The 144,179-nt window shown below is 28.9% G+C and overlaps 4 protein-coding genes across 4 annotated transcripts; 3 read left to right on the top strand and 1 right to left on the bottom strand.

Annotated features, from left to right (window-relative positions):
* Positions 1 to 23,146: 23,146 nt before the first annotated feature.
* Positions 23,147 to 26,231, bottom strand: LOC136081994 (uncharacterized). Its single transcript, XM_065800522.1, has 2 exons — positions 23,543 to 26,231; positions 23,147 to 23,327 (listed from the first exon to the last, which is right to left on the bottom strand). Exon 1 carries the CDS (start codon positions 25,925 to 25,927, stop codon positions 24,872 to 24,874), a length of 1,056 nt encoding a protein of 351 aa, XP_065656594.1. The 5' UTR covers positions 25,928 to 26,231; the 3' UTR covers positions 23,147 to 23,327; positions 23,543 to 24,871.
* A 4,994-nt stretch (positions 26,232 to 31,225) lies between these two features.
* Positions 31,226 to 105,146, top strand: LOC136081995 (uncharacterized). The gene is made up of 8 exons (XM_065800523.1): positions 31,226 to 31,877; positions 54,895 to 54,956; positions 62,116 to 62,181; positions 81,631 to 81,672; positions 86,623 to 86,709; positions 86,841 to 86,915; positions 87,016 to 87,174; positions 104,315 to 105,146. Exons 1-8 carry the CDS (start codon positions 31,391 to 31,393, stop codon positions 104,477 to 104,479), a joined length of 1,143 nt encoding a protein of 380 aa, XP_065656595.1. The 5' UTR covers positions 31,226 to 31,390; the 3' UTR covers positions 104,480 to 105,146.
* Positions 105,147 to 109,314: 4,168 nt separating this feature from the next.
* Positions 109,315 to 109,878, top strand: LOC136081524 (uncharacterized). The gene has a single exon (XM_065798848.1). It carries the CDS (start codon positions 109,315 to 109,317, stop codon positions 109,876 to 109,878), a length of 564 nt encoding a protein of 187 aa, XP_065654920.1.
* A 17,608-nt stretch (positions 109,879 to 127,486) lies between these two features.
* On the top strand, positions 127,487 to 133,273 carry LOC136081525 (general transcription factor II-I repeat domain-containing protein 2A-like). Its single transcript, XM_065798849.1, has 4 exons — positions 127,487 to 127,595; positions 127,690 to 128,056; positions 128,112 to 128,354; positions 133,138 to 133,273. The coding sequence occupies exons 1-4, from the start codon at positions 127,487 to 127,489 to the stop codon at positions 133,271 to 133,273; spliced, it is 855 nt and encodes a 284-aa protein (XP_065654921.1).
* Positions 133,274 to 144,179: the final 10,906 nt, after the last annotated feature.

A 144,179-nucleotide genomic window follows, 5' to 3' on the forward strand; every position in this document is an offset into this window, starting at 1 on the left:
TATCTCTTATCGAGGAGCTTTTTTATGGAACAAAAAGGTTTTGAAATATTTTCATTTTACTCAGGAATGGAATTATAACACATTCAAAGGAAAATTTAAACAGATAATTTTATCTATTAATAGCATACTCTTATATTTTCAATTTTATAAAGTAATATTTTTAAAATTCAATTGTTAGTATTTACATATATGAACTTTATATATCTTTTACTTTTATTTATTTTTACTTTTGGCGAGAATATATATTTTACACAACAAATGTAACGATGTATTTGAAAAACAAAGCGGTTTTTGATGACAAGATCTTAAGGTCTTCTACGAGACCCCGAGTTCTTCCTTAAAAACTTAAATAATATTGTAATCATTCTATTATATTATTGAAATTATTATAATTGTAAAACGGCTAATATTGTAAAACATATAAATAAAGAACAAAAAAAATTATTAATAAACGTTGCATAATTACTTCTTTTTCATTGTTTTATTTATGGAGTTTAAAAAATGAAGTACCATATTAAATTTAGACCTAGTGTCAACAATTATAATTTAATTAACAGTTGAGCTAAAAATGCTACACTTAAACCCCATCGCCTACTATAATAACACGGCCGGACATCTTGCTTTTCGGAGCGGAAAATTAGAAGGGCAACTTTTTGACTTACATAAACGTCTTTTAAAACAGTTTATTCAAATATTTCTAATATGGTTCACACATGTACTGTAGTTTACAAAAACCTGGATATAAAAAGAGAAAGAATCAAATTGATTTTATTTTTAAAATGCATATGCCGTTTGGATTTCCAGAAAATTATCCTGACTTATTAAATCAGTGGGTAATATTTATCAATCGGAAGTTATGGAAGCCTTGTAAAACTTGGCTATTTGTGCTAAACATTTTGAAGAGAAGTATTTAAAAATTGGCAAAAGAGTAACATTAATTTGGGATTCAAATCCCCTTTTAACTATTTCTTGCTTACCTGAAAAAATACCATTATCAGTATTTCCAACTACATTGAAAGGTAGAAAGCCACCGTCTGTCTGTCATCCATCAAATAATCAGGATGAATACAATTTATTTATAGAGAAAGATAAAATTTAATGTTTAAATGATTTAGATAATGTTAACCTAGAAGGGTATCAGCTCAAATTATATAATGACAAATACATATTTTTTAAGTTAGAAATTAACTAACACTTAGGTATTATAGAAGTTACAGAAACAATTGTAGTTGATGAATTTATGGATGTTTCCTTGTTTTATAAATCATCTTATCTTCCTTTTTCTCCATGGTTTCGAAATATTGGCTGTGTATTAGACAAAAAAGTGTACTGGAGAATTTTCCAGCATATATAAAAAACTATCATGAAGAAAATAGTTTATCAAATGATTTCATGACTGAACTCAATAAAATAAAATACAAAAATCCATTTGATCCGCCAAAGTTTTCTTCTAATTTTTTACAATATTCCCTTATTCTTCGATATACATCAACGCAGGCCTATAAACTCTTATTAGAACAGTTTTCTCTACCATCATTTAGACTTTTGAAAAAAATTAATAAAGGTGGGGTAGAACCGTTGAAATCTGTAAAATGTTTACTAAACCAAAATAAAATTGACAAAGACATAGTGCTGCTGATGGATGAAATATATTTGCCAAAAGAAGCATAATATCAAGGTGGTAGAATGATAGGTGTAGATAATGAATGAATTTTATATAAAGGCGTAATGACCTTCATGACTGTTTCTTTCAAAAAAAAGTTTAACTTTGTTATAAGAGCTATACCCGAAATTAAAATTGAGGGTAAATGGCTAGCTGTCGAGTTGATGAGTGCATTACATCTCTACAAGAAAATGGTTTTCACGTACGTGGTGTAATTTCTGATAATCATTCCACTAATGTTTCTGCTTTTTTATATTTGATGCATAAATGTAAGAATACCAACCATGTTGTACCAACCATGTTAGTAGTATTACTCATCCTTCAAAAAAAGACAGTATAATATATTTATTTTTTGACGCTGTTTATCTTCTCAAAAATATACAAAACAGTTTACTAAATTCCAAAAGTTTTACATTCCCTGCAATTTTGTTTTGACCATTTTCATGATGTTATTGATGCACATGCTGATGTAACGTCATGGAAGTTACTTCATGATGTATACGATAAAGACCAATTACTTCAGTCAAATTTAAAAAAAGTTCCAATTATCTTATAAATCACTTCATCTAGGAGATAATAAACAAAGTGTATCACTTGCTCATGCAATATTTGATCCTACAACTTCTACAGCTATTAAAAGTTATTTTAAAAATGGCAGTACCTAATACTGCAAATGCTTTTGAAACATAATGTGTAAAATTTCTATATATTTATCAACTTTAAAAAGCTTGAGGCATCAATCCAGATTGATGCCTGACGCTACTATTATCCTCTATATATTTATCAACTTTAAAAAGCTTGAGGCATCAATCCAGATTGGACTGATGCCTCAAGCTTTTTAAAGTTGATAAATATATAGAGGACAAAAAGTAACAGTAAGCAAAAATACAACAACAATTATTATATTTAAAATGCAGCTGTTTTGGGTGACATGAAATCTTTATTTTTGCGCAATTTAGCTGAATGGATTGAAAATTAGCATTTATCTCAAGTTTCAAACTCTCAAAAGTTTACATTTAGTAAACAAACATCAGAAACTCTTAGAACCACTTTAAGAGGCAGAGCTTCACTTATTGAAGATTTAACTCAAGAAGGATATCATTATTTTATAATATCACGCTTGCAAACTGATTCATTAGAGCGAAGATTTTCAAAGTATCATCAAATGATTTGTGGCAGATTTTTAATTGGTTTGCGTGAACTTGAGACATCTGAGCGCATTTTAGCATTGAAAACTTTATTTAAAGAGCCAGTCAATATCTGGGTTAAAGATAAAAGAAAAGTGAGTTGTTATATATCTTTAATGAAATTATTTGTTGATAAATTGCAAGAAATTTTACCAGATATTGAAGAATACAATTTAGATTTAGAGAGCTTTGAAGTTGCTATAATTATTTTTGGTTATGTGGTTAAAAAGTTTATTAAAAAGATCAAATGTGGTGTGTGCAAAACTTTTCTATTAGCTGAATCTAGCGAGGTACAATGCCAATATTTTGAAAAACTATTGATTTTACCAGCTATTGATTTTAAACATTATGTTTCAAAAGCATTTGCAGTATTAGGTACTGCCATTTTTTTTATAAGAGATTCAACTCTTTGTGATCGATATGTTGCAGAACGAGTACTTAGATTAAATGATTGTACTACTTCATTTTTATGCGATGAACATCAAGTTATTGGAGTGAAATTTATTGAATCGCAATGTTACAAATATTTATTTTAACAATGAACAGAAACAATTTTCTGATGATATTCGAAAGAACCGTGGAAAGGATTTTAAAAGCAGACAGAAAAAAGTTGAAGCTGAATTAGGTGAACTAATCAATGCTAAATTGACTATTTCAATTGTATATTACTCCTTTATTATTAGGTTTTTGTTTATTGTTTTATATATCTCGTTAATATTATTGAGATGTTATTTTTGAAATATACTTTTTATGAGGTACACATTTATGCTAATAGAGTCATTGCAAGTTTTAATATTTTATTATTAAATAAAGTTATTATTTGATAATAAAATATTAAATAATAACTTTATTATAATTTTTTATTGATGAATAAAGTACAATATAATTTTATTATATTTTAGCGGTGTAATTTTTTTTAAAAACATAATCATCAGACAAAGGAAAGTGTCTAATTTATGATACATTTATCATATTTGTCAGACAAATTTTATTTTATATACACACTTCCGTAAATAAAACCTCTGTAAAAATTATAGTTTCAAGTGCGGTAAGTATGGCCAATCTTTTATACGATATATATTTCTTTTGAAAAGTTACCCTTCTAAGTTTTTGCTCCGAAAAGCAAGATATCCAGCGGTGTAATTATGGTAGGCCATGTAAACCCATAACTAAATGTTTCAAAGGTAAGAATTTCATCATTTTTAATCATTTAAAAAGTCCTTTAAAAAATTTCAAAGATTGTATAACAACAAAGCCATCAACAACACAACTATCAACAACATTGTCATCAACAACACAGCCATCAACAACATAGCCATCAGTCATAAACAATAAAACAAGATATTATTGATCACTGTTATTGATAAACTTGTTTTTGATGTCACAAAAAGTAGCTTCATCCTTTTTAAGAAACGTATCTATTTCATCATATAATGTACTTCTAATATAAAGGAATCTGAGATAAAGGCTCTCCCACCCAAACAGAGGGAGCATTTTTTCGTCGACGTTTTCCTCGACGCACCATAACTGTATCAATATTTGGAGGGTATATATCAATATATAAGTTTATTAAGATTATATTATATGCAATTATTTAAAAATATACTATATATAAATGACATGACATTTTATCTGGTCTGAAGGTGAAGAAATAATTCTTTTTGCTGTAAAAAAATAGGCCTACAAATAAAATCCGGTTGCACGATAAATAGGCCTGTAGTAGAGAGCGTAATAATTTTAAGCCTCGCAGAAATAGCTTTATGATGGTGGTTATATTTTTTGTTTCTCAACTATCATATTTACCACTTGTTACCGCTGCTGCATTATTACCTAGCTTGTTATTATCGTTACCACGGTAGTAACGGTTTGACATATTACGGTAACACTATGTGTAACCGTAATAACGGGTGATTACTAAAAATCTAGACAAAATTGCTTACATCATAATTCTATATGCAACTAATACTTATTTTTTTAAACAATTTTTAAAATGTTGCAAATTTATTCTTCTTTTGAAATATATATTAACTTTTATATAAGTATTTTAAATTTAGTATTAAAAATGACGTCAAACGAAGAGCTCCAGAGAAAACGTGTGTATGAGTTTTCAAGAAAATTCAGATAAACCTAAATCATTCACTGTTTCTCATTTTGAAGCAGAAAACTTATCAAGATCGACTTTATATGGAATTATTAAACGTGTAGAAAAAGATGAACCATTTGAAAGGCAAACTGGTAGTGGTAGAAAGCCGAAAATAATGACTAAGCGCGCCATCAGTCAACTTACCAAGCTTTTTGACCATAAATGTGGCATTTCTCAGCGTATAGCTTCAAAAAAGTTCAAATGCTCTCAGTCACTTATTTCTAAGACATTGAAAACCAAAACATCAATAAAAAAAAGAAAACAAATGAAGACTCCAAATCGACCTGAGAGCCAGAGAGCAAAAAACCGACGTTTGTGTGGTCAACTTTATAAAAATTATAAAGATTTTATTTGGGTTCTTGATGACGAATCTTATTTTACTCTCTCGAATAGCCAAAATAATGGTAATGATAATTTCTATTCAAGTAACATCGAATTAACACCAAACAATGTTAAATTTAAAGAAAAAAAGAAATTTGATGAAAAATTATTGATTAACGTGGTCATTTCGCATTTTGGCCTATCAACGCCATACATTGTACAGTCTGGAACAGCTATTAATCAGCATATTTATGTTGATGAATGTTTGACTTAAAAACTATTACCACACATCAAACAGCTTCCAAAAAATACCAAATACATATTCTGGCCTGATCTAGCAAGTGCCCATTACTCAAACAAAGCTGTTACGTTTTTGAATGAAAATGGTATAAAGTTTGTAACAAAAAGTAAAAACCCTCCAAATAAGCCTGAATGCCGTTGTATTGAGGATTTTTGGTCTTGTATCAAAGGAGATGTTTACAAAAATGGTTGGCAGGCAGAGAATTTGGATCAATTACGCTCTAGAATAATTTACTGTTTTAAGAAATTCGACAAAGAGCTTGGCAGAGTCTACTAGAAGAAGACTCGACACGATAAGAAGACAAGGTCTTGTTGAATTAAGATAAACATTTTTATTAAAATTAGAATAAATTTGCTATTTTATTCTTTTTAAACAATAATATAGGTCTACTAGATAAAAAGTTATTTAATTTTTAGTTTTGTCCAGATTTTTAGTAATCACTCGTTGTGTCAAACATTCCCACAGTAATACCTCAATTCCCGTTACCGTGTCCTCTCTAGTTTCTAGCATATCCTATCAATTACTTCAAAATTAAATCAAAAATAAGACATAACATAATAAGTATAACAAATATATGGGTTTACAACTCCCCCTTTTTGGGAAAAGCGGAAGTTTCATATGGTTGTAACTTTTTCCTTCGTAAATTTGCTTTCCTCCTTATGCGATGAAACAGGTGGTAATACTTGTTTTCATCATACCGTATAGAGCAATTTGACTTGGCTCGATTGCAGGGGTATGGGGAAGGGTCTTAAAAATATGTTAAAGAGGAAAAAGAACCTTAATTTCGTATGATACAGCAAAACAGATAAAAATAATTTATTTATTCAATTATTTATCACACACAGTGTCATTAATCATCTTTTTAACGTGATTAGTAATCTTTTGCCAGCACACATTCATTTAAAAAATAGTTAGTACTCAATAATATCTTAAACAGTTTTATGGATATACTTTTCCATGTTGATGTTTAATTGTGATTGAATCATTGCAGACTGGAAAATGATATTTCTGCTGTGATGGCACAATCATCAATATCTAAAGAAAGTCCTCCATATCTAGATTTTTTATAAAAAAAAAAAAAATATATTGTTTAGAAAAAAGTTGAGGAGGAGGGGGGAGGAAGACCTTCCTTCCCTAATCTCTCCTCCCCCACTTTATAAAAAGTGTTTCAAAATAAAAAGTGTTACGTTATTTTTAATTTTTTTTTCTGAATGCAATACAACTAGGCTTTCCAATTGGTTTTAACCAAGACCCAAAAACCGCGGTTTTTGTCAAAACCAATATAAATTAAAACCATCGGTTTTCAAAATCCGAATTCGGGAGTTTTTTTGTATAATCGCACATAAGAATATATTAAAACATTTTTATAAGTTATTAAATTATTACTTTGTTATTTAGATTATATTTTGCTGAAAAGCTTAACGTGTCTTTTCTTTTTCAAAGTTATTCACGAAATATAAAACAAATGTTCGAGTACTGAACAAAACACGCAAATATCTTTGAATATTGAAGTATTCAAAAACTCAAATAGGATAGCCTATTTTTTATTTTAAAGATTTTTATTCCTTAGAAAAACATACAGATAATTTTAGTTCCGTTGGATCCACAACTATTTTGCGAAATCATATTTTTGCGTCATTGAATTACTATCAATATTCCTTCTACTGACGTTATAGCATTGGCAAAACAATTAGCATCGGACAATTTTTAAGATATATTTATACGCCCTGACCGCACAGCAGCAGAACAAAGTGAGTTCAATAAATAAAAATCAGAAAGAAAAGCAGCTAATTCTGATCTTGACAAGCTTGGTAAAGTTGACAAGCCTTTTAGATTTGTCATCCGCAGCGATAAATTGCGATGCATTGATGTCTCACAGGAAGTTGAAATCAATGAACGTAAAAAGCATCTCGTCAAATGGAGAAATGCAAAAGCAGCCAGAATTGCAAAAACACAATGAATCATGAATGTTTACCTGCGAATATTTATTTAAATGCATTAAATAAAAAAATAAAATCTGCTAAATCTAACCCTAAAAATACATTTTAAAAATGTTTTTATACTAACGCAACTTCCTTTAATCCGGATAAAATGAACAAATAATCTGCACTTTGTGACATAAATATTTATGATTTAATCTTTATTTTTGAGACATGGTTTACTGAAATATCTGCTTCTTAATTGGACAACTACTCACTAGTAAAGAAAAATCGAATTAGTCACAGTGGAGTTGTTGCTATCTACATCAAGCGTGGTCTAGTCGTGATTAAGGTATCTGATTGTCATCTAAGAGAGATCTTAAATAAAAGCAACTCCGAGCAAACATGGTGTGAAATTAAAATTGGTAACGAAATTGTTCTTATTGGTTGTGTCTATAGACCACCTTTATCGCATATAAATGATATAAATAAAACAATTATATTGGCTAAGCAAGCTGTTGATAGAAAAGCGTATAGTTGTATGTTACTAGCAGGTGATTTCAACTTTCCGGACATCAAATGGCACGATGATGACAGGATCGAATTACTAAGTGGTCAAAATAGTGCGGCAAGTGTTTTTCTTGATAGTTTGGCTAATCATAACATAGAACAACTAGTTGATTTCTCAATATTTGAAGCATCTAATGGTAAAGCAAAAGACATTTTGGATTTAATTATTACAGACTTATCAACAAGAATAATCAACTTATCTAGCTCTCTGCCGTTAGGTATTTTGTTGCAAGGTCATGGTATATTGAGTTGGGATTATGTAGTCCTTTCTAAAAATGAGACTACTTTATCAAATAAAAAATATGACTTTAATAAAGGTGACTATATAAATTTCGGTAAAAAGATTATGGAAACTAACTGGAAGCAATTTTTTGAAAATAAAAATATTAATGAGTGCTATGAACATTTCTGCAATAAATATGATGACCTCAGCAAGCAATTTATTCCGTTAAAAAAAGTCCATACCACCCGTAATGCGCCGTGAATGAATGAGGAGGTACTAACTATGATAAAACAAAAAAAAACAACTGGGCAATTACTTATCTGCGACTAACTGGCAATCAGCGACACTGATTCGTGAATATAGGAAACTAAGAAGCCAAGTGCAGAAAGCATGTAAACGTCGTGTTCGAGTATTTGAAGCACAACTAGCATCAGATAAAAGTAATCTTAAAAGGGTGTACGCTTATGCTAAGGCGCAACAAAATGTTCATGTATCTTCTAGTGCTATATCTGATGCAAAAGGTGAAACGTTAACAGAGGGAATACATATCGCAAACAGACTTAACGAACACTTCAAATCAGTTTTTGTTGATGATTGTAAAAGTAGTCAGTTACCTTTTTTTGAGAGAAGGCATTATCAAGAAGACTTAGGCGATATAATTATTAATTTTGAAGTGACGCTAGCTTATTTGATTTGAACCCGAATAAATCTATTGGTGGTAATAACATTAGTCCAAAGGTATTCAAAGATGCACAGCTCAAATGACTTACCCCCCTTACTTTACTTTCCAATAAAGCACTGTCCGAAGGCTCAACACTTTCAGCTTGGAAACAGTCACACGTCACCGTTGTTTAAAAAAGGAAGTCGTCTTGATGCCGCTAATTACAGACCAGTGTCAATCACATTAGCTCCATGTAAAGTAATGGAAAAGATTATCAGGGAACAGATAACTAAATAACTTGAAAAAACGAGCTGCATCTCACAAATATTGGCTTTTTAGACATTAATTGTCATAGATTTAAACTTTAATTAAATGAAAGCAATCTTTTTTCCCTTTTTCCCAATTTTGATATCAATTTACTTGCTTTGATATAACAATCGCTTTTTTTTACTTAAAGTTTATATTTCACAAATCATAAATTTTTGCATAATTTGTTAGTTTTGTTTGTTTGTTTTTTAATTATTTGTCATTTTATCTACGAGGACTTATTTAAATATATTACTATTACTATTACTAATAGAGAATCAAGCAGCAGCTCAAATCCACCAGTGGAAAAAAAATTAAAACCATGTACAGTTATTCACAAAAAAAAAGCCTTATAAAATTGTAGATGATCTAGCAACAGACGATGTTTCGATTGATACAATTACTAACACCAAATTTATTCACTCATTGATTGAACAAAGAGGAAATCATCTTCCAAAAAGTCCAACAACTGCGATGAATTTAATCCATCAAGATTTTTCTAATAAAAAGGAAGTGATGAAACAAATAGTTATTGAAAAAATTCAAATAGGACATAAATTTAGCCTAAAGCACGATGAATGCACATTTTTGATGCACATAAGGTTCATTGGTGTCAATCAATATGAAAGGGAATTTAAGAAAACATATAAAACTGGCCTAATTAGGATTTATGGTTCCTGCCTAGCTGAAAATTTAATGCAAAATATTTAAGGATCATTTAAATTCATTTAGTGTCTGGAAAAAGATATAGTAGGTTCTACTCATAACGGTGCCTCAATAAACAAGAAGCTTATGCAATTAACTGGCATTGTTGATCAGTTTTGCTTTAATCATGCAAATCATGTTGGTATATGCGACACATTGTAGAAGAGAAATACACACAAACGTACCAATTTCTTGGGAAACAGCAAGCAAATCAAAAGAGGATAAACATGGAATTTACAATGATTGTTTTAGATTTTTGAATAAATAAAAAATGAGAATAATGTTGAATACCCTGAAATTTTGATAAATGCACGAAAAGTAGTGAAATTCATAAAAATGTTATTAGTTCGTAATCACATTTTTCAGAGGAAAGTTACTGAGGAAATCAGTGAAGAAATCTAATTGTATCTCAATGTTCTTTATCGTTATGTTTCACTTTTTTCAATGCGCCTTTGTTAATTGTTTCTTCCAGACATTTACAGAAACAAATGCTCTTGAATTAATCAACAAGCTAGATTTTTTTTTTCTTTTTCTTTTTAGATGCCCCAAGAAGTCCTAACGGTCTTGTCACAGAAAACCCCGGAAGTGCATTTAACCCGGAAGCTCAGGCCTCCTTCCTTACCGTGACACAAAAATTTGTCCAGAGCTCGTTTCAAACCTGGGTTCCTGCTTATAAAGCAAGCGCTCTAAACACTGCGCAACTGCTAAGATATTTTAGTTGTTAAAAAAGACTTTAAATTTTGCTGGAAAACTTGCATTTAGGCTTTTTGGTTTTTCTTAAGGATGAATTAAACACACTTCTTAATAAAGAAAGAATCATCCACTTGCCTAAATTCACTGATCAATTCAAACAACTTAAGCAAGTTTATGTTGTACCATAATACGGGAAAAAGAACAGAAAATCTTAAAAATGTGATACTCTCAATAAAGCCCATATCAACAGATGTCGAACGCATTTTTTTGAGCTGCTCTAGTTTCTGCACAAAATCAGATAACGATTATCTGATGAGTCGTTAAAATCTTTCGTTTTCTTAAAATTGTTTTACAATAAATATAAGTCATTGAGTGTTTTATTTCGAAATAAAAACACAATGTTAGAACACTTTGTTTAATAACTTTTAAGAAAAATAATAACTTTTAATACTTTTAAACGAAAAATAATAACTTTTAAAAAAAATAATGCAAGATAAACTAACATAAGTTTTATTATTTAACAAGAAAAAACCGAAAACCACGGTTAGCCGCGGGGTTTTTTTTAATTAAAACCGAAACTGCGTTTTTTTATATATGCGGTTTTTTGGAAACCCTAAATACAACTTAAAATAAAAAAGTAAATAAAAATTAAAGATAAGTAATGATGTAAATAATAATATCGCTTTTTAACAAGGGTAAAAATTGAAAAATCAAAGAGCTTAAGATTAAAAATAAATTATTTGGGAGAAAAGAACTCCACAAATTTGGCCCTCGTTATGTTATTGAGAATTCGGATTGTTTTAACAAAGTTTTTGGTACTTGATAATTAAGCAACGGTTTGTTTGATGTTTTTAATCTATAATGAAGAAAAAGTAAGGCAGCATGTTTTTTTTTTATTTGAGTCTTAATTTTTTTTTTTATTTATTTGAATTTTCATGCTATATTTTAATATACAATGTTTTTATATCCGAAGATATTGTTTGCTCTGCATAGGAACAGCCACAAATAGTCATTTAAATCAATTCAAAGTAGCGTCCGTTATTGACCAACGTATTTTGCGTACCGAAATACTACTCAAGCGCTGAGATGGCGGTGGCATGGTTTGAACTTGTATCGTTTAACAGTCCGGTTTATAACTTTTCGTCTGACGCTCTAACTAACTGAGCTATCTAGCAGATGATATTTCAAACTAAACACGAATAATAAAAGAATATTATAAAATATTAATTGATCAACATAAATATTACCATGTATGTAAAACAATTCTGAAAGCAATTGGTTCTGGTTATGATATTGAGCCAGAAACATCTCATAATTATTGCAAAGGAACCACTAATTTAATTTTATAAATAACTGGTATGTTATACCACCTAGTGTTCACAAACTTTTGAAGCACGGAACTTAGGTACTTTCACTTTTAGGACTTATGCTTGATTTTATTTAGAAGAGTAAAAATAATATATATATATATAAAGAGAAAGTGAGAGAGGCGGTTCTACAAATAAAATGAGGGGAAGGGGGGTGAATCCTTAAAAAGTACTAATTGGCTTCTTATATGAATGTTGTTGTAATGCTGTTTTGAAATGCTTATACTATCAACAAAGTGCTCGATGAACTGAGCTAGAGCTGTAATATTGTAGAAAAAAAGCTACGATGTTTTCACAAAAGATATTTTTGACATGGATGTTGCAAATGAAATTGCAAACAAAATCAGAACAAATATTACCAACGTTTTTGCCATGTATGTAGCAACTGGCATTGCGAGTGTAGTCGATGTTGAATCAAATATTGTTAACGTTGTTGCCATGGATGCAGAAAATGACATTATGAGCATAGCCGATATTGGATCTAATATTGCCAACGTTGTTAAGGGGGCACAGCACCATAGACAAGTCTTTAATATTGATAGTTAAACAATTTTTACTTCATATACAGTAAATATATAATAACACTAAGAAAAAATAATGCAAATAAAAAGAAAATTGGTGTTAATATGGGTAATGGGCAATTTTTAATTTGCGGAGACTTAAAAACTACCATTTTTTGGGCCAAAAAAAATTCAAAATGTAAGAGATCACATAGAATAAAAATTTGCATATAAATAGTTTGATGTTAGAATTATGCGTTGAATCTTAAAAACTTCATTACTTATTTCTTAAGGCCGGGCATCTTTTTCTTAAATAATTTTAAAGCAATGCTAATTCACCCTCCCGTGATGAATAAAAAGTGACTATCCTTTGTTGTTAACACTAACATTCATATAATTTTGAGGTTTACTGTACATCTTGATGCATAGTCAACAAACTGTCTAAATATGATAAGTTTTAGTCAAATTGTTTTTGACTAAAACTTATCATATATATCCTTGCCACAGTCAAACAAAGTTACTATAATACTGATATCTAATCAATAACGTTTTAAAAAAATTTAAGGAAATTATATGTATAACAATAATTAAACTTGTATAATTATTGTTATAAATATAAATATTTACAAATTGTAAATAACAACTTAAGTTCAAAAGCAATTCTTCTTCAAAAGCAAAACTTCTGATTTCGATTTTGCTTTTTGAACTATGTGCATAATTCTGGACACAAAAGAAAGTTAAAAATCTCAGCTAACATTATTATCTAAACTATTCAGTTCCCTGTTTTATTACAACAGATATCAATTACTTCAACCTTTATGCCATTTAACTTCTTATCAAAAACTGTTTTGCGCTTTTATCTTTAATTGAAACTCCAGAGCTTTCCTGTCGAATGTCTGTCGAATTAGAGTATTTTTGTTTTAACTTTCAGTAAAAAGTCGAATAGGTGTGTTTTTTGTTGTTTAGATAGAAGTTTACGAGATGATATCTCCACTTTAGTTTATATGCATATTTTTAAACTTCTTAGGTATACTATTTAAATAAATATATATATAGCTAAACAGAAACAAGATTATCTTATAAAGTATAACAAATTTTGATAAAACTTAAAATTAAACACATTTAAACCAATTTTTTAAACGGCAAGAATTTCAAAGTCAGTTAGTCAATTGGAAGAACCTCGTGATTTTTTAGCATTATGTCTTTTATATCGGTTTTACAAAAAAAAACATTTTTACAAATAAAAATTTAAAATTAAGTTAAAAATAGTTCTAAAAAAGTACTTAAAAACGGTTACTGTGTGCGTTGCTAGAGGACTTAAAATAACAAACATCTAAATAAATGAAATTTTGACTAATTTCAGCATTTATTTGGAATAAAAGTCATCAACATTTTGTAAAATATTTTGAGTCAAGTCAGGTCAGATTATCCTGCTACTGGTAACATGTAAACCAGTACAATCTGCTTTATGTCCTGCTGCCTTGTAGGATATGCGTTTTTAGACAAAAGCTAGAAGAAGCCAACTCCGACTTAAAACACCCCCTGCCTCTAAGCTCTTGGTTGAGTAAAGGCTAGAGATGGTGTCTCGATAAAAATACTCATCTTGGGCAGATCTTAAACGCATGCAGCTTCTGTCTTGTAGAAGGCATTCTAGGCAAAGACTTAAAGATTAAACAGATTCTATCTGTTGAAGAGCCTCGCACCCCTTTTTTATCTATTAGGCTGGCACAGATTTATTATTGATACATTGTTTCTAGTTTAGGATGTTGAACGGATGATCTTCTTGACTCAATGCATGAGTTTTGCTTGTTTCTCTGTTTTTATGGCTAGACAACTCATTCTATTATCTCCTAATGAGGGTATATCTCTAAAACTCAGTTTAATGATTCTGAGGCCGGCTGGTATTTAGGTTTCCCGAATTCTGTGGTAGCTCTCAGAGAAGCTGATTCCATCAACAGCTGAAAAATATCAGAGTACTAATAGGGCCATGTTGGCCTGGACGGTGTCCCTGTTCGCACTTTTGCTGGGCATTGTTTAGGCCATGTTTGGTGCCCTTTGTTACGGATTACGGTTTATTAATAGTAATTAGGCAATTGCTTGGTCTATTAAACAGTGTCCCGAATACTATCTATGCTTTGAGTCAAGTTCTTAAACAAATTTAAAAATGACTAAAGCACCAAAAACTCATTCGCGTTTCGCGTTAATAAATAAAAATAAAAATATCAAATTGAATTAAACAAAATATTTATTCAACATTATATATAAATATATATATATGCACAAAATATATACCAACATAAGGTTGATAGACAAATACTTGAATAACAAAGTCTATATTTCTCGTTTTCATTTTAGAAAATTTGTTAATGGGTTTGTCTTTGCTGCTGTGAACATGCAGCAAAGACAAACCCATTAATCAATTTTGGCCTATTCTCGATCTTAACGATATTTCTACAAAAATTTGTTTTAGGCCAATTTATATTTCATAGTATCAGTAATTTTATTTGAACTTGATAGAGTTTCTTATTTTAGTACAAAGTAACCAACGTCGGTAGAAAATTCATTACACACATTCATTGATGCACTTACAACAGATGGTTGACTATTCTGATTTTTAATTGCTTGCAGACACTGAGGTAGATCTGGAGAAATTGATAGTTCTTCAATATTGACTTTTGATTTATTCGAATTCGGAAAAATATCATTAGTAATTTCATTATTCGGGCGTTTGTCCAGCCATTTTGGTAATAAACTTTGTGAAGCATTGCGTTTATTCATATTAACATTAATAGTTAGGCTTTTATTAAAATTAAATACATATAAACTCAAAAAAAAATGCAAAATACATTAAAGTTTTGTAATAAATAAAATACAATTTGCATACAGTCATTATCACTACCTACATTATATCATGGCTAAATACTTAGCATAAGTTAATTGGTAATACCATATATTATATGGTACAAGCTCTATTTAATCGGGATGTAAAAAAAACAATAGTAATACGGTTCAGTAGTAATACCGTATTACTACCGTATTAAACGGTATAGAAGATTATCTTCTGCACCGCACAAAAACTATGAATATTATCACAACAACAAAATCAGTGTAACCACAGTGTTGGCATAAAATTCTAAATGAGTATGATATCATTACAATTTACGATCTTTATCAAACGGACAATTTTTTAAATAAATTATTAATTAATGCATTATTTAAAAAATAATTCGAGCTATAGGAGAGCGGGGGGAGGGGGGCATATGCCCCCTTCGCACTTTCCCTCAAATACGCCCTTGACACCATAAACCATTATCATCACAAAGTTATCTAAAAGCTATAATTTACTAATACTCATAATTGTCGCAGTAATTTTTTTTCTGTTGAGTCAAGTCTTTAACAAATTTAAAAATAACTTAAGTACCAAAAATCATAAAACACAATAAACCATCGTCATCACCATTTTCTATAAACTTATCATTTACTAATTCTCATGGTTTCCGAAGTAACTTTTCTTCTGTTGAGTCTTATCTCTTGCAAACTTCACCAGACCTAATTGCTCGTTGTAAGACTAATTTGAGTTCAGCTGTCTTATCTTGTGATTTTAGTGTTGATGTTTATCTTCCCTTAATTTGTAAAGACTCCAATAGTCACATGTTTGTCCTGGGTATTTATATTCTCAAGAATTCACCCATTTGTCGGGAAACGAGCTTTGATTTACAGTCTATTCTTTTATGTACTTTTGTGTAGCACCACTTTTGTCTATCGCCTTTCTCTTTGTTCTTTATTGCTCTCCTTCATCTCAAGACTGCGCTCTTTTTGATGTTATTTCTGATCAAATTGAGAAAACTCTCTCTCTTTATCCATCAGCCAATATTTCGTCTTCCTGCTGAAAAATTGCTTCTAACATAACTCCGTGGATTCAGGCTGACGTGGAATCTTTTTTACCCTGAATTATTTTCTATGTACTTTTCATCAATATCATCTCTTGATTCCACTAGTTGCGTTCTACCTAATATAGCCGTCAAACAGGTTGATCCATTGCTTGTCATTCGTATCACTCCAGCTTCTCTATCAAAAGTAATTTCCTGCTTAGACTCTTCTAAAGCTTGTGGCCCAGACAACATACTTGCTACAGTCTTGCAAAAGTGTTCTCTCGAGCTATCATCCATACTTTCAAAACTATTTAATAAGTGCTTATCAGGTTTTTGTTTTCCGGCATGCTGGAAAGCGGCATCTGTTATCCCTATTTTTAAAAATGCTGGAGAGCGATCTGACTCTTCTAACTACCGTCTCATTGCTCTTCTACCTATCATAAGCAAGGTTTTTGAATCTTTAATTAACAAACACTTAATTTCTCATCTTGAATCTAATATCTCACTTTTTGATAATTAATATGTATTTCGATCTTCTCGTTCTGCAGCTTAGTTGCTAACAGTAATAACCGATAGGTTTTATCATGCATTAGATAAAGATGGAGAGGTAAAGGCCATCGTTCTTGACATTTCTAAAGCTTTTGATAAATTTTAGCAAGCCGGATATCTCCATAAACTTTTTTCTTACACGGTATCTGGTAACACCTTTAAGATTATTAAGTCCTTCCTTTCCGATTGTGGTACAAAAGTTGTCCTCGATGGACAGCACTCTTCTTCATATCCTGTAACTTCAGGGTTCAATCCTTGACCCTATACTTTTTTTAATTTAAACTAATGATCTTCCAGATATTCTCATATCTAAGGGGGCATTATTCGCTGATGATGCCAGCGTTTATTCTTGTCATGATAAGAGCCTACACTCTCTGAATGCTCGGAGCTTGAAAAGATTCTCACATATGCTACAGAATGACGCTCACAGTAGCTGGTGAATTTTAATTCAGATAAAACCCGATTTTATTGAGCCAATCGTTATCGCATTGGCTCGAATCTTCCTGTATTTATGAACGGTGATCTGCTTGACGAGTCATCTACCCTTCATCTTCTAGAATTAACTCTTACTTATGATCTTTTTTGTAAACTGTATATCAAATCCATTGCAAAATTAGCATCTGCTAAGGTTGCATCTCTTTATAGTGCTAGACACTTTCTTAATCCGGATTCTATTATTTATCTCTATAAATCTCTATGAATCTCTATCAAATCCGTCCTTGTATGGAATACTATTGCCATACCTTGGGCGGATCTTCTAATGATACCTTTTCTCTTTCAAGACAATGTGCGAAAACGCATTGTAAACATAGTTGGAACTGCTTTTGCAACCAACCTCCAACATAGTCTTATCGTCTATTACATTTTCTTAACGTTGTTTCTCTCTTTCTTTTCTACAAACACTATAATGAGCACTGTTCTAAAGAGCTAGCGTCTCTGTGCCATCTACTAAAATTTATTCTAACTTCCAACTCTTAAAATTGTTGCTTGCAGCTTTGTTGGAAGCAAAGATGTAAAAAAAAAAGAAAAAAAGTTATATATATTTTTTGAAAAATTAATTTTTTAAAACTAATTTACTTTTTTTAATGGGGTTTTTTTCTCCTTAACATTGTTAAGGAAAAAAAAACCCCATTAGAAAAAGAATGTTCCACAAAGAATAATAGTTTTATGTCTAAATCTGAAAAAGATAAATTAGAGTTAGATAACTGACTGTTTAAACATAGTATTCAACCTCCGTGTAAAGCTAATTGTAAACGAAATTGCATCACGAACAGATAAGCCTTATGGAACTTTTGATACAATAAAATTCTTTTTATACCTATGCTTATAGACTCATTTATAGACTTTTGAACTACTGCTAATTTCTAAATTACTGTAAAACTAGTTTAATTGAATAATTAACTCACAACAATTTTGTGAGTCACTTATTTAAGTAGTTTATCCCAGTAGGCATGCGTCATCTGGGAGATGCTTGACGGATATCGCAAAAATGTCCAACGTCCGTCCTTGGACGACTCGTGCATACTGGTCATGTTTTGTTTTAGAATTTCGAAATTATAAAATAAACTTTATAATTTATATTTTTTCTATAAATAAACTTTTATTATTTAACAAAAATATATTAGGATTTGATTTTTATTTCTTAATAACGTATTTACAGTTATGCAAATTATAAGCAGGGTAAATCACTATGTGGTCAACGGTACTTTTATCCATTACCAAATAAATATTTTTATTCATTATTTCATAAATTATTGATCTAAAAGTTTCATATTAAAATGGAATAATTGTAATTTACGGAACACTTTCAGTAAATGTAAAATAAACTAATGTTCTAAAAAAAAATTGGAGGAATAACCCCAAAATGTCAAAACGTCAAACACGGAATACCATCCTAAAATCGACGTTTTTCCAGCATTTTCAAAAGTACTTTTTCAAACATCAAGTTAAATGACAATTAACTGACAATTAAAAAAAACATTTAAAAGTAAGTTTTTAATAGATAACAGACTAAGAAATTAGCTTACAATAAAAACTAGATTTAGAATACATTACTTTTTCCTAGCATTACAGCTTAGTTTTTTTTTAACACCAGCCGTAGTTGTATTTTTCGTTTTTTTTTGCAGTGACTAATTGCTATTTTTGCAGATATGACAGCAAAACATTTTTTCTGTCGGATATAGCCACAACATGGAAACTATTTGCGCTGTCAAAGGCAGTTGTTATATGGAAATCTTGAACAACTATTCAAATATTAAAAATAATCTTCTTTAGCGAGGGAAACCATCGATGGCACAGTTATGCTTTGCTTACAGCTGTTTTTTTAGAATGTGATGTTAATTGAAGACAGAGAAAGGTAACAAAGTTTCCTAAAAAAAAAAAAATTGTAAATGCAAGAAAACAAAGTTAATTGGGAGGTTAAAACCAATCATTTTCAGAACACATACAAACTAATACAGCCTATGCTATTTTAATAGAGTTTAAAAGATATATAAATATTAACTTTGACACGGCTTCTTTCCAATGGGCACAGACGTCCGTGGGACGCCTATACGACGTCTTGCGCACGTCACAAGTCCTTAGGAAGTCCTTAAGACGTTCATCAAAACGCCTTTTTTCTCTAGTTACAATTATTCTAAACCAGAAAGATTTTAGAGTCATTGTTAACTAAGAACCAATCTTATTTTTAAGTTATGGTAATGTTTTTAATAATACATCAGTTCAACTATTTATTATGTTTGCAGATGATACAAAGTAAATTTTATCTATTATTTTAAATATTAATTATATGCTAATATGAACATTGATTTAAAAAAAATGATTTGAAATGATTAAATAAATGATTGGATCAGGTCAAATAAACTTTTTCTTAACGTTTAAAAGACACAATATATCTTGTTTCATAAAAAAACAGAACTAGAAAACCTTCCTCTAAAATACCAAAACTTATTATAAAGTATAAACAAATTAAAAAACAAGATACTATAAAGTTTTTAGGAGTTTTTGTGGATGATCTTTTAACATGGCTCTTACATATAAAATATATTCAATCGAAAATAAGTAAACCATTAGTATTAGGTATTGAACTCGCCCATACATAAATTCACAAAGTCTAAAGCTTATATACTTCTGCCTAATTCATGGCTACATTACTTATGCAAATATTAAGTGGGCAAGCTGTCAACCAACAAAACATAAAAAAGTTATTTGTTAACAAAAATATACTTTTAGAATTATATACAACAAAAAAAAGGGGATCCAGACTAAATCTTTAATAATGGATATGAAAATGATGAACATATATCAGATAAATATCTACCAACACCTAAACTTTTTATGTATAAAGATGCCAATTATCTAACTCTAGAAATCTTTATAACTAACTCTAATAAAAATCTAAATGAGAATTATTAATTAAGAATAAATAAAAAAAAAATACATATAAACTACCTAAAAAAGTAAACAAATACACAGAATATAGTTAAAGTTATAGAGGACATAAGCTGTGGAACTCTTTTTTGAAAGGCAATATAAAAATGCAAAGTCATTAAACCCATCTCAGTATCAAACAAAAACTTACATTTTAAATCTTACGCAATAATTTTTATTTTAGTTTACAAAAAAATTTTTGAGACATTATGTCTTGTTGCCTAACTGTTTATATTTTTTCTGACAGATTTGTATTCTTGAATATTTCTTTTTTTGAATATTGGCGACTATTCATATTTTTAAATACTATATATTCTTTATTCGCTATATGTATTTTTAAATATTATATCTTCTTTTTTAACTAACTAAAGGTATTTGTACTTTTGATTAATATATATGTTTTTTCTCTATTTTCGTTTTTAAATATTATATCTTCTTTTCTGCTACTTTTTTTTTTGTGCTAAATTTTCTATTTAAATTATCAACCATATTTTACTATTATTGTTATGATCTGTAGGGGCTCTATGAAAAGATTAAGTTGGTATATTGTAATCCATACTTATTTGAGCCCCTGTCTGTTTATTATTTATATATTTGTAATTATATTTTATTTTTTGTGAAAAGGAATTATAGTTTGTATAAACAGCAAATTAAAAAAATTATAAAATTAAAAAAAAAAAAAAATGAACATTTATAAAAGATGAGTACAAATTTAATTAGGTTTTTTATTGGCTATTAATTCAGATAACCATTGTTTATATAAAAAAAAAAGAAACAAAAATTGAAAATGATTATGAGTAAGAATGGTGTTAAAAAATAACTTAAAACTTTATATGAGCGCAAAAAATTATGTTTAGAGGTAGGTTTTACTAGATGATAATTCATTATCAATTCATGCCTGTCTGACAAGACAACAATTGGTCTTAATATATCGTCAATTGTTTTAAATATGAAAGTTGAAAGTTTCAAACATGAAAATGAAAGTTTAGTTGTTTGCAATTCAAAATAAAGTTAAGTTGATACCGAAATAAATTTAGTTATTTACAATATAAATAAAGTTTTAATGCTTGATTTTTGACCTTTTTCATTCTTATTTTTATTTTTTATTTTATTTCAATTGTTTATATGACTCAGTTTTAGTTAGGTTAATCACATTTTTTTAGCCCAGTTTTTTTTTTCTTGTAAACTTATTTTTCAGTTGTTTTTTTTTTTCATTTCCTAGAATTTCTTGTTTGAAATATGATAAAATGTTTTATGTTGTTTGACTTAGTTATAAAGGAGATCAAATTCACCTTTTGAAGTTGTTTGACTTAGTTATAAAGGAGATCAAATTCACCTTTTGAAGTTGTTTGACTTAGTTATAAAGGAGATTTTAAAAGAAGAACAAACATCAATCGTAGTTTTTTTAAAAAGCACAGACGAATCCTTTTTTTTCTAAATGAAAACAAACAAATCGACCTTTGTATTATGGAGATGAAAATGTAGTTTTCAAAATCACCCTAAAAAATCGTCCATAAAGTAAGTACGCTTAAAATTTAGATATTTGATTTTAAAAAGTTTATTTAAAAAAAAACGTTTTTTTCAGCCACCCCTCTTTAGTAATTCCGTAAAAAACGAGTCGTACGCGAGATGAGTAATATTGCAAAACAAAGCTTAAAACCCAGAGCCGGGGCTAAGCTAAACTACACCCCAATTATGGCGGATCTAGCAAATATAGGGGGGCCATTTGGGAGTCTAATTACAAATTTTAGAAGCTTATTTTTGTTTTTTTAGCAAAATTTAGCGGAAAAATTTTTAAGATTTTGTGATCCCAATGATTGGTTTTTGGGAAGGCCTCTGACCAACTAGCCACGGCATTGCTAAAACCTGTTTTTTGCCAGCTCAAAAAAGGGGTTGCCTGAAATACAAGTCCGCCTTACTCTGGCCCAGTGAATAAGGGGTGGCATGCCACTCCTATACCTTTAAACTCCCCTACGTCACAAATTCTTTACGTTGATAAACTAGGAACATTATTAAGAAAACTTTTCCAATGGTTAGCTGGTAAAAGATCTATAAATTTACTTAAAAAATAAATATTTTCTAAAGTCAATATCTATTGATTAAAGTAGTTTAGCCTTTAAAGTTGTTTTGTCTTTTATCAGAATTCGCAATTCCCCCAGTGAAAAAGCGCACATGGGATACGCGTGGATTTTTTCCATATGTAACCCATGTGGGGATTATTATTTTGTCCCATGTGGGTTTCATATGGTAAATCCCACATGGATTCCATATGGTAAATCCCATATGGGATACGCGTGGGTTTTTACCATATGTAACCCATATGGGGATTATTATTTTGTCCCATGTGGGTTTCATATGGTAAATCCCACATGGGTTTTATGTGGTAAATCCTACATGGGATATAGGTGGAAAATACTACATGTTATAGATCTTAAATGCCACATATTTTAATCCAAATGGTATAAAAGTAGTCAATACTAGACAAATGAAAGTCCGAATGCTTCTATGATAATTTTTAAAATTCTTTTAATTTAAAAATTACTTAAATAGTAATTTAAAATTAATCATTGAAACTTTCAGAGAGACCTAACTTAATCTGGTATTTGCTACTTTATCCCATTTGGTATTCAAAATATATAGCATTTGTGATCTTTTACATGTGATGTTTTCCACCAATAACCTATGTGGGATTTACCTTAAACTATTATAACGAAATTTTATAAAATGAAAAAACGTGTTGCAAAATGAATTTATTTTAAAATAAATGCTATTAATCAATACATCCAAAATGAATATTAAAAAAATTATTTTTTCTTTTGCGATTTACACGCCGTTTTTTGTCGATTGAATTAATTAAATCGCTTCGGCTTGCATAATACCAAGGTTTTTAGTATCTTCAAACTTTCTTCAAACATTTTCTAAAAAAAAAAATATAAATACAAATATAAAAAAATATATATATATATATATATATATTTATATATATATATATATATATATATATATATATATAGAGAGAGAGAGAGAGAGAGAGAGAGAGAGAGAGAGAGACAGAGAGAGAGAGACAGAGAGAGAGAGAGACAGAGAGAGAGTAGTCAAACAAAAAAACAAAAACAAAAATGTAAAAACCTACTTTTTCAATGATGTAAACGTTGGGTGCAATAGCCACTGGATGCAAAAGTGTCTATACTTTTTCGTCACACACACGGCCTTCTATAATAAAAGTCCTTGACATCGCGCAAAATGCCGTAAAAACTGAAGGCCGATTAAACTTTCACTTTTACTTATATTGATATATTTTTATATTAGGTAGGGTGTAATGGCAGTCTATGTTTTCTAATAATAATCTCTAGTAAAGACGGAAATATAAAAAGAAAACCAAAAAGTTGTTAAAAGATAATCATATTTTTCGTATTTCAAATTTCATTAAGAATATTTATGTAATATAAAATATCATCAATAACAAGCAGAACCATAACAAAGTATATATCTATATATTAAAAAGATAACTGTATTTTTAATTTTTTTTGCTAAAAATGGTAACAATAAAAATCGCCAACAATAAAAAACACCAACAAAAGTTGATTCAAGCAAAAAAAAAGTTTTATCAATATATCTCAACAGGGTAAATATTTACAAATCCAAACATATTGAAAGACATATAGGCTAATGAGAAAATAAAAAACATAACAAGTAAATAGCATAATTAATTACAAAACTAATTTTCACATAAATTATGATAGCTTTAGTATTTTGGGAGTGGTAATTAGTGAGTAATTCTTTAGCAGAATATTAGAATATACTCTGCATTGTTTTTTTGTGATTTTAAATTAATATTTAGCAGCAATGAACTAAAACTGAGTAACACAAAATTTTCTGTATAAAGGGTCAGTAGCACCTTGAAAAAAAAAAAGGCACAATATTGACCATTAGAAAAGAGCATCAGAAGGAATTTCAAGTCCGCCTCTGTTTAGGCTATACAGATAACTTCCATATTTATAATAATAATTGGTAGATTCATCATAAATTTTTATTTCGCTTTTTTGCACATAGCCAGCTATGTAAACTATAGCCACTAATGTAGATTTATTAACTGAGCTTTCAAGATCATGTATATTATCCAGAAGTTCTTTTTCATCAGTAGAAATATCTCTAAAACATATGTCACAAGTATGACCATCGATACCATCAACAGGAATGTCAAGTTGTAATATCAGTTTAGTAAGTTGAATATTAATTTTTTCAATTACAGATTTAGCGTTTATAAAGTAAGTACCTCCAGATCCCTGTCAAAGCTTAGAAAAAGCTTTTTCAAGTGGATCTGTTGAAAACCAACCTAATAAGACATACTTTGCTCCATTACTCAACAAAGTTTCTACAAGATCAATAAAGCCATAACATGAATGCGCTATTGAATTGCTAGTATCTAGCGTAAGCTGTTTTACACGCTTACCTGTAGGTTTCATAAAATTTGACAGTTCAGCAATATCTCGTAGCAGTTGTAACAGTTGTTGATCACCAACTGAGTGGATTTCTTCGCATAATTCATTTCTAAACCGAATGCCAGCACCAGGTGCTTTGACATTAACAACATTCGAAAAAAAATTATTTTTTCAATAAATACAGCAGTACCTTCAAATGCTTTATTTTCAATCTCTGGATGCGTTCTTAATGCAGCTACTGTTTCTTTGCAAAAAATAGACAAACAAAACTTTACAGATTGTCTCTCTATTGGTTTTGGATAAACTGATTTAGCTGTAAGTTTAGAGAGTTTAAAAAGACTATTGCACTCAGCTTTATATATAGTTTCTAAATCACTCCACTTAGCCAAAGCCAGTTCTTTATTGTTCAAAAATTGAAGTTCCCCAGTCTTTTTTGTCAACCAATTGTTTCGTATAGATTTTAGTAGATGCACATAATCATACAATAAATATATACCTGATGTTGTTAACCATGGTTTACTATCAACTGTTTTAAACATTCCAAAAAGTCTTTGATTTACACGGTTACCATCAGTAATTATTACCAGTGTCTTACTATTTTCAATATTATTTATTGTATAGACAATTTGTTGACATTGAGCAAACTGAAATTCAGAGGAAAGATTTGCAACAGGTTCAGCTCTACATACAAATTCTGGACCTCCAAAAAGACATTTAATCATAAATGATAAAATTGTTTTAGCTAACTTTTCAGGGTAGTTTACTGCTTGACCAAACAAAGCACCTCTTTGGTAAAGTAATGAAGCTTTGACATAGACCTCATCAATTAGTAGTATGGAAATTCTTTTTAATGGATTTAAATTCATTAAAATACTATTTATGAAACTTAGGTCCTCCATTGAGCTTATTTTTGAAGTCAATCGTGTTAAAGTCCTTATACTTGGCAACTTGTAGTCAATACACAAACAATCATATAAACTTCGTTGTAGTTGTAATTGATATTGTAGTTGTAGTTGTATAAATTTATATTTTTGTTGTAGTTGAGATAGTTCGACTTGCAAAGAGATACACAGCATTTCAAAGGCATTTTTAAGGCATTTAAAAAAACTAATCGTTAGTTTGACAATATTATTACCTTACAATGTTAACGCCTTGAAACTTACAATGTTATCGTCTTGAAGTTGCGCTATCTAATTTATAAACCAATCAAATTTTAAAGATTTATTAAAAAAGTGCTAACACAAACTTTCGTCTAATGTTAAAAGATGAAAATGTAAACACAGTATTAGGAATTGGCCTTCAGTTTAACAAATTTGTTGCGCGATGTCAAGGCCTGTTATTATAGAAGGCCGCGGTCACACATAATATAATATTCTGAAACTAATAAACAAACATCTAAATTTCTATAAGTAAATTTATTCTTTGATCATTGCCTTTATATCCTATCTTATTTTCATATCATAATCTATTATGGTATTATTTATATAACATATCACAACAATATTATTAAATTTGTGATGTTCAAATATCATATGAACATTCTCTAACATGTTCATATGATATTTGAATATAGTTCTTGAGTATATTATCTGCAAACAATTGACTGATGCAAGTTCAAATGTTGTCAAAAACCAAGCATGCATGCATGGGACACTGCAGTGTCCTACAAAGAAATGCTGGTTTGAAAGTCAAATTTTCTTTATTAAAAAAAAAATTAAAATAGGGGGGAGATAGGGAGGTTGCCGTAATTTTTTATAGGCTCCAAAACTTTTAACTTTATATATAATAAGGTTCATAAAACTTAAGGGACTTACAAAGTAAATTGAGGAACAAAAACAAGATATTTACAGAAACTTTTCAATTTTTAATCTGGAGTACCACAGTGTAATTGGGAATAAAGTCGCTGGGTCCAGTATTCAAAGTAATATGATCTAAAGTAATATATAAATTAAATAAAATCCTTTAAAATGCATGCAGTTATACATATAACTCCTGATAGTTAACTATATTTATAACTAGTTATACATAAAATTTATTATATAAACTTATTTTTTAAGGTTATGCTTGAACAAATTAGTACCAATTAATTCAAATTCAAGATTTAGTTCAAGTTCAAGTTCTTATTTGTTCATTGTTTTTTCACTATTTTATATTTATTTGTTCAAATTTGTTAACTAGTACTAATTCTTACTACAGTAAGAATATTTATCATTGTTGAATGTGATTTTATTAGTAACTTAATTTTACTTTCAACATATTTTGACAACACCCTTTACATTTTAAATGATGACAGCTTTACTTTCCTATTGATGTTAAATTTATTACGTTTCAATAACTCAGATTGAATTTTACTGAATTATTGTAAGCTTTGTAAGAATTTGTTGTATATCAAATGGTGTTGTAAATAAAGTAAAAATTATATATATATAAATATATATATATATATATATATATATATATATATATATATATATATATATATATATATATATATATATATATATATATATAGTATTTAGGCTATGGGATCATCCATAAATGATGCCAGTAGATAGAGGGGCAGTGTGAGTTTAACAATAATTAACAATGGGGAGGGAATGTTGAGACCAAAATAATGTCAATTAAAAAATTGAATTAAAAAAAAAAGTAAATTATTTTATTTAAAAAAAAGTAAAACAATTTATGCTAGCCATGAGCAGGTTTTAGAGGTATTTACACCAACAATGTGGTCTAAAAACTTCTTGCTTTTGTTGCTTAAAACTGTAGAGGATCATAGGAAAAACAATTTACATTCAGAAATTAGCTTGCTTATCTGAAAGAACAATTTGTTTGTTTGTTTTTTACTTTTAGTACTGTTGAGAATAAATGTATAATTGAACCAGAAAAAAATTGATGGTAATTGCATTTTTTATATTATATTAACAATTCAGATATACCATCATAATATGATAACAAAAACTAACATCATTTTCAATGGGAGATGGCAAAAAATTGACTGAGTTTGATAAAGGGTGAAGGTGTTCAATAAACCGGGTCATCATCTGACATCATTATGCATAGATGATCCTATGATTTAGGTAAAATAAGTAATCAATTTGCCATATTTCTCTTTAGAAAGTGTAAGAAAAAAGCATTGTTATTCTGAAAACCTACCTATTGAGCAAGCTTTGACCACCTATTTTATAAATTTGAGAGACAGAAGTGGAAGTGCGAATCGCAAAAGAACTAATAACAATGCTCTAAATTGATTTTAACTTTGTAGACTAACATTAATATAGTATTTAGAAATAATAAATGAAGTTTACATGATTTTTATAATTTGTATTTATTTCCATTAATTATCAGTTGTCAGTCTCTATTTTATAAAACGAATTAAAAAACTATTTATTTATAGCATAATATTAATACATAAATACTAGCTTCCTAATGCTATTATCATCACAATGTTAATGGTATTCGTTTTAAAGTGAAACTTTGTATCAATTTTATTTTTTTAATGTTGTATATATATATATATATATATATATATATATATATATATATATATATATATATATATATATTATTTTTACTTTATTTAAAACACCATTTGATATACAACAAACCCCTACAAAGTTTACAATAATTCAGTTATGATACGATCTGAGTTATTGAAACGTAATAAATTTAACATCAATAGAAAAGTAAAGCTGTCATCATTTAAAATGTAAAGGGTGTTGTCAAAATATGTTGAAAATAAAATTAACAAATAAAATCACATTCAACAATGATAAACACTCTTACTGTAGTAAGAAATAGTACTAACTAACAAATTTGAACAAATAAATATAAAATTAACAAAAACAATGAATAAATAAGAACTTTAACTTGAACTTCAGCTAAATCTTAAATTTGAATTAATTGGTACTAATTTGTTCAAGCATAACCTTAAAAAGTTTCTATAACAAATTATATGTATAACTAGTTATACATATAGTTAACTATCAGGAGTTATATGTATAACTATATCAGGAATTATATGTATAACTATATCAGGAGTTATATGTATAACTATATCAGGAGTTATATGTATAACTATGTGCATTTTAAAGTATACTATTTTATTTAAACATTACTTTAGATTATATTACTTTGAAAACTGGACCCAGAGGCTTTATTCCCAATAACACTGTGGTACTCCAGATTAAAAATTGAAAAGTTTCTGTTAATATCCTGTTTTTGTTCCTCAATGTAGTTTGTAAATCCCTTAAGTCATAAGGACCTTATTATATCTAAAATTAAAAGTTTTGGAGCATAAAAAAAGTTACAGAAACTTATCTCCCCCACCACCACCACCCTATTTTTTCTTTTTTAACAAAGAAAATTGGGAATTCTTTGACTTGCATTTCTTTGTGGGACACTGTAGTGTCCCATGCATGCATGCTTGGTTTTTGACAACATTTGAACTTTCATCAGTTAATTGTTTGCAGATAATATACTCAAGATCTATATTCAAATAACTATTATATTATCCTAATAATACGTCTATTTGCACAAATCTTAATCTTATTTCTATAAAGAAAGATAAACATTATTCGTGGTACTTACATACTTGCGTGCCATTCTCTATATTAATATAAAATATTTTCACACAATATAAACGTAACGCAACGCAATGTCGATTTAAAAATTTTTATTTAGTTTTTTTAAAAAGTTTTTTTTTTAGTTTCCAGCTTTCAAATTAATTCCCATGCAAATCCCACATGAAACCCACGTGGGATTTCCCATGTGTGTAAATACCATATGGTTCCCACATGTAACCCATGTGGGATTACCCACATGGGTTTAAGGTGACAAATTTCCATACGGATACCACATGGGAAAATCCGTCCCACATAAATCCCATCAATCCCACACGGAACCCACGCGGAACCCATGTGGGACGCGGTTTTATTTTTCACTGGGCCAGCTTAAAACTCTCATTTGGTAAAATACGAGCATTTTATTAAGTGAATACAACACAGAGCCACAAAGATATCGCGCAAATTTAAAAAATAAAGCTTTGATCCCATATGTGCACACCTTAACCTCACATATTTAATCAACCGTAGTAAACGAGATTCAACCGTAAATCTCATTAAAGGGCGTAAACCTTATTAAAAAAATTAAAAATAAAAAAACATCAACATAATTATTTAGCACTTTCTTCTTAATTCAAATCCACTACGATCTAATCATAAAGAGAGACTTTACCGGGAAATTATAGCAACAATTTAGCTCATTGAAACTTTATTAGCAACCGCGTAACCGAAGCAGCTTGCCAAGTTATCTAGCTTGCCTAATTATGTACTTTCTGTCTGTTATCAGCTTTAAAGCGAGCTTTCATATGCTCTAAAGTTACAACAGCTCGCTCTTAGAGGAAGTTGCTTTGTGAGCTGGATTCACAAATGCTATCTATAGTTTTACAACCTTTATTTTGCATTGTGTAAACTATTTTTACTTTTGTTGTACCAAATATATACTACTACAACACTACCTCTTTAATAAAAATTTTTATAAAAGCATTATGTAGACATTATTTCATCTATACGGAATATAAGTTATATGCACAGCTTAGCGCAATTACATTTTTTGCCGACAATAGACTGAAAAAAATGTTAAGAGTTAAAACATCTCTTTAAATATAAATATATATATATATATATATATATATAAATATATATAAATATATATATATATATATATATATATATATATATATATATATATATATATATATATATATATATATATATATATATATATATATATATACGTTGTTTTTTTGCAATGCCCATATATTAGTTTTATTTGTCTTAATACGAGCACAATTCAAAAGTATAAGCATACTTTTTTTTAGGTAGTATTTTCACTTTTTTTTTTACACAAATGCACACTTTTTAAATAAAAAGCACGACCCTTAAATGTAGTTAAAATGCAATTGCAATTTACTTTGCAATTTTGAATAATATTTTTGAGTTAAAGTAAAGCATAAGTTTGAGGTTATATGACTGAGTAAAACGTAAGTTTAGCAAAATACTTAACACATAGACAACAAAATATTAAACACTAGATTACTAACTATACACATCTTGAATTATTGGTTATGAATATTTTAAACCCTACACTAATACTTATAGTTATTATTTTGGCGCATGGCTAGTTTTGCTATTTTGTCGAAAATTGAAAACGTTTTTTTTAATTATACAAAGCCTAAACAAACATGGTGGCAATCTTATTCATGGACAATGTTTTGTTTAACAACAATTTGTTTCAACTTCAAAGTCGCGCCTAATCGAAAAACAATTAGAAACTGAGCCAAATCGAAATATAGTTGTCAGAGAGCCTTTTAAAAAAGGTTATTTGACAAAGAACCAGACTTGACTTAAAGTTTGATAAAATTAAACTTTCTAGATTGATAGCAAATTTGACAATACCAACACAGACGAAAAGGTTAAAGTACAAAACAGATACTAAGTACAGAATAGATATAAATCAATTTTAAATATACAAAACTTAGCATGGGCTTAGATAACTACGCATATGAAGAAGATCATAGGTTAAAATCTTGGGATAAAGGATTGCCCGTTTTTAATTCAGTGAAAGTTAATTCCGAATACGATATTAGGAAAGTTAATGATGTGCAAGAATCATCTCTTGATCACAATAGTATATGTGTTGTAACAAAACCATTTGCAGAAAACCCATATTGTGTTATGCCAGAAAAAGATAAAAATTATAACGAAAGTGCTCCTAAACGTGATTTAAAAACTTTATCTTGTAGAAAAACAAATTTTATGTATGAAACCACAGAAATTGAACCAAAAACAAAGTATCACACAAAACAAATTAAGGGATATTTCTCCGGGATTGAAGACAATTCAAAATGCACTTATTTAGTTTTTTCTGTACTTGTCGCAATCATTGCTATAACTTCTGCAGTAATGGTGTTCATGGTTATTTTTGGTATTATCAGTGTTCAGAAATGTAAAGAGTGCAATTTGTTTGGTAGTTTTTATATTTTCATTTTTTTAATTTTTGTTTTATTGTCAATTTTAGACGTTGGTATTATTCCTAGTCTAAAACACAAACTTATTATAGTGTTATTTACAACTTTTTTTAATTATTATTGTTGCTTTTTTATGTTTGTTTTTTTGTTACTATTATTTATAAGATTTACTTTCTTTTCCTTTTATGTTTTAACTTATGTTATTTATTTTCATTTTTATTTATTTTTTTATTTTTTTTTGCGGAAGGAGGAAGGGGGAGGGAGGGGAGAAGGTGTTTGTTTGAATATGTAAATTCATTATCATATATTTTAAAAAAATTCAAGATTAAATGACAATGATGGAACATTTGCAAGATTTAGGATTTCTTATTACATCAATAAAATTGATGCGTTTTAATACTTTTTATGACTTTTAAAACCCACTGACGTTATTGGTTTAAGCTTAAAATTAAAAAGAACAATTTTTAATATGACCTAACGAGCAAATTTCAAATTACTACCTAATAAGAAGCTGTAATGAAGGCCTTTACAATTACACATCTATCACATATGTACCACACTGATCGCAATTTAAAGAAGGCCCTTAAATTTAAGAATTTAAGAAAGGTCCTTACAATTGCACATTGATAATATATGTACCACACTCATCCCAATTTAACTTATATGATAAAGCGGTGATGAACTCTTAAACCTATTCATCTAGCATTTTTATAATGCCATCAAAAATTATTTAAAAAATTATCATATGAAATCCAAATGTAAATAAAAATTAAAAATGTCTAAAAATGGCAAAAAGTCACACAAAAAAAGTTTATTTTGTGTGACATCAAATTTAGACATTAAAAGTTAAAGAAAACTACTTTTTGGTAGAAAATCAACAATTATCAAGGTATATATTTTATTATACGGTATGCGAAAATAAAAAAATAATGACTATAAAGTTTTAAAACGAAAGACATCTTAATTGTAATCAATTTTCAAATCTCTAATAATGATTATGTTAAACTTTATCTTTAGAAAATAAAAATTCCTTTTGTTTTTTATGATTTACGAATTAAATATGTAATTTTAAAGACTTAATATAAACATATGTACTAGCCAATTAAAAGTTTTCCGTTGTTCCACGTTTAATTTTGGTTTAAACAAATAATTAACCTACATTTAAAATAACGCTAAAACAATTGTTTCACTTTCTTGCTCCTTAAAGAGATGTTTTAAACTGAGTAATGCATAGCTTTGTTAAATACAACAACCGCCACTCATTTTTTTGCAAAGAATAATAGATCTGCCGCGTGCTTAAAAAATCAAATACTTACATAGCGTGTTTTCTTGAAATACTCGCTTTTAGTTTAATCTAATGACATTTGATTATAAAGACTTTTAGCTTTTAATTAGAAATAAAAAGAAATTAAGTTCCCTTTAATTCAAGGAAAAGAATTATTAACTAACGTACCGTAACTACGGTACGTAATGGGGGTGACTATGAACGCTTTTTAAACATTTTTGCATCATTGAAGAAAACTGTTTGTCTAATCACTTCTTTTTTTTTTGTAGCAAAACATGATGCCTTTCAGCTTTCTGTAAAAATCGTAAGCCTTATCAACACTATGAAGTAAATACCTTTTTCTGGTTTTATCTGAGAATATACATAATTCCGAAACGGAGTAAAAATGAGCAGCTGATTTAAACACTACCTATCGTTTTTATATTCTAAATTATGACTATATTACAATAATACATTGGGGAAAATACTGTTAAAAATCAAACAGATTACGGAAAGTTTATTTTATTTAAAACTTTTTTTTTTAAATTCAGTTCATGTTAAAAAATTATCATACTACGTTTAAAACCTAGTTTTTTCAATATATCTACATGTATCACAGTATTTACAAATCTATCCTACGTAAAACAGTACATCAACTGTAATTATCCTTCTATTTACGGTTTCTTTACTACCAGGGTCTTTATATTTTCGTGGAAGACGTTTTATAATCTCTGTTTTGTCCATATGGTAGATCCCCGTTGCTCGAAATCCGCTAATCAAAGCTTCTGGGCGTTATTTGTTATTCAATTTATTTAGGTAGGTGTTCCTTTGGGATTGCTCTTTTGATACAACTTTCTACTCTCTAATTTAAAAGAATACTCCTCCACAACTGCTTTAATCCTCTGAATACAGCAACATCTAATGGTTGGCAGAGATTATCTGCATTGTTATAAACTTAATGTTATGTTGAATCGTGGCTTCAAAAACTTCAGAAGAAAAATGTGAACCAAGATTATCCCCAATAAACAATGCTGTTCCGGCTTTTTAATAGCAACAGACAAGTGTATTTCCATAAACCATCCAGTAAATGTTCTACTATCAAACCACCCAGTAAGAGTGATGTCATAAACAGTTTCAGGTGGCCCACCTTGAGTCCAACCCTGGTTAAGTTTCTTTGCTTTATAAACAACCACGGGCGGCAAAAACTCTCCTACAGCATTGCGAGAAAATATTAAATAGATCGACTGCTTTGAATATTCTTGTGTTTTTTTCCAACACGATTCCCATGACCACGACAAACAATAACGAATTTGGACTATGGATTATCTGTTATGTTGGTCTCATAATAGTTGTAGATATTTTCTGGAGATATATCCTTCATCTCTTGGTACAAATTATCAAAACACTTTAAGGGTATCTTTGTTTACCACGGCTTCGTTTACCTACTATGTTTTACATTGTCAGCAACCCTATTTATCAAACGAAGTCTCTTCATGAAAGTCTGAACCCAAGCTACTCTAGGCATATTATTTTTGAATCAAGAGTCATTTATCTTTACTTAATCACAACAAGATTTAAATAAAAGTCTTATGCCCAACGAATCAAATGGTACTCTTCAGTACGTCATATGAATAATTGTTTGAATAAAAATTTTTTTGGTTTTACAATCAAATCTGGTCAGTCTGCCAAGCTTTTTCGGAACATGATTCCCAAGCTTTATTTCTTTATGTAACGTTCCAAATGGAATATTGTACATTTTCGCAGCCTTCCTTATGGTAAATCCATGGTTTTTACTTTAATTACAGCTATTTCTAGGTTTTTTTCGTGTAACTTGTTTTATAACGTCGACTGTTTTCCTTTCTTTTGTAATTTCAAGGCATAGTTCCTAAAATTACCAAAGAAAAACCTATTTTGTATTAAAAAAATATCATTTTAAAATGAGCTTATAACCGGATACCAGCAAGCTATTTCTTAAATTATTAATTTGTAAAGACATTATGTACTTGAACGTGATGCGAACTAACTTTAATGACGTATAGATGGAGAGTTCTTAAGATATTCCTTGATAAGTGGATTTTTTTTTTCATATATATATTTTTGCCGTATAAAAATATAAATACAACCAATATTTCCAATATACAGATGGCTGGGGCATTTGTATATTGGAAATATACAGATACCCCGGCCTAGAAGAAGACACAATTTGTCTTTTCGCCAAGCCCCGAGATTGATTCCGTAAAAAATAAATAATTTCGTATAGAGTATATAAATGTTACCAATATATTTAAAATAAGACTTTATTTTTAAAAAGATAAAACAAAAACAAAAAGTTTCAGGGTCATAGTGAATTTTTTTTTTTTTAATTTTAAAATTTAAAAAAAATTTCTTTTAAAGTAATAAAATAATCAATAAAAAGTATAATAACAAAATCTTAGAAATGAATATTAAATAAATAATTATATAAAGAATAATATAGCATATAAAGAATAATATAGTATATAAAGAATAATATAGTATACAAAGAATAATATAGTATATAAAGAATAATATAGTATATAAAGAATAATATAGTATATAAAGAATAATATAGTATATAAAGAATAATATAGTATATAAAGAATAATATAGTATATAAAGAATAATATAGTATATAAAGAATAATATAGTATATAAAGAATAATACAGTATATAAAGAACAATATAGTATATAAAGAATAATATAGTATACAAAGAATAATATAGTATATAAAGAATAATATAGTATATAAAGAATAATATAGTATATAAAGAATAATATAGTATATAAAGAATAATATAGTATATAAAGAATAATATAGTATATAAAGAATAATATAGTATACAAAGAATAATATAGTATATAAAGAATAATATAGTATATAAAGAATAATATAGTATATAAAGAATAATATAGTATATAAAGAATAATATAGTATATAAAGAATAATATAGTATATAAAGAATAATACAGTATATAAAGAACAATATAGTATATAAAGAATAATATAGTATACAAAGAATAATATAGTATATAAAGAATAATATAGTATATAAAGAATAATATAGTATATAAAGAATAATATAGTATATAAAGAATAATATAGTATATAAAGAATAATATAGTATATAAAGAATAATATAGTATATAAAGAATAATATAGTATATAAAGAATAATATAGTATATAAAGAATAATATAGTATATAAAGAATAATATAGTATATAAAGAATAATATAGCATATAAAGAATAATATAGTATATAAAGAATAATATAGTATATAAAGAATAATATAGTATATAAAGAATAATATAGTATATAAAGAATAATATAAAGTTGCACAAAGTAAAACCTGCAATAAAATAAAAATAAGGTTTTTAACAACTTTTTTTTTAATTAATTAAGATTAAATACTAAAATTATTAATAAAACACAGAATTGAGAAGATATTGAACCTTTCTAATTAAAAAATATATATATATATTTACATGCATTTAAGCATGCTTCAACCAAAACCATAAAAGGGTTTAACCAACATGCTTTAACCAAAGCCATAAAAGAGTTATTTTCCCGATCCACGTAATATGCACTGTTTATATGCGATGGAGAAAAGGCGGGAAAGGATAATTTTGAGAGGAGCCGAAAATTATTTTTCACACGTTATATTTAAGGCAAGTGAGTAAAAAAATCTGAATGCGTTTCTTTACCATTTAGTAAAATTAGTACTAGTGTTCATTTTCAACCTACTGTTCATAGTCACCCCTGATCACGGTTCTTTTTTTTTTTTTTTTTTTTTATTCAAATTTTTTGTTCTTTAATCCTTACAAATTCGTAAAATATAATAGAATCTTAACAGAGTAAGTAAAATTAAAAATCTTAACATAACTTATTTTATTACATAGTTAATTACTTAACATAAAAAACATTTCATATTTAACTATTTTTTTTATAGTGCGTGTTCAAAGAGTTTTATGCGCGCAGACCTACTGAAATATAATACGGGTTACAGCTGTTTAAGTTCTCTAAAACGCGTATAAATGCGTATGTGCGCATTGTACGGATGTTTATTACACCCAATAAATTTTGGAGTTCCTTATTTGTATTTCTTGGCCCCTAAATAAAAAAAAATAGAAAACACTGTAAAAATAACCTATAGAAAACATCTCAAAATATCAAGAGAAGTAATTGTGAAAAGAATCCATTAAATAGGTCCAATAAAAGATAAAAACGATGAGCGATTATTCTGAAACTTTAAAATTTTCTAAATAAAAACTCTTAATTCAATCAAGAATCACAGTGGAACTGGATTATATATTATGGATTATATGACTTGGCTAGAGAAACTTTTGAACAACGAATAAATATACGGGAAGATGTTAGAAAACTTCAAAGCGAAGGTAAATAACCATTTTGAAATATAAAAAAATGTTTTACAAAATTTTTAAAAATAGCGTTGCATTTGTTTTCATTATGCCATCGCGTTTTTTCATCTCAAAGATTTTAATGTCTTCGAAACCGCTAATAATATTTTACAAAATTTGTACGACGCGTAAGTTTTACAAGGAAATAGTTTCCATTCGCATTATTTTGAAACAAAAGCAGTTCAAAACTGCTTCTGTTTCAAAATAGATGCGAAACTTTTTTCCTCTACTATTTATTTGTATCGAAAGTTATTTTTTAAACTTAAAACTTTAAAAAATAACTTTCGATACAAATAATTAGTAGAAGAATAAACAAAAAGTATTGTATACTGCAATACAAATAAATATTAGAAGAATAAACAAAAAATATTGTATACTGCAATACAAATAAACATTAGAAGAATAAGCAAATATCTTGACAATCTAACAGTTTATATTTGCATAACTTATTTATTGGTTGCATTAACTTATTTAGTAAGCTCTGCTTAAACATTCTGATGAATCTGTCAAACAGATTCAAAAATTCAAATTCCAAATTATAAACTTATTAATTTTGAACAAAAACAAACAAAAGAGTAGGAAGGATTGCTGCATATATCTAAAATGATCAGGCAGTTAAAATAAGAAGATACCCGGCACTGGTTCTGTCTTTATGATTGAGATATACCCAATAAAAAAATAAAAATATTATAGTTTTTATTTGTTAGGTCTCTCGAGGGTGAAATAAGAACCCACCCAAGCAACCCTACTTTTTTTCTATAGACAGCAATGTTGTCTATAGCAAAAAAGTAGGGTTTATAGTTTTATGCTTATAGTATAGTTTATATAAAAGTAGGTGGTTTATAGAAAAAAATTTTAATATGTTGTCACAACATATTGAGAAATTTATTTCTATAAACCTCCTTTAAAGCAAAAATCATCAAACAGATATATTAGATCGTTTTCTTTTATATTTTTTATTATATTAAGGTACAACAACAATTAACAACTCTAGAACTTGAATTTATGAAAGAAAAATCTATTTAAAATCTGAAGTCCTTCAGATTTTGAACAGAAAATCTGATAATTAGTCCTTCAGATTTTCTTTTCAAAATTTGAAGAACTCATTATTGGGAGTAGATTTGGGTAAAGTATACAAAGAATACAACTTTGGAATCACAAACTCTGCATATAATATAGAACTTTTCCCGTGTTTGAAATATTTAAATCTTTAAATATTACATGATCTGTCCCCGATAAATTGAAGTTAGCTCAAGTTGTAGCAGTATTAAAAAAGGGGATTCATTTACAGTTAATAACTACTGACTTATTTTAATTCTTAAATTTTTTTCAAAATTTTCAGAGCGAATAATTTACAATAAATTATATAAATATCAAAGTAACAATATCTTATATATGAAACAATACGGTTTCCAAAAGCAACACTCAACCAAACATGCAATTTTTAATCTTGTAAATAACATAAATGACTATTTTGGAAATAAAAAATTTGTACTTGCAATCTTTGTAGACTTATTTAAGGCGTTCGGCATTGTAGATTACACAACTCTACTTTAAAAGATCAAAAAATATGGAATAAAAAGTGTCGCCCGAAGCTGGTTCAAAAATTTTTTGCTCAACAGACAGCAATGCGTAATTGCTCAAAAAAAAAATATTTAAAGTTACTTAAAATATAATACGGTGTCCCCCAAGATTCCATTCTTGCGCCCCTCTTATTTCTAATATACATTAACGGTCTAACAAAAGCCTCAAGTAAATTGAATGTCATAATGTTTACAGATGATACTGATTTATTTTATATGTTCATATTTATTGCAGAACTTTTTGAAACTACAAACATTGAATTTGAAAAACTAAACAATTGGTTTAAATCTATTCAATTATCATTAAACACAGAAAAAACTAAATACAAATATCTTTTTCATTCTAAACAAAATAAAAAGAAAAGGAAAATAATGAAATTGAGAGAACCCAAGCAACAAAGTTTCTTGGCATACTTATCAATAAGAACATTTAATGGATAGTGCACATAAATTTGTTAAATTACATTCTATCAAAAAACATCGGTTTGCTATACAAAGCTAGTAATTTGCTGTCCCAAAAAAATTTAAAACTTCCTTATTTCTCTTTTCTACAAAGCTATTAAATATACACTATCGTTGCGAATTTATAATATTTATGTTAATGACATCATTTACAAACTGATTCTATAATTACATATTTCGGGTCTACGTAACTGGACGGCTTTGTTGGTCACTTTTTGCGATCATTGTGTCGCATAAACGAATAAAAATTTGTTCTATGTGGCTGGTGAGCCCTGACTTTTTCCAATGTACACCAAAAAGATAAAACGAACATCAGGTTATCCTGCTGGATGTGGTTGCAGCGCTCAATAACCTAATGATTACGCTGACTCTTACGCACTCTTTCATTTGGAAGCTCCACAGTGCACGTCTAATCAGCGCTGGCTGACTGTGTGCTTGGATCTAAAATCTCACTTCATATCACATTATTCCACACCAGTACGGGGTTGTCGCTCTTTTAGCTAAGATTAATGGCTTGTGGCCTACGGTGACTAATATGTGCATTTAATCAATTGAAATCCATTCTGAAGGTTTTACGTCTGGCTTTGATGTGCTAGCCCATAAACGCAAGAAGTGAGTGTGTTTAGCTTTCTATTCACCCAATTTGAAAGTGAAAGAAAACATAAAGAGATCTTAGTAGGCAACCAAACGAAGCATACTGCTTTTTTTGGTCACCTACAGACCTGTAAACAGGTGTGATGATGATTGTTCATAATCTCCTTTTTACTTTATCCTTGTATATTTTTGCAGATTTGTGTTATAATGTGTCAGTTAGACCGTATATTTGTGAATATTGAAGCATAATAGCGCAAACATTTTACACAAAAATACCACCCACCATACAATTAACTAACTAAAGAAAACAGACAGTTACCTAGGGTCCCAAAATGATAACGCTTTTTTAAATATGTATATATGTTTTGTGCTTTTCTGGGATTATATTTGTTCCCTGATAACCTATTTAGTTCAACGAGCGGTCATCTTATCCGCAAACTTATGGGTTTCCATGAAGCGAAAACTAAGCATTATCAACTTATATGCACTTAGTATGTAAGCTTTTGGCTTTTATAACTGACATAAGATGATCTTCTTACAAAAGAAGTAGTGAAGACTAGAATGCATGACGTGCAATAGGTGTTTTTACCTTATCTCTTGAAAAGAAATTCTATTGACCAGATTAAGAAAAAAGATAAATTTATTAATTTTTTGCCCAGAAATTTATATAATAAATATGAAACAACAGCTATACAATTATATATTAAATATCATCCGGTCATCCGAGCTGACCACCTGGTATCTGAAAGCTTATGAAGAAAGATTTTTGTATAATCTTGTAAAACCTTTTACCTAACCGGATTGCATTAAAGAATAGATAAATAGTTTGGATTTTACCAAATAAAAATCTTGACTTCAGCGTAAGATTTAACCACTCCAGCTAAATTTAGACTATAGACGCTATAAAGAGTATTCAGGGCTAACGGATTCTTCTGTAAAATTAGAGCTTCCGTTCCCATATAAATTCCAGCAATATTTAAACCGTTATCGTAACCTTGGTCAAAATATTTTTGCAAAGCAAGTCCTACTTTTGCTACTACATTACGTATTAGGTTGGCAATATCCACCCCCTTTTTTTTTCTCCCTGTCTTTATCTCAAAGAATAAGTTCTTTTACCTCCCAGCACTTTTTTTTTTGTTGAAACTGAAATAAAATAATGAATTGCATAAAGCAAAGAAAAAAGTGTTTTATTCTGTGTGTGACACATCCAGCGTCTTATCAGTTGTAACCGTAAAGTATCCTGCTTTTCCAACATTCTTTAAAAGAGCACACTGCACCAATGAAGAATACTCATATATGAAGACACTTTGAAGTAATGGACCTGCATCCGATCTCTTTATTTTTGGCAGCAAGAAACGCATTCCAGATGATTTTATTTTCAATGTTTTGCTATTATCTAAATTATCTTTGATCTCTAAAAATTATTTGAAATTATTTCCAGAGAAAAATTGCCAATTTTTCAAGAAAATTGCCATTTACTTGCCCTCCTAGTGCAGAAGTTTAGACTGTTGCAATAATAATACAAGAAACGGTAAAAGTGCATTGTTTAAATAATAAAAAATATCAATCAAATAAAAAAAAAAAAGTTTATCTCTAAACGCAAGGTTATTTCATGAGAGAAACGATGTTGCATCTAAAACCTCTGACTTTAAAATTTATTTGATTACCAAATCAATCCCAATATCATCGGTAAGAGTTGCTAATAAAGCTTTCGAGGTAAAGACTTTGGTGGACAGAACTGTTATGATGTGTTTTGATTCGATCACTTGGTTTCTTTCATTTGTCTTTGATTCCGTATTTCCAAAAAAAAAAACATCGATCAAATAAAATGTTCATAGAAGTGAACTTATTGTTTGATTTTTAATTTGCATGTTTTGTAAACGGAAAATTAATAATATTCTTCTTTTTAAATAAATCTGTTATTTATATTTGTTCTGAACATCTGATTGTTTTTCTTTGTTTTTTATTAGTTATCCTATTTTATAAAAAGATTTTTCAATAAAAATGTTTCATATTTTTGTGTGGGGTTTTATTTCTCAGTCTAGTTCAAGCACAAAATATTAATCTCTGGATAGAATTTTTGGCTAGTGAGCAACAAAATCATCGTTGAGTTATACGAAGCTTCCACCTAAATATTGCTAAAAGTTACCTAATATTGTATGAATAAACCTTTTTGAAGAAACTGCGATGTATAAATACTGGTTGTTTATTTCTAGATACCTGATTCATCCATAATTTATGGTTGTTAAATATACTTTCTATGGTAGGGAGCTGGGGAAGTTCCTCAATAATGCTTTTCTCATCATAATTGACAATTTTAATTTTAGTAATACCACCATCTTTAAAAAGATTGATATATTAAATAGGGTTTTATCAAACCTTTATCAAAATTAACTAATGGTTAAGAAAACAAATTTATTGTGAAGTGTCGTCGTAATCTGTTGGACCTTTATGCCGTTGATAAATATGTTTGATCTCAGATATTGTATCTTACAAATTAGGCTCCAGCTTATGTTAGGACTAATGCTCTCTAAGTAATTAAAAATCAAATTTAAATAAGTTAAAGTTAAATAGGATTTTATTATTATAATATAATCCTGAGATTACTTTTTGTTTCTTTTGTGTGAGTTTGTGGTATCAGTTTGGAAACCAACTCGAATTGGTAAAATTGATTTACCAGAAAGAGTTGAAGATCGAACAATTCGATTATTGCCATCACTTAAAAAAGGCAACTATAAAAAACTTTTAAAAACTCTCGACTTGACTACCTCGACAAAAAAATGACAATTAGAGACATAAATCATCTTTTTAAACTTTTTAATGATTTTAACAATTAAGAAAAAGTATAAAAATTTTTTTTTTAACAAACTCAAACAAGTGGTCACCGTTTTTAATATGTCACAGAATTCACTAAGCAAGCATGTTGTGAAAACTTTTTTTTTAAAGTTTCAGCCAATATTTGGTATGGCGTGCCATGCGAGTTGGTTAACCCACAATCAATTAACAATTTTAAAGCAGTTCTTAATTTCTGAGCGAGCAGCAATCAAGAAAAATGACTATAGTGTGTTAATAACACACCCACTGACTCACAACAATTACATCTTTTTTTTATTTATCATTATTTATCTCCCCAAGGCCGAGAAGGCCACTACAACCGAGGAGTCTACCTTTTTTTTTGTGGTTGCTCTCTCTAAACTTTATTTCTCCGAAATATGAACCTTGACAAACAAGACCACTACTCGGAAAAACAAGTTGAACGCTAATACTAATCATACTAATTACTAGAGATTTAACTCATGCAAATGTTAAAAGATATATGTAGTACATAAATGTAAAAAATCCACTTATACAATGTTATGTAAAAACATCTGTAAACGTTAGTACCACTGACAGTAGGTGAGTTGAGTTTGCGGATCGTATATGTAAGTATCGTAAAAGCCTTTTTGTTTCATCTCTTTTGTTTTGATTTTTTGTATTTATGTTATTATATTTTTTTAAAAATTAGCAAAAGTAAACAAATTGCAAAAAATTTTTTATCCAAGTGAAGAATTTTATTCTTTGATGATTTCCCTACCACTCCGAGTTGTTGATGTTTAAGTTAAGGAGATTTAAGTTAAGGAGATAAAACTTTAAAAAGATAGTTGTTATAATAACTGTCGCTTTTATATATGTTGTTTTAAATATCTGTTTTGACAGATTATTAAGATGAGTATAAATTTTAGCGACTAAAACTATCAATGGGTAGGAGGGGTGGTGGTGGAGACCTTATATAAGCTCTTCTCCTTCTCTCTTTGATAACTCTGTTGTGTTTTATGATGTTGCGTGATAATTTAAATATATCTGTGTTGTTAAACCATAAATTTTTTTTTTTTTTTTTTTAGTATTGTATTTGCCGATTGAAAATAATTTACACTCGTAATTTATAAAAACAAATATTTACATGACTGGGGCTTGAAGAAGACAAAATTCATCTTATCATTAAGCCCCCCCTAAAAAAATGCATATTCATCAAATAAAATGTTTTAACAAAATGCAAAAAATAAAATATATAACGTTTAAAATATTTAGTAATTCAAAGAGTATTTATATTTAAGAACTGATTAGTAAAATAAGATGATATATAAGTATTAATATTACAAAAAGAATTTACAATAACTTTTTTTAATAAAAATTGAAATTATAAAATTTTACAATATTTTTAGTAATTAGTATTTCAAATAATAAAACTTAAAAAAATCGTTTGTAAATTCAAAACTTATAAGATAAGAAATACATTTACAATAGCAGACTATTGTTTAGAATATTGAATATAATATTAAAGAGTAATTAGTAGGTTAATTTTTGTTTTTGTTTGCTAGTTTAAAAAGCTTTTTAGAAGAACTTTAATTCATTTTCATGTATCATCAGTAATTGCTTAAGTTTTGTTTTAAACTGGTTTAAAGAATAATTAGATTTCAGCTCATTATTTAATATTGTATTCCACAGCTTAGGACCTCGGTTAGCAATTGAGAATTTGGTTGCTGAATAATGTGTTTTGGATTGAATGGAATTGTTTTTTGAAAATCTGGTAGGGTATATGTGGTTTATTTTTTCAAAAAGTGAATTAAATAACATTGGTGATATTTTTTTATCAAGTTTAAACATGAAGATAAGAATATGGTAAAGGTTTAGTTTATATACATTTAGAATATTAAGTTTATTAAATAAGGTTTGAGTGTGAGAGAAACGGTCTACGTTTGTAATTATCCTTATAGCCTGTTTTTGTTTACTAAACAGTTTTTTTACTTTTGTTGCGTTTGTGCTGCACCAAGCAACGTTTGCATAATTTAAGTAGCAATGAATTAAAGAAAAATATAAGTTTTTTAAACAAGATAGATTTAAAAACTGCTTGGCTTTATACAAAACACCTATATTTTTTGATATTTTATTTTCAATTAGACCTATGTGGTCCCTCCAGGTTAAATTTTCATCCAGAACCACACCTAAAAATTTTATTGATTGCTCTCTTTTTAATAATGCGTTATCAATAAAAAGATCAGGAAGTTTTAATGGAATATCTTGTTTTTTATGAAGACGATGGAACAAAGTGTATTTGGATTTATTGATGTTCAAAGATAGTTTGTTTGATTTGAACCATTGGGTTAATTTTTCAAGTTCTTTGTTTACTGTTTGAAATAATTTACTGATATCTTTACTAGAATAAAACAAGTTTGTATCATCTGCAAACAAAATTAAGTTTAAAATGTTAGAAAATTTATATAAGTCATTAATATAAACGAGAAATAAAAGTGGTCCTAAAATTGATCCTTGAGGAACACCACAGGTGATTGACTTATATTCCGTTTTTCCGCTATCATATGAAATAAACTGCTTTCTATTAGACAAGTAACTATCAAACCAGGACAAATTAGTATTTATTATACCATAACTTTTCAGTTTGGATAGAAGGATTTGATGATTGACAGTGTCAAAAGCTTTACTTAAATCGATAAATACACCTAGGGTATACTTGTCTTCATCAAACCCTTTAAATATATCATGAACAAGGTGAGTGATTGCATGATCAGTTGAATGACCAGATTTAAATCCAAACTGTTTATGAAAAAGAATATTATTAACATTTAAAAAGGAATATAGTCTATTATACATAACCCGCTCTAATATTTTAGAAAAACAAGAAAGAATTGAGATTGGTCTATAATTCGTAACATCGGAAGGATCACCTGATTTTAACACTGGAATGACTTTTGCAATTTTTAGGTTATCTGGAAAAACACCTTGTTTTAGAGATAAATTAAAAATATGTAGTAATGGAATTGTAATTTGTTTTATTGATTTGATAATGACATTACTACTTATATCATCAAATCCTAAACTTTTATTGGGTTTTAATAAAGAGACTGCTTCTAGTAATTCTTTTTCTGTAAGTTTATAATTAGACATAACATTAAGGTTGGTTGAGGTTAAGTACGAACTAAAGTGTGATTGAGTAGTTGCTATATTAGATAAATTGATGTATGTAATTTTAGAGTATTTAGAGATAAGAAAAAGCATTTTTTAATACTTTGAAAATCACATAATTAAACCATTTTTTGTTTTGCAAAATATTAGAAATAGTTCTAAAAAAAAATATTTGAAACTTATTTTGAAATGCTAGGATGTTTTCAAAAATTTAATTGTTCACAAAATTAAAACAAAACTAGAAAGCCGATTAAAATAAATGTTAACTGCTTAAAACGACCATTTTATAAAATCAAAGTCATCAACTTTTTATTGATTGATAAAAAAGTAAAGTTTTAAAAAAGATTGCAGATATTATTGTTTAATTAAAACTGTTCCATCCGGAAGAAACTATTGCATGCTGCTATTTTGTATATAAACTTTCCTGAGTCTTCTCGTTTAATATCCCAACAGTAGTTTACTACCATGCGTTTGACCCAATGTCTTTGTAACGATCTTCAATAGTCTTGAGACTTTAATGGTATTACTCTCATGTCTCTTTATCTTCAAGATTTTCAGGAAACTGGTCAAAATAACTATTTATAAAATAAAACTTAATGCTCGTTTTGTATGAAAGGTAACAAAAGTTTTAACATTTTATCAACTAAATCTGGATAGTTTTCTGCTTTTTTATTTCCTAGAAAGTGTTTTATAACATCACAAAAAACAATCAAATCGTTATCTCTTTGCTACTCATTAATAATAAAGTCAATGAAGAAAAAAAAGGCGGGAGTTTTTAATGGGTCACATGTTCGCCATAATACAAATGATAAAGTGTTCATTTTAATTAATTCTTTATCATTTATAATATAGCGAATTTGTGGCCCATTTAAAATTCTTGCCTATTTTTTTTTATTGACAACCCTGGTAATGCTATAACCATCTATTGGAAGCAATCAGTTGTCAGTGTTAGAAAAAGTTGTTTCATGAATCCAAATTTATGATGGTGTTGTGGAAAAACCTTTTTTTCGATTCATTTTTATGCCCACTGTGAAAGTGTTGCGGATGAGCCATTCTTCTTGAATCCAGTGTTTGTTTCTAGCTCGACTGTCCAACGCACAGAGATAAGAAGGAAGTTTTGTTAAACATTTTGTCTGACCAAGGAGAAAATTAATCATTTTTAGATGTACACAATTCATACAGTTGAGTTTGTGATATTTAATCAAATTAAACACCATTATGATGTCATTGTAAGCCTCTCACAAATAAACATAATGACCAATTAGAGCAGAATCAAAACTATTGACACTGTGTAAAATAACGGATTTGAGGCTTCGTCTCGAGCTATTGATAAAAAGTCTTCATTCTGTCGGATTGTATACAGAAATATCCAACTGTTATATGAGACCTGAAATATCTTCAGAGTAAGTAAATAAAATGACTTTTAAAAAAAAGTTAACTAAGATTTTATCTCTTTTTCTAAAGTAAGAAACTTTTGAAAAGCTATCAAGTAGGATCTTTTCTATTAATCGACGCAAATAATTCTGCTGCATGCTTAGTATATCATCTATAAAACGAACTAAGTTATTTAAAATGCTGATTAAAACACTGAGGCGTATTAAATTGTTTATCATTAGATGAGAAGTCTTCCAAAATCTAAAGAAAATTCTTCTGTTTCTGTAGCAGGCAAGCTGATATCTAAAAAGTTTGTTTTATCATCGACAAAAATAAACTTTGAAAAACTGGAGATGCAATCTCGTCAGAATGCTGAAGTGGTATTATTAAAGGAATATTAATATAAACTATTTTTTGCCTATTTATTTTGCCAATGCCAATAGCACCAATAAGACAAAAGTAGCCGTGGTTTAATCAAAGTTTAGGGGTTGTCACAAAACCAAGGGGACTCCAAAAGGTAAAATCTTTCTTTTTTCCTTTGTCCATTCTCTGACTTTCTTTATTAAAATGGCATACAGTATGTGGAGTTTTACAAATTAGTCTTTCGTCATTGTGGAACAATTGTATAACAACCATAGATATAACAGAAAGGAGTTATGGTTATGCTTGCAATTATGTTGGTTTAAAGAAGCCATCTTTTATATATTTGATCTGAAATATAACAATAATGTTACTTTTTTAAAAATAACTGTGAAAAATATAACTTTATAAAAATAATTAATTGGCAACTAGAGCTTTTCAACAGAAACTGAGGTTATATTTAGATTCAGCATTTAAAAACACACAAAAATCAGATTAAATATCTCATGCAACATAAAAAAAATTTTTTTTTGTAGTCCTGTGTTATTTGAGCTAAATGATGCTTCAATTGATTTTCTATTAAGTCCCCGTTCTTATACATTTTTTAATCTGATTGCCACTCGGTGTAGGTAAGGCAATTTTAAAATCTAATAGCGTCTGTATGATATTTTGTTAACTATGACATATTTCCGTTAAAAGATCAGGTCTGTGAAGTATGAAAAGATAAAAAAAAATTAAAATGATAAATTTTATGGTATCATAAGATATAAATGTTTAAAGTTAATAAACTCAGACCGAAGATTCTTTTTATTTATTTATTTTTTTTAAATCTTCTTTAAATCCCAATTGCTAGTCCAAATTTGAATAAGATTTTAAATAAATACGTTTTTTAGGTAAAATAAGCATCATAATTTAAAAATATGGCTTGTTCTGATTGTTAATTGGCAGTTTTTATTAATTACAAGCTCTTTCTTGGTCAGAATTCTAGTATTTTTTGTAAAAATTGAAAGAAATAATGTATTTTGACTGTTATATATAGTTTATATACGTCAGAACGGATTAGAACTAGGATCTATAGTAAATAAAGGCACTTTTTCAAAAGAAATAACTAAATTCATGTTAACGCCGATGATGTAAGCGTAATTGATCTAAAGACTCCAAAATGGTGTTCTTTAGAGTCACTATTAGGGGTAGTAAAATGGTTTTGAAAATTATAAATAAAAAAGAAAAGTTTCTTTAAATATTAAAAAACCGAAGGCAAAAAAAAAATATAACATCTAAAACTCTTGTTTGGATATAATACGCTGATAAAATCATGATAATTTCAAATAAAAGAGTTCGAATAATTTGTCTTAACTACATACCATCTTAACTACACCGAGTAGCAGCAACAAATTCAGACTGATTTTATGAACAAAATGGGGCTTGTGGTTGATTTTCCAATAAGTGCTGGTTCTGAAACATACAACAGGTAAATTTTTATAGCACGTTTTTGCAACATATGAACAAACAGCTAAAATTCTGTGCATTGATCAAAACTCTATACCTTTAACCCATAACTCTATAACTCTATACCTATAAACCCTTTATGTTGTATATATGTTATTTAGACTTTACTTTAACTTGGTGGCACTATCTTTAAGATATGAAATAGGCTGTTTAAGATTTAAAGATTATTTTTTGACACTGTTAGACTAAATGTGTTTGTTTATCCATGGCATTTTATGGCTCAATCTGTGTACATATTATTGATTCATGGATATGACGTAATTCAAAAACTTATATTACTCATAACACTTATGTCCGAATAATAAATAATAAGCTCAATTGGCTAGAAATAAAGACTTTAAACTAATCGCAAGTAATTTAGCCAAAAAATATTCAGAGCAACAAATACAGATCTGATTAACAGACTTCTTGTTTCCCTTTTATTTCATCAATGCGTAAATCACACTGAACAAATCATAAAACATTTTTTTCAAAATTAAAATTAAAATTTCCTTCAGATGAATTAAACTACTTAAGCAATCTTCAAACGTTTTATAAAATTTCAAATTGTCAATGTAACAACAAGAAAAAATTGAATGTTTTTTTGCGCATTTCTTTTGTTTATACTAATGTTAAAACGTTATTTATCTATATTTATAACAATATTTTAATATACTGATTTCGAACATGAGCTTGGTGTCATAGTTCAATCAGATATATAATGGTATTCATAAATGGTAATGCAGTAACTCTAAAAGCTAATTGAATCCTGGGTTTAATTTGTCGATTTTTCAATTATTTAGATGGTTAAAAGGTTATACACAATATTTTTGTCCACGTCTTGTGTACACAATAAATATAGGTTTGGTCTCTCTATCTGATATTATTAAAACAGAAAGAGTTCAACATAGAGTAACCAAACTCGTATCTTTTAAAAAAAAATTCCTTAGGAAAAGATATTAAAATTATGAAGTTGACAAAATTGCCGTAACGCTACAAGACTACAAGGTGACTTCATCGAGCAATTCAAAATTGAACAAAATCATGATATTGTTAATTGTTAACAAATAAAATTATAGAAGCTGACAATAATTGACATAAAACTAAACTCAAGAAGAAGACCCTAGATAAATTATATATCAATAGTCAAGAAACAATAATTCTTCATAATCTAATAAAAGATGTTATCGTTCAACATCTAATGTAATTTTCAGGGCCGGATTTACCTAAAGACTAACTGAAGGCTGCAGTCTTGAGCCCCGCGATGTTATGGGCTTAAATCTTATTATTATTATAAATTTAACTATTACAAATAATATTTTAAGATAGTAGGACTTTTTTTTCCAATGATTTTCTAAATAAAATACAAAAATAATAAAAGTTTTTTGAAAACTTTAATTTCTTCCATAAGAAATTATATAAATGTTCATAGAAATAAAAATAATATTTTTAGTTTTCTAGAGACTATGCAGCTTTCATTTATTATTGTTACAATTTATATATATAAATATATATATATATATATATATATATATATATATATATATATATATATATATATATATATATATATATATATATATATAAATATATACAGGGTGTACAACTAATTTTTGAACCCCTTGTGTCCTTTTATAAATGACAGTAACTCAGTTGTTAGTTAATACTTTTTATTCATTTGTTTACAAAATATTTAGAACAATGTTACTAATCATTAGTGAGTCATTCCACCATTTTTACTTAGACATTTTAAAATTCTGATGTGAAAACTATAGATAAGTTAATAAAATTTTATCTGGATGATAGAAACCCATTCTTCTTAAACTCTTGTGATGAGTTGTTGGTGGTTTTGGGGTCTGTAATTTTTAAAAAACATTGTTTTGAAGACTTTCCCATACATTCTCAATGCAATTAAGGTCTGGTGAGTTCCCCGGCCAATCAGTCCAGACATTATTAAACTCTATATTGATGACATCCATTGTTGCTTTTATACTCGGTATTAATATTATCGCGGAAAGAATAGTTTCAGATTTTTAAAAGAACTTTCCTCCATTTACAAACTACATACAATTAAAATGTTTAAACATATTTTAAACAAAACAAGTTAAACATGGAAATGATAAATATAGTGGGGAAGGGAGGTAAATGACTGACATCTTGTATATATATTATTTGCTTTCTTTTCTTTACTTAATAAGAATATGTCTCTGACAAAATTATAATCATAATTATACTAAATCATATCCCTCAAATATCACCATTTCAACCCACATAAACATATTTACAGTTTCACATTAACCATATAAAAACATTAGCAATTATATACAAAACCGTACAAACATATTAACAACAGTTATAAAATATAAACGTCATATAAACAGTAATCAATAAATTTTTTTGGCATGCATTGCTCTCGAGCACATCTTTTCAAAGGCATGTCTATTTCCTATGGACTATCCTCGACCTCGATCGGTCGTACGTCATTTTTGTCGACAGCAACGTTGTACCAATATACAGCTTCCGGTATTGATATTTTAGATCGCTCTGCTATTCTTTTTATTGTATGATGGCTTCTTTCCACAGTTCCATTCCCCTCAAGGTAATAAGCAGCCCAAAGCGTGATACGCACTCCCCAACTGTCAAGGAAACTCCTCCTTTCTTCAGTTTGAAACGTTGCCTCATTATCTGTTAATATTTCGGAAAGCGCTCCTTCTTCACAAAAGATATGATGGATAGTTCGAACTATGGCAACACTTATAAACTTGAATGTTGTTGCGACAAAACATATCTCGAAGTTCCTCAATCAATTAGGTTCAGAAATTTTTCAGTTCCATAATGCATAATATTTATGTTCGATCTTTCCCAATTTTCTTTAACATTTAAACTACCTTTTGTCCACTGTACAGAAGCTGGATCTATTGACTGACACGGCTCACAATTTTTTAATACAATTTGAGCGTTTGTAGTTGCATTTGAATCCACTTCACAAACAAAGTTCAATGTTTTACTCACACCAAAATGTCTAGATTTCTTGTGTATACTCAAAATGGATTCATGCTCTGCAACTGCTACTCCAATACGATTTTTAAGATGCTCAGTCCCAGTCAACTTATTTAACCATCTGCTGCAAACTCTTAATAATGCATCAGCAAAATTATCTTCCGATGGGACCAGATTTACGTCAACTTTCAAATGGTATTCTTCAATTAGTTGTTACATACTGCTTATTCTTCTTGATTTCAACCTTGATTTTCTAGTATGTGCGTCAAAAATCCAGTGGAATACTGTTGTAGAGTCTGTAAAAATTGCCATTTTTTCCAGTTCTTACGTCAAAGCCATATTTATTCCTCGTAGCACTGCGTCTAATTCTGCCGTGTTTATATGAACGTCCAACTTTTTTTTTCGCAGCCATGTTGCATATTCCACAATGGTATTACCGATTTGAACTATTGTGCCTATAACTAAAGAACTTGCATCAGCCCACACTTTTCCCTTATTTCCATCCACGGCAACTTTCAACCTATCATAAACTTCTCAAGTACACATTTTACATTTTCGTTACAAATTTCATCGTCCCAGCCCTTCGTCATACTGACAACTATTCATTTCAACAGGCTACAAACAACTCGTAACCAACCACACAGGGATAAATGACCCACCAACTGTCAGCAAACTTAAAAAGCTATTCTTCTGGTTAACTTTTTTGGGATTTCTTCACTTTGATTCCCTCATGACCACGTCAGTTTATTACCAGCTTTGCGTACACATAATCCCAACACACGGACCCCATTATCGTCAATCTTATAAGCCTCTTTGCTCTCAAAACCATATTTTTCATAATGCCTTTTGACATAATCGAGACTCACCACGTCCTCATTGATAAATATTTCATCCACGTAGGCGGATATTCGTTTCTTAACCAACTCGTCTTGATCAATGATGGCGTACAAAACAAATTTTGTAATCATCAGTGCAACATTCAAACCAAAACCACGTTGTGTTAAACAATATCTCTTGTTGTGAAATACCACTTTTTGGAACGACCAAAGGTGTTCCTCAGTTTTTAGTAAGAGATAAGCGTTGCGTAGATCCATTATTGCTGGTTTGTTACCCATTCTTCTCCATTTTCTCAACTTACACACATCCGCAACTCTTGTATACGCCTCGATGAAGTTGTTAGCTTCTCTCCTACACAAAACAGACCGGACTTTATTATCTTTGTTTCTTTTAATCACAGCTTTTAAAGGAATTTGTCCTTCAGGCGGCCCCATAACGTTTTTGTCATACTCAAGTAACCAAGTGCTTGCTCCAATCCTGAAGTTCGTTTTCGTATTCCGTTTCAACATGTTTTGATACCGGGTACTGGGAAACTTTGTTAAATAGTTGGTTGGATCCATCTCCGTATTTCCATTTCCATTTGACTCTCTATTCAATACTATCAAAAATAGCTTCATGATCTTTCTGTTTAATTTCAATTTTATTTACTTCCTCTTTGTTTAAACTGTATGTCCGCAATAGCTGGAACTAAGCTTTGCTGTTCCTAATAATGAGGAAATGAAAACTCCTCCCAATAATATAATTGAACTTATACCAAGCATTATATCAACTCTAAAAGGTCGGAAATCCACCAAAATAACTTCGTCGCGTATTTTGATATCATCAATCTCGACATTCACAGTCGCGGAATCAATACATTGATGGGTTTTATCTTTGAAAGTTATCTTTGGAGATCTTTGGAGAGTTTAAACTTTTGTTCTGATTTTCGGACAGAAAATTATGATTCAAAATTGTCTTTGAGCATTCCGCGTTTACCATAGCTGTTCTTACCATGCCAATTACTTTTAAACGAATTACACATAACGCGCTGATTCCATTTTTGTTCCAAAGCAACGTTGCGCAGATCCCTCGCTACTGCATAAACCGAATACGCAGTTTTTCTAAGAAGAAATGGAATAAGTAGCTCCAGCTTTTTGTTCTGCATTTCAGCTATTACTTTGGTTTTTTGCATCCACACCGCAGCATCTGAAGTTCCATCAAACATATTGAATAATTTCATACTTGAATTCATGGCATGGTTACCTTGTAGTTTTTTCGCAGAAATGAAAAATTGAGTCAAGATGTTTTCTTTTCTTTACTCAATGAGAACTTGTCTTTTGCAAAATTATAATCATAGTTTATAACAAATCATATACCTCAAATATTACTATTAGAACCCAAAAAAACATGTTTGCAATTTCACATAAAGAATATAAACACAATTACATACAAAACCGTACAAACATATTAACAACGATCATCAAATATATACGAACTGTAATTACAAACCACTTTACGTCAAGAAACACTGTAACGTTTAACTTAATATAATTACATATATATATATATATATATATATATATATATATATATATATATATATATATATATATATATATATATATATATATATATATAGGCATGCTTTGATATATATTCACTTGAAATTTCATTTAGAGCCCAAAAATGAAAAGCAAACAACTGACTATTTAAACTTAAAACTACAGCAACTATTAGTGGTAAGAGTTGTTCCTTATGATATTATGATTTATATTTGTCACATAGAAAAAGTGTTTATTGTACCAATAGATTTCTCTTTAAAACGCATGCCGCTAAAATACTACACATGTACTTTTTCAACAATGGGTTTCACTAACGTGATTGAAATTTTTAAACAATGATTGTATTAGTATATCTAGACATGCTAGCTTATTTTTTAATAAAAATTTAACTCTTTATTATTAAAAAAATCTCAAAGAAGTCAAATTTTTTGTTTTTAAAAAGGTTAAATGTATGCATTATGACTCCTAACGTTTGAAAATATAAGATTAAGTTTGCAATCATTTTTTTTTATAAAATTTATTTAACCTGTTTAAATTCACCAATGCAATACAAACAACTTATCAACATTAAAAACGGTTATTTGGCATTTTTTAATGCAATGCCGTAGATGTACATTTTAAGGGGCTATTATGCTTAAAATAGAAAGACATAATACATAATAATGTACAATTTGAATAATATAAAAGGGAAATAAAGGAAATAGGAAAAAAATATATGATTTTAATACAATAGCAAGATAAAAAAAATATAAATAAACAAATATTTTTTATATATAAATCTGATTCATTAGAATTTGAAATACCTGACTCAGAATCAAGATATTTCTTTTTTAATGAGCCATAGAACATCCAGATGAAGGAAGAATCAATGTTGGTTTCGTGTTATCAGTGCAACATGCCATTTTCGTATATACAGACTTAAGAATGAAATTACATTGGTGACACTATTTTAAAGATTTTGCAAGACAACATTTATATAAAAAAATTGAGTGAACTAATAGGTTTAATCATAATAGTATTTTATGGCTATACAAGATCTGTATAAACATTCTTTCGATTACTGGCCTTTCTAAGTTAGCTCATGAAGGAACATTTTAAGTAATGTAATATATTGTTTTACATAAGAGCTTTGTAGTTTTGCAGTTTTATTGGAAGTTATAATTCTTTTTCTCCTCTGCCTCATGAACTTTTTACTGTTTCAAGGAAAAATTCTTTTGAAAGCACATCTTGAGTCTCAATAGATCTATGTATGTTAGTTAGCCTTTTTTTTTTTTTTTTTTGATTAGCCTCTATGGCTTTTAATTTGGTTAACTAAAAGTAAACACGGAACTTCTGCTATTTTTAGACTTTTCTCGCTCAACTTCTCAATGATTGGGACATTTCAAAAATTGACTTCCAATATTTGGCTGAACCATAACATTATTTTGTTTGTGCTAGTCTGAATGTGATCTTGAAGTAGTTGCTAGAGGTCCTTCTTTTGAGGTCACACTTCTTGTTTTCATAGAATTAGCAGATAGTAGAAAAACATAAGTAGATTTGAAAGCATCAGTTTTATTCATAATGAAATGAATAAAACTGATGTTGAAACTTATTCTGTTGGATATCATCAATATTTAGACCATCCTTTTTTATACCTTTTAGCAGATGCTACAATATTTCAGATGCTACAATATTTTCAACTCTTTTAGCAGATGCTACAATATTTTCAACTGATGCCCAGTTATTTCTCATTGCTCCTATGATATTCATAAATCTTTCTTAATTTATTGTCTGAAATAAGGAAAAGAATTCATTCTTTGTGTTATTGTAGTGTTGATAAAGCTGTTGATTTGGTGTATCGTCACGTTGCTGTGTGACTCCAGCAGTGTAAGATATAGACAGAAATTAATTTGAATTGCTTTTCAGGCAAAAAATAAGAACTTTCAAGTCAAACTGAGACAAATGACCATCTGATAGAAGCACAACTGGGAGCTATATACATTCCTTAGTGATATGTTTATTAAGTTCTCTATTATGTCTTGCGAACCATTCTCCGTAGTTAAGATGATCAAATTTTTGGTGTCATTGACAGCTTTCTGTGGTGCTATCTGACCTATTATTTTTTTGCCAGAAAAAATTAATGGGTACAATGAAACCTCTTCTAAAAATGAAAATATCATAGTTTACTTTTTAAAAGTATAACTTTCAAAATCACAGTAAACATTGACTCACCTGATAATGAAACAAAAGGTTTTATAGTTAAACTCTCGCTCTGTTTTTGCAAACCGTATTTTCACCTAATTTCTCCATAAACCAACCCAGTGGCAATATTAAAGACCTATACACTATTCCTTATTTTTTCAAAGTTCTTCATTATATTAGAACCAATAAACTCATTAGCGAAGGCATCTAGTATTAAAAAAGTTTCAAAATTAAGAATTGATTTATGTCACATAAACTAAATCTAACTATAACACATAATCTAAACTAAATCCAACTATATAAATGTAAATCTAACTATAACACATAATCTAAACTAAATCCAACTATATAAATGTACAAAACCTAAAAACTTGTTCAAGAAAAACCTAAATAAAATAAAAATCTAGCCGTACAGTTGTTAAAAATAAAATTGATAATACATCATTTTATAATGAGGCTAATCTAAAAAACGGTATGAAATAAAAGATGTTTTCCTAGATGACTTGCAGCTATCTCTCTAATACAGTTTAATACTCTATTCATTAATTAATGCTCAACTCACCCCCTGCCTTTTCATTATTATATTATTATGTTCAGTTAATTAAAATGAAAATGTACAATACTTAGCATCTATTTAATGTCTGCTGTACTGTACATCAATCTATCTCTGTACACCAATCTACTGACTCTAATATTTTATTCTCTTTCTCTCTTATATCTTTTTTGTAAACTGTTGCTTTAGCTCGAGTTTCTGTCTTTATCTTTAATCTATTTCTTTTTCGACAAGCAACAATTTTAAAATTAACTGGGGTTTTCCCATAACAATAATTTAATTTATACACTAAAAACAAAAAATTTACATAGTAGGGTAATGTTTACTTAGACAAAATAAACAGAGAGCGAACAGGATTAATAGTTTTACTATTTTATGGTTATAGCAGATCATTATAAATATTATTTCTATTCCTGGCCATTCTAAGTTTGTTCACGGAAGAATACTTTAACTAATGCAATGTAGTATTTAAGGGAAATGCCATGTAGTTTTTAAAGGACATTGCTATTCAAAATGATATTTTCTGTTGGACTAAATCAGCAAACCTTCTTGTATATCAAATAGTACTGATTTTTGATACAATAACTGTATTTTTCTTGCTCAAATAAAACTTCTTTTCTTCCTACTAACTTATTTATTAACCTGAATTCCACTCCACTTTACAAAAGTTTTACATCAGTTTATATAAAATAGCAACCCACAAAAATTGACATTGCAAAAACCGCTTAACACATAATAACAATTAAAACAATTGAGAGCTATTAATAAAAAAAACCCGCATAAATGTAATAAAATGCTTTTGAACTTTCTGCACCAAATTTACAATAACAAAAAAAAATTAAAACTCGCAGACGCTTTTTCATTCAAATAATTCCCATTGTAAATTAGATTTTTTCAAACAATTCCCTTTAAAAACGACACAAAATATAATTATATTTCGTTGAGTTTTTAAAGAGAATTGTTTAAAAAAATCAATAAAATTATTTCTGCTAATTCTCAATAAATATTGAAAAGCTTAATAACTTTCAGAGAAAAAAAGCCCTACAATAGGCATTTTCAAATCACAAATAAAAAAAAACTTATGTCATCCATTTTGAAATTTTGTGTAGTTTTTACGCGGAATCTACTGGTATTTTAAAAAATTTAACATATTTTGCAAAAATTTTGCTTTTTTATTAAATTTTCCAAGGATTTACACCCTTAATCAAAAATAAAAAAATAAGGTTATAATAGGATTGAAGTGAGATAAGCAGAATTCCTTAAAATTGATTTTTGTTTTCATTCAAAATAATGTGTACACTTCATACCTAAAGTACGCATCTAGTTTTTTCAACTGAAATTATGTATCTAAAAGATTACATTGAAAAAGCTAGATGCATATTTTCATTAAAAAAGTGTACATATTAATATTTGAATTATAACTGAATAACAATTTTCAAGGAGTTTTGCTTGTCTAACCTCAATACTATCAAAACTTTATTTTTTTTTTTGATTGGGACATAATCCCTTGGAAGCTTAAATTAAAAGTCAAGACTTGTGCAAAATATGTTATTTTTACTTTTTCTTTTTATGACAATGAAAAGAATAAGTTGAGCCCTAATTTTTAGTGATTTTGTCATATTGATTTACAGTAGTGAGTTTTTGTGACTTGGTGTTTATTTAACACTAACAACTTTGAAATCTTTTATATTAATATTATAACTTTTATGATTGTGCTTCCCATATTAAATAAGATAAGCTAAAGATGAGCTCCACATAGCAAAGTTGCTAATACTTTCATTTTTCAGAGATGTTTTAGTTTTTAGAATTTTTTTTCGTTTTTTCTTTTTACCTTTTTTTATTAAAAATATTTACATCTTATTATCATTGAAAGTTATCCTTTTTTTAATTTATTTTCTTTAGCATCTCAAGAATTGAACTTCTTTATGAGTATCGTAACAAATCAATCTTATCGTTTAGGGACATTCCATGACTTATTTAAAGTTACTGAAGCTGTTTCAGTTTTGAAAAGCGGGGCAGTAATGAAAAGTCTTGTTATTCAAAAGAAATGATGATTGTAAATAAAATTGGAAATTCATAAAAAAATAAAAAGATTTAGAAGGGGGCAAAAATACCTAACATACTATTTTAAATATCTATTTAATTCTGAAAAATCATATTGTTAGTAGAATTCTAAATTTTTAGTTATAGGCATTTAAAACCGTGACACAAGTTTCAATAGCTGTAACAAAAAATTTAGTATTCCACATGCAATATCTTTACCTGAAACTAAATAGGTCTTTATAGGTTGCATGGCATTTATTATTGCCCCTTCTTAACGATTTTTTTTTTTTGAATTCCTAGTTTAGTTTATCAAGGTCATTCTTTTTGAAAAAAAGAATTTCAATCCTGCCCAATGTCTATAAACAAGTTTCTTGTAACTATCGGTCTATATACTTACTTTCTGATATAGACAAATTTACTTAAAAGCTTATGTATAACAGGTAACTCAGTTTTTTAAATTTATCAAATAGCCTATATAGTCTGCAATTTGGATTCCGAAAGGTCAATTCTATTAACCAAGCACTCATAGCTATAGCTAAACCATACGCAAGGCTCTGGACTAAAAACAATTTGCTGGTGGAGAGTTTGTTGTTTTGCAAAAAGCATTTGATACTCTCAATCATAAAATTCTATTATCAAAACTATTTCATTATCGTGTAAATTAAATTGCTCTGAACTGGTTGAAGTCATACCTAAACTATCGTTTACAAAGTGTTTCTTATCTATATAAATGATTTAAACACATGTATTAAGTATTCAAAAATCATTTTTCTGATTACACCAGCCTCCTGATAGTAGATGAATCATTAAAAAAGCTAAATAGATACCTAGATTCTGACCTGGTATCACTGGTTGCGATTAAATAAAATATCTTTAAATACCAAAAAATGCTCTATTAAAGCTTCAAGGCGAAAATATTACTTAAAAACTAATTTTTAGTTAGGTATTTAAAAACTAAAAGATGTCGATAAAATAAAATATTTAGGCATATTATTGGATGAAAATTTTCTGTTCATCCAACGAATTAAGTCAATATCAAAAGTTGATTAAATAGAATGCTTAGTAAAATAAGGCGTTTTGTGAATTATGAAACCCTTGTGAATATTAAGCATGCTATTTTTAATTCTCATCTACGCTATGGTTGTCAGATTTGAGAACAAAGTTAATGCATTTTAAAAGAAAACTCTTTTAAATCTCCAAAATAAATAGTTAAGAATAATTCACTTTTAAACTAACCGTTTTAGTTCTTACACACTAATTAATTTAATCTTTATAATTTTTATTTAAATTATAAAGCTTGATGAACTCATCTACTTATCAAACTGCGTACTTGTATGGGACATTGTTTACAATAACATGCCCAGCTGGTTCAATAGATATTTTAAATTTACAAATGATATTCATTTTTGTAAACTAAAGTCTGTATCTTATTGTAGTCTCTCTACGCCTTTAAAATTAACAAATAAGTATGGCATTAGGTGAATCAAGTATCAATCAATTAACTGTTTGAACTCTTTCCCTGCTAAAACTAGAAAAATGCTCTCCAAAATGACAAATAGATATGTCTTCATAACCCATGTACAAAAGTTCATTCTTAATTAAAATATTCGATCAACTATTTTCTATGCAGTCACCACATTTAGTTATTCAAAAAAATAAAATTTTTAATTAAAATAAAAATTTTAAAACTCATTAAAAAAAATGTAAAACTCATAAAATAGAAATAAAAATATAAAACTCATACAATAAAAAGTAACACATAAAAGAACAAATATTCATTTAGTTTCAATCAATTGCCCTCTTTATTATCTAATATCGTCTTTGTTATCCAAAATGCTGAAGTGAATAATATTGCTGAAGTGAATAATATTGCTTGTGGCATTGTTATTAAACGCCACCATGTGACAAGTAAAAAAAAAAAGCTCTGACACATAACAAAACTCCGCTAGGACTTCTACTTCTTTTCAAAATCATAAACTTTTCACTGTTTACTTTTCTCCATATTATCTGTTATATAGTTTTGTTATTGATAATATTATGATTTTGTATTTTTATTTTGCATTAATATTACCCAGCCGGCATTTGGACCTATAAAGACGCCTTATTAACGTTCAAAAGATATCCTTTAGGCCGAAATACTCGCTGGGTAATGATAATTACTATGTGCAAAAAGTGTTTATAACTGTTTTTAAAAATAAATTTTATAACTGTTTTTTAATGTAAAGTTTATAACTGTTTTTAAATGTCCCGCGCGATTGTATATATATACAGTTATTATTAAAGTGAAAATACATTCATTTGATTTTTGATTATATTTCGAAAAGAGAATAATAGACAAATTACTAATTCTAACCAACTGTATTTAAAAAGATGAAGATGAAAGATAACACCTCAATTACCTGTATCATTTTCATATTTTTAAAACAACTACCATTAGCTTTTTAATCTTTAATGATGCGCATGTTTTGTTATAAGTGGAGCAAAATTTAAAAAGCACAATATAAATAATTTTTCAAAGTTTCAAAATTTTATTTATTAATTTTTTCTTTTATTTCTAAGGATTTTAACACAACTTGTGTGAAAAATGATAATCTTTACGGAGAACTTGCTGAATATAAAATAAAGGTTTTTTTTTTTTTTATTTGTCTTCGGGATGGTCCGTAAATTACGTAACATAAACTTTCACAGTAAACAAAACAAGAAAGATCAAAAGTTTTCCCTCGCTGAGTCTTAATTTAAATAGAAATAAAAATAGCTTTTTAAGTTTAATGAAAATCGCCGCGTAAAAGAGCCTAATATCTCCAACTTTTGTTTTTTAAATATAATTTGCGTTGCGTAATTTATGGACGATCCCTTATTAGATATTTTTTACAATACGGTTTATGTTATTTATATTAAATATATTATATTGTCATATTACTTGGAATTATTCAATTTACCTATGAATATATAATTTTATTTATAAAGAAAGCACGTTAAGATTAACATTAAAGAGTGTTTTTTACAGTTTCCGAGAAAAGAGATTTCTAGATATAGAGGACATTTTTTAGAAATTAAAGATTGTGCCCCTTCACTTTTATATCCGTGTTGTTGGCTCTGAGTTTTCAGAGTTGACCCTAAGTATTTTTTTTTTTAAATTTTGTTAACAAAATAAAAAATTTCATTGCTGTAACGCGCAGATCTTATTCACATATATTATATGTTCTAGTGAATCCCATAATTTTTTTTCAACAACCGATTTTCATGCGGAGTGGCGTAGAATTCATATTTCTATGAGAAAAAAAAATTATTTTTTATTTTTTCTTGCTAGAAGTATTCGCGCCGATTGTTCGAAGTTACGCTTTTTATGATTTTTGACTAAATTTAGAGCATTTTCCAAGCATTGGCGCGAATAGATTCTGATGCCAAATCCATTTAATTTGTTCAACGATACTTTCTTAATGTATTCCTGTACCACAAAAAACCTTATTTAAGAAATATGGTGTACCTATTTTTCACTGATTACGATAGACAAATTAACACTTTGGCTATTGTAAAAATTTATCTATCTTTATCTTTCACTGATAAAGATAGATAAATTAACACTTTGGCTATTGCAAAGTGAGTTTTTGTTGATCTATGAGCTTTTTCTCATTCATGCAACAAATATTATGATTTTTACCTCATTTTGGTATCAAATCCAAATCCAAAATGATTTCCTTAAAAGATTGGGCAAAGAACTTATGTTCTTTTGTGGTAAACAAAACTAGATTAAAACGTATCAATGTGATTCAAAAATATATATACACATTTTTTTGTAGTTATTTTAAGTGCTCCAAGAAGAACTAATAGTCGCATTACAGAGCACCAAAGAAGAGCATTTAACTTAGAAGTTTGCGCTTGCTTCATGTTAAAAAATAGCCTAGCATCGAACCACAAATCAGTGAAGGATTCAGCATTTTTTGGTGTTTGAGATAGCTAACAGACATAGCGCAAACTTGAAACATTTGAATGTTTATACTTATTTCAAATAATAAGGCTTTGTAAAAGAATACGATGATTGGAGATTGGGAACAAAAAAGCCCTAAAATTTCATCTTCCCCTCCTTTGCCCCAAAAGCGAGAGCAACAAATTGGTAAATTAACTTTTTTGCTATTATAAATTAAGTTTATATTCATCAGTAAATTTTAAGTTTCATAGTATTATCTCACAGCGTTCATAAAGTATGACCATATAAAGTTTAAGCCCCCATCAATTTGAGGGGTTATCATATTTATATAATCATAATTTTTGAATGCTTAGAGATTGTAAAACAATACTTAAAATTTATCTATGTATTTAAATTTAGTTAAGAATAGCAAAAAGATAATTTCATCAACTTGCTAATGTCACGTTTGGGGCAGGGGGATAATAGTTTAGGGCTTTTTTGTTCCCAGCCTCAAATCATTGCAATTTTTGAAAAAATAATTATTTGACATAGGTATAAACATACAAATGTTTGGATTTTGCTCCATGTTAGCTCAAACACCAAAAAATACTGGATCCGTTAAAGCCAGAGATCTCTTGATTCTGAAGCAAATTTGCTTCAGAATTCAGCGTTTAAACTATTTCTATCGATTTCATTTATATTTTTTACTGATTTTAAGAAAAGCCTGTCTTTGGAAAAAAAAATTGGTTTAGAGTTATTTTCTTTGTACTTTATATCTCATTTAAACCATTTTGCAAGCAAGTTTTTAAACAATTTATTACTTTATGATATAAATTATTTTTAAAAAATAAGACTAAAATATCAAAACTTATGAAATTAAGTTTTGCTTTAAATATTGCAGAATCAGAGAAGTTGCAGGTCAAAAGCTGCAATGTCCTGAAGAGAGAAATGTACTCAGCTATTCTATTAATCTCTTTAAGTACTTTATTACCCACAATAAAAACCTGCCTGATTTTAGAGTAATGCAACTTAAATTTTATGAAACTCAAGGCGTGTGAAACCGCTCCATTTTTGTATTTTTTTTCGGATGATTTTTTTATTTTATTAACTAATTGATGCTAATAATATAATAAAAGACAAGGCGGTTAATAAATAGTAAAGTAATTAAGTTAATGAATAACATAAAAGTTTATAATAAAATAACTTGGCACTTCAAAATTTTTTTTTAAATGCATAATGAAAATAAAACAAACTCCGTAAGTTAAAGCTTAACATTACCAGTTAAAAAAACATATCGTTACACTATTATTAGTCGAAAACTTATGCATCTTTAAAACCACAAAATTTAAGATTTTTTTTGTGTGACTTTTGAGGTTTCTAGCCATTTAACGTTCTTAAGAATCGAATCAACTTTTCCGTTCTTTTACAAAAGTAACAATAGCTAGACCGTTATTATTCAAAATTAAGAACATAATAACAATAAAACCAAATACGTAGTAGACACAAATTAATCACACTCCCAATGAAGTTCTTTACACTCAGCTGTATTAATCATTCTTAATGATAGTTAATGATGGATCTTAACAATTTTCTATTTATTCTGATTCACTCTCAACAAAAAACAAATAAGAGTTTTATCGAGAAAGAGAATAGAATTAGGTGTAAAAGAATGGAAAGCACGATTAAGAGAAGCAAACCTAGCAGATGCTAACTAAGCAATTAATTGTATTTATGGTTTTCATTATGGAGGACATTAGTGAATGATAATTTAAAAAGTAATAAAAAGAGAACTCAGTGTAAAAAAAAGTAATAAAAAGAGGACTCAGTGATGCCAAATACCAATATATGGGATGGTAAAAGTATTGCGATAGTTTTTTGTAGTAAATAACAGCGTTTTGTTGGAGTTAAAATATACAAGCCGCTCGAAGCCTTGATCTGTTACATAAGTGAGAACAGATTCAAAACTGGCTACCTGTTCTAAGCAATAAAAACTACATAATGAAAGCAAAAACTACAAAAAGAAAAATGCAAACACAAAAATTTCTGCAAAATAAAAAAAAATAAAAAAATAATAATCTTTTGTTATTTTTGCCGAAAAAAAAATGGTGTAGAAAAATTGGTACCGATTTATTTTTTAATTAGTTCTTTCTATTACTATTAGCGATTTACGTTTTAATTAGTTCTTTCTAATAAGATTTCGAACTTTTTTTGAACTTTTCTCTTTTAAATTGGTGCAATTATTTTATTCATTTTCATATTTTATTTTTCTTCAATCTTTTAATTCTAATTTATACCTTTCAATAATTTTCTTTTAATTCTAATTTATACCTTTCAAATAAATCTTTTTTATTCTTCAAAAAAATTTCCTTCGCCTTTCCTATTCTTTTTTTTCCTTTTTCACCGTTAAATAAACGCTTCCGCCATTTGCTATGCCATTGCATTGAATTAATATAATTATATTAGTAAGAAAACATCAGTTATGACGAATTTTCTTGATACAATTAATAATTTATTATTAGAAAATCTTGCTAGATCATGGTTATCAGCATCATCAGCTCATAAAAAATATACAAAATTTTTTTTGTAACATTAGAAAGCAGGGCCGACGACACGGGTTTCGAAGTGTGGGCACAAACATTAATTTGTAAAAAAAGTCCTCTATACCTAGATTTTTCTTATAAAAAAATGATCCTTTAGACCCTTCGACACCGGGGGTCTAAAGGATCCCTGGTCTAGGGATCTTTCGAGATCATTTTGAGCCAATCAATAAAAAAAAGTCCTTTAACCCCCCCCCCCCCAACCCCCTCCCAACACCTGGGTCTCCCCTCCCCCTACCGGTGTCCTTAGCAGTAAAAATGGCTTCTTTCTTGCTTACGTAAAAATGTAAAAAACGAAGTCCAAAATTTAGTTTTCACACACTGGCCGTTATCTAAATTAGTTCCACTATGTAAAGGTGAATATTGGAACTTCTGTATTTCAAGAGCTTCGCGCAATTTTCAATCAATTTTTTTGTTTCAACTTTAATTGTTTTTACGTTTTCCCACTTTATTTCTTGTGAGCAAAACTTATTATGGGTGGCTATTGCGGACTGATAATGTTTACCCTCGTCTAAACTTTTTAGATGTTGCTAAATTCGAGTCCTAATTTGAAGTTTAGTTTTCCGAAATATTATCCTTAGTTTCGGGCATAGTGAAGGTATTCACGGTAACGATAAAGTAAAGAGGTTAAGAGAATCTGATTGAATTTTTTTGATTTTTACGGACCGTTTATTCCCGATTAAGTTTGCAATCCGTTAAAGTTGCCATATGTTATACTCATTTTCGTTAAACATTTGAATAAGGAAATTAATCTCATCTTGTAAATATAAATTACTGCATATAGATTAAGCCCTGTAAAGAAAAACCTTTAAATATTACGTTTAGAATCTTAGGGTCATGATTTGATTGAGGTTTAATTTTGATATTAGTAATGGCTTTCTTTTAGTAAACTTTAAACTCGTATTTTCCTTCGTATATTGTATCACAGGGTGTTGTTTGTTTAAGATAATTAGGAATTATTTTGCTTCTTGAGTGTTTTAAAATCAGCGTGACTATCGTCGACATATCTGAGTTAGGATTTCAGGTCAAGAGAAGCATTTACTGCCATTGCATTTTTGAAAGCGTTTTGTTCATGATATTGTAATAATAATTCTGCAAGTACGACTTTGAATGAAAGACCTATAGGACCAGAATTCTCAAGTTCATGGATTTCGCTGTTCCACAGGAAATAACAACGGTGTAAACAAAGCTCTATGAGTTATCTTGTTTCAGATATAGTAAGCTTCATATAATATCTGTACGAATTATTCTCATTTAGTTGGTCTACAAGAATTAAAGTGGCTTCCTTTAGTGGCATTGATAGATACAAGTTTATTTACATCAAATGAAACTTGAACCTCGTTTTTGTCAATCTTCCGTGAATTCGCTTTACTAATAAAAATAATAGAATTTTTCTTACGTGTTTGGTTATTGTTTAAGGCAAGTTGTATTTTTTTTACTAAGCAGTTCGATATTCTATAATTAGGAGTGCCGATAGTTGATATAACTATTCTCATAAGATAGGATTTTTCAGGTTTTTGAGCTAATTAGACCATACATACGAGGCGGGATGGGATCAATTGGATATATACTATCATAATCCATTTTCAAAAATCGCTACTTTTGTTTTAAGTTGTGAGAGATAAGTTTTAATTTTAATAGCATAACTAGATGTGGAATCTTTATTTAAAACCCTTGTTAGGCCAATTTGTTCGCAAATTTTTTCCAAAGCTTTATCGTGTTCTGTTTTTACAAAACCGTTACCCTTTTTAAACGGATATATATATAGATAATTTTGTTTTCCTTAACTTCCATAAGAGTTCTTTTCCTTAATTGTTTTGTTTTCCTTAACTTCCATAAGAATTCTTTGTACTCTTGTTAAATTTTTGATTTATTTTTACCCATTTTAAGTTCATTTAAAACATTTTTTCTCAAATTGTGCGCATTTTCAATCTTTTTGCTATATTCTAATTTAAAAGCCGAGGTCTCTGTTGTTGCAATAATATCCATTTAAGGTATATATTTTAACGAAGGTACAAAATATAGACCCAGATTAAAAAGATCGTTTTGGTTTTTTGGAATATCGAAATTGCATAAGATTAAAACTGCGTTCTATAAATGGGTTGTTAACTAAAAACTAAATTTTACATTTAGTTTTTAACATTTTTACGTAAACAAGAAAAAAGCTATTTAACTCCTGACGTCAGTTAATTTTAAACTGTTTCTAACGCAACAAAAAATTTTTGTATAATTTTTACAAGCTGATTATGCTGGTAACCATGATCCAGCAAAAATTTCTAATAATAAATTGTTAATTGTATTAACAGAATTCGTATTAACTGATGTTTTCTCACTAATATAACGTATACTCAGTGGCGGCGTTAGGGTAGGGCCTGGTTGGGCGATGGCCCAGGGCGCCGAATATAAAGGGGCGAAACTAATTGGTAATTTTACCCTTTGCCTTTTTTTTGAATGGGGTTAAATTGAGCTAGGGGCGCCGTAGAAATCTCGCCCAGGGCACTGCGTATACTCTTATACTCGATGTCAACACTAAAGATATATATATATATATATATATATATATATATATATATATATATATATATATATATATATATATATATATATATATATATATATATATATATATATATATATATATATATATATATGTATATATATATATATATATATATATATATATATATATATATATATATATATATATATATATATATATACATATAGATCTATAGTTTGTTGTCTTTGGGAAGAGCGGAAGCAAAAAAGTGATTCTTACGCCAACACATACGTCACTTTTAATTACTTTTGACATTCGTCCAACATTTGCGTGTTGGACGAAAGTAAAAACCATTAATTTAATTACAAATAAATCGTTTTTTAAAAAAACCACAAAAACGCAAATTTAATTGACCAGAATGTTTTAAAAACATTCTGAATGTTTTTAACAATATAAACAATGTTTTTATTTTTATTTTTATTAATAAAATGTTTTTATTTTTAATTTTTTTAATTAAGAGTTTTTATTTTTATTTTCTTTTACTGTAAATCATGCGCGGAGTGTTGCTACATTAACTATCTTATAGCCTGACCCGCAAGGGAGTGTTGCTACATCGACTGAGGGTTTGGTTGGGGCAGGCAGTCTCTCAATTAATAAAAAAAAATAATTCCGGTCTTGCATTTTAACTTTTACTTTTTGTCAACAAAATATGGAAAAAACTTTCGGACAAATAGCCTGACCCGCACGGGAGTGCTGCTACATCTACTATCTTTTAGCCTGACCCGCAAGGGAGTGTTGCTACATCGACTGAGGGTTTGGTTGGGGCAGGCAGTCTCTCAATTAATAAAAAAAAATAATTCCGGTCTTGCATTTTAACTTTTACTTTTTGTCAACAAAATATGGAAAAAACTTTCGGACAACATCTATGGGTTGTATATATATATATATATATATATATATATATATATATATATATATATATATATATATATATATATATATATATATATATATATATATATATATATACATATATATATATCTAAATTTCTTAGAGAACTAATATCTCCACTAATACCATTGGAATTTTGCACTAAAGATTCTTTCACTTTTTCTAAAGAGATAAATCAAGCTAGCCCTCATAAAAATTTCTTAGTATATTACGATACTACAAGTTTATACGTCAATATTCCACCACAAGAAACAATAGATATTGCCGCCAATAGCATCATAAATCGTAAAGTTAATCTTAAAATGAGTAATAGTGATTTAAAAAAACTTTTCATATTTGCAACATCTCAAACTCATTTTCTCTTCGAAGGACAAATTTATGACCATATTGATGGTGTTGCAATGGGTTCTCCCTTAGCACCTGTTCTTGTTAATCTTTTCATGGGAAATTTTGAAGATAAATTGCTCAAATTATACAACGGAGAAAAACTAGCTAATTATAAACGGTATCTAGATGACATTTTTGCTGCTTTCACTTCCGAAAATCACGCCGATTTATTTTGGAGTATATCAATAAAAAACATAATTCTATTACTTTTACAATGGAAAAAGAAATTCAATCAAAAATATCATTTTTGGACCAAACTCTAAATAAAACAAACAGTTCCACATTTACCACTGTTTTTCATAAGAAAACTTTCTCGGGACTCTACAAAAACTTTTTTAGTTTTACTTCATTTTCATATAAAGTTAGTCTGGTTAGATGTTTAATTGATAGAGCTTATAAAATAAATAACACTAGTCTCGATCTTAGCCATGATATTAACGATCTTTTTGAAGTTCTTAAACACAACTTGTACCCGTCTTGGTTGATTAAGAAAATCTATAGCTCTTATATTAACAACACCAACATTATATATTGGAAAAATATCTGATTTAAATAAACAAAGGCTTATTATAAATCAGTCACCGTAAGATTCGTTTTTTACTTCAAAATTTTTTTTCCGCAAAAGATCCCTTTCCTACAGACTTTAATTCATTCGTTGTCTGTAAATTTGAATGCGCAGGCTTTAAATCCTGTTATATTGGCAAATTTACTTGTCATTTAAAGACACAAATAATCGAGAACCAAAAAAGGGATAAGAACTTACACATTTATAAACTTGTTCATTCAAATGAAAGCTGTTTTAATAGTTTTAGTCATGCTAATTTTTAATTTTGGATTCGGCCTTCAACAAATTTATATTAAAACTCAAAGAAAGCATGTACATAGGGTGGGAAAAACCCACTATTAATAAACAAATGAACCATATAAGAATGACAATTTCAATCTAGTTCCTTTTAACATTACCAGCTCTTTTATCTTTTTAAAACATTTGTTACGTTATTTAATTGCATTTTTATCGTATTTTTTATTATAAGATCTCTATTAATTCAATTAATTTTACTGATTTGATTTAACCATTTTAATATATTTCAACCGACGATGGCTAAGATATAGTCGAAACATGTTTATATAAAATAAATGATTTTAACAAAAATTAAAAAAATTGTCTAATTTATTAGAATATATATATATATATATATATATATATATATATATATATATATATATATATATATATACATATATATATATATATATATATATATATATATATATATATATGTATATATATATATATATATATATATATATATATATATATATATATATATATATATATATATATATATATATATATATATACATATATATCTTACATATATAACCATATGGTTATATATATGGTTAAGGTATAAGTTCTAATGACAATGGTTTTACATACTAAAAACACTTTTAAAAGTTTCGAAGAGAATCTTCAAGGTTTGCTGATATATGATAATATCTAATAGAATATATAGAATTATTTTGTTTATTATAATTTAATTTATTTCTATAGTAATAGTATACATTTTCAATAAAAACTATCAAAAATTAAAAATATTATTTATATAATAATTTCATATTAAGTATTTAATAATAACTTAATATAACTTATTTTATACGGTATTATTGTTTGTAAAGGTTTAAAAAAAAGAAATGTCAACTATTTATTTTAACTATTTATTTTATTTACAACTATTTATTTTTAGTTCTATTTTGTTTTTAGTCTATTTTATTTTTAGTACCCTTTTATTTTCAGGACCGACGACACCGGGGGGTTAAGGGGGAGCTTTAATTTCCTCAATTTAATACTTTTTTTTTATAAGTAAAACAACTTAACAAACTAATTTAAGAAAAATTCGCTATTTTGTATTAATAGATAACCGTTTAAAATCATAAGATTATTGCATATTATTATGGCCGTTTTCCACAAGACAAGATTATTTTGTTGATAAGCATGTGCAGATGAAACATTTCTGCTAATATTGCTGATCAGTTCGCTGCAGCTAAAACAAATTCGATCATTATGAGCAAAAACCAATCATATTTAAATATTATATCACATAAAGTCAACAGTAAAAAGATAAATTTACTAATGCTGTAAATTCCGAATGTTTCACTTCATAAGATGGGTTATTTTCTTTACGAGTTGAACCATTTATTACTTCTTCCAGTAACAGTTTTTTCAACAGAAGCGATTCTATGAGAAGTAAGCATCTATTTTCCTCAAAGTTTAAAAAAAATAAAATACAGGTGTACATCAAAAACTATTATATATATATATATATATATATATATATATATATATATATATATATATATATATATATATATATATATATATATTTTTTTTTTTTTTTCAAAAGCATACAGCGCAAAGTTTCAGCTGCCATTATTTATTGATAACAAAAATTGTAGCGCAAAAATAATGTGGAAATCAAAACAGCGTTTCGTCGTGACGAAAAAAATGGCTTCGTGCGATTTTTTTCATCTTGTGGAATATGGTCTTTAGTTACCATTAATTTGAACGCACTTTCCAAATGCATGAAATATTGTATTGAAATAATAAATTGAATAAGCTCAATAAGCATGTTTGATATATCTAACAATTCATTTACTAGAACAAAATTTGTTTGAAAACAAACCTTCTTTATAACATATTAAAAGATAATTTGAAAAAAAAGTTGTTTGAAAATAAAACTCTCTTATTTGACATATATATTTAGAACTAGACGTTTATCAATAAATAAAGATACAAACGTCAAAGTTTATTTAAAAAAAAAAATGTTTTTTAACAAACGTTGAACTTCATTTGTCGCTCCCTGCTAATCAAATCGACCAATCCCTTTCTCTTTATCCTTCAGATCCTTCAGGTTGTTATTCGTGACTTTAATGCTCATCACACTGAATGGCATGGCTCTAATGTTAGTGATTCTGCCGGCGTTAAGGTCCATCACTTTTTCATTTCTCAATCTCTAACCCAAATAGTCAACTTTCCAACTCGTTTTCGCGACAATCCGAATCATTTACCTTCTCTACTTATGTATTGTTTCTGATCCTACTCAGTGTTCAGTTTTTTCACATTCACGCTTAGGTGCTTCTGATCACGGTATGATCTCTCTAAAACTATAACCTCATTCTCCTTTATCATCACAATACTTTTATCATCGTATTTTTTACAACTACCTTAAACTGAATGGGACTCTTTTTGTGCCTTTTTTTTGTAAGTAATGTTTACAATTTCCGATTGTAAACATTACTTTCATATAAATTGAAAAAACGATTCTCCGGAATAAAAAAGACGTCTGTTTATTACTGTTAGAAAACATTATAAAAAAGTTTGGTCTTATGCTAAAGCCCGCTTTTCTCAGGTCACGAAATCACGTATTTTATTTCAAAAACTATGCTAATGATTTCTGTAAAATCTTTAACAGTATCTGTTACAAGGGCATATCTGTCGTTCCATCTCTTTTATACGGTTCAGATTTTGTCAACTTGCCTAAAGACAAAGCTGAATTATGAGCTAAGAACTTCTCATCAACATCATCTCTTGATTCCACTAGTTGCGTTTTACCTGATATAGCCGACTAACAAGTTATTCAAATACCTGATTTTCGTATCACTCCAGCTTCTGCATCTAAAGTAATTTCCTGTTTAGACTGTTCTACAACTTGTTCTCCGGACAACATACCTGTTATAGCCTTACAGAAGTGGTCTCCGGAGCTGTCGTCTATACTTTCAAATCTATTTAACAAGTGCTTATCAGAGTCTTGTTTTCCAGCCTGGGGGAAAGCGGCATCTATTATCCCTAATTTTAAAAACACTGGAGAGCGATCTGGCTTGTCTAACTACTGTCCCATTAGTCTTCTTACTTTCATTAACAAGGTTTTGAGTCTTTAATTAACAAACACTTAATCTCTCATCTTTAATTTAATAGCTTACTTTCTGTTCATTAATTTGAATTTTAGTAGACTTAATCTAATGGAATTTTTTAACGATAATAACTGATTGGTTTTATTTTGAATTAGATTGATCTGGAAAAATTAAGATTATAGCTCACAACATTTCCAAAGTTTTTGATAAAATTTGGCATCCTGGTTTTCTCCTTAAGCCCTCTTCTTAGGGTGGATCAGGTAACATCATTGAGATTATTGAATCCTTCCTTTCCATCGTAGTATGAAAGTTTTTCTTGTGGTACAGTGCTCATCATATCTTGTAACTTTAGGGGTTTCTTAAGATTCTATTCTTGGCCTTATACTCTTTTTAATTTATATTAATCTTCCTGGTATTTTCACATCTAAGGTTGAATTGTTGAGCTTGAAAAGAATTTCACTTTTGCTACAGCATGTTGCTCTCAGTGGATGGTGAACTTTAACTCATATAAAACTATATTTTTTTCAAGTATTTGTTATCGCAATAATTTAGATCTTCCTGCATTTTTGAATGGCAATGTACTCAATGAGTCATGTACCCATTATCTTCTAAGATTAACTCTTACTTTCAACCTTAGCTTGAAACCATATATCAAATCAATTGTAAAACTAGCATCTGCTGAGGTTGCATCTCTTTATTGTGCTCGCCAATTTTTACTCATAATTGTATTCTTTATCTCTATAAACCTCAAATCCGTTCTTGTATGGAATATTATTGCCATATCTGGGGCGGATCTTCTAATGATGCCTATTTTCTTTTAGACAAAGTGTAAAAACGCAATGTAAACTTAGTTAGACTTGCTTTAGCAGCCAGCCTCCAACTAATATCGCCTCGTTGTAGTGTTGTTTCTCATTCTTTTTATAAATACTATAATGGGCACATCTCTAAAGAGCATTTCTTGCACCACCTACTAAAACTCATACTCATGTTTCTCGTTATTTAAGTAAGTCTCATCCGTTTATAATGACTGTTCCTAAGTACTTTTGCTGTGACAGTTCCTAAGTGCATCTACTTTTCCGCTAATTAACTGTTTAACTTTTAAATCCTTTATTATTTCTTGATTATAAATTTTACATTGATTTAACATTTTCCACACAAAACACACATTTCTTTGTCATTTATTTTTTCTCCTGCTGTTATTAGTTGTTTGTATAATATGATCAAGCAAATCTTAAATAATTTTTGGTATCTCTTATCAAAAACATAATGGTTTCAATGTATTTAAGGAATAACTTTGCCCCAGTATCATGTTTTTACTACCATAATGTCATATTTTTCTCAGGGGAATAAGACCATATTGAAACAAATTTGATTAGGTTTTAATAATTTCTTATGATTTCATTGATACTTGCCATGCTTCATCACAGCTATTCTTAAAACACATTTGATACTCATCATTATCTAATGGATTAAAGTAATAAAACAGAATCAGTTGTCATTCTAACAACTTCTTTGTATTGAACAGAAACATCTTTTAAACAACAGAAACAACTTTTTCAACCAAATCATGACTAATGATGTGTAATGTATATACTGGTTAATATTCAACTCTAGACACTCACTAGTGACAAATTTTATATAATTGACAAATTCCTGTGTCTTCTCCTTTTTCTTATCGCCCAGTTCTGTAAGAGAAATTTTTTTTAAATCACACGGTCATGTAATATAAGCATCCTCTAATTTAAAAATAATGTTTTTTGATACTTTTGAAAGTATAAATACCCATTCTTTTAAAATGTTTTTTTTCCAGGCCTTTTTATGACGTTTCCATGCATTTTCACACACATTTTCAAAATACTGTGTTTTTACTAATAGTCCAAGGTTTCTAAAAGTATTTCTTCAATCGCTGAATATATTTTTAAGTTTAACTTAACAGTTTTGTCAACTTTAATAAATTGTGTGATAAAATCTATTCCATTATAAATTTTCCTCCATTACATTTATTTTTTAGTTTTTTTATGCTACAACACAAATTAAACAAAATCAAATAAGTAAATAAAAGCAAAATATTTTTGATTTTTGTAATTAAAAGTAAAATATTTGCATATTTTAAGAAGAACAAAAAAGACTGTTCAACTTTGTTTAAATCATGAAACCAAAAAAAATTACTCACTTGCTCAGTCCCTCTACAATATTTTAAACAAAGAAATGTTAAATATTTTTAAAATGTATGACACAAGAGACAAGCACTTTTGAAAAAAATTAGAATTTATTCAGGTTTTTTGTAAAAAAATTCAACACAAATTAACAACAAAATTATTTAATTAAGCTTAAAAGAACTAATAATTTATAACTTGAATTAATTTCACAGTTACAAAGTATTGACGAAAAGCGGCACGCTAGGCTGCTCCGAGATGAATATACAGTCTTTAGCTTTCAAATGAAAATAGTCTTTAGCTTTCAAATTACGGTCAAGTGCTATTATAATGATATTTCATGTTTTAAGTAATTTATATTTGTTGAATTTATCGTATTTTGGGTTAAAGTGTTCCATGAATTGACCACTAAGTTGGTGAAGAAGTTATTTTTTTCCGCCCAGTTTCGAACAAGTTGTGCTTTGAGTTGTTAGATGTTTGTAAGATTGAAATCTGTACTTTGATTAAGTTTGGTTGACGCTGAGAGATTGCAAAGTTAATTATGTCGATTTTGCTGTTACTTTTGTCTGTTGAATAAGAATTGCTCTTGCTCGTCTTTTGGTTAGCAATGTCAGGTTGAATCTTCATAGTCGCTGATTGGAAGATAAGTACTTTAAGGTAGAGATGTGTTTCGTGTCTCGTTTTTGAGCTTGCTCGAATTTAACTATATCTTGAGCTAGATATGGTTACCACTAGCACTGCAAATTTCAAGTGGGGGTGAACATATGAAATTTTCAAAATGCGCACAAAACAAAAATACGGGATCAAAAGTCACTTTTAAGCATGCAAAGCACGGTTATCAGCTGATGCAGTCATAAATACCTGACCTTTAAATCATTTATTATTACAACACCAAGATCACCTTTAGATGTTGTTCATGATAGCTGGTGCAATTGAGAGTGTTTTTCATTGTTTAGGTTGCAGATGATTTTTTATTCTTGTTGCAACAGTTGTGCATGACTATGTACTTATATACATTAAAATACACGAGCCATGTGTGTGACCATTTTACTGCTTCTTGAATGTCGTCTATGAGTTTAATGGTGCCTTTGTTCAATTTGATCACCCCAATTATTTTACAGTGGTCTACAAACATTATGAAATGGTGTAGTATTTCTTCCATTAGATCCTTTATGTATATTAGAAATTGGTGTGGTCCGAAAACAGATCCTTTTAGCACACCGTATCTGATCTTGGACTAAACTGAATATTGTTTTCTATTCAGATTTTTTATTGCCAAGATTTACACGTTGTAGGTGGTTGGTTACACAGCTCTGGATCCATTTGTGCAAGGTGTCAGTCACCCTGTACAAATTCAGCTTGTGCATTAGTCGACAGTGCGGAAATCTGTCAAATGTTTTTGCAAAGTCTGTCAAATGATGTCTGTTGTCAACTTTTGTGGGTAGCTTCTGTAAGAATGTCACGAGATTTAAATAGGTTAGTAAGGCAACTTTTTCTTTTTTTGGTGTTGAGTAGGACTGATGAGTTTATTTGTGGTCAGGTGATCAGCAATGTGTCTGTGTATAAGACTTTTCAATACCTTGCAAGAGACAGAAGTGCAAGAGATAGGTCAGTTGTTTCAGGGGTTCGACTTCTTTTTTGAAGATGGGAGTGATTTTAGAGCACCTAAATAACTACACCAAAAAATTGAATCACATTGATTTGGTTTTTATCAAAAAAGATTAGCTACAACAAATTACACATTTTTAACTAATTTATTCAAAAATTTATTCCTTATTAAACTAAAAACATTTTTTAAAGAAGCTTTACACAATTTTAAAGTTGGTAAATTAATTTTAAATAAAAACCATCCAAACATACTAAATTTTTATAACTACACATAAAATTAAAAAAGTCACTAAGTTCAAAACTACATTTGGAGTGGTTTTAACTAATTTTTTTCTTACGCATAATTTTTCTGATTAATGCCATCACCATGTGTATTTTTGAATTCTGTCATAAGATTTAACGAGATGTTTGCTCACCCATAAGTTACTGTATTTATGTTTGTGTTTTGCTTAAATCTGAGACTAAGTGTGAGCTCAGCTATATAATATCAGAGTATTAACAGTGTCAAATTGCTAATGAAAGGGGTCTCTGTTAATGCTTTTGATGTGCATTGTCAAGACCATACAAGGAGCCCTAAGTTACGACTTTAGGTTAATTAGCAGGGCTAAAATAGCTGCATACCTGGTTTTTTGGGATATCGTGCTCTATCTATCAATTAATCAAGTTTTTATTAAATTTAAACCATGCCTAGAGTAACCAAAAATATTAAACATAGAAATTCATCTCCATATTATTTTAATCTATATCTTTCACAATTATTCATGGTCTTTAAAGTAAATTCCCATAATTTGATTCTTATTTTTTGAAAAATTTACCAGACTTGCTTGCTCTTTATGAGACTAATTTAAATTCTGTTGTTCATTCTTCAGATCTCAGTATTGATGAGTACTAACACTGCAATATTTAAATGCTTGACTTTTGGGCATACATACCTAGCAAACATTCTATAGCGGATATTCAGTAGACTTTTATACGCATTTTGAGCGGTCCACTGCAGTTTTGCTCATTGTGGCAACCGACAAAAGTGACTAGCCGATAATTAGCCACTATTAACATTTAAGAAAGTTATTGGCACGCTGTTTATAGCAACTGACACAAATGGTCCACTATGCAACCGTTGAGCAAAACTTTGATAAACCGTTTAAAATGTCTATGTAGATCCACTGCATATTCACTATAACGATGTTTGCTGGTTAAGCATCAATTCACCTGTTTAGCAACAAAATAAGGTTTGTATCCTCTAAACAATTTTTTTATGTGATTCTGCTATCACCTCTTTGCTCTAACAACTTTATCTTTGTTCTTTTTTGTTCTTTTTCTTCTCAAACCTACACTCCTTTTGATCTAATTTTTTAATCAAATTGACCATATTATTTCTCATTACCCCTCCGCAAGTATTATTAATATTGGTGACTGTTCTCATCAAACTGAATGGCTTAGCTCTAATACCAATGATCCTGTTGGCACTAAAGCTCATAAGTTCTATAGTTCTTAATATTTTATCCATATATATAACTTTGTGACTCGTTTTCCAGACAAACCGAATTACTTACCTTCATTCCTTGCCTTTTGTGTTGTCTCTGACCCTAGCTTGTGTTTAGTTTCTTGTTGTTCTTCTTTTGGTGGATTTAACTATCCAATAAACATTTCATCTCGTTATAAAAATTTCATCTTGTACTTCTTCTTCAGATTAACCCTATCGTTGCTCTACTTACCACTGCCAATAAGGTGACTGGGATTTATTTACTGATTTCCTTCGTGACGCTCTTGAGATGGTGTCCTTTCACTCTCTGTTGATGAACGTGTTTACAACGTAGCTTTCAGAATCAAGGCAGGTGTGAATGCTGTTATCCCTTCTCGTCGGTTTCAAGTTCTGCCTTACCTTTATCGTTTTTTATCGTGTACGGCTACTATATTTAATTGTTTTTTTTTTTTTTTTACACAAGAACAGCTCTCTTAAAAACAAATTACGATTTATTATTACATGAAATCAATGCAAAAAGGTGATGTCCTTTGCTAAGCTCCATTATACTTTTTGAAAAATCTTCAACAGCTTCATTTACAAAGGTTAATTAACATTCTCTAATTCATAGGACTGATCTTATTACGTCTCCCAAGAATAAGGCAGTATTATTTCTAAAAGACTTTTCTTTAAAAGTGTTCTCCGGAGTTCTCTCCGATTCTTTCTAAACTTTTGAATAAGTGATTGAATTAATCTTTTTTTCCTTTATTCTCCTGTCTTGAAAAAAAATCTTCTTCTTTTGATTCTAAGAACTGACAGAAGATTTTGATTCTGATCTCACTTCTGTAACAGGTTGGGGCTTGCTGTGAGATGTGAATTTTAACAACATAATTCAATTATTTACTGCAATAAACAATACTGTTAATATTTCTTTATTAATGAAAGGCAATCCTCTCACTAATACATGAGCAAAAATAGGTTAATAACTTTCTATCTTCTAAACCAATTTTTATAAACAGTATGTGGATGACCTACTTACTATCTTTAATTCTGAGTATAGAGCACAATAATTTTTTAATTGTCTTAATAAAAAACTTAAAAATTTAAAATTTAAGATAAAAAAAGAAAAAACAAAACTAGATTGCTTTTTTATTTGTTAAAAAATCTTATTCTTTTTTGAAATCAGTTTATCATAAAAGAACTTATACAGATCTGTTACAAAACTTTTTTTAGTTTTGTTCCTTCTCTCTTGCAATTTGGTCTTATACGTTATTTGATTGATCGAATATATATTAGTAATAAAATATGGCTGGGGTTTAATAATGGCGTAAAAAATCCTTCTTTTGTTTTATAAAATACTCTTTTCCAACCATAATATTATTGTTTCTGAAATTAAACCGTATATTGATAAAAAAATGCGCCCATCTGTTTCTGCCATAAAAACTCTACCATAAAACACTTCAACCTTCCATTTATTGGAACTTATTTTAATTATACTAAAAAAACTAAAAAAAATTGATAATAATTATTGCAAAGATGTTCTAATAAAATTAATATGTATTTTAGAGTTTTCGTGTAAAATTTTTTGAAAATGTAATAATTGTATAACGAAACATGCCAAGTATTAATAAACTAGTCTTATTTTTAAGAATATTTATTGTTATTTTTATTTTTCATTTTAGTATTACTTTTTAGTTTTTGTTATATAACTATACGTGATATACAGAGACAATATTAAGTAATATTAATGATAAAACCAAAACTCGAACAAAAAAAAAAAATTATTTGTACCAGGACCTACATAACTCCAATAATTTAATGTTGCTATTTTTTTAATTTGATTCTAAAAAAAAATATATTTACAACCTTTTTTTAACTTTGTGCAAAACTAACTCTATTAAATGAATTTATCTTACAACTTTTCCGATCAAAACAAATTAGAAACATAAGTTAATAACATCAAAAATTTTATCATGAAGTATAATGTTTTGTCAATAACTATTACTACAAATGTAAAAATATCATGTCTGATTTTCATTTTAGTACTTTGTTACACCACCTCTTGCTTCTACGACTGCTTCTAAATGTCTTGGCATGCTTTTTTACAATCTTTGACATGTCATCAGAACCAATTGATTTTCAAGTTTTGCTGAGAACCTCATAAAATTATTTTTATTTGTTCGTTTTGAAGGAAACTAAAAAAAATCCTCTATATCTAAAATTTATATCTATATCTAAAAAAAAAAGTTTTCTTTAAAAAAAAAGTTCTGGTATACTTGCATATTTTTCACTTTGGTGTCACCCCGCTGTGTCATGTCGTCACCCAGTGTTGCCCGCACCATCTAGCGACGCTACTGATCAGACCGTACCGCTGAGTTACAAAATCTCTCACCGTTTTTAATATGCGGTTTTGCAAATGCTTAACGGTTTATATATATATATATATATATATATATATATATATATATATATATATATATATATATATATATATATATATATATATATATATATATACTTATTATAATGTTTTAATTTTTTATTAGTATAATTTTTAATTTTGTTAATATTTCATTATTTTCTAATTTTAAAGATACTTAATTTGACAAATCAGTTAAAAGAACAAAAAGAGCAGGTAAGGTGTTATGTTTTTGTTAATTACATTTAACATATTTAAATAATACACAATATGACAATATAAATAATAGAGGTTATTAAAAATATTACAAAATTATTTACAATTTTTATTAAAATGTTTGTATCTTTTGTTATCATTTATGTTTTCATTGCTTTGTTGCATTGTTTTCATGTTTGAGCTTTTTCCCACAACACAAGTTTAAAGTTCTTTCTTGTTCTTTTTTATAGCATTTACTAAATATTTAGATGCTTTACATTTGAGTTACCAGTTACTTGTTTTATTGTTTATTGGTAACTAAACTCTTGGTTGCTAATAAACAATAAGTGTTAATGATTATTTTCTGCAAATATTTCAGATAGAGTTATTATACCTAAAAAAAAAAAGTAGTTTCAGAAAACAGCTGCTTTCTGTTCTACATTTTAAAAAATCAGCTGTTAACAGCTGTTTTGTGTTTTTATTGAATTTATGGCATTGTTTTTTATAAAAGTAAAATTTAAAGAACACGAGAAAAATACGAGTCCAATAGCATAGAGTCTGAATGGTGTGATTGAACCTTTGTGCAAAAGTTAGTCGAAATTAAAAAAGCTCTTTTAATGTCTGTGGACGTTGGTTTAGATAAATATGGAGATTTTTTCTATTTTGGAATACAGCTTTTTACAGTTCTGAATTAGAAAACAACTTGTGTTTAGCCATTTGAACTTATCGTTGACTGTTGAAATAAAATTAACGTTTTCTTTTCTCAACAATAAATCCTATTCCTCTTGAAGGGATAGTGAAGCTAGGCTAGCTTGATGACCTTCAGAACCAACAAAGTTGTATTTTTCTTCATCTCATTGTGTTCCAAGAAATCTTATTGCCAATTTTCCATCAAAAAACAAATTTCGAAATCTATAAAATAAATTCATCCCACTGTTATTTGATCTTTTACTCGTTTGCTTCTTGATATTTTTAAATATCTCCTTTCCATTATTAAAATTGTTATTAAAATTATAAAGTTTTTTCAGCATAAATCCAATAACAGTATCAACTGTCAAAAGCGTTAAATGTTCACGACTCAGTGTCTCAACAGCAATTTTGATCGGCCCCATGGCATTTTCTACATCAACAAAGCATTAAAATTCACCTTGTTAATCAGATTCAGCATATTTAACTTAATTAATGTATCAAACAGGCAAAGTTTTGTTTTAATCAGTGAATCAATCATTGTAGGAATTGAATTCCAATTAGGTTTTTCTTGTTATGAAAATCAGCGTTAATAAGCTTTTACCTTTTAAATGACCCCGCTCTCGCTTTTGGAAGTTGATATCTTACTTTTTTGATTGCATCGCAAATGAACTGATTTTTTGTGATAATACTAAAGGGTATTTTATTTGTGGCCATGTCAAAAATTACTTCATTTATGCTCTTACATTAAACAAAATCAACCAATGTTTTAGATTTCTTTCCAGGAATTATGTTTAGTTAGGGACCGATCATGCTTTAACTTTAAGCGCATTTAAGCTCGTGGTTGATCCTCCAGAGCACTTAATGACATAATTGCAGTGATTGCGAACTTCTCCAATGCCCTTAGTCATAGAATACTTTCGTTTTTGCGCAAATCCCAAACAGATGACATATCTATTGAATTAAGTTGTACATCACATACACATATACAATATTTAATCTTCATAGTATCAATAATATCTACATTCTATAGAAATTTTGAAATATTATTCTCTAAATCTATTAATCAAGCCAATAATATTAACAAATTAACCTCACTGTTATGTGTTGTATTCTTATTTATAGAAAAGATCATCGGTATTATGTTTTATCTTACATTTCTTTATACATTATACTAAACTATTACAAGCAATTATATTATATTAAAACTATGAGTAGTTTCTCGTATCGTCCAACACTGCTGAATGAAGAGCTTTTATTCCATTAATGCAAGGATTCCTTGTCCGGAATTAATTGCTTAAGGGAATAGTTTTTCAATCATTATAGAGTTTTTTTGTATTTTCACTTAATTAAACTGCTTGCGCTGCAATCTTTAATTATTATTCTAAACAAGTATTAGGAATGATTGTCCAATGGAATTGTCCATTAAATAGTTTAGCCAATTTAATGAGTCTTTCATTGCTTTGATTACTTTAAATCAGGGATGCGGAGTCCCAAAAAAGACTCCAGATTTGAAAGTCACAAATAGATTACTTTATCCTTGTTTTTGGTATCCAGGAGCTCTAAAAATATAATCATTTTATGGACTACTAATAGGAAAAAAATTAAGATTTTTTAGGTTAAAAGAACAATCTTCTTGAATTAGGATTCCTTTGGTATAATGGCGGCAAGGAATCCGGGACTCGAGGATTCCGGGCTTAAAAACAATAAGTTTCAAGTCATTGAATCTCATGAACTTTTTTCTTATAGCAGATTATAAGTCAACCATTATGTTTAGAGCTTCTGAACTCTACAGACTTGGAAAAAGTAGAAATATAAAGCTGGAGTCCATTTGGTACTCCGCATCCTTGCTTTAAATTTGTACTAAAACAAAACTTTATTTGAAATATCTTCATCGTTGGTGTCACTAATAGTTTTTAATGTTTGTAGATTTTCATGAGACCCAGATTTTATTTGTAGGAACATTTAGGGTAATGCGCATTTTGGTTTCTCTACTACAAAGTTTTCATTATAACCTCGAATAAGGAGAATTGGGTTATTTTTAAAGGTTGTTGTTTTAAAGGTTAAAAATTGTGATCCAGCTACATTTGCTTAATTTTCTTGTAACTATGTGTGTTTACAGAGAAAAAAGAGACTGGTCCTTATTAATATCTTATCGCTAACTTTTCAAAAGTAAATTTGAATTGAGTTGTGTAATAGGAAAGTGCTCAAAATAAAAATTGCAAATGTAATTTTTGCAAATGTATTTGCAGTAGTACTATTTCTGCAAATAAAATCACATTTAGGGTGTCCCAGGCACCCCTTATACTCTAAAAAAGATCTGTTCATATTCTTAAAACTTTCAATTGGTATCATAAGCAACTCGGTTAAGTTTTTCAAAATTATTTTGGATTTAGCGGGAGCACAAGACACTTGAACATTTACCGGGTCCCTAATATTATAAAAAAAAAGGTTTTCAAAAGTATGTCATTCCCCAACATGAACTCAAAAGAAGCGAAATTACATAAAATAATAATTATTTTAATAAAATAATATTTTAGAGTCTATTGCAGAAAAAAGACCTTTAAAACTAAATATGAAAGAAGTGTATTTTTCTGATAATAAATCCCAAAAAAATCCTAATATTATAAACAATCACTTTTTTCTAAATTATTAGAGACCCGGTTAAGTGTTCAAGGGTCTTGTGCTCTCCCTAAATCCATTGAAACTTTGAAAAATTTTAACCGAGTTGCTTGTGAGAACCAATGGAAAGTTTTAAGAATATGAACAGATCTTTTTTGGAATATAAGGGGCGGCTGGGGCACCCTAATATATATATATATATATATATATATATATATATATATATATATATATATATATATATATATATATATATATATATATATATATATTTATATCTATAAATATATATACCTGGAGAATTTTTCTCTAATATTTAATTTTGCTGTTCTAAATTATAAACTTATTAAAACACATGTATTTCACACAAAATATGGAACAATTACAAAGTTTTTAATGTCAAATTTCATAAAAAACACTTAATATTTACTCTTTCCTAATTTTGCCTCAATCCCAGCCAATATTCGCCGGGGAATAGATTCATACAAGTTAGTTATAAAATCCTGGGGTACGTTGTGCCATTCTCTTTAAAGTACTTCAAAACATTCTTCAGCATTTCTGGAAGCATGTTTGGCATTCTTTCTGTCTAGGTAATCCCAAATATGCTCAATTATATTCAAAGCTTGACTCTGGGAAGGCCAGGTCACCAATTCCAGTATTTCTTCCTCTGCCATTTCATTTAAACAATTTTTTGCCACTCGGGAACAATTTTTTGGGTCATTGTCCTGCTGCATAATAAAATCGTGACCTATTAGTCTCATTCCGGATGATATAGCATGGTGCCTTAGGATATCCACTTAACGTTCCCGGTAAGTCGCCCCCCTATTTTGATCAAATCACCTACTCAAGATGAAGATAAACAACCCCAAATTTGTAAAGAGCCTAATCTGTGTTTAAAAGTAGGGTTTAAACACTCGGGCTGATAGATTTCTTAAATTGTTCTTCAAACATATTGGCGTCCTTTCGTTCCAAAAATTTCGAATTCGGACTCATCGGTGTACATAACCCGATTAAACACTTCCTGGGCCCAATCTTTGTGTTGTTTTGCATATCAAAGTTGCTTTTCTTTATTGCCACACCGTAATAATGGTTTTTGAATTGCAACACACCCTCTTAATCCCAATTTAAGTAGGTGCTGTCGAATAAAAGAAGAGCTGACATTTTTCCCAGTTGCTGTGTTAATGTTTTTTGCCAGCTCGGTTTATGCTTTTTTTGTGTTTCTTAAGGATAGGGTTTTTAAATATTTATTTTCATCATTTGTTAGCTCAGGAGGTATATATATATATATATATATATATATATATATATATATATATATATATATATATATATATATATATATATATATATATATATATATATATATATATATATATATATATATATATATATATATATATATATATATATAGGGTAGGGTTTAGAAAGAAAAAGTAAAGAAGTTATAAAGTTTTTAAATAACATGGCTTTTTTAACCTTAGTTGCCAGTCTGTCACTCGGTAGGTGAATACAAAAAAAAGTCTCATAAATTTTTAATATTCATATGTTTCACTATACATTATCTGTAGATCTTATATTTATATAAGACATTTAAATGTGTTTTCTCTTATATATTTGATACATTCAAAGTTAATTTACTAAAGTTAAACAAATATTTTTTAGTTTCAGTTGGTATTCAAGAAAAATGATGAAATAGTAAATTTAACACGTGATGAAATTAAAAATTCTACTGAAAAATTTGAAATGAAGGTATTTTTCATGAATAAAACTTTTTCTTTGATGCTCATACAAATGAAGATTTTAAAAAGATTTTCTTTAGATGATTAAGAGATTCTTCTCATTATTAATGTTAACTTCGATAGTTGTTTTTCAAACAATAGGTATCTAGTAATCTTTCATCTATAATAAATGATGTTTTTTGGTTGAAAAATCAGCTGGATCTAACTAATAGATCAGTATGTATTTATTGTTTTTTTTGCAAGATTTATATATTTATAATATTATTAAAATTTTGTAAAAGTCTTTTTTAATAAAACAAATAGTATTTGAATTTAGATATCAAATCTTACTTTGAGAGAAGGTATTCAAGGACCACGTGGATATAACGGCTCGGAAGGTCCTGAAGGAAAAGCAGCTAACTTTAAAAATTGTAAATATTCCAATTTCACAAGAGTTGGATCCATGCAAACAAATATAAAAAATGATATGATAACCGTAAGTCTTTAAACTTTTCATAAAGAGCCATGTCAAAGTAGGCATTTCAATTTACAATAATTGTATAATGTTGAAAGTTGGTACGTTTAGTTGACCTTGGGGACATTAATAGAAATAAAATAATAAAAGTTCCCACTGATCCCACATCTGCAAAAAATGTAATTTAAGGTCAGAAGTAAAAAGGAATTGTTTTTCTTATTTTTCTTATTTTAAATGGTAAGTTTTATCATATCATGTAGATCAAGCAAAAGTGTACATAAAAAGTACAACTCCACAGATGTTTTTTGCATCAGGACATACATCTACAAAAATTGTAGCACAATTGAGTTTATTAGAACGTCTACAGTGAAAAGCTCTTAACTAAACTTTGATAAATACGACAGTTCATTAACTTCTCTAATTGTAGCATTTCATGCAAATCCAAGTTGCATTAGCATGAAATGCTAATTAGCACACGGTAAATGTCCTAATGCGTTCAAACGAAAAAGCATTTCTTTGATGCTGCTTAACTACAAATGCCGAATCTCCGCTTAATTGGCATCTTATTGGCAAATGCGTTTAGCTCTTACAGACTTTTTGCAATCGACTCTATATTAAAATATTAAACTTAGTCATAGTTTTGTTTTATATCCCTCTTTATTCAAATTCTCTAAAATAATGCTTCACATATTTCGTTATTTTTTTAAATATAATACATTTTTCAATATCATTTTATGCAATTATGTTATTTATTAGTGGTATATGAACTTCTTGTATAACTAAACTTTTTGGGGTAACGATTTAAATGAAAACCATAATGTCAATGAATAAATGTAATAATCTTTATAACAAACAAGTTTCAATACAGGACACTCTACTGATCATGATATTCTTCATCACATTCAGACTATTTTTAGATCTTAGTAAGGCTTTCGACACTGTTAATAATAGTATTTTAGTTAAAAACTACAGAATTAAAAATATAAACATAGCTTGGTTTAAAAGCTACTTATCTAATAGAAAACAATATATTTAATGAATAAATGAAAAAATTAACAGTATGACAATTATGGAACGCCGCATTACTTGCGGCGTTCTACAAGGATTTATATTAGGACCACTTTTATTTTTAATTTTTATTAATGAATTAAGAAAAGTCTTTAATATTCTAGAATCAATCTTATTTGTTGATGACAAAATTTTATTTTGTTCTCATAGTTATATAATAACATTAAAACGGTCAACATTCTAAAACTAACCGAATGGTTAAATATGATTAAACTTTCAACTTGTTCAATTAAAACTAAGTATACTATTTTTCATCGCCTCCACACAAAAGATAAAATCCCTCTTGCACTTCCAAAACTTAATATTAAAGAATACATTGTAAAAAGAGAATGTTCAATGAAAATTTTAGGTGTCATTCTAGATGAAAACATAAATTGGAAAGTCAACTCAAACATGATTGAAAATAAAACTTCTAAAATTATCAAATTACTTTATAAAGCAAAACCATATTTAGATCAATCATATTTGAAATACATATGTTACTGATTTATTCATTCATATCTTAATTATACAAACATTGCTTGGTGAAACACCAACAAAACAAAGACAAAAAAGCTATTTTGCAAGCAAAAACATGCAATTATATTATTATAAAATGCACACCGCCTTTAACATTCAGTACCATTGTTTGACAACCTAGAAATATTAAATTAGTACTAAATAAATATATATCATCTAATTTTTATGTATAAAACTTATAATTCAATACCAAATATCTTCAATCCATTATTTAATAAATTTCAGCACAAATGCGTTTAACCCAAAACTATAGGTCCACCAAATTCTCAATAACTTTTAGAGGACCCAATCTATGGAATAAGATAATTAGTAATGATATTAAAACACTTACAAATCTTGAACAGTTTAAACAAAAGCTCAAACTATTTCTTTTAAATAAAGAACAAATAGAAATTTATTTTTAAAACAATCTATAAAAATAATATACTTGAAAACTATCTACTAATGCATAGTTTATTTGTGTGGAAAGGTCTTAAGTCTTTAATTATATACATTATAGTCAATTATATTATAAAAAAATAGTTAAAAAGATTTACAGCATTTATAGATTTTAACTTACGATATTTTAATTTACGAGATTTTAATTTACGATAATTTAAATTTATTCTTTTTCTTAAATAAGAGGGAAAAAAAAATTTATCTTCTTTGAAGTTTTCTTATTTTTGATATTATCTTTTTTTTACTTTCTTAACTTTTACTAGAAATAACTTTAAAAGACTCTATTAAACTATTTGGCTTTTTATATAAACTTCTTAGAAACACTTTTTTCTCTTATTTTTAATTTTAGTTAAAACGTATTTATATAAATATCTAGAAAAAACATGGGACTTGGTGATAAAACCTGCCTTCTCTCGTCCATTTGCCATCTTAATATATATTATAAAATAGGGAACTTGTAAGTATTTGTACGGCTAAATAAATGAATTAAAAAAAAAATCTTCAAGCATTCGACTAGTCGAGGAATAGTTGATATTATCAAATACTACTGATTCGATGTCTTTTCAAATGAATGCTGTCGTAGTTTTTAAGATTTAAAATCATTTTTTTGTTTTGGCTTTTCTTTTCATACCAAGCTTGGTTATGAATATCGCAGTAATTGTTAAAAAAGTTAATCAGCCCGGTTTTTCAGTGAAAATAATTTTATTACCATGCTTAAACTTCAAATGTATCTTTTATGTTCTGTTATCTAAATCTAGATTTTTACTCATTTATATTTTTGCAATATTTTTAACTCTTCTAAAAAAACTGACAATTATTATTATTTATAGAGTGTAAATATTTCTTCCATCGCATCATTCGTAGATTCATCTTAAGGATGACGAATTTTACCTCCGGTGATTGGTCTTAAGGAGGATTTTTTTTTATTATTATTATAATTATTTATTTTAGGTGTCTTCTTTTTACCGATGTTATAAAACTTGCTCAATGTGCCATGGAACCACGGATATCTAACTTCTGAGGCAAGCGTGCTAACCACTGCGCTGTAACAACTTTTATAGTACTTAACTACAGCATTAACTAAATCATGTTCATTCTCAATGCAAACAATAACATTTTTGCTACGTTATTAGACCGACTTTTAGCAACCTTCAGAATTAAATCTTTGAATTCAAACTTTATAATAGCAAAAATAGCAACTTTTTCGAAAAGGTTTACGTCAAACGTCAAAGGTTTGACGTCAAACATTTTGCCGCAAATTAAAAAATACTTTTTCATTCAAACATCGCTGCAAAATAACCAATATTTTCATACAATAATCAGATTTCCCTACGCAAGCTCTAATACAAGGTGCACTAATTTTAGATATACTGGCTTGATCCATATTTGGGGTGACAGAAGTCCGGACATTTTCGATTCCGGGATTTCGAGATTGAAAAATTTGTCTCCGGGAAATCCCGAGATTGAATAGAAAAAAACGCAATTGTAGAAAAGAAGCTTAAGAAGAACTAACATTTTAAGTACTCATCAAAAACTTAAAAGTGATTAGTTTAATGATAATATAAATAAAATGATTTATTCATTAATGAACCTAAGTAGATTAAATTATAAAACAATACCTTAAAATGATATCACAGTATAAATAAATATAATAACAAAAAGTATTATAAACATGCATGAGTATATATTAGTTATATATATTTTTGAGAGTACTGACCTAAAATATCAAAGTGTCAATCATTTCATTGCTTAATCGTATTCGATTTTTTGAACATAAAAACCTAGCGGCTGAGAATGCTTGTTCGGACTCCAGACTTGTTTGCCGTTATAGATCATATCTTTTTTAAAGCTGATCACATCTTGAGCTACTACTTTCAAAGAACAGTATTTCTAATTGAATTGTAAAAGTTATTTTTTGCCTTTATAGGTTGTGTTCGTATTGCTGCCAATTTTTTTCTGCTACTTCATTTAATTCACTAATTTTTTTAATTATTCAATTCAATTTTAATTGTTTTGACATTATTATCATATTCGCGGCTTGAAAAAACCTGTTTCAACTAATCACAACAATCACTATTCAAGTCTCCTGCTGTTATTATATCTGCCGAGTTTAAACACTTTATCAGGTTATTTTAATTCAATTTATTTATTTCGTCATTAAAAAAAGAACACAATGCTGTTTTATATAAATAAAATCTACATGACCGGGGCTAAAAGAAGACAATATTTGCTTTATCACTACGCCCCGACGTGCTTTCATCAGCAAGTGCGTACAAGCATTAAAACGTAAACAAACTTTGTGTATGTAAAAATGTATTAAAATCTAATATTAAAATGTAAACCTACTTTGTACCATATAAAAAAAATGCAATTTTTACAAGTATGTTAAGATCAGTTACTAATCTATAATAAAAAAAAAATTGTAAAAAAAAAAATAATAATTACACCTAAAAACTAAAATTAAGTTAAAAAGATAATTTAAAGAAATCTTAAATTAAAGACCAGTTAATAATATTTTGTTAAAAAAGAAAAAAAATCTTAAAAAGAATTTAATTCATTAACATTGTTACGAAGTTTTTGTTTGAATAGAGAAAGCGAAGAACAATTTTTCAGCACTTTATTTAATAAAGTGTTCTAAATTTAGGACCTCTGATGGCAATATAAAATTTAGTAACAAAATTTACTAACAAATTTCATGATTTTTCATTTATATTTTGCGTATTTTTTTAAATTTTTTTGTGCATAGATGTTATCACATTTTTTAAAAATATGAAATAGAGGGAAGTGATCTGAAATGTCGCATTTCAAAATTCCTGTTTTTATTTGAATTCCTATTAATTTATTTGAATATTCCTATTTTTGATTTAAATTCATTGGTGACTATTTAATCTTTAATTGCTGTGCTTTCTCTAGTTATTCTTGTGGGTTTATTAGTGGAATAAAGTCTCATATATGACGTTAATATAGCCTTTCTCATATATGACGTTAATATAGCCTTTCTCATATATGACGTTAATATAGCCTTTCTCATATATGACGTTAGAGAAATTATCTATATTTATATCTAAATGACTCATGTTTAGGTCAAGATTAAATACACCTACAAAATAAATGCTTTTATCTTCGCAAAATTTATTTTTAATTATGTTTTTAATATGATTTTCGAAATGTTTTATTGAGCCGGAAGGTGGTCTGTATATGGATGATAATGTTTCTTGTGGTTTTATTTATTATTTCCACACATAGTGATTCACAATCATTAGTCGTTAAGCACATATCTTTTTTTAGCTAGTATAATAAAGAATTACATAAAAATGCACACAAATCCCCTCCTTTCTTCCCAGATCCTCTAAATTGATGAATCACTTTATAATTTAGTAGCTGAAAATTTGTATTTGTCTCGATATATTCATCAGTACACCATGACTCGCTGAGACTAATAATTTTAAGATTAAATTTAACCTTGTATAAAAATTGTTTAAATAATTCAAAATTTTTTTAAAAACTCCTAATATTTAAATGCAAAATTGAAAATGAACTTACATTTGGTCCTTGCATTATGTTTTCAGTTTTAGGGTCATAATATAAAGTATTAATATTTCAAAATACTTTCTTATTACTAAAAAAATTAATACCTGGTTCAGAATGCTTATCTAGAATTATCCTATTTTTATTTTGTAATAAATTAAAATCTGAGTTTAGTGTAACATTATCTTCATGCATAAGTAGGGTATTTTTTATAAACTGTAAAATTATTATTTTTCTGAAAAAGAAAAAAGAATTAATTATGATAAGAAAAAAAAAAAATTCTAAATATAAATGATAAAGTAATTAAGCACTTGCTTTATTTTTCCTAAATTCTCCAACTATAAGTTTATCATATTTTATAAAAGAATGTTTACCATTTTTTCTATGTATCACCATTTCTTCTATTCCTGATCCTTTAAGTCGATTAGATGAATGTAGTACTTTTATCTTCATTTCTTATATTCCTGATCCTTTAAGTCGATTAGATGAATGTAGTGCTTTTATTTTTTTGATTTCAACGTTAATAATATTTAACTCGTTTTCAAATAAAACTAATAATTTTTTTTCAGTTTCATCCCTATTCCTTGATCGTTTTTGGGATACCCGTCGATGCGAAGATTATTCCTTCTGAGTCTATCTTCTAGTTGTGTAAATTATTTTTTTCCTCTTCACCTATATTGTTTTTGTTTTTAATTTTCTTTTCTAATTCGCATACCTTTTTTCTTGGATGTTTTGAGTAACTGTTTGGCTTTCTTCGATATCTCTATTGTCTTTTTTCTAGGATTTTTACTCTCTCGGTAATTTCTTTAAGTTTAGTGTCTACCTTTTCGTTTTCTTTTTTTATAGAGTCGCAAATTTGTTTTGATTTTTGTATTTCATTAAGTAGCTCATTTATTTTATTGTTAGTTATTTTTAGGTTACCACTGATAATCTTAAAGATATTTTTCTGCTGTTTGGAAAATATTTCATAAAAAATATCGCGAACAACATTTGTTGATGTTTGTGTTTCATCTATATTCCCCGTTTCGTTAGATTTCTTTCGAACATCAATATTTTTTTATCCATTTTATAATTTGTTTTTTTTAACTAAAAAAAAAAGTTACAAAAATTAATAATTTCCTCTGAATAAAACTTGTCTGTTTGCCGCAAAAAAATTTTTAAATAAACTGATTGTTTACAGGTTATATAGGTTATATATATATAGGTTTATCATAATTTTATTTTATTTTGGGTACTTTTATTTGGTAAAAAAAACTTCTAGGATTTTTTATGAAGTAACCTGGCCATGAACATATACTAAGCTCCTTAACAGTGCACTCCTTTAACTCGGTGTTCTTCTTTAATTCTCTCTTTAATTCGGTGACTCAAAGGGTCATACAATTATTTTTAGGTTGTTGCTCCTTTATTTTTTTCAATATAAACTCTAATACAATGTCAGAGTAAATTAAACTTGCATCTCATCGACTAAGTGCTACTAAAGTTGCTTTCAACTGGAGTCAAAAGTATACTAAATCAGATATCATTCTACATTCCTTTTTGTTCATTATAATTAAATCGTCGATGATAGAATCCAATTCTAAATCAAGAAGTGTCTTTATAGCACTATAGTTTTTTTAATTTTAACTTTACAAGTTGATATTGCATATGCAACAAGCTGATCGAGTTTTGCAATCCATGAATAAATGTACATTAAAGATATAAAAAAGTGTATATTTAGTATAATACACTGATGGAAAGATTAAACATTTTTATTTTATTTTTAGAGTAAATACCGTTTTATTTTAAATTTTCTAATTCATTATAATTCCAATGTTTCGTGATTTTAATTCCATTTTTATGTCCACTTAATTTAATTACAAATGTGTGAGTGACTTCCCAAACGTTTTTAAAGATCCGTTTAATTAATGAAGTTATTAAAGTACAGAAGATTTATCAAATTACAAAAGTTTACTTAACGTCCGTTTCATCATTGAAGCAAACTTTTTTTATGGCAATCCCAAAAACCCTGGAGGTTTCGGAGACTAATCCCCAGATTTCAGGATGAACGATTTAAATGGAATTCCGGGATTGACATCCCTAATCCTTATGTTGCTGTCTTTTAATTGTGACAATAGTACTCTTCTTAGTATACATTATACGGCACTGCACATGAATTGTCACTAAGAAAGATTGTTTAATAACTACACGTATTCACCAAACGTCTGTACCAATTTTTAGCTCTATGTGAATAATTGCAAACCTACCACTATTTATTCGACTATTTCAACCGGACAAAAAAGAAGTATTTAAACAATGAGTTTAAATTTAAAAAAAAAGAGAGATTTTTTATTATTGTTTGTTTTTTTGTTCAGTTTTACTAATCTTGTTAAATTAATTAAGAAACTTTTAGAAGATTGATGACGCAATCTGGTTAAATCTATTAATTAAGAAACTTTTAGAAGATTGATGACGCAATCTGGCAACTCCACTCTTGTCTTGATAAAGTCTTCACTTTTTGATTAGAAAAGGCAGCTGATCTTGAATCTGATCTCTCTTCTGAAACAGCCTGTTGCAGCAACAGAAGAGAGTTGTAACAGTTGTTGCTTGCTTTAACTTTAACTCCAATAAAGTTGTTTAAAGCAAATTACTATCACAATCTTGTCGGCATTTTTGTATTAATGAATGACATCCCTCACACGAAGTCCTTTGTTTATTTTTTTGGGATTATCAATCATCAATGATCTCTCAATGGATATTGTAGATATTTATATTACAATGGATTGTTTACATGGAAACCATGTAAACAATCCATTGTAGTATAAATATCTACAATAAAGTAGCCTCTTTGACTGAAGTGGCCCTCTCGACATTGAGGAGGTGATTTATATTATTCACTAAAGTCGCATCCTTTTACTGAATCTGTCCCTTTTTTTACCCTTCAATGCTTTATAACTCTCACCTATCTTCATGTTTTTTTACAATCTACAACTTTTCAAGTCTTCTGTCAACCTTTTCTTTGCACTCTAATACTATTCTTTTTTTCTAGTAAATCCCAACTTAATATTTGTTGCTTGCAACTTTGTTGGGAGTAAATTAGTTTTGAAAGATGTTCTTCCCTTCTACAATGTTACAAGAGGTTACCCGTATTCATGGTTAAAATCACAAACCACACCATTACGCTCACATGATGTTTAACCTTTTCCATAAACAGTCCTGGCTGAACTTTTCTCACAGGCGTTGTCAGAAAAATGAGCTTTTGTCCACGAAACAAACTTTCGTGGACAAAAGCTCATTTCTCGAACAGGTCTGATTCTCGAACAAGTTGACATAGATGTCAACTTGTTCGAGATCAGACCTGTAAAATTTTAAATAGATTCAATTTTTCAGGGTTTTTTTAATGTCATATTTACTCTCCTTTGGTCTTTAATAATTTTTTTTTTTTTTTTTCTTTAAATTTTCACAACTACATATTAATTACAAATTTTTTACACTGCAATATTATAAAGAAACTCTACTTCCTAAACAAACAAAAAAAATACATTTTACAAAATACCGTTAAGTATAGGAAACAATAATTAGGTATGCTATGACTTGATAAGAAGGGTTTTGTTGTTGTAGGGAACTCGTAGAAGACTGAGATTAGTCTTATCATCGAGAACCTTGAGGTATTGCGTAAAGCACACATATAAACAATGTGATTTTCATTAAAGAAATGTTTTACATGTTATTATCGCAAACTTTTTTTTCTTTTCTTTTTAATTGAACTATGTTTTGTGTTAGTGTTGTGGTTTATAATAATAATACTAGCTTTATTTGTTAAACAAAAATTTACATTTTCCATATGTATTTGATTGCTGATTATTTTAATTTGAGCGTAAATTTTGATTTACCATCAGAACTAGAACATTTCTAGGTAATTATCCATATTAAGAACATGATTTTTGAGTTTCGACTTTAAAGAAGTTATATTGCCTAGGAGAGAAATCGAGGTATAATTCGGAATTAATTTGTTGAATAAATATGGGCCACGATAAGAAATAGAAAATTGAGAACTTTTTTTTTTTTCAGGGGTACAATAAAGTTACCAGTTGCTCTTGTGTTAAATTTGTTGATATTAGATTGAAAGAAGTTTCCTGTGAATCGGTTTGGAACTAATCCTAGTTTGTATTTAAACATGAACAAAATGTTAGCGTAGATATTAATTTGGTAAATGTTTAGTACTTTCATTTCTTTTAATAGGGGTTTAGCGTGGGTCAGTTTGTTTTTATGATGTATTATTCTAGAAGCATGTTTTTGTCGTCGATAAAGAGATAATAATTTTGTCTTGTGTGTGCTTCCCCAGGCTATGTTGGAATATGTGAGATAACTATGTATAAAGGAAAAGTAAAGAAGTTTTAGGTTTTTTTGCGATAAAAATGGTCTAGCTTTAAAAAGTATACCAATACTTTTAGATATTAAAGTGTTGATGGCATTTATATGAGCTGTCCATAAAACATTTTCGTCAATAATCACACCAAGAAATTTAATTGTTTGGGTTCTTTCAATTTTTTTGTAGTCAATACTTAGTGTCGGTAGAATTGATGGTAGTTTGTTCTACTGTTTCTTTGAGTGAAATAAAATATATTTAGTTTTTTGCGCGTTTAATGATAACTTGTTAGCACTGAACCATGTTTTAAGATTTTGAAGTTCAAAGTTGACTTTATTAAAGAGGTCATTGATAGAGGTAGATGAATAGAACAGATTGGTATCATCTGCAAACATTATACAATTGAGATTTGTAGAGGCTTTAGGAAGATCGTTAATGTATATAAGGAATAATAAAGGTGCAAGAATAGATCCCTGGGGGACACCGCATTTGATTTTTAATAACTCCGTATTAGTGATACCGTCTATAATAACACATTGTTGCCTGTTATTTAAATAATTAGTGAACCATTTATTAGTTTGATTTTTTATACCGTATTTTCTCATTTTTTCGAGCAGAATTTTATGGTTGACAGTATCGAAAGCTTTTGTAAGATCGATAAAAACTCCCAATACAAATTTTCCTTTATCACATGACGAGCTAATGTTGTCCATTAGGTCTAAGGTTGCATGTTCCGTAGAATGATTAGTTTGAAAGCTGTATTGACATTCACTTAGAATTTTATTGTCTGCTAAATATTTATAAAGTCGGTTGTACATTATTCTTTCCAGGAGTTTGGAAAACACTGGAAGAATTGAGATAGGTCTATAATTGGTTAGCAATGCCATGTCTCCAGTTTTAAATACAGGTAAAATCTTTATTTAAAACAGATTTTACAACTTTTCCTGAGGTGGACTGCTTCTAAAGACACAGTTGTATAAATTTTTCTTTTAATTTGGTTCACTAAAAACGAGGGGGAGGGGTGAATCCTTAAAAAGTATCAACTGCATCCTAAAAAAAAATCTGAATAGTCGACTATGTTCCACAAAAAATTGACTATAACTCAAAAATAACTTTCTTTGGGGGAAGGGGGTGTCACACCCAGAGCCGTCCCTGGGGGAGGGCAACCGTGGCAAATCCGGGCATCGCAGACTGGAGGGCGCAGCAGCAGTTATTTTTTTAGCGGTCTTTGTTGACATATTAACTTTCTGCTTCAGTTATTCAAGCCTCGCTGTATAAGTATGCATTACATCCATTAGTCTCACACCTTTTTGTCAAACGAGATATTATACCTGTATACAGACCCCGCAATAGTGATTCTTGATTGCTCCGCTGTTCGTTTAATAGTTCAGTAGTATCCTACTCAAATCTGAAAAAAAAAAAAAAAAAAAATATTCATAAAAAACATTTTTTGAACATCCTAAACAGAAAAAATTAACCCTTTCCTCGGGGACCAAGTACTTTTTTATGTATACAATCTATCCATATTTACGGACACAAAGTATCCATAAATTCAATGACAGTCCCATCAGATTGAGTTGTTCTTAGTTGCAAGTTCTGACCATATGTTTACCATTTAAAATATTGGGCGCCCAATATATTTAGACATTGACTTTAATGGATATTTCAATTTGTGTAGGTAGACAAAGTCCTTCGGTCCCGAGAGAAAGTTTTTTACTTTATTTTATAGCAACCTAAACTGTTAACCTATTTTAAATAAAACAACTTTTTTAATCAGTTTATCATCTAATGAGAAAGTAAAAAGTTTTTTTCACATATACACCCAGTAATAGTTTACAAACAACCACCAAACTTATTAAGACAAATTTCAATCTGCATCATTGTTAAAAAAACAGGATAAATGTTAGGATATTCGGAACTATTTAGAAGATAAAAACCATACTAACTGTTATAGCTAAAATGCGATATAATATCTAAAGTGTTTAGCATGTTATTTTCAATCTACACACACTGGATAAATAAACTATTTAAGAAACTGGAAAAATAAACATATCTCCAGTTGCAAAACTAGCCAATCAACTGACAAAATTGACTACCATGGTTATGATCGCCAACACAAAATTAATGAAACTATGAAACTTTTTTCCAGCTTTTTGTTTTTTTGGAACTTGAAAATGAAAAGAATTTATTATCTTATGAAAATCATTTACACAAACAAATACATGATACCTTTGATAAATACTTCCTAGTTAAAAGACACAAAACAATGATAACTCTTACCAACATAAACTTAATTTCTTTTTTACAAATATAATACTTCCAGATAAAGTTCAATAGAAAATCGCTAGAATGTTAGTGTTTTTATTGCTCATCACACTGAATGAGTTGGCTCTGGTGTCAGTGACTCTGGAAGCGTTAAGGCCCACAACTTTTGCCTTTTTCAATCTCTAACATAAGTAGTCAACTTTCCAACTCGCTTTTCAGACAAACCAAATCATTTATCTTCTCTACTCGACTTATGCCTTGTTTCTGATCCTAGTCAGTGCTTAGCTTCTTCACATTTATTCTTAGGTGCTTCTGATCACGGTTTGATCTCTCTAAAAATATTATATCATTTTTCTTCATCATCACAATTTCCTTATTATTGTACCTCTTTGAACTACCTTAAAGCTGACTGGAACTCTTTCCGTGATTTTTTTTGTGACGAGCCTTGGATAGAAATCTTTCGTTTTCCTGTTTACAAATTTTTTTTTTCCCCATAACTTCGTGGATTGAGGCTGGCATAGAATCTTTAATTCCCTGTCGACAATTCTAAGTCAAGCCTCACTCTTCACCTTGGTTTTCCTCACATTGTATTGCTACAATTTCCAATCGAAATCATGATTTCCATATATATCAGCAAAGCAATTCTCTGGAAAACAGATATCTGTTTACTATTGCTAGAAACCATCGTAAAAAGGTTTTGTCTAACGCCAAAGCTCGGTAATCTCAGGTCATGAAATATCGTATTTCATCTCAAAAATTTGACTCTAGAAAGTCTTTAACAGTATTAATAATAAGGCTAAATCTGTTATTTCACCTCTCTTGTATGGTTCAGACTTTGTCACCTCACCTAAAGACAAAGCTGATTTGTTTGCAAAGAACTTTTCATCAATATTATCTCTTAATTCCACTTGTTGCATTCTACCTGATATAGCTGACAAACAGGTTGATCAATTGCTTGACATTCGTATCACTACAGCTTAGGTATCTAAAGTGATTTCCTGGTCAGACCATAACTTGCGGTTGGGACAACATACCTGTGTTTGTCTTGCAGAAGTGTTCTCCGGAGCTGTCATTTATACTTTCAAAACTATTAACCAAGTACTAACCAGAGTCTTGTTTTTCAGCCTGCTGAATGCAGCATCTGTTATTCTTATTTTCTAAAATTCTGGAAAACAATTCTAATCGTCCAACTACCATCTTATTAGTCTTCTTCCTATCGTAAGCAAGGTTTTTGAATCTTTAATTAACAAACACTTAAATCTCTCATCTTGAATCTAATAACTTACTTTCTGATCGACAATATGGATTTTGATCTTCTCGTTCTTCAGCTGATTTGTAACAATTTCAATCTTCCCGTTCTACAGCTGATTTTAGAAGTATTAACCGATAGATATCGTGCATTAGATAGAGGCGGAGGGGTTAAGGCTTTCGCTTTTGAGATTTCTAAAGCTTTTGATAAAGTTTGACATACTTCTCCATAAGCTTTCTTCTTACGGTGTATCAGGTAACATCTCTAAGTTTATTGAATCCCTCTTTTCCAATTGTAGTATAAAAGTTTTCCTCAATGGACAACACTCTTTTTCATATCCTGTAACTTCAGGGGTTCTTCAAGATTCTATCCTAGGCCCTATACTCTTTTTAATTTACATTAATGATCTTCCAGATGTTCTCACATCAAAGGTTGCATTGTTCACTAATGATATTTCCATTTGTTTTTGTCTTGATAAGAAGGCAACACTCTCTGATTGCTTGTAGGATGCATTTGAGCTTGAAAAGGATCTCACTTCTGCTACAGGATGGGGCTCACAGTGACTGGTAAACTTTGTTTCAGATAAAACCCAATTTTTTTCAGCCAATTGTTATTGCAATATTTAGATCTTCCAATATTTATGAACGGTAACGTACTCTATTAGTCATCTACCCTTCTTCTTCTAGAATATAGCATGAGTAATGAAATATGGTTATTGGCTAAACTGATAAAAACTGAAAGAATGAAAATTAAATGTTGTTTTAAAAGAATATAGAAATTTTTAAAATTTTCTGAAAACATTTTGATTTTTAAAAATGCCACTCCTAACTTTTAATACTCATAAACACCTTTGTAATGCTTCTCAACAGCCACAGAACGTCTGCTTGACGTCTTGGGGAAGTCCTACTGACATATAACGTCCATAGTACGTCGTAAAGGCGTCTTGCGGACGTCTGTGCCGGATCGGTTGACTCTAGTTATTAATACTCCATTTTAGGGCTGCTTCTTCAAAATTTTCAAGTTCGAATGTTCAAACTTTAAGCAAAAATTTCAACGTTCAAGTTTGAACTTTTTTCTAATATAGTCATTGGCGCTGGAACATAGGGTGCAGGATGGGCAACTGCCCACCCAACATTTCTCCACCAGAGGCAGAGGATATCTTCTGCTCCCCCACCCCCTTCCTCCAAAATGTCACCATCCGCGATTCAAAACAGCCATAATTTTATGCACTCCGAAGAAAAAAAACTTTTGCATTCAAAAGAATGCAAAAGTTCTTTTTTTGTAAAGAACTTTTGCTTTCGATAAAAAAGTATTTTAGCTTATCGATATTTGTATTTAAGTTCCTGATGTTGATGTGTATTACCGTGAACTTTCCTATGTTAGTTTGGAGTTCAGCTTTAAAAGTTTTAATAACAAAATATGTAGAGTCAAATACTTTTCTGTTATAAAAGAAAATATCGCCCTCATATAAATCAGTCGCAAAAAAAAATATTTTCAATTTTGACAATGTCAAAACGCAACTTTTGAAAGTCTGTTGCTTCAAAGTCATTATCCATGGCAAAAAAGAGAACTAAGTTAAGAATTTTTCAATAAAATTCGATGAGTAAAGAGTATAGAGTACAGACTCCATGAAAATGAAATAAAATTTAAAAAAGCAAAATTTGTTTTAATGTTTAATCTTGCGTAGTGATGAACTTGCTTCAGAATGATACAGGAAGGATATCGAGAAAGCTACCACACTGAATCTCGAGCTGCCTAAGGCACAGCGTAGTTCCACAGTTAATGATCCTGCCCATTTCTCAAATGGAGCTCAAATCCGTAATGTAGAACAATTAACTACAGATGTTATCTGGAAGAAAAGTCTCTTCAAAGCCATTGACCACTTGTTTGCAGAACAGCGCCGTTTTAACCAAGAAGGATTGCATAAAATTGCAAGCACAGAGCTATTTTGATAGGTTCATGCACATCCACAATTAATGCAGCCACACTAGCCAGCATTCCACTCCAAAGTTTGCAAAATAATTTCGATGTTCCTATGTTGCAGTTACAGCTGCAACTGCTTCCACAGTTGTTTAAGGACAGGTACTGCCTAAAGATTTACACCAGCTAGCAGCAGCTTTAAAAGACCTTGAACCAAGTACCCGCAGGTTATTTGACATGGTGGAACAGGTAGTTTTGTCGTTTTTATCTGTTTCAATATCCGTAGCTAGTTCAGTGCATTGAGACGGCTTAATACTTGGCTGCGGTCAACAATGTCACAGAGTCGCCTCACTCACCTCGCTTTAATGCACATTAACAAAGATTACCTAGACAAGGTTGGCATTACAGCACTTATGGAGGAGTTTGTGGCTAAAACCCGTGAACGTTCATCTGTATTTGGGCATTTCTTACAGTAACTGTAATTGTTTTTGGTAGATTTTGTTTTGTACCAAATAATGATTTAAAAGGGATTGCAAATCTGCATTTAACAGGGTTAATTATGCCTAAAAAAATTTCGGTGGGATAACGGCACCCAAACATCCCATACAGGAAGAGGGTACCCCTCCCCAAGCCCCACCCATATCTGCCCCCCCTTCCCCCCAACAGTCTTTAAACACTTCCAGCGCCTATGCTAATAGTTCGAACTTTTTTATTTTTTTAAAAATGATATGTCTTTTCTTTAACTTTTGTAAAACAAGCTGATATATAAGTAAAAATTATAAATTTGAATTTTTTTTGTTTTAGTTTGTTTTGTGTTTGTCTAGAAACTCTAAAAATATAATCAAAATTACATCACCTGTAGCGCCATCGCATTTAAGTAGTTAAACAGTGTTTAGTACTTTTTTACCATTCGACCACTGCTTATTTACGTTTGAAATTAAAGTTATAAAGAGTTTAAAGTTCAAACAAAAATAGCTACTTAGCGTTAACACATCTAGAAGATCTGAAGTTTAGGAGTATCTTCATTTTTTGCAAAAAGCTGCAACGAGCAAAATGTGCCTTAACACGCACTATTACAAGACACTTAAAAATAAACTCAAAATAGAGGCCTCAAATGTAATAACATCAATAAAAATTAAATTAATAAAATAATAATTTAGTGCATAAAAATGATATATTTGTTAAACCCAGTGTTTTAGGTAATCAGTTTGAGAACAAATTAAAAATAAATAATATAGATAACTTTGCAAATTAATCTTATTCAAAGGTTATTTCAGCTTAGAGAGATAGACTCAATAATAATAAAAAGCTAAAAAATGGTAACGATATTAAAAATTATAACAAAAAATTGACTCTGGCTAAAAAGCCGAAAACATTTTATTAAAATATATGAATTTCAAATGGTTTAATCTCGTGAAAGGGCTTTCTAGCCTTGAATTGTTTTTGCATAGAAAAAGAAACAGGTTGCAGAATGATGCCTTGCATTTACTTTTTATAAACAAATAAAAAATCTGTATAAATAAATTAACTGAGTTTTTTGTTTTACTTGCACCCTTTTGTTTTCAATTTTAAGTAAATAAAAACTGTTTAAAAAAGTTCGAAAAAGTTCGAACTTTTTTCCTAAATAGTTCGAAAGTGTTCGAGTTCGAACTTTTTAAAAAAAGTTCAAATTGGCAGCCGTACTCCATTTACCATTATTCCACAAATAGATGCGATTAATGCTATCAAGGTTTATTTTATTAATTTTCCAAAAAATCTTATCTATTGAATTTTATTCATAAATGATATTACTTACTTTATATTACTATTTTTTTTTATTTTTTTTTAAGTCCCTAAATGTTGACGGAACAATTGTCGCAGCTTTCTGTTCAAGTAATCAAATGAGCCAAACTTTTTTATATGTTGAAAATAATATTCCTATATGCGAATGCAAATTTCTTTCAACAGTAGGTTCAGAAATCAAATGTATAATCCATTGTTGGTATTGTAAATAAAATAAAAGATTATTTTAGTACAGTTTTATTGTTAAATTTGACTTATTTATAATTTTACTTTACAATGTACATTGAGTATACTGAATATCTTACATTACGTTGTGTGTAATTAATGTGTAAATATTAACTCTTAACTTAGTTCATGTGCAATTTTTTTCTGATTATTTTAATGAGCTATTATTCTTTTACCCTTTCCTTTTACAAATTTTTCTGATCCCTAACACAAATAAAAAATTAATAAAGCCGTAACACAGATTTAATCCATTTTTGAATGTGAATTCGTTGAATGCAATTGAGCCATTCTTCAATTTGCACGCGCTTAAATTCCAACGCCTTAGATTCTTCGGAACCCCAATCTGTTAAACTATTTTAAATTTTGACCAATCAGTGCTGACTTTATCTTAAGAAATCGTGTTTTAATTCGGCTGATATATTTTATTTGTTACACATCAGGATTCAGCGATTTTATTTATGAATTCGATTAATTTTTATGTTTTAGAATAAGTTTTGTAAATAAACATTTCAAAATTAATTTTTTACTTGTCAAAGTTTGTATGTATATATTGATTATTTTTACAAATTGTTTATAAAAATTGACCATTTTAATTTTTATATCGACAAGGTTCAGGAAATTTAATGTAAATATTTTACAGATAAATGCGTTTTTTAAATGTATAGTTGTGTTAATATTGTGAAGTATTAAAAAAGAATTAACGATTTTGTATGCTTCCTGGTATTCGCTTACTGTACTCCATGTGTCTAGACAATGATCCTTTATAAATGTCCAATTTATTCCAAGCACTTCAAATACATATTTTAATCTATTTGTTAGAAAGTCATCTAAGTTCATTTTTACAATTGTATCCATTAATCCTTTACCTTTAAGCCTTTTTACCTGTTTGTTTGGTTATCAACATCTGTTAGTTTGGTTATCAATATCATTGCTAAAAAAATAGAGACTCACAAGTTCTTCAGTTAAATACCAAAAATGTCCTGTAATGACTTTTATGGCAGATTCAGCAACTTCTTTGTCAAATATTTTGAAATTATCCAACTTCTTAATCAGTGTCGGAGCAGATGAAGATGGGAGCCCTTAAAGAACAAGACCGGTCAGCGGTCTTGTTCTTCAAGGGCTCCCATCTTCAATTTCTGCTTCACGAAATCACAGAAACAACTGGACCTCTGTATCAGAAGATGCTCCAAAGCAAGTTTTGTAAACATGAATAAAATTGCTTCATAAACATGGTGTCTTCAGGCTGTGAGTAATAAAGACTTTCCAATAAATTATTCAAGCACCTGAATGTATACCTGTGTTGCTTAAAGTAGTATTAAAACAGAGTCCCAGGAAAAAAAGTTCTATAGAATTTCTAAAATCTTTTGAAACATATGGCCTATGGAAACTCTATAGAATCTTAATAGAATTTCTATAGAATGTCTATTAATTTCTATAGAAATTGCTATAAAACTTTTTTTTCTATAAAAAAAAAAGTAGAAGAATAAGTTCTATAGGAATTTCTATAGATAATCACAGGCGTTCTATAGAAATTCTATAGAATTTCTAAAGACTATATGTTTCAAAAGTTTATAGAAATTCTATAGAACTTATTTACCTGGGGTGCCACAAATTTGTCATATGAAATGTTCCAATCTTTTAAAGTTTGTTCTGTTGCATAAGTCATTTGTTTACCGTTGCATCTACCCAGTTTTGGGACTGACAACAGTTTTTCTACATCATATCCTGTCACTAATATAGGCAGTCAATCCACTTCATCTCTGCTGTTCAAATCAGATAACAATTTTCCATCCCAATGAACAGTTAATAGAACTTGTGGCTAGAATTCTAAAATGGTTCCTTTTGCAACTTCTTTACGATTTTCAATATGTGCACATTGAAGAGATTCATATGGTGTTAAAACATGTTTAATATAACCCTTGATAAATTGTAGACAAATCCGAGGAACCAAAGCAATTTGGAATTTTCAAACGATCAAAACCTGAACAAAATGCAAGAGTAATCTGTTTCTTTTTATTTGTTTCTAACCTCTTTTTCATTTTTTTGCTATTGATAGAACAAAGTCATCTACTTCATTACCAGTACCTTGAGAAAAGTCTGTTTCTGTCAAAACTGGGTCTGTGACTGTTAAACACGTTTTTTTTTATTCTCTGTTTAGCTCTTTTGTTTCTCTTACTTCGTTTGCTTTTTTTCTGTCTAAAATACTCTGTTATTGTTTGAACAACTCATAATCAACTGAACTCATGTAGCCTTTTCTTCCTTCTCTTTGTGGTATAAAAAACGTCTTGTCTTCTTCTATTGTGATTAATTTTAAAGCATCTTCATGAGCAATATCAAATAGTTCTTCGATTTCTTGAGAAAAAGCTTCTTCATTTTCATGCTGAGTTTCTGTTTTGAGACCTTTAGTCTTTTTCAGCTTTCCGTGATTCTCAACAAGTTTTTCAACATGTGTTATAACATGATAACGTTGCTTTGTCAGAACTCCGGCTCTTTGCCGAAAAATCTAGAACCAGATCTGTTACAAGGCCTGCACTTTCTCTTATATTGTTGTTATTTTTAAAGAAAAAATAAATTTCCAAAACTTGCTTATTAGATAGCAACTTTTATCCTGTAATCATAGCTGTTGCTTGACCAACGCACCATACTTCCTTTTGATTTCTAGTCTCTATTATAAATCAAATTCGAAAATATCTGTTGAATTATGTGTTTTTAAAATGCATTTTCATTCAATTGTATTTTCTATGATCCTGTATTTCCAAATTTTTCCAAATTTCATAATCATCATTATTTAGTATTTTCAATCATTCTGTAATTCCAAATAAACTCATTTGGAATTAGAGGATGATGCACTAATTTCAGCAGTAGTGCAATACTAATGCAATAACTTAAGTGGATGATGAAGCATTACTGTGGGTTATGTGAATTCCACCTAACTTATTTTATTTTTAACTTATTAATTTTCTAAAAAAATAACAAAGTGTATTATGCATAATGACGCATAAGATTAGGAAATAATAAAATATTGATAATATTCTCAACATAATTTGTAGAAAAGATGTGATAAGTGATGAGAAATATGAAAAATTGTGTGTTCGAACAATCTTGCAAAATCAAAAAACTGGCTGAGCAACCCCTAAACATTAACATAAGGCATCAAAAATTTCCCAATATCATTTTTTCATTAAATGGAACCAAATAAAAGGTTTAGAGCATAAGAAAGAAAGATGAAATTTTTTCAATGCATTTTTTTGTCACCCTAGTGTAATACACTTTGCCATTTTTTTGTCACCCTAGTGTATTAGTATTATTATTACCAGTAGCATCCAATCTTTCCAAAATGGCCATAAGAATGTTTTTATAAGACCTAATCGAACCATTGTGGAACAAACCGAGTTTAATAAGCTTAACATTGAAAGAAAAACAGAAAACAGCGATCTTGAAAAACATGGTTCTCTTGATAGCCCATTTCGATTTGCCATCCGCATCGATGTATCTAAGACCCTTGAAATCAAAGGCCGTTCAATACACTCATTTGTTGAATGGCAAAAAGCCCATATTTCACGCTTAAAACCAACCAATACACAATTATATCAATGATACTATAAAACCATCTACATAAACCCAAAACTGTTCAAACAAGCCATCAAATACTTTTTGATGAAGAAATCAATTTAAACATCCTCACACAAATTAAATTACAAAAAAATTGCCAATCAAATCACGAAAAAAACAAGATGCTGGTACACAAACGCTACGTCGTTAAAAAATAAATATACTAAGTTATTAATTGAGGTTGAGAGAAATTTTCCGCATATAATTATGTTATGCAAGACATGGTGGACAGATAACTCGGTAACTAATAGTCCTGGTTATTGTTTATATTGAAATGATAGAGCCTTTGGAAAAGGTCGTGGAGTGTGTATATATATTGCTAAAAGTGTAAACACTTTAAAAGTTTCCAATACTGAGCTTCAAATTAACCTAATTGAACACATTTGGTGTTCTTTAAACATTGGTAGAGAAAGACTTATATGTGGACGTTTTATCGTACTAAAGTTAGTGACATATACAACTGCATAAATGTAATGAGATCAATTGAAATAACCGACAAGATGATATTAATAAAAAAGTAAGTGGTATTCTCTTTTGTGGGGATTTTAATTTCCCTCAAATTGATTGAAGCGATTCTGTAGGCAAAGTAACGGGTGATGCGGAAGTTATCGGACAAATCCTAACTTCATTATTTGAGCATAATAATTAGTTTTTGTGGTTTTATGCGTAGGCATAAACGTTCTATAAAATATAAACTTTATTATTTGAAACACAATTATTTAAAATAAGGTTAAATGCAGCTGAACGAGAATCTTTTCGAAAGCGACTAAAAATGTTTTTTGTAAATAAACCTAATATAAAATAATAAAAAAAATCGTAACTCATTTTAAAAAGGAGGGTTTGCTCGAAATACAATATATGATAACCTAAAAAGACTTGAAACTGTTCAATCATTTTCTGATAGAAAGCACCATGGTCGTCCGACATCCTGGACTAGAAAAAAGAAAGCCGAATTTACGAGACTTGTCAACAATCGAAAAGGGGTCAGTCACAGAAAAATAGCTATCAAATTCGGTGTAAATCAATCGACAATTGGTTGTCAGTTAAAAAAAATGAATATTAAATATAGAAAACATGAAAAGACTCCAAACTACACTATAGAACAAAAAATAAAGGCAAAGAAAAGAAGCAGGAAACTAGTTAACTCTATAACACAAAATCGCTTCTAGTCATCGATGACGAAAAATACTTTTGTTTTGCTGGGGACAACATGCCTGGAAATTCTGGATACTACACAAACAACAAAAAGACATGCCCAGAAAGTGTTCGTTTTATAGGAAAAGAGAAATTTCCAAAAAAAGTATTAATGTGGATAGCTATATCTGACCGTGGTATGTCCGAGCCATTGTTTCGCACTTTCAAGGCTGTAGCGATCAATTCATCAATCTATTTTAATGAATGTTTAGAAAAACAAATTCTTCCATTTATTCACAAGTATCATGGAGACTTTAACTATTTATTTTGGCCAGATTTAGCAAGTTCTCATTATTCAAAAGATTCTCTAAATTGGATGGACCAATATGTCTATTACGTTGATAAAGAATCCAATTCCCCAAATGTGCCTCGAGCACGATCAATTGAAAATTTTTGGGGACATTTGGCACAGAAGGTTTACGAGGGAGATTGGCAAGCTTCAACAGAGCAAGTTTTGATTAATCGCATTAAACTAAAACTACAAGAAATTGATTTAAACTTTTTACAGTTGCATATGAAAGGCGTCAGAGCAAAATTGAGATCAATTGCAGATGTTGGTGCTTTTTCATATAAAAAATAATATATTTTTATTAAAAGATAAATGCTTTATTTTAAAAAAATGTAATAGTAGTTTGTTTTTTTATTTATAAATAAGTTATTGACGTTTTTATTTTGTCCGATAACTTCCGCATCACCCGTTAACTGGAAAAAATGAAGTAGCGCAGTTATTTATAAATTTATAGATAAATTCTATACGTTCCAAAACATAATAAAACCAACATTTTATTTTAAAAATAATTAAAAAACAATACTTTGAATCAATATAATAACAGAAAATTTTGTAGTAAATGGTAATAACAGAAAGAAATTTATGAATTTTCAATATAGTACACCACCCACCACTTCAATACAGACTTAATGGACATCACGTTCTTACTTTTTGCTATAATTTTACTCCATCAAATAAAATTGTAAGTCAATCATACGCTAAAAAGTATATGTATTATAGAGGAAACTACAGTAATACGAGCAATTTCTTTGATAAAATCAACTGGGATAAGCTCTTTGAAGACCTTAACGTAAACGAGTGTTACAATATTGAAAAAATATTGTAAAAATGGTTACAACATTATGATATGGCATGCACTCTATATATCCTGCAATCAAATATGAATAAAATCAAAAGAGCACCTTGGTTAGTAAAAATGAGCAGCATTGATATAGTTGAAAATAAAACTGTAGATCAAGTGCAGGAATTCCAAATTTAGAGACCAAAATTTACTATGAGAATAAAATAATATCAATAAAGTCACAAGAAAAACAGTAAAATCAACAATCTGAGAGTATGAGTATGAGAAATTGTTCAAAAAGCCAAAGAAAATCCTAAATTGATATACCAATATATAAACAGTAAAATTAATTTGTGCGGCCGTGGCACAGTGGTTAGAGCGCTTGCTTTATAATCAGGAGATCCAGGTTCGAAACGAGCTCTAGACAAATTTTCGCGTCACAATAAGGAAGGAATGAGTGAACTTCCTGGTTAAATGCACTTCCGCAGTGCTCTGTGACAAGACCGTTGGAACTTCTTTAGGCACCGAAAAAAAACAAATATAAAAAAAAATTAATCAGAAAATAAGTGCCCTGGAAATGGAAGATGCAACAATATCGATAATGGAATCAGATATTACTAAAGTACTGAATAATTTTTTTCATTCAGCTTTCCAACTTTTCCATTTTTTTCATTTTTTTCAAACAATGTACCAATGTTTAATAAAGCATTAGCTAAACCAATTGCAAATTCGGATATAAATATCGACACCGTAATTAAAAAGTTTAGTAAATTGAATGGTAAAAAATCAACTGGAGAGGACAAAGTGCACCCAAGATTTTTAAAGGAATGTTCTGATAGTATTTCAACTCGATTGTCAATTATTTTTAATCGAATCTACTTAATTGGCATAATTCCGAGATTATTGCGGTGTGCAAATACTATCCCTATATTTAAAAAGGGAAACAAATTGAAAGCAACAAAATAACGTCCTGTTTCATTAACGTCTGTCGTATGCAAAGTAATGGAGAGAGTATAATAAGAGACGCTTTGATGGAACATGTTGTTGAAAATAATTCAATATCTGATTTGCAGCACCGCTTTGTCTGAAGAAAAACTGTTGCACAAATTAACTAGAGTCTTTAGATTTAATTACATAGTCTCTAGAATGTGGTTTTTCAATTGATTTATCTTTTTTGGGCTTCTCCAAAGTATTTGATACAGATGCACACAACAGATTGTTAACAAAGCTAAAAGCATTTTGTGAAAATGAAGTTTTAGTAAACTTGTTTAAAGCATATCTGACTATTTAATTCAAAGAGTTGGCCTTGGTATTTATAAATAAGAATGGAAGGAGGTAACAAGTGGAGTGCCTCAGGGCTCAGTAGTAGGTCCGCTATTATTTGTTATTTACATTGATGATATATCACAAGAAATAAAAAATTGCTGTAACTAGTATGCCGACTATACAAAAATTATTTTGGTGATGACAAATATCAACAATAACTATGCAATGCAAGAGGTTTTATTGAACCTTAGTAAATGGAGTAAAAAATGGTTATTACACTTTAACAAAGAAAAATGCAAAGTTATGCATATAGGGAAAAAAAAATCTCGCTATAACTGTTATATGACCCAACCAGCGAGCAATCATTACACTATGATAAAAACATCTTTGGAACAAGAGTTAGGGGTCAAAACATCTAATGATATAAAATTGAAAAATCGTATAGATACGATTACAGGAAAAGCAAACTGAATACTTGGTTAAATAAAACTTTTTTTTATATACTTAGATAAAGACCTAATGAAACTGCTGTGTTTCATTAGGTCTTTATCTAAGTATATATCGTTGTTCGCTAGTTCAACCCCACTTGGAATTTGCTTCACCAATTTGTTATTCTTATTCCAAGAACATATAAAATAGAACAAGTGCAACAAAGAGCAGCAAGACTAAGATGTTTAAAAAGTATGAAATATGAGGAGCGATTATAAGAATTTTTAAAAACTCCAAATACTATAAAACAATTTTATTATTGATTTAAAACTTTAATTCAAAGTTATTATTTAAAAATTTTTTTTTTCTATTATTACAATTTTGTAAATATATAATAAAAATTTGATGAATATATATATACATATAAAAAAAAGTTCTCGGATTAGTGTAACTTTAACCCATATCTGTAAACCATATGCATTGGATGGTTGTGTTAATATTAAACTATTTTAAGTAATTTCGAAAATTCCTAAAATTCGTTGAGAAAGAAAAATCAAGTGGAATGTTTGTCAATTGCTATGAATTTTTTCAGAGTTGTTGGACAATAGTTTTGTTGGATGGTTGAAAATTGAAACCCTGAAGTAAACTCCTCATTCGCTCAGTATTCCACGTTATGTTATTTTAATAGGTGCAAAGAAAGCAATATACTCTGGTTGAGTTACCAGGGTTAAATTTAAAGAAAAACAAATAAATCTTACACTGTGATCTTCACATAGCTCATCTAGATGCGTGAATATAAATTACCATTCACTTTTGGAGCGATGAAAGTGTTCTTTATGGTCAGTTTTCTGTTTAGACAGAACACATACTTTTTGGCTTATACATACAACAACATAAAAAGCAGTAGAGTGTCTTCAGCATTCCCTGAAATAGAATCCTATAAGCTCAATTTTTATTTAGGAGAGCACAGCTTTAAACTAATTGAAACTAAATCTTTTATTTGCTCTCCTACGTAAAAGGTGGAACAATGGAAACTCTACCCTAAAAACGTTAGTGGTGTTGCACTTTTACTATATTTTTGCATATGTTTCCCAAACATGCATGAATTCAGTGTCCCAAAGTTTACAAGACAATTAGTGGTTTAAAGAGACCATTGCATCGAAGCGTATTTTTGAGAGTTTTGAAATAGGTTCTTCCAAAATGTATAACACGGAGAACTCTTCTAATACATTGTCACCACTAAAGCTGAAAAGCATAGTTAAAGAATGTGCAAGTTTTTTGCAAATGGACATGTGTCTGTTATTTGATATAAGAAAACAGTTCTCATGCAAGAAATTTAGTTATTCAATAGATGATGCACTCTTTCATTTTTCTCTTTCTTTCATTTTTAAGTGTTGAATAGTTAGTTCGAATCTCTCCTAAATCTACAAATCCAACTAACTCACCAGAGTCTTTATCCCAAACCAAATCTTCTTGAACTTTCATTTCATCAAACAGAATTGTAACAAATTATTCAGAACAAGAGAGTTAGATGTTTTATTTGCAAGATCATTAATGGCATGAAGATCATAACCTCTTGAAAGATGTATATAATTTTTGTAGTCTCTCAAGGTGCGTAAACTTGGAAGAACTAAAAATCCTAAACCAGTCTTACGAACAAAACGTAAAACAGAACATGCTGACGAAGATTTAGCTGCTAAATTGAGACAAAATTTTATTATCATTGAATGATACTTAACACTACAGGGACTAGAAGCTTTAATGTAACTTTGCTGCTCATTCCAAATTAGTTTCATGAAGTCTGGAATATTTTTTTGATTAAAACCAGAGTACAATGTTTTAAGGTCTTGATCAAGTTCTAAATTAACTTTTTCACTTTCTATATTCAAAACTGTTTTCATATGTTTAATCTGATTTTCTAACTGTTTGCATTTTAAACGATATTGTTGCAAGCTTAATTTAGTTCGTTCGGTGGAGGTAAATTTAAGAGGAGCATTCAGCTTTGCACGTTGATTTAAAGTTGTTTTTTTATTATTGACTTCGTAATTAGTTTTAAGTTGCAAAGAATGGCACGAATAACAACAACTCTGGTATTTTATTAAAATATTACAATTAAGTAAACGATAAAACTCACCTTGATATAATCTAGGTTTAAGAGGAAGTTGCTTAAAAAGCAAATAGTTAAATTTTCTAGTTTTCTAACATATTTTTAAAATTGAAAGTTTTGGTTGATTAAGTCTAAACTTTTTACTTCAACATCAGGAAAAAGAACAAGAGTTTCAATATGATTATAAATTTTGATAAAGAAACATTTAAAAAAGATCCTTTATACTGAAGGTACAAAAGATGATCTATTGGTAACATCCAACCAAAAATTCTTATACAATAGTCTAGCAACTCGTCGACATAAATTTCATACTTTGGTAAAATATGTTCAGGAGAATTACAAGTAATTACTGCAAATCTATCATCCAAAGAAAAATTCCAAAAATCACCAAGAGAGAGCTTTAAAATACATTTTATAAAATCATCAAAAGATTTGTAACATGAAGTTGTAGTTCGAGAAATTAACTCTTGCGTCAACACCATATTGTTTACACCCACAAAAGCCAAACAATGTAGAAAAAGTGACCCATCTACTAAAGATATCTTTAAAAAGCACACACCATCAAAAGTGTTGTCAATTTTTGTGGAAGTTGATATGACAAAAAAATAAAAAGAAATTATTTATGCAGCCAACAAGAATATCTATCCATGTTATTCACTTATAAAAAAAGCCAACGAGGAATGTTATCCACCAGAAGAACCAATAACAGCTACAGAAACTTGTTCAGAAATTAAATTACAAGATCTTCTGGATAACACGTCTAGACAATTATGTTATTATTTGAATGAAGTTGTTGAAACTTTAAATGAAAAGGAAAGAAACAGTTTAGAATTAATTTCGAAATGGGGTTGTGATGGCTCGCAACAATAAACATTTAAACAAATATTTCAAAACAGCGACAATAGTGACGCTAACATATTTTAAAGTTCTTTTGTGCCCCTACGGCTCATATGTCATTTTTGTAACCAAAGAAAGGTGCTTTGGCAAAACCCAGCCCCATCATCTTCAAGGTATTGCCAACCAATAAGAATAAGTTTTATTCGGGAGAGCAAAGACGTAACAAATGATGAAATCGAATACTAAGAGAACCAAATAAAAGGCTTGAGAAAAAGTGAACTAATAAACGCTTTTGGTGGTAATTTGCAAATAAAACATATATTTTTTTTACTATGATTAATGGAAAAGTTTGCAATGCTGTTACAAATACGACAGCAACAATGAAATGCTATACATGTGGGCAAACTTCAAAAGATTTTAATGACTTAAATAAAAATACGACCTAAAGCCGTGAAACACTGAAATTTGGGCTATCAATACTGCACGCAAGAATCAGATTTTTTGAATCATTGCTGCATATATCGTATAAAATACCAATAAAAAATGGCAAGCAAGAACAGAAGAATTTAAGATATGATAGATGTAATGACTTGCAAAATTGGTACTGCTAGCGTGTGACTTGCAAAGCTGCTCAGTTGTATGGGTTTATTAAAAATATTTGTGCTGCCAAATATCAAAAAGAAATTATATGCAAAATGACAGTTTTATTTCATTTCTGAAAATTCTTTTGCATTTTGAATATATCTTAATTTCAAAACTTTTTTTTGTTCATTATAGTTGATTTTTTATTTTAAACTTCGATTTTATCTATATCATTTCAAGATAACGGGTGATGCGGAAGTTATCGGACAAATCCTAACTTCATTATTTGAGCATAATAATTAGTTTTTGTGGTTTTATGCGTAGGCATAAACATTCTATAAAATATAAACTTTATTATTTGAAACACAATTATTTAAAATTAGGTTAAATGCAGCTGAACGAGAATCTTTTCGAAAGCGACTAAAAATGTTTTTTGTAAATAAACCTGATATAAAAAAAAATAGTAAATCATTTTAAAAAGGAGGGTTTGCTCGAAATACAATATATGATAACCTAAACAGACTTGAAACTGTTCAATCGTTTTCTGATAGAAAGCACCATGGTCGTCCGACATCCTGGACTAGAGAAAAGAAAGCCGAATTAACAAGACTTGTCAACAATCGAAAAAGGGGTCAGTCAGAGAAAAATAGCTATTAAATTCGGTGTAAATCAATCGACAACTGGTCGTCAGTTAAAAAAAAATGAATATTAAATGTAGAAAACGTGAAAAGACTCCAAAATACATTATAGAACAGCAAATAAAGGCAAAGAAAAGAAGCAGGAAACTAGTTAACTCTATAACACAAAATCGCTTCTAGTCATCGATGACGAAAAATACTTTTGTTTTGCAGGGACAACATGCCTGGAAATTCTGGATACTACACAAACAACAAAAAGACATGCCCAGAAAGTGTTCGTTTTATAGGAAAAGAGAAATTTCCAAAAAAAGTATTAATGTAGATAGCCATATCTGACCGTGGTATGTCCGAGCCATTGTTTCGCACTTCCAAGCTGTAGCGATCAATTCATCAATCTATTTTAATGAATGTTTAGAAAAACAAATTCTTCCATTTATTCACAAGTATCATGGAGACTTTAACTATTTATTTTGGCCAGATTTAGCAAGTTCTCATTATTCAAAAGATTCTCTAAATTGGATGGACCAATATGTCTAATACGTTGATAAAGAATCCAATTCCCCAAATGTGCCTCGAGCACGATCAATTGAAAATTTTTGGGGACATTTGGCACAGAAGGTTTACGAGGGAGATTGGCAAGCTTCAACAGAGCAAGTTTTGATTAATCGCATTAAACTAAAACTACAAGAAATTGATTTAAACTTTTTACAGTTGCATATGAAAGGCGTCAGAGCAAAATTGAGATCAATTGCAGATGTTGGTGCTTTTTCATATAAAAAATAATATATTTTTATTAAAAGATAAATGCTTTATTTTAAAAAAATGTAATAGTAGTTTGTTTTTTTATTTATAAATAAGTTATTGACGTTTTTATTTTGTCCGATAACTTCCGCATCACCAGTTATTTTATAAATCCTTCATGAAAAAGATAGCATATTCAAAATATAAAAATAATTTATTTCTATTTGTTTTGATAAATATTACCTGTTATATAAATATCAATAAGATGACACCTTTCTAAACATACTTTTTACTTATTTTGAATAAATTAAGGTGTAGATGCATATAGTTGTTCTAATAATTTAAGGTTAAGTTATTCTATTGGTTTAAAATTAAGTTGTTCTATTGGTTTAAAATTAAGTTATTCTATTTGTATAAGATTAAATTAAGCTTTAGGTTAACTATTTAATCCTCGACAAATCTAAAGCTAGGCTGTTCAACATAGTGTGTTCAACAAGCTATGTTGAACAGCCTAGTTTATTATAGTGTTTGTATATTTATGAATTAGAATTTACAAATTGAATGAAAATAGAAAATGTATGATAAATTGATAGGATAGTAGTAATTTTTTATTTTTGTTTAGGTATTGGCAGGCTGTACTTGACGACTTACTTTCATGCAAAGTAATCAAAAGAACCTTCAACTACAAACCAACTTAAAATAATTTTTATAGCAGCATTTTCTTAGAATTTTCCCTTTATTTTATTTACTAATTAGATTACTTATATTTCATAATTTCTTTAAGTTAATTTTGGAGATTTAATTTTGTTGATTTACAAAATTTTAAGTTTAAAAAACTATTTTACTTATAAATTTTTAGTTTTTTAATAATTAATTTTTATTTAGAACCACAATTATAATTGGAGTGTTCAATTTTTGTCATCGCTAAAACCTTTGATATTGGTTGGTCTATTAAAATTTTACTGTTATTTGTACATGGTTTTCACTTACTATGGCTGTAAGTGTGAAAACACGCGCTAACTGGCAATCGGGAGATTTTTGAACAAAATTAACGCCGCACAGTGGAGTATTTCACTTGAAAAGTTGAACAAAATTATTTTATGTTCATTATCGATGTGATATGTAGTAAAAAGAAGTTTAGGGTCATTATATTGTTTTAAAAATGATTGGTCACAATTTATATTGTATTAAAAATGATTGGTCACAATTTATATTGTATTAAAAATGATTGGTCACAATTTATATTGTATTAAAAATGATTGGTCACAATTTGAAATTAATACGAACAATTTGAAATTAATAGTTTAAGTTTATTATCATAGCCCTATATTTAATCCAAAATAAAATAAAATATTTTTGTACATGTCAATTCAATCATTTTCAACCAGAATCAAAATCTGATATGTCGTCAATCGTCATCGCTTAAGCGTCTTCTAATGTTTGCGGCATCAAGAGTCCCATTGTCTCACTGGGGAATGGTTTTCTTTTTTTCTGGGGTCTTTTTCTCATGGTGCTTAGCAAAGGATCCGAAGTTAACAGAAGACTGTTTAAAATATATCTATTACATTATGATATTTGGCTTAAAATTGTGTATGAAAAGTAGAAGTCAACTACTGTGTTGTATTGAGTACATTCTCATGCCTGCTAGAAGCTTTATCCTCTTTAGGTGTATTTTTGTCAAAGCGGTGCCAAATCGGACTTACTTTAGGCATTCTGTCAAAAAAAGGTAATGTTTAAGTGCAGTAAGTTTTGCAACAAGATATTAAGTTTCCTAAATAATGATTGCATTATAAATAAGTATATAATTAAATTAAGCTAAAAATGATCATCAATAATAATACACAGCGTTAAGTTTTGGCCAAAAATCTTGCAGTGCGAATAATTCACATGTCTAACAAAACTAAGCGTCGTGCAGACTGGAATACTTTTATGTTTGGTTCAGTCTATATTAAAATATGCAGTTAAGTAACCAAGGATCATGGCTTAATTGGTCAAAAGTTAAATGTTTTAATGTGTTAATATGTTAAAATATAAGTTATATTTTTTGTTCATTGACGAATAAATGTAATTTTACGTATTCTTCAACATGCATCGTGTAACTGGCTACACATCAGCGTTGTTCGTGTTTAACCGAGAAATGCAACCAGATCATTTTTTGAAGTTTATGTTTATTCTACATTATTGTGTTATTAATTTAAACGCACTAAATATTAGTTTTCATTTTTTTGGATATATTTCATTTATTAGGATATTTAAACGCACTAAATATTAATTTTCATTTTTTTGGATATATTTCATTTATTAGGATATTTAAACGCACTAAATATTAATTTTCATTTTTTTGGATATATTTCATTTATTAGGATATTTAAACACACTAAATATTAATTTTCATTTTAATTGGCTTAGATAAGCAAGATTTGTGGGGAAAAAAACTTTTCGAAGTTTGAAGTTTTATCTTTTTGGTATTAGATCTTCACAATTGTTTATATTAAATAACATTTTTACTTTTATATTTTTGTTTTGTGTTTTTTTTATTTTTTTTTGTATTCAAGCATTTCAAAGTTACGTTTTCATTAAATTTTAAAATTAAATGCAAAAGAACAGAATTTTGTTTTGCATTTTTTATTAGTATACTTTTATTGTAACTTCATTAAATTTTTTAATGAAGATTAAATTTTTTACTTGGTTGCATATTATGAACTTATTATTAAATTGATAAACATTTTTATTATCGAGTTTTATGATTGATTACAACAGTTTTATTACCAAAAAACATCCAGGAATGTAAAGACTAGTAACTAGTGTGAATAAAAAGTATACCAGCTACAAAAAAGTATTTTAGGAATAATTTATTAAATAATTACTATATTTATGCTGTTTAAATATACTGTTACATTATATTAGTAATGAACTGAAGTGTTAACAGAGTTTTTTATTTATATAGATTTAAATGTTTTCTATTAATAATTTTTAATACATGTTGGTGTATATCTTAATAAACTGTGTTTCTGTCATTTATATTCTATAATATCCTTCTTTTTTTTTTGTTATATAAAAAAGTATATCCATTTTTATGTTGTATATTCAAAAACAAAAGGATTTTGTAGCTTGTTTTTCAAAGTTGATAAACATCTGATACATGGTATCAGATATAATTTTTATCAGGTTATAATCAGTGCCGTGGCTTGTGGATTTGGCCCCCCACCCCCCAAAAAAAAAAAAAATAGCCATTACGGTCCCAATTTTTTTATTTTTTTTTAAAAAAGTGGATAAATTTTACAGATTACTTCAAAACAGCTGGATACCTGACATATTTTAACGTCGCCGTTCATAAGACTAAATGCAATCAAATTAACGCTTAAATTCAATTAGATATATTTTATAATTGTTAAATTGATATAGAGTTACTAGTGAAGAGTTTCTTTAACTACTGTAAATGCATTACGCAGATAATAGAAGTACGTCGCAAACCATATAAAAAAGGGTTTGCGACGTGTTTTCATGCTTGCAAACTCATTTATTATGCCTTCATAACTTAATGTTCTTGCAACCTCGTTCTCAATAGACAGCATTGCTAAGGAAGACAAATGTTCATCGACCATTGTTGACCTATTTAAAAATACAAAGAAATAAAGCTACACATATTTATGTATAATGAAGCACGATTATTTATACTAACCTATGAAATGTTTTAATTAGTTTTAACTTGCTAAAGCTACGTTCTGCTCTTGCAACAGTAACTGGTAAAGTAAGAATGATTCGTAACGCAATAACTAGATTGGGATAAGTTTCTTGCAGCTCTACTTTGTAGATGTAGTTTAGGAAGTCATATGCAGATTTTAGGAGAGCATTTTTTTCTATGACTATGACAAAACGTTTTAACTCCGATTCTAAATCCTCAGAATCTATATCAGCAAACTTTATTTGCAAATTTTTGCAATAAGCAGACAGAGAATTTTCATTACAAGCTTTGATAAGACTCTCAGATCGGTAAAGAAAGTCATAAAACTTTGCGACAATGCTGATCTGTTAAAAACGCTCTTTTACTGGTGCAATTGACATATCAATTAGTGGCAAAAAGAAATCTGCTTTATACTGATGTTCAGGTTGCCAAGTGTGATCAGCACACTCGTATGAATAAATCGATTTTTTTTTTTGTGAACGCACCATCGAAAAAACCTTTTCAATACCCAATACTTCTGCGATTTCTGATGCCTTAACACGTGCGTCAGAAAATCCATTTTCGCGATACTTCGCGATACTCATAAAGAAATGCTTTTGTTGCATTTATTTCACTAGCTAATATGTCGAGAGAGGTTGCAGAAGACTGAAGCAGCTTACTTGATTTGTTAATTTGAAATAAAACTTCATACCAAATAATGATTGATAATAAGAAAGGCAATGTTCTAATAAATTCTGTCTGCGATCGTATTTCTGTGGCTGTTGCCCAATCTCTCTTTTCTAAGGCATGTTCTTCCATTTTTTCAAGTGCCTCTAAGATTTCTTTTAAATAGAAGCGAAGTGATTTAACACAGTTTATTCTACTTTCCCATCTGGTATCTGATTGTGGCTTGACTGAAATTGCCACGCATGATTTTTGAATTTCCCATCGAGGAGGAGACGATGAAAAAAGCGTGTATAACCTTGAAAGAACACACAAAAAAAAAATTGCACTGATGGATGACAGTGCACCATCAACAATAACAAGATTGAGTGAATGGTTAGCACATGGAACATATAAGGCCTTAGGATTCATTTCCAGAAACCTTACTTGAACACCTTTTACTTTTACTTTCATATTAGCACCATTATCGTAAGGTTGACCTTGACAGTCTAAAATATTTAGATCCCAATTTTTTGCCTGATTTAAAAATGCATTGAAAAGCCATTTTCCAGTGGTATCATTTACTGTAAGATATCCAAAGAAATTTTCGGAAATGTTGATACCTACTCCAGGAGTACATGTTACTGATCGCAGAACAATGCTCATTTGTTCTTTGTGCGAAACGTCTGGCGTACAATCTAAAATAATAAATAGTATTTTGCCTTTTTTATCTTAGAAAGGTTTTTTGATTCAATCTCCCTGGCTAAAAATCTAATCAACTCGTTCTGTGTGTCATTGCTCAAGAAGTGCTCCTTGGTTTCTTTGTCCTGAATTCTTTGCATAAGCTCATTGAGAACGGTATCATACTTAGCCAGTAATTCAAACACCCCAAGAAAGTTTCTATTGCTCTTTGAATTAATGGCTGTGTCTGAACCACGGAATGCAAGATTTCTTGCAGAAAGAAATAAGGTAATGTCTAGTATCTTTTCTAACACAGCCTTCCAAAATATCCGCTCTTTATGAAGCAACTTTTGTTGTTTCTCGTCTATGGTAGCTTGATTTGCAATGCCTGCATTACCAAAATTGAGGAAAAAGAAATTAATTAAGAAAAAATAAAAAAATAGGCGGAATTGTTATGCCATATGACGTAGACTCGCATATCAACCTATCTGACTCTACTCTAGTATTCAAATAATGACAGTCAGAATTATTTGCAGTTTCTGTTGGTATCGAAACACTTCTAGTCTGAACTAATGGTTTCAAAAAATGTGTTAGCTTGGGGTGATTTGCGATTTCCTCCCTGGCTGCAGCTTTTTCTCTTCTCTTAGTGGCACCACTTTTCACTTTTTTCATACCAATAATTATATCGTGATATACTATCGAAATATAATTATAAATTTTTGGAAACCTTCATTGTTTGTTTTTTTTTATATAAAAAACTAACAACGCATAATAATAATAATAATAATAATAATAATAATAATAATAATAATAATAATAATAATAATAATAATAATAATAATAATAATAATAGTAATAATAACAATAATAATAATAATAACAATAATAATAATAACAAAAAAAATCAGTTCAATGCCTTATAATCATTTGAACTTTAAAATAAACATATGCAAAGCGTAACAGTTTTCTAACGCTATACATTTGTTTCTTTAAAAACAATGCGTATGATTTAATTGAAACAAATACTAGACTTTTTATTTCATAGTATTAAAGCAAAAGTAATAACTTATAGCATAGTAATAAAATAAATTATTACCAAGATAAATTGTGAATCGCCAAAAATAAAAAACGATTCATAATTTATAAATAAATAAACATTGAAATATGTAATCTAAATACAAATAATAATATATTCGCACCTAATAAAATATGCAAATTAGAGAAATATATTTCTTCGCACGATTGGCTGCTGCTTAATGGTTTCTCTTTAACGGTTTGACAGATTTTTATAAAGCTCGCGTTTATCATAAAATTCGGACCTCGGGAGTTAAACATTTTTTTTCTTTTTTTTCTAGATGAAAAACATTATTGCTTTTTTCACGCTTGCTTAATTTTGGTAATATCGTGTTTAAAAGGTCATGTTTTTTTATTAATAGTAACAGTAACTATATATATATTCAAATATTCTTATTATAAAAAATACCAAAAAAAAAACTTCAAATTACAAAAAGGGCCCCTAAAAATGCTGGGCCACCCCAGTTAGGGGTGTGGGGAAGCCTACCCACGGCCCTGGTTATAATAATCTGATACAAGTTATCAGATTGTTTTAAACCTTGATGTTTGGGTTAAGGTTATTCAAGTAAAGTCATGATCTAAGCAAGTATTGCGAGTTATTAACACTCAGTTTGAGGAAAACAAAAGAAGAACTGCAAAAGAGCAATTTTCTAGTTCAGCAAGAAAATCAAAAAATGCTTTTGGTCTTGCCAGATAATCCTCAATAACCAGAGCATTTCAAGCTAAAACTTATGAAACCACAGACTCTAAACAAATAAATTTTGATTACAATCTTACTGCCATGTTGTGCAGAACAAATACTCTATTCAAACTAGTGTCAACTGATGATTTCATTAGATTTATCAAATTAATCAACCCAAAGCTCAAAACCAAAAACTCTACAGTGCCTACCTAACAAATACAAAAAAGTAAAAAGAGTGATTAGTGATGATATTTTCCTACTCTAATAGGTGTAGCATTTACTAATGGACCAGCAGAAATAATGACTCTTTCAGTGCTTTGACATATCATTACATCTCAAAAGACTTTCAGCTCAAATCAATCCTTGTTGGAATGGAGCCATTCAGAGAGACTGAACAAGCAATTTCAATCATAATTGATTGTCTAAGTGAAGGTCCCCACCTTCTTCAAAAGGAGCGAACACACAGGTGGTGTGTCAATGATAGAGGTTCAAATGCCATTTTAGCTGTTGAAAAAAGCTTCAAACTGCAAACAGAGATATACTGTGTTGATCACACTTTGAACTTAATTGTCACAAAGAGCATTGGCAATGTTGACCTTATCAAAGAAGCTGTTAAACAATGCAGCGACTTGGCAGCTCACCTTCATCAAAGTACATTCTCATGTACAAAAGTTAAAAAGACTTGTACTGACCTAAAAATTAAAAACAAAAAAGTCATTTTACGCTTCACGACCAGATGTAACAGTCAGTTTATGTGTGTGAAATTAGCGCCAGGGTTCAAAGAAGAACTAAAAGTCTTAATTGAAGATGGCAACACAATGGAGTGAAAAATTCCAAATTACACACATTTCAAAATCTTTAAAGAAATTCTACCAGCTCTTCAAAAATTTCATAACTTTTTACTGGAAATCTCTGCTGACAAAGTTTCTACAGTTTACATGATCATTCCAGGCCTCTACAATCTTCACAGCTGTACAACAATTAGACTTTGTAATAAAAAAAAAGATAAATAAATCAGGCTGTTTGAAACAGCTCTAAATGAACAAACCAAGACTACTATCCAGAAAATCGCACAGAGAATATCACTAATGCCATTGCTCACATGTTTAACCCGTGCTGCAAAGGCAAACTTCTCAATCGAAAAAAAATTGTTCTCACAAAAGACTGCATCAAAAGTATTTATGAAACGGACAATCAAATTGAGAAAGTTGATTCATCTTCTTGTCTTAATTCAATGTCAAATCAAGACGCTGATGACCTAAACTTGACTCTGTGCAATCACTGCAAACTATGACTTAGTCAGATACTGGAAGATCGATTAACAATGGAAGATCTATAAACAAAAAACATTTGACATTGATACTAAGCTTGAAAGCATTTTGGCAGCTTTGGCAAATTAAAAATTAAAACTATGGCAAATTTGGGCACTGATTCTTTGTAATGTTAGAAAAACATGGCAAGTGACTATCCAAAGATGGCTGTTGTCAAGAAAACGTTTTTCATTCCTGGATCATCCACATAATCTGAGAGAGTTTTTTTTCTGGGGCTGGCCAAGTTATCACTTGGACAAGATCAAATCTCAACACTACAAATGTTGAAATGCTGGTTTACATAGCACAAAACTATCCACATGAAGAACATAAATTAAAAGTATATCGGAAAGTCAAAGAAGTACGAAAACATTTCAAAAATAACTTTAAAAAGGGTAAATATTGTATTAATAGTGTTTAATATTTTTGAAATAAATAATTGTTGTAAAAGGTTTATTATCTGTTTTTTAAACTCTTTTCTATCCCTAAAAAAATATGCTGTTAGTATTTAGTAAAACTTATTAAATTTCGGAAACCTAAGAGTAAGAAGTGTCATGTTTTTGGTACAAGACTCATACCAATAAAAATACTAATCTAAAAAAAAATAAAAAATTCCATGATTAATGATACAAAAAAATACGATGAGCAATGACCAAAATCAATCATGCGTATAAATTAAACCTTACCTTCGTTAAAGTTAAGTTTAATGAAGTTTAACTTCGTTTCTATTCGTTTATAGAATTTTTTTTTAATAGAATACATAAAAATATATTAAGATAAAAGATTACTGTATTTGTCCGACAACATCTGTGGAGTAGTCTAAAATCATCTGTACACTTTTGTACAAGATAATCTTTATTTTTTTTACTCCATCAACATCTAACCAATATCATCTAAAAATTCAATGATTCCTAATAACATCTTTAGGAAGATGCAACTACATTTGGTAATTTTTCTGCAAGTTCAATAACATCTCGAATTATTTTCTCCAGATATGGTCACATCTAAAAAAGTTCCTTCCTAAAAAAGTTTCCAGATGTAATTACATCTGAAAAAATTCTATATGTAACTACATCTGGTTAAAATAATGCATTATTGGTTAATATTTTTTTCCAGATGTATTCCTATATGTAACTACATTTGGTAAAAATAATTTTTTTTTTTAAGTTTTAAAAACATTTTAGTTTTTGCTTTTTCTTTTTTGTGGCTTTCTACTCCTATATGTAACATTTAAAATATATTAAAAAACATAAACACAAGAAATTTTTTTATACTTTGCGTATGAAGTTGCGCAACTTCGTGTTAAATTTATGCAATTTAAATTTTGATTTGAATTAAAGTAAATAAAAATCCGTTCAAACAAAAAATAAGTTTTATCTAGCGGAAACATTTGCTTTTACTTTACTCCGCTAGAAAATACTTTGTAATTAATTTTGTAAACTAAATTTAGATACCAAATAAAATGAAAAATATTGCAACAAGCAGTAACTAACTAGTTTTAAATCAGGGTTGTCTAACGCGTGGCCCGCGGGCCAGAAGGTAGCCCTCGTCAGCCTATGGCATGGCCCGCAAATCACGGTCCATTAATTTTGAATTTTTATTTTAATAAAAATTTCAAATAACAATAATAAAATAAGTTCTACAGCAACAGCATATTATTTGTATATATCTATAATTCGAATTATACATTCGATTTCTATTATACTTTCACTATATAAATCCGCATTGGAAATAATAAAACGCGCGCTAAAGAAAAAACATTATTTTTATATATTTAATAAAGATGGCTTCAGCTAAAAGACGTAGATGTGATACTGAAAGCGGTCATGGGGGTCGTGTATATAATCCTTCTTGGTCAACTGACTATTTTGTACATCAACAAAGTAATTCTATTATATGTCTAATTTGTTTTTCTAATTTGGAGAAAATTGCCGTGTGTAAAAGTTATAATGTGAACAGGCACTACACTACAAAACATAGGGTAAGTAATGACAAATTTAAAGGCCAATTTCGAATTGATAAGATTGAATTGTTGAAGAAAACTTTTCTTGCACAACAATCAGTGATGAAAACTAAAGTGATTAACTCTTACAGTGCTACCAAAATAAGTTTTTTAATCGCAGAAGCTATTGCAAAAAGTGGTAAACCTTTTTGTACTGGAGATTTATTAAAAAACTGTTTAAAAATATTTTGTAAAGAGATATGTCCTGAAAAAACACCTACTGTTGAAGATCTTAGCCTCTCACACCAGACTATTGCTAGAAGAGTTGAAGATCTATCAAAAAATATTGAATTATCATTAAAAGAAAAATTAAATAAATGTGAAGCCCCGTCTGGCACAGGATGAATCAACAGACAGAGGTGATACTGCTCAGCTAGCCATTTTTATTAGAGGTATAACTAGTAACTTTGAAGTAATTGAAGAACTGTTAGATATTAATCATATGAAGGACACAACAAGAGGAGAAGATATTCTCTCTGAAGTGAAAAAAACATTGGTGAAATTTGAATTACCAGAAAAGAAACTCTGTGGTGTCACTACAGATGGAGCAAGTGCACTAACAAGAAAAAAATATTGGATTTGGTGCATTACTTAAGAAATCCATTAATCATGAAATTATTTCATATCACTGCATTATACACCAAGAGCAGTTATGTGCAAAAGTATTGGAGATGAAGAATGTTATGGAACTTGTTATTCATACTGTTAACTTTATAAGAAGTCGTGGCCTTAATCACAGACAGTTCAAACAATTACTTGAAGGTTGTGTTAGTGAGGCTGAAGATGTAATTTATTTCAGCCAGGTTAGATGGCTAAGTCGAGCTGCTACTCTGAAAAGATTTTGGATACTATTACCTGAAATAGTGCTGTTTCTAAAAATTAAAGGGAAAAACACAAGCTTGCTTGAAAATATTGACTGTCTGAATGATTTGGCATTTTTGATTGACATGACTCAGATGTTAATGGAATTAAATCTTAAGTTGCAGGGTAAAGATCAACTTATTAGTAAATTGTTTGAAAATGTAGAAACATGTTTTAAAATTAAAACTTCTGAAACAACAATTTAGTTCTAAAGTACTTGTCCATTTCAAGGCATTATCAGAAAGAAATGATGAATTTGACACAAGATTCTGTGATTTTAAAAAGGAAAAAAATGAGTTAGACTTATTTGCGCATTCATTTTCCATCAAAGCTGAGACAGTTAGAAATGAATTTCAAATGGAATTAATAGAATTGCAAAACAACAAAGATCTTAAAGAAGCCTACAAAGAAGTAGAATTGTTAGAATTTTATAAAAAATACATGAGCAAGTTTTTCCTCATTTGTGCAGACATGATATTAAATATTTTTCACTTTTTGGAAGCACATACAACTGCGAACAGTTATTCTCAAAAATGAAGCATGTAAAAACAGAACAGAGAAATAGATTGACAGATGAACACCTTACTAATACCCTTCGAATTGCATCATCAAATATAAAAGCAGACATAGATCATTTATGCAAAAAAAAAACAGCGTCAAGTTTCACATTGATCGAACTTTTGTATAACTTCACTTTGAACCTTACCTATGAGTGTAACTGTTTATTTAAATTTAAATAAAAAACTTTAAATTTAATAACTTTTATTTTGGGTATTTTATGTTTGTGGCCTTCAAGTTGATTTTGAAACGAATTAATGGCCCTTACTGTAAAAAGGTTTGACATCGCTGTTTTAAATTAAACTAAGAAACTTCTATAGAAGTAAGTTGACAAATTTTATCATACAAAGTTTTTGTCAGTTCTTGTTCTTATCTTTAATGAAGTCCACAATAAGTTTTCTTTAGGAAATTTTTATTAAATAAGATTCTGCTTGGTAGTCGTGGAAACAGTTCGTATATAAAATATTATTGTTATAGTTGCAGCTGTAAAATATACATACAATATTTACATACAGCGAGCAGGGAAATCACCCTAATTTGCTCAACCAGTTTTATAAATATTCGTTTCAAATTTTATCCTCAACCAAAAGAAAATACAGTTGAGTGGAAAGTAACTTGCTCGGTTCGTTTGCTCCATTATTTTGCTGAGCTATTATATAGTTGGTTGGTCTCACCACGTGACAAGGCGTCAATAAATTTTGGTTAATCTATATCATTAATTATACCTAATCGAAGAACTAGTTTAAAGATTTAAATAAGATCGCATCGTAGGCGCCGAAACTCATGTTTTGGTAGATTTAGTCTTTTTAACTTTTCGCAGTGTTGAAGATGCCCCAAGCTTGAACCCCGTTTTTTTGCTTTGCGTTGAACAGTTCAACCAAAGCTTTGTTAGCTTTTAAATAAGGCGCCAAACAGCCACTGCATATTGAAGGTGCGGTCAAATAAACACTTTATATAATTTAAGAGCCATTTTTCCATCAATGATATTGATTGTCTTTTTTAGCATACCAAGTCTTTGTCGAGATAACTGAGATAACTGAGTTATAATAAGTTAAACACGTTTTTGTTTTCCATAACTTAATTTTAAAATGTTGGTATAAAAATATTAGGTTCCAAGTTAAATGAACAAAAATAGGTTCCATGTGATTTTTATCTTATGTATATCTTGTATTTTTCAGCATGTTTAAGAATATTTCTGCTTGGTGCACACTGACTGCTGACAATATTTGCATACTGATAAAATTAAAAATAACTTCAACAATGAGAATGTATTTTTGATAAATATTAGTAATGACAGTTTAGTAAATATAATTTTATTTCTAATGGCAATACCTTTTATTTATTAGAATTAGTGGGAGACTTATGTATAATAGAATTGCATGAACTTTGGGTACAAATATAACGATTGGAGTAAATAATACATTTGTTTATTACCACGTTTAAGGTAATGTAAGAAAATATTTTTTTTTATCTAAAGAATATTGGGCAAAAGCCAATATTTTCTTCATTATTAAAATATTATAAAAAACACATCTTTTTAAAAAAAATGTATTAAAAAAAACATGCAGCTGACATTTCAGCTCAGGTTCAAACTCATTAGCTTCAAGTTAAAGCTAAAGGTGATCAAGTCAGTTCAAGTGATCAAGTAAAAGGTGATCAAGTCAATCTAATAAATTTGATAGCTGATAGTTAAAGAGAATAATACTTCATAAATACCTTATATAAAAAAAACATTTCGGAAATCATTCAATGAAAATCTAAAATAGTGACACAATTTATACATTGCAATTGTGTCTACATCCATTTCCTCTGGAAGTACCCCTATTGTTATTTTATTTCATGCTAATAAATTTGAAGAGAATTATGAGCAAGCATTAAATTAGAATGCCCAAAATGTTTTTGAGGAACTGAGGTAATTTAAAGTATTATAAGTATATTCTAGACATGCATATATAATATATAACATAATAATACAACATAATTGCCTAAGTTTATCTCTTTCTTTGTCACAATGTGATATCTTTGTATTACAAAGACAGGAAATACAAAAAAAACAGATTGTATTCGCTGATACAAGCAAAAGACTTGAGTTACCGTTGCACCAATTAAAAAGTCTAATATTAAAGCGCCTTTAGTTTTAAAAAATCGCTAAAAAATACCATAACAAGAGGAAACTTGAAGTTGTCATATTATAAAGAAAAGACTTAATTATTCGAAACCACAATACAAATAATTTTAGTGAAGCAACAAAAAGAATTCTTAAAGATATTGTTATATGTAGAACAAAATCATTCAATGTTGCAACACTTGTAGATTATACTATCAATGTTTGTGACATCAACTGTCTTCTGAATACTGCAAATAATCGTTGCTCAACCTATGAAATATTCTACAACAAATTGTGTCTGAAATCGGAAAAAACTAAGCGTTACTTTTATTAAATTGTTGGAGGGCAATACTTACAATACATCTAGTTTTGAAAATTTAAATGTTGAATATACAGTCAATAGTTACATTGGCAATTGTTTACGTCCTAGTGGTTGAAAAGGCGAATTCAGTAAACACATGACTGCAATATATAAAATTTATATATATATATGTGTGTGTGTGTGTGTGTGTTTGTGTGTGTGTGTGTGTGTGTGTGTGTGTGTGTGTGTGTGTGTGTGTGTGTGTGTGTGCGTGTGTGTGTAGTAATAGTAGTATATATTTGTTACAACAAAAGTAAAAATAATTGACAAAATACAAATCATAGGTTGTCAGATTACAGTTAGTTTTTGTGAAGCTCATGTTGCAACTTTTACTAAGAAAAGCTGCGAGCTGTAGTAACATTAGAGCTTATCGAGGCTCGCTTTAAAACTGTTGACAGTTGGAGAACCGATTATTTTATCTGGTAACATATTCCATGCATTGGCAATGCGATTGTTGAAAAAGTGGAAACGAGCTAAATTATTGCTGTACTATTCACGGTGAAGTCTTTCTCTGTGATTTGCTCATGGCAGAATTGTGATGAGAGGAAAGTGCTGGTTGACTATGTCGATGTTATTATTAATTTTATATTTTTGGATGGGGTCACCTCGCTTACGACGTTCAACAAGAGAAGATAGGCCAAGATATAAACATCTTGTAGTCTAACTTTTTCAGTTTGTCTGGTATTTTTGTGGCTCGGCGCTGTATTAGTCCAATAGTTTGTACATCCTTTACCAAATGAGGGTTCCTAGCTGGAATTGCAAACTCGAGTAAAGGAAGGATGTAGGTGGAGTAAAGTTGTTTCCATAAAGAAGCATTACGAGATTGGAAAGTGTGTTTTAAGATGCCTAGCATTTGATTTGCTTTACATGAGGCAATGATGGATTGGGTTTCTACTTTAAGGTCATTGGTAATTTGAATTCCCAAGTCACGCTCAAAGGTGGTTGCCTCCAATGTAGTTCGAGTAGTTATTGAACAAGGGCCTAGTTCGAGTAGTTATTGAACAAGGGTCTAATTCCGCCATTGAGTACTTGAAACGAGTTAATTTTTTTTGTTCAAAGTGCATGACTTTGCATTTCTTTGCGTTTAGCTTCATGAGTCAAGATTTAGTCCAATGAACAATTTGGTCAATATTTAATTCGAGTTGAAGTTGAGCAGCAAGTGAGTTGACAATGCTTAGGATTTTAGTGTCATCAGCGTAAATCTTACAACTGTTTTCTTTGCTTATTAAATCCGGCAGATCATTGATGAAAATGACAAATAAAATTGGACCCAAGACTGATCCTTGCGAGACTCCACTTGTCACAGGTAACCAATTTGATTGAGTGTCACCAAGGATGACTCGTTGAGACCTGCTGAGTAGAAAAGCTTTTATCCAATTGAGAAGATTGCCTTCGATTCCGTACATTTTTAATTTGTAAAGCATTTGTCGATGTGGGACTTTGTCAAAATCTTAAGCAAAATCCATAAATACGACGTCAACTGGTAGCTTTCTGGATATATTTTTAGTCAAGAATTCCATTGTTTTAAGGAGATTTGTAATGTATTCTTTTTTCTCTAAAAATCCATGTTGACTATTTGATAAAAGATTGTTTGATTTTTGATGCTGCATGATTGCCTTCTAAACTAATTTCTCCATTATTTTACACGGAATCGAGGTGAGGGATATTGGTGTGTAGTTTTATGGGTCGATTCTGGAGCCCTTTTTAAATAAAGGTGTTACATTTGCTTTGGACCATGAGCTTGGAATTTCACCATTGTCAATGACTTTTGTAAGATGAGAGTAAGTGGAGAAGATATTGAGGTAAAACAAAAGCGTAAAACGTGAGGACTGATATTGTCTACACTAAGTGATTTAGATATATTTAGTGCTGAGAGTTCCATTAGAGTGGCCAGAGTAAGATATGCTATTGAGGATTGTGTTAGTTCTACGATCAAAACGGGAAAGATTGTCATTGGATGGCTCTTTGCTGAAAACTGATTGAAATTGATTGTTAAGTGAGTTGGTTATTGTAATTTTTTCAGAGCTAATGATCTCACTGGAACTGGTGATTCAAATAGATGAGATCTGATTTTTTACAGAGCGTTTACTATTTATGTATGCAAACAGTCTTTAAGGGTTACACTTAGGGCAACTTCGGAGGATTTTAGAGAAGAAAAACTTAATTTTTTAACAAACTTTCTAGTTTCTCTATATTCTGAAACTAGGGAAATGGTTTTTCATTTTGAACTGACGTTACGAGCCCAGTGCGATTTTTTAAGACGAATAGGAGATAATAGTTCTATTGTCAACCATGGTTGTTTTTTGGAGGATGGTTTGTTTGCTATACGAGGGATGAATTGAATACAACATTCATTCTATTTGTTGATCCAAAGTTGGTAACATTGTTCTACGTTTAAGTCTTTAAAAATAGATGATCAGTCAACCTTATTGAATTCTTTGTTAATTTTGAATTATTTGTTGATTTTGAGCCTTATTATTATTATTGAATTCTTTGTTGATTTTGAACCTTATTGAATTCTTTTTTGGAAGCCAGTTTGTAATGCCTGGTGATAGAGCAATGGTATTGATCAGACAAACCGATTGTAGGACCGATATTGATTTCGTTAGCACGATGTGGAGAGTCACATATGATGAGATCAAGAAGGTTTGTCATAGGGCAATTAGCAGGTTTGAAAGTAGGGACAGTGACAATTTGGTGAAGATGACAATCTTGAAAAAGAGAGACAAATGAATAACTGAGACCAATTTTACAAGAGGAAAAAACTGAATTGGAAGTCCAAGTAATTTCTGGGAAATTGAAATCACCGGCAATGATGATACCATTGTATTTTTTGGTTGGTATTAAAGTTTTGGCATGTAAAATAGCGCTTGAAATCTCTTAGAGTTGACAGTGCAGAGACTTCCGGAATGGCGGACGCTTTTTTATAACGAATTTTATAAATAAATTTAAAAAAAAAGAAAGATAAAGAATAAAATAAGAAAAATAAATGAAATAAAAATAAAGAGAATGAAGAAAAGAAAAAAAAAAGATACAAAAAAGCAAAAATTAAAAACCAAATCAAACAAATTAAAAAAAGAAAAAAATTAGATAAGAAAAAGACAAAAAAACAAAGTTAAAAGAAAAAAAACATTCGAAAATGGAAAGTAACTAAAAAGAATTTTAAAAATATATAAAAATTGCTCCGTTTATGAAGAAAGGAAAAAGAATATTTTTTAATTTTTATTATTTTTGAAAGACTATATGTGTTTGCTTGATATGATTTACTTTTTTATTTTATTATTGTCATTTATTGAGAAAACTCTATATTTTTCGTGACTAAATGTTTGTGTGTAAGTGGGTGACATGTTTTTATTTGTGAGTACTATTGAAAATTTTTTGTTTGTTTATTTATTGTTATTTTTTAATGAAATATTTATACTATTTTTATTTATATGATTATTGATATCAAGATTATTATATTTATTAAAACATTGTAACTTTTTCTTGTTGCAGTAATTGTTTAAGTTACATGGTAGGCTGTTACGTTTTGTCAGTACATAACTGTTTGTAACTTTCCTGTCTGTGCATTATATTCAATTGATATTTTAAAGTTTATATTGATTTATTATCATATAATTTTCTTATTATTCTTATAATTTATCATCATTATTATTATCATTGTTATTTGTATTATTAAAGCTATTTCATGGTATTTACTTAAGATTAGTTTTTAACTATTTGTAAATGACCTCGATTGTAAGATCTTTTATCGAAAAAAATATATTGATTGATATTGATTGATATTGATTAGAAGGCTTTGATAACAGAGGATGGAGGTCTATAAATGCAGTCTAGGAGCAGAGTTTCATTCAGAAGCTTTAGTTCGACCCATAACTGTTCTAAATAGTAACGAATAAAATCTTTGTGTAGTAGGGATTCTTCTAGATTGTTTGAGATGATTATATTGTTTGTGTATATAGCTACACCTCCTCCAATTTGGTTGCGACATTCTGAACAATAGAGGTTGTAGTTCGGAAGAGAGGGAGTTGATTGGTCATTGAACCATGTCTCGGTGATAAAAATAATGTCAAAAGAGTTGTTTTCTGCAAGTAAGGACAGTTCGATGAGTTGTACTGGATTCAGGGAGTTGCATTGGTGTAGAAGCACAAAATATAAGATAATTTAATGGAATTCCTTGTTAAAGAATGTTGAACTAGTGAGATGTTGAGAGCGACTGAATCTTTTGCCAATAATTCTGTATTTTCAGTAGCAAGCTTTTTGTTTAAGTTGTTGAATGTTTCTTGTTTGAGAGGTATACTGTCTGGGCGAATGTAGACAGATTTTAATTCGTCTGTTCAGGCAAGTCGCTTTGCATTAGATAAAAGATCATTGCGGTGCTCATTTGAGTCAAACTCAATTTTGATCATTTTATTTGGTTTAACTGCTATTGTAGTTAAACTGGTGGTACTGTTGATCTTTTTTGTGAAATGCCCAACCACTTTAGAAGCAACATTATAGTTATGTTTTCTGAGCATCTTTTAATTGTCAGAGGATTTTGGAAGACTGGAAACTATAGCTCTTTTTGATTTCGTTTCTACATTTTTGGCATTTTTGTTAACTGCTGTGATAATTGCCTTATTGGCTTCTGAACCGCGCTTGACTGCGTTTGCTTAGTTAAGAGTTGAGGTCAAGCTCGGAGATGCTGACTTTGGTTGTTGAAAAAGATTTGCTTTTAGAGTAATGTTTTCGTTTTCAAGAACAGATTTTTGGGTGAGAAGTATGCTGACTGTGGCTATTAGTTCTGATGTCGTAGCATCAAGTTTTCGAGAAGCTGCTGAATGATTATCTTGACCTAGGTCTAGCCAGTTGGCTGCTAAAGCTGCAAGTTGGTTGGTTAAATAAGGTGGAGTCATTATCACCAATGATTCACAAATTGCTCAATCTAATATTTTATATTTGATAAGAGGGCTACCACTCTGAATTACAGTGGATTACCTCTTGATCAAGAACTTTTTGAACTTTTTATTTTTTCTTATTATATCTTATTACACAGAGACTAAAAAGTTTCAGTATGTGTTTTTTTCTGTATATATATACATATATATAATATATATATATATATATATATATATATATATATATATATATATATATATATATATAAATATATATATATATACACACACACATATATATATATATATATATATATATATACATATATATATATATATATATATATATATATATATATATATACATATATATATATATATATATATATATATATATATATATATATATATATATATATATATATATATATATATATATATATATATATATATATATATATATATATATATATACAGTATTGGACAAAACATTTGCAACCAACATCGAACAATGCTAAAAAGTGTTCCTAATTTTACATGTCTTAAAAAAGAAGCGAACTATACTACCGCAGCAAACAGTTCAGGAGTCTGGAGTCATAGCATGTCATGACATGAGCAATCAGCTGACAGGTGACAGCACACAGGCAGAATTTCGTTGACAAGTGCCATTTTGCAGCGGACAAAACAAGTGCAACTTTTTTGGTTTGTTTCATTTTCTTAAGTCTGGTCCGTGTCAACGTCACGGAAATTTTTTAATAAATAAAGGAAGTATCCAGAAGTTTCCAGTAGCATGGAGAAGCTTCCAGAAGTTTCCAGTAGAAGCATCTGGAAGCATCCAGTAGCATCCAGAATTTTTATCATTTTTATGACTTCAAGTGCAAAAATGGCTTCCGACGGTCTTGGATTGGAACTAAGAAAGAAAACTATTGGCGATTACGTAAGTGGAATGTCACAAAAAAGTATTTGTGATAAATATCGCGTGAAAAAATGGACCGTATCAAGACTATGTTCCAAATATCGTTCTACGGGGAAGTCGGCAGCAGATAACAAAGACGGAAGACCGCGTTCCACCACTTCTAGAGAGGATTCTATGATTGTCAGATCCATCAAGAAGGATCCCTGGATATCATCAGTCGAGATACAAAAGCAATTAGAGCTGCCTGTATCGGACCGAACAATCAGACAACGTGCTGTTGAAGCCGGATTGTTTTCTCGACGCCCTGCAAAGAAACCTCTAATTTCACTAAAAAACCAGAAGAAAAGACTCCTGTTTGCAAAATCTCATATTGACTGGAATGTGCAAAAATGGCAAAATGTGCTGTTCAGTACTGAATCAAAGTTCAACATCATTGGGAGCGATGGCATTTGCCGTGTACGTCGACCGGCCGGAAAACGCCTTGATTTACGTTACTGCCATAAGACCGTGAAGCATGTTGGAGGCAATGTAATGGTCTCGGGTGTTTTTCTGCTAACGGTCTAGGTCCAATACAACGAAACAATGGAATAATGGACCGTTTTATGTATAAAAATATCCTGAAAGATGTTATGTTACCTCATGCTGAATGGAATATGCCAGTAAAATGGGTTTTTCAGCAAGACAACGATCCGAAACACACTGCAAAAGTAGTCAAGCAGTGGTTTCAAGACAACCACCTATCGGTGATGGATTGGCCGCCTCAATCTCCGGATCTCAGCCCTATCGAGAACCTGTGGGAGATCGTCAACCGCAGAATTAATCGTGAAGGTGTTCGTAATAAAGATCAACTGTTTAAACAAATGCAAAAAACCTGGGCAGCGATTCCACAAAGTTTCATTGATCACCTGATCGAATCTATGCCTCAAAGATGCAAGGCTGCAACAAAGGCTGCAACAAGGATGCAACAAAGGATTCAACACGAAATATTGATAGCGAAATACAGCTTGGTCAACATTTTGTCGAGTTGCACTTTTTTTTGTCTAGAAGGAAATCAACTTTTTTTAATACTTTTGATTAATTTATTAATTTTCGTGTACAAATAATGAACTTTGTGATGAATAAAACTTGAAGAACTTTGTCTCTAAACATTTTCATAGTTATTTCTCTAAATTGAAAAAATGCAGCACTTTTATATAAAGAAACTAAATTACCATTACTTGATTGCACTTGTTTTGTCCGATACTGTATATATATATATATATATATATATATATATATATATATATATATATATATATATATATATATATATATATATATATATATATATATATATATATATATATATATATATATATAACTGTTATTATTATTGTTGTTTTTATTATTATTATTTTTAATATTCTTATTACTGTATAACTCTTATTCGAAACGTCACTTGTCTTTTTTGGACCAACTACCGCGATATCTGCAATTAGTTTTGAATTTTGGAATTTATGTTGGAGGCATACACGATTTTGTAATATAAGAATTTTATATACTTTATGGATAAAATAATATGGTTTACATTTATTAAATTAATAGCAAATTATTATTTTCTCAGTTGAAACTTATAATAACTGTTTAATCTTTGGCGGTGCAAATAACGGAGAGATTTTGTCATTGATTTGTACTGAAAAAAAAAACTAATTATAAACTTGGGAATCTTTAAATACAAAATGTGAAGGATTTATATTTGAATTTGAAAGGTAAAGCTAAAATAGATCCCAATTTTAAAAAAATTATTAACAGTTTAAAGCTAAGACTGAAAAGTGTAATTACCACAGAATGTGCTTCAGCAACACTGTTTTCATTAAAAACATTATGCTTAAAGGAAGTTTCGGGAAAATTAGAACGCAACCGACTGCTGCACACACACATTTCCAATTCTTCTTTTAGTTGTTATAAATTTTTTAATATTTCAATATTTGAGGTACTTAATTTTAATTTAAAGGCTATCTACATAGTACATAATTTGGAAAATCCCAAAAGATTTCCTTGTTACTTGCACGCATTTAGCTTGAGCCGCTAGGAAGCATCAGCAAGTCTACTTGCCTCCACCATACTTCCAAAGTCATTGGCAGCTGTCTCCTAATTATTGTGCCTTTTTGTAGACAATTTTTTATAACCGTTCTGACGATGGACAACTCTGTTATCCCCTCTGACTTCTTTTGTACGAAAAGTGTACAAAATTTCATTGTCGCCTTATCAACTTCATTATCAACTCTGGCTTTTTTTGTACAAAAAGTGACAACTTTTAAGGTTTTGTCACTATAATATTTTTTTTGCATACGTGCAGCCTTGAAATCACATCAACATTGAAAACTGACAAAACTAATTATATTTTGTTTGGTAGTTCTAAAAAATATTTAAAAAAATTATATATGTGTATAATATTTTAGCGTTCAAAAATTATGAACATATAAAATTTGCACGCCCCTCAAATTGAGGGGGGTTTAAACTTTATATGGTCATATTTTTTGAACGCTATGGTATTTTACTATGAAATTTAAAATTTATTGATAAATATAAGTTTAGTTAAAAATAGTACAAAAAATATTTCATCAATTTGTTGCTCTCATGTTTGGGGCAGTGGGGCTAAAATTTTAGGGTTTTTCGAATAAATTTTTTAAACTTTCTTTTAATGAATAACTTTGAAATTTGAATATATATACCATTGCATGATCGTAAGTTAACCTTCATGTTATTGTGATTAAATTACTTCCTTAACTTTTATTAAAAATAACTTTGAAAGACTTTAATAAACTATTTTGCTTTTTATATAAACCTCTTTGAAATATTTTCTTTTTTCTCTCATTTTCAATTTTTAATTTAAGTTACAACGTATTTATATAAATGTCTAGAAAAAACAAAGAACTTGGTGGTAAGACAAACCTGTCTTCTTCTCGTCCTTGCCATCTTTATATATATTATAAAACACGGAACTTGTAAATATTTGATTGGCTAAATAAATGAAGAAACAAAAAATTAATGAATAAAAAATAAGAATTACTATATTCTACTAACATCACTAAAAAAATCTGACTTATCAATAACATGTCGGGGATCACGCTTGAGGAACTCGGTACTTGACGAAAATATGAAAAAAATTAAACGCTTGTTAAATTTAAACAATACATACATTCTTTCATCTTTTTTTTTAAAAAAAAACTATTTTTAATAAATCTTTCTCGTTAATTTTGTTTGTCACTATAAGATCAAAATCTCTTTTAAATATTTAAAGATATATAAAAATATAATATGTATTGCATTGAATATATTGCGATACTTATACCCAGCAAACATTGTTTTTGTGGACTTGCAGTGCACCTATATAGGCATTTTTTAACTGTTCATTGGAGTTTTGCTCATCGGTTACTTAGTGGACCATTAGTGGCAGCTGCTATAAATGGCAAGCCAATAATTTTCCGACATTTTAATAGTGACTTGTCATCTGCTAACCACCTTTGGCGGCTACCACTAATGGTCCACTAAGTAACCGATGAGCAAAACTACAGCAGTCCGCTCAAAATGCCTATATAGGTCCACTGAAAACCTGCTATAGCATATTTACTGGGTATGTATGTATTTGTAAATTTATTTAAAAGATTTTTTTTTTTGTTTTTTGCAAACTTTATAATTTCTTTTACAAACTTTTTTTTTTTAATTTTTCAAACTTTATAGTTTTACTCTACTTCATAATATTAGAACTTGTTAAATTATATTTTTCTCTATTTCACAAAAGGGCTTGATGATCAGACATTTTGTCTTCAGCTTGCTCCAGTCAGATTGTAATTATATTATTAGATCTTAAGGATAACATTGTAAAATGTGTGTATATCGACGAAAAAAAAAAAAATAATAGTAATTCTAATTGCAACTTAGTAAAAATTAGAAAGTAAAATTGTAAGTAATAAGTAAAAGTTAGTAATTAAAATAAAATAAAAAGCTATTGATAATGTTATACTATTTTACATCCATGTTTTTTACACTTGTTTGGTTTAGACGGTTTTTCATAGTATTATTTCTTAATTAAAACAGTATTAAAGAAAGTTTAAAGCAATTTTTTACAAATGGATGACCTTCTAAATGTTAACCTTCTACACAACAGACCTGAGTATTTTCATGGTGGCACCATCAATTGGAAGATTACAATCCAAGAAAAAACTCCTCCTACCTTAACAACATTTAAGTGAGGGTTTTGAACCGGAATTTTCCTTCAACACGGTTAAGAAGCCTTACCTGCCCCAATTATTAAAAGTAGTCAATCCTTATATTACTAGAGCTATATTACGCTTAGCAGCAGGAAATTGATTTGGCGTGTTAAAACTTATTACTTTCAACAAAAATTCTCTGAGCAGAGAAAATAAAATGCAAAATTAAAATGATATTTTTATATTATTTAAATTTAGTATTAAGATCTTATGTATGCATTTACGTGTGCATTTTATTTCTATACTTTTTCTACATATAGGTTATCTTTCTCCACTGATATATTTTGTTAATAAACAGTTTTATCATTGTTTTATCATTGTTTTATCAATGTTTTATCATTGTTTTACCATTGTTTTATCATTGTTTTATCATTGTTTTATCAATGTTTTATCAATGTTTTATCATTGTTTTATCATTGTTTTATCATTGTTTTATCATTGTTTTATCATTGTTTTATCATTAGTTTATCATTGTTTTATCATTGTTTTATCATTGTTTTATCATTGTTTTATCATTGTTTTATCATTGTTTTATCATTGTTTTATCATTGTTTTATCATTGTTTTATCATTGTTTTATCATTGTTTTATCATTGTTTTATCATTGTTTTATCATTGTTTTATCATTGTTTTATCATTGTTTTATCAATGTTTTATCATTGTTTTATCATTGTTTTATCATTGTACTTGTGAATTAAGTAAAATAGTAAGCATTAAAATTTTTAATAATTAAATACAAAATCTATTAATAATTTTTAACAAATGAATACAAAATCTATTAATAATTTTTAATAATTAAATACAAAATCTATTAATATTTTTTAATAAATGAATACAAAATATATTAATAATTTTTGATAATTAAATACAAAATTTATTAACAATTTTTAATAAACACAAACTAATGAGCAAAAAGTAAACAAAATTTTTATTTATTTATAAGTCGCCTCAGAACGAGGCAAGACAAACTTTATTATTGCCATTTTTGTATTATTAAGCAATATAGATTGGTACTATAAAAATTGTGATCAACGTTTACTTTTTAGATCACAGAATTGCTTTCCTGTGACTGTAAAAAAAAGTTGTTCTTGCATAGACTATGGCTTATCATACACAAATGCTTGCAAAATCTTTAGGGTTGTAAAAATGTGGCTTCGCATAGTGATTTTGAGTTATCTGATTTTGATGCAAACTCCAAGGAATCAAATTCGGATACCAAAGGATAAATAACGTTTTTCTCTGTGCAGTATTTATTAATAATAATGTAGTATTTATTAATTATTCTATATAGTGCATATAAAAAGAGGAGTCAGTAGCTCGTGATATTGTATGCGGAGTCCAACAGGGATCAATCTTGGCGTCTTTATTATTTTTAATATGTATTAATGATATGAATAAAGCAACTCATAAAATATCGTCAATTATGTATGCAGACGATGCAAATTTATTCTACAACAACTCTGATGTAAAAATATTGTCTGAACTAGGATGCTTTAACCAATGGTTTAAAGCTAATAAATTAGCATTAAATTGTGAAAAAAACAAGTTTTACTCTCTTCCATAAAATAATACAAACAATTAATCTACAAATTAATTAATTCGTTCTATAAAATAAGACAATCGATTAATTCCGTTAAAGTTGCCAAATCTGTCAATCAATAAAAATGAAATAAATCGAGTAAATCATACAAGGTCTTTGTGATTATTAATATTTAAGAGAACCTATCATGAAAAATCATATTAGTCTCATTGAAACAAAAATATCTTCTGCTATAAGTGTATTATAAATTATAAATCAAAGGCCTTTTCTTATTATAAATCGCGCAAAATGCTTTACTTCAGTCTTGTTCATTGTCATCTCTCAAATGCTAAAATTATTTAGACAAACACATTTAAAACTAAATTAATAAGATTACAGAGCTTACAAAACCACATTTAACTATTTAACTAAGCAATTAACTATTTAAAGAGATTAGAAAACCTTTCCCCTGTAATGAAACACATGAATGTCATAGATTTATCAAAACTTAAATGAATATTAATATTTACGCATAAATATATATAAATAACTTGCTGCCAAAAGTATTTTCTGATATTTTTACATTGACTTTTTCACAAAAATACAATCATAAGAATCACTTGTGCAGAGTAAAATTACAAGTGTCAAAATTCTCAATAATTAGCCAAGGCCCGTCATTATGAAATCAATTAAAAAATAACAGTATAAAAAAGATTTAAAAATCACTTTCTCTTTTAAACGACAAATGAAATTTCATCTTCTTAATTTTTGACATGTATGTAAGTATGTTTGTATATGTGTGTGTTTATGTGTATATTTATATATGTGTATGTATGTTAATACAAGTTTTAAACGAATATTCTTCACGAATGTGCATGTATGCGAATATGAATTTTTAACGAATATTTTTCAGAAAAAATATTTTATTGTAAACTTACTAAAGCCATGTGGACTTTAAATGTTATTGTTAAGGTGGTTTAGTGGTATAGAACCTAATGGTCTAATGGTATAGGGCCACCTTTAGGTGTCTAATGGTATAGGACCACCTTAAGGTAGTCTTTAGCGGCTCTAGGGAAAGATTGCGGTGACACCAGTCATCCGTATTTTCTTTGAGGCCCAGTCTGTTTTATATATATTCTTTGTGTAACGTAAAAGTTTCATTGTGATTTTATTATTTTATTTTTATATGAACAGCGAAATATGTTTAATAATATATATATATATATATATATATATATATATATATATATATATATATATATATATATATATATATATATATATATATATATATATATATATATATATATATATATATATATATATATATATATATATATATATAGGGGAGAGTGGGGTATTGGCGAACACCTAAGCGGGAATGCAAATTAAAGACACCAGTTATACAAAATTGATCATATTTATTGCTTATCAATTAGTTTAACTACTCAGTCACAAACCCTCAAAAGGAATTTTTAAAAATCTTATTATAAAATAAAAATTTATGCCAGAAATAAAACCATTGGTGTTCGGAATTACCCTGCCTACGTGGGGTAATTCCGAACACATTGGGGGGCAATCACAAGCACTGTTGTGTAATAGCGAATAAAAAGCTAATTGTAATAACTAAGTCTAAAAACTATATTATGCAACAAAAACAAAAAAAAGGAGTGACTTTATTTCC

This window comes from Hydra vulgaris, chromosome 06 (genome assembly GCF_038396675.1).
Source record: "Hydra vulgaris chromosome 06, alternate assembly HydraT2T_AEP".
Classification (NCBI taxonomy): Eukaryota; Metazoa; Cnidaria; class Hydrozoa; order Anthoathecata; family Hydridae; genus Hydra; species Hydra vulgaris.

Coding starts and splice junctions, on each gene's coding strand:
- LOC136081994 (XM_065800522.1), bottom strand. CDS start 25,927: ATGCTGTGTATCTCTTTGCAAGTCGAACTATCTCAACTACAACAAAAA.
- LOC136081995 (XM_065800523.1), top strand. CDS start 31,391: ATGGGCTTAGATAACTACGCATATGAAGAAGATCATAGGTTAAAATCT. Junction 54,957..62,115: donor AACTACAGCAACTATTAGTG/GTAAGAGTTGTT, acceptor TTTATTTCTAAG/GATTTTAACACAACTTGTGT. Junction 86,710..86,840: donor CTGAAAAATTTGAAATGAAG/GTATTTTTCATG, acceptor TTCAAACAATAG/GTATCTAGTAATCTTTCATC.
- LOC136081524 (XM_065798848.1), top strand. CDS start 109,315: ATGCCTGGAAATTCTGGATACTACACAAACAACAAAAAGACATGCCCA.
- LOC136081525 (XM_065798849.1), top strand. CDS start 127,487: ATGAAGGACACAACAAGAGGAGAAGATATTCTCTCTGAAGTGAAAAAA. Junction 127,596..127,689: donor TGTCACTACAGATGGAGCAA/GTGCACTAACAA, acceptor TTATACACCAAG/AGCAGTTATGTGCAAAAGTA. Junction 128,355..133,137: donor TATAAAAAATACATGAGCAA/GTTTTTCCTCAT, acceptor TTCTGAAACTAG/GGAAATGGTTTTTCATTTTG.